Source organism: Gopherus flavomarginatus, chromosome 4 (genome assembly GCF_025201925.1).
Source record: "Gopherus flavomarginatus isolate rGopFla2 chromosome 4, rGopFla2.mat.asm, whole genome shotgun sequence".
Lineage (NCBI taxonomy): Eukaryota > Metazoa > Chordata > Testudines > Testudinidae > Gopherus > Gopherus flavomarginatus.
The window spans coordinates 147,158,188-147,302,366 of NC_066620.1; the positions used below are offsets into that span (position 1 = coordinate 147,158,188).

The following is a 144,179-nucleotide window of genomic DNA, read 5'->3' on the forward strand; positions in this document are numbered from 1 at the left end:
GAGTATTATTGCAACATAGCTGCTTGTGGGGCTCCACATGCAGTTGTGCTGAGTCATAACAGCACCTGGAGGGGGTTGCTGTTTGTCACTAGCAAAGCATTGTGAGAGACAGCCCAGGCTGGGTAGTTAAGGGGCACAGCAATCCCAGAGTCTCAGGCTGCACCCTGGGGATCCTGTCACACTGATCTTGAAGCTTTTCAAACCGTAGCCCTGTTTCGGCTTCAAACCCACACCCTATGAACACCTCCCTCAGTTAGCTCTACCTCTGATACAACCAGCACACTCAGTACTAATATTTGAGTCCAGTGACTTACTCCACCAAGTTTCTTTAATGTCAACATGTCCACTAGGTTTTATTCCTCCCGGTGGTATCACATCATAATCCTCTTACTTGTTTCTCATGAACATTTGTATATGGAGTAAAATGTTTGAATCCTTCTATGATGCACAATGTCCCTTCTTTTGCTGCTATTCAATCTTTACTTTTATATTTTGGACTAGCACAATCTTTACCCAATTTGTCTGCCTGAACTTTGATGGTCTGATTATTAAAAGCAATTGAAATTTTTTCTTCCTCACACATCTAGCCTAGTTTAAATAGCCATATCCCTCCATAAAATGAAAACAAAAGTCATAAAAGCAGCTCTTACCTAATCTTTGCCACTCACCATATTAGATAAAAGCAATAACTCCAATCTAAACAATAAAAAGCTTTCATTGTTTTTTAAAGACACATATATGAGGCTCCAGTCCCCGGGATGGAGGGAGGGTGGGGCAGGAATGGACGGGCTAGCACTATCAGGGTCTAGTCAAGCTCAGAACACAACATGCTTTCCACAAACAGAAGGAGAAAGACGGTAAAACACATTTCTGTCAGGTGTCTCTAAACAACTTGGGCCAGATAGTGTCATTTTTAACCAGGGCTGGTACTGGAGAGGATGAAGAGATTGTGGGCTGCAATGAGAAGTCACTAGGAGAATGTCTGACTACTGGCAACCCCAAGGAGCAAATGATACAACAGCAGCTCTGCCATCCCTTCAATGGATGTAGTGCACGCTCCCCTCTACACCATGACACTTTTCTCACTGTCCCTCCCTGCCCTCTTTCAGGTCACTGGCACCTGTGGGAGAACAAGCATGAAGTAAAGTCTGCACTCCACAGCATATTGTGACTTGAGCCTGTTCAGGGATGCAAAAGTATAAAAGACTCCATGCATCCTTCCCATCACCCTTTTAGAACTTTATTAGTAGTAATATTTTATTATTATTTGTATTATGACAGTGCCTAGCATGATCTCAAGTGCCAGCAATGTGCAGATGATACACAGCTTTACCTATTCTTCACCATATCAGCACCACCAAGATGTCTCAGTGCTTGTACAAGATTGGCTCATGGATAAAGAGCAGTTGGTCAAAGTTGAACCTGAGAAAAACTGAAGTGATGCTGGTGGGGAGAGGAAACCATTTTGAAGTGTGCAGTCTTGGCACAGCCTCTTTTGGCTAAAGATACACACCTGTAATTGGTCAATTGGGTCTATAGTTTAAGAATGTTCCCGGATCCCTCACTAGTGTCAAACTCTCAAAGAGCAACATTTATGAGTAATGCTTTCTACCATTTCTGGCTGGCTAGGAGATTCCATCCCATCCTGGTGAATGATGACCTGACCTCAGTTATATATCCCCTCTTCACCTCCCATCCGAACCACAGTAATGCAATATACCTGGGCATAAAACCTTCAGCAGTTAGAAAAAATCTGGCTAGTACGGTACACAGCAGCACATCTCAGCAACTTTGGATACTGGAGCATACCAGCTCTCTCCTCCCGAGGGACTGATACCTGCCAGAGCTTTGGTTGGAGTTGGAAGGAGGTGGGGATCTCAGATAAGCTTATTAGCATGCATGCAAGTTCTACTCTTGTTTTTAATATGTTTTCTCTGTAACATTTTCACCTTAAGAATAAATGTGCTTGCTTAGAAAGAGCTGTGTGGTAACTTATAACTGGGGGCAATTAAACTGGTCATAGACTTTGGAAAGAAGCAAAGCATAGACACAGTCTGGCTTTCTGGGGAATTCAGGCAGAGAATGGTACAGCCTGAGAATACTCCGGTCAGGAGGGAGAGAGATGTGTGTCTCAACCCATGAGAGGTGACAGCTGGGGAGCTGGAAGCCTGCCAGTGGGTACCCTTGGTGGACCACGGAGGTGGGGCTTGCCAGTTATATACACTTAGAACTTATTGTCCATGAAGCCTGCTTCACAGGGAGACACGCCATGAGAATAACAAATGTTGCTGAAATGAAACACATTGAAGTCATTAATGTCCTTGCTAGTTGAGCTGTATTGCTTCCAGCGGGTTTATTAATTATTATTACATTTATTTATTTATTAAAGAGTTCTTTACATTGCTAGACACATTGCCAGTCACCAAGGGCTTAGTATCTAAATTAATCAAGACAAACACCAGACAAAACAACATTTATAACAGAGATTGTATGAGAGGATTACTAATGAGGAGAAAAAATCGTTTGAAGAGGTGAGTTTTAAGTCAGTATTTGAAGGAGAACGCATAGATTTTGAGGTCAAAGGGACCATTATGACCCACACAGACCAAGCTGTAATAACGTGCACACCAGACACTCACAGAAATAGCTCAAAGACAGGATTTGAGGAAAGGATTTGTGAACCCACAGCCTTCAGATGGCACTCAGGTTCAGTGTCTATCTGTTACCCTGAGGTTCCGGCTGAGTGTTGGATGAAGACGATGCTCAGAAAATGAGGACAGAGAGAATTTCTCAGGCACAGAGGGCAGCATGACAGAAGACAAGAAGCCAAAATGAAAGAGTAAGGCAAGAGGAAGACCTTAGAGAGTGGGAGGGAAAGTAAGGGGAATTGAGAGTGTGTAGATGAGGGCAAGATTATGTCGGTTGCTTTATGAGGAGTTTGATGTTGAAGTAGTAAGAGATGGGTAGCAATGGTGTGATTCACAGAGGGGCCGTTGTGGGATCAGAACAGTAGAAAAGAAGAATAATTGTATCAACAAATTTTTTTGTAAAGATAGGAGGAACTAGAGGGGAGAGGCAGTGAGGCCCATGAGGTCTATAACATAATTCCTCCACCATGAAGGAAGCCTTTCATCTGAGCCATGTGTAGCAGAGTTTTTTATATTTCCTTTGTCTGGATGGGACAGGCTTGAACTTTTAACACTTTATTAAAGAGACAAAATGGGTGAGGTAATATCTTTTGTTGGACCAGCTGCTGTTGGCTAAAGAGACAAGCTTTCAAGCTACACAGAGCTCTTCTTTAGGGGTGGGAAAGGTTCTCAGAATGTCACAGTTAAATGCAAGGTGGAGCAGATTGTTAAGGATAAGGAGTTAACACAAGATGAAATGGGTAATTAACACCTCTTCAGTCATAGACTAAAGGAGAGTAGTAGGTTACAGATTGTTGTAATGAGACATAAAACCACTGTCTCTATTGAATCCATGATTTTTAGTGTCTAGCAAAGTTATAAATCTAAGCTCCCAGGCTTGTCTTTTACAGGTATCGTGCAGGTTTCCTTTGAGGACAAGGACTGAGAGGTCAGATATGGAGCAATCATTTTCTGACAAGTGAAAAACTCCTCTTGTGGCCTTCAAACCAACCCCCAGCCTCACCAAACTCAACATCAGAAACAAACTCTCTATAAACTATGACACACCAATGCAAAGCAGCAACAGATCCTGCTATGACAACACCCCCTACAACACACCTTTTAAGATCCAAGAGTTCTACAGATGCCTATCACAACATGTGGTGTAACTCATCCAGTGCATCAAATGCCCCAACAACAAAGACCAGACAATCATTACACTCTCAAATGAATTCACGCAGAAAAATGATAAAAGAAAAAAATGCCATATCACCTGTGGAAAACACTTTTCACAAATGATCACTCTATATCTGACCCCTCAGTCCTCAAAAGAAACCTGCACGGCACTGTCAAAAAATGAATCTGGGAGCTTGAATTCATAACTTTGCTAGACACCAAAAATCATGGACTCAGTGCAGACACTAGTTATGTCTCATTACAACAATCTGTAACCCAATTAACTCTCCTTCCTCTTATAGCTGTAGAGGTGTTAATTGCCCACTTCATCTTGATTGGTCTCTTGCAACATGTGCTAACTCCTTATGTTTAACATTCCCTTACACCTTGTATTTATCCGTCATACTCTGATTACCTTTCCCAGACCTGAAGAAGAGCTCTGTGTAGCTTGAAAGCTTGTCTCTTTAACCAACAGAAGTTGATCCAATAAAAGATATTACCTCACCCACCTTATCTTTCTTATATCCCAGGAATAACACAACTACAATAACACTGGAAACAATCATTTATTAGAAAGCCTAGTGTCTCTATTTTTCAGCTGGTCACTTGATCTTACTCTTTTAAAGGATGATCAACCAATCCTCTCAAGAGGAAAACATATGCACTCCCAATCTGTGTACATGTAACCCTTCTTCTTCCTTCAGCACAGTGTAAACATGTGCGGCATCAACACCTATCAAAAAGAATAAGTGAGAATAAGAGATCATTCCTAGGAGAATGTTCCTAATACTTTATCTCTCAAGCACATTCTAGAATTAAGAAATGTTACACATTTTTCCTAAAGTTGGTCTTGCAGTCCCTTTAGATCAGGGGTGGGCAAATGTTTTGGCCCGAGGGCCACATCAGGGTTGCAAAACTGTATGGAGGGCTGGGTAGGGAGGTCTGTGCCCCCCCAAACAGCCTGCCCTGCCCCCATCCGTCCCCTCCCACTTCCCGTCCCCTGACTGCCCCCCTCAGAACCCCTGACCCATCCACCCCCCCTGCTCTTTGTGCCCTGACCGCCCCCTCCAGGGACCCCCCGCCCCTAACTGCCCCCCCGAGACCCCACCCCCTAGCCCCTGTACCCTGACTGCCCCTGACCTCTATCCATATCCCCGCCCCCTGACACACTCCCCCAGGATTCCCACGCCTATCCAGTCCCCCCTGTTCCCCGTTCCCTGACCACCTCCCCCAGAACCTCCACCCCATCCAACTGCTCCCTGATCCCTATCCCCTGACTGCCCCCCCGGGACTCCCCGCTCCTGCCCCCTTACCATGCTGGAGCCAGCCATGCCACCACGCTACCTAGTAGGAGCGGAGGGCCAGAGCGCTCAGGGCACAGTGAGCTGAAGCTGCAGAGGAGGGGGGACAGCAGGGGTTAGCCTCCCCAGCCGGGAGCTTGGGGGCCAGGCAGGATGGTCCTGCAAGCTGGATGCGGCCTGCGGGCTGTAGTTTGCCCACCTCTGCTTTAGATGACCATCTCAGATAGAAGGCCTCTAACCTTCTTTTTATGGTATCAAAAGTGTGGAAATGTAATAGAAGAGATTCCACAAAACCCAAAATAGCTTACAGACCATTGAAGCCTCTAGTCCCGTAAAGTTGGAATCTGTGGGTGTTTCAAATAATGTTAGAGGTTCAGTCGGGTTTGTGAGGTGACAAAACTATCTTAGCTGCCTTATGCTTCATGAGAGGCAGTGCTTAGACATGTGAATTAAAGTTGAAATGCACAGGTCAGATGTTTCAAATGTCCATTAATTTCATTGATGCTTCACTGCATTCCAAAGTGTGATAATTTGATCCCCGAAACCTTTTGAAGGGTCTTCCACTCCCACTGTGAACTATGTTCTTGAGAAGACACAGGCACGGTCAGGGAAAAAACCGCAAACATTCTACCCCAAATCTGATGCCTTAAACTAGGATTCTTAATTTTGTTTTATTTTATAGTTTGCACCATATTTTAATAAAGACATTGTTTTGTGGAATACTTCCTCTGCCATCAGCGGTGCAAGTAGAATTCATTTCTTACTGGTACACTGCACCTGCTAACAGGAGGCGGAGGGGGCATGTGACCCCCCCCATGTAATCCCTCACATGACCCCTGTAACAATAGCCAGTTCACAGTCACACCTGCTTTGGGAATTGCCAGCAGAAGAGCTTCAAAACAGCTCCCTCTGACATCAGAGAATATTTTTTTCAGACACGCTGGCAACCAAGCCCCATGCCGGCAGCTCCTCTGCCACAGCTGTACCACCCCCAACCTTTCCACGCAGCTGCGTCTCCGGCGTCCTGTTGGGGGAGTCAGTACAGCAGCCCTGCTGGAGGACAGGGCTGAGGGCGCAAGGCTGGGGACTGTACAGCTTCCAGTGTGGGGTTCTACTCCTTTTGCTGCTGCAGTTCCTGGAAAGCCCTGAACCTCAGGGACAGCCCTGAACCGCAGGGCTTTCCTGGGAACCTCAGTGGCAAAAGGAGCAGAATGTGGGACTGCTGGGTGACCCCATGCCAGCAGCTCCTCCGGCATGGCTGTACTGCCCCCAGCCCCGCCCCTAGCCCTGTCCTCCAGTGGGGCTCTGTACAGACCCCATACAGGGGACCCGCAGCTGCCTGGAAAGGCTGGGGGCAGTACAGCTGCGCTGGAGGAGCTGCCAGTGTGGGGCCACCCACCGGCCTACGTTCTGCTCCTCTTGTGTCTTTCCAGTACGCTGTACTAGCTATAAATAGCTTACTGGTATGGCATACCAGATCAGACCGCTCTACTTGCACCACTGTCTCCCATTCACAACTGCGCAGACCAACTTCCTTCCCATTCTTGATAACATAGCGTCCCTGTGGCAACTACAGCAATTTCTTACATGAAAAAACAATGTTAGACAATTATTTGATGTGCTTTTAGCTGTTTTTAATAAGATACAAGTGCTCTTTGTGTCTGTTGGTAGGCCATAGATCACAATTTGAGAACAATTCCCTTTAATATATATCTTATCTAGCAATGCCACGATACTTCGTAAGATAGCTGCTTGCTGTTTTGTCAGAGACGTCTTCCAAACACAACTTAAGACTTATTGTACTAGGACACCTATCCAGGGCACTAGTCATATTTTTCTTTGAAAAAGAAAACAATCTTAACTGCCCATGGAAAGAAATATTGAAAACCTGAGAGGGCTTGGAAGAGGTGATATTACTGGCACAGACAGTTAAAAGAAAACTTTCTAAAATGTAAACAAATATACTGAGAGCGTTAATGGAATTCAGCGTAAAGGTGGGAGGGAAATAAGGGAAGAAGAAAAATCTTTATTAACAACAATCTGATGATACTGATCATCCAAGAATAGAACCAAGGCTAGTGTGTGCATGTTTCTATTATGCCTCTCCAACAGGTGTGTATGCGCCATCTACTGGTGAGAGAGTTTCTTTTGCCACATCCATTAATATCTGAGAACCCGATACTGCAATTGGCTCTGGGAGCAAAGGGTACCCCTTTGCCTGCCTGGCTCTAGTTGCAGTGTCATGACCTAACAATGAGCATTAGTTTCAAAGGTGGTATACTATTTTATAGAAATGTCAAAAATATAATAGCCATATACAACCCTCAGATATGTTCCTTGAAAATGTGTATATCTAAATCATATTTAGAGAAAAGGCTTGAGAATAGTGCAGAGGCCACTATTTCCTAAAAATGTTTTTAAAAAATAGGAACTAAATTTAAATCTGAATTTGTGCAAGTGAAGTCACTTTGACCCTTTGTCCCTGCTTTCTAATAAGAGTTACACCTGGTCCATATCATGTCTTGTAAAATCAGCATCTGCACAATAGCTGCTCCAACAAGATAAGCTATAATACATGCCTGGATACGAGGTGTCAGGATTAAGTTCTTAACACTAGGGTGAGTAAAAGTAGTAGAAAAATACACTAATTTATGGAAAATAAAGCTCAACCCTACAAGAAGCAATCTGGGTCAGATCCAGAAAAGCACTTAAGCACGTTCTTAACTTTAAGCATGTGTATAGTTCCATTGGCTTCAATGGGACTATGCATGTGCTTAAGTGCTTTGCTTTGAATCAGGGCCAGAGTGCTCCATAGCTTGCAGAATCAAACCCCAAGGGTCTGATCCAAAGACAATATAAGTCAATAGAAGGGCTCCCATTGATTTCCATAGGGTTTGGATCAGGCCAATCGTGTTTTTGATATTATAATTGACAGGGGATCTGTTGTGGAGAGAGAAGTTTGTTTTCTGCTGGCTGTTTGATTTTTTTGTTGTTGTTGTTTGTTTTTGGAATTAATGGCAGGTGCCCCTTTTTACTTTTGTACAAATCTAAAGCCAATGAGTTAGAGATCAGTTTCTAACTAAACTTACAGTAAATATTGTTCATGTGCACAGTTTGGAGGGGAAAACACTTTTAAATGGTCTGACTGGACAAATAAAATGCCCATAAAAGGTTAAGAAATTAAAACCAATATTGGGAAACTGTTCCAACAATTCTATCTTGTAATAATATTATTTATTTTTCTAAAGTGAAAAAAGACTCAATAGAGACTCAGCAGAACTTTTGAACAAGAAAGTTTGTCTTGCAACTGCCTTCTTTGCTTTTAAGTGATTGAGTCTTCCATCCTAGAGCAAAACCTATCCTAAAAACACTTGCAGAAGCTTTACAGAAAAAAATTAAACAGTGCAACAATGAGATTTATATAACAGAAGTACCACAGTACCACCTTGTGGGGAAATAAAAATGTATTTATCTTTAAAGCTGATTTTGTTCTCTGAACAGTTAGTTACAGAAAAGGGAGAAATAAATAAAAAATCCCAACTTAGGAAAAAATATTTAGGCATCACGAACATGTTTAAAGTGTTATTTCTGCCAATATCAAATTACTTTTAAAAAAAACATGTTTTCATCAAAATCTTTGGTAGGTCTTCAGTAAAAGCTTTCAAAAAATAAAATATCTCTTTTTATATATGCTTGGATTCTTTTCTTAACTTCCATTCGTTGTACATTTATTTCATTTGGAATATGGAATAAAAAGAAATATTGATTAGGTAGTACAAATACATCACCACCACCATCAGAAGATAACTACATCGAATTCTGCCCGTCCCTAATATACACTTATTCAGTGAAAGAGATTTGTATGGTTAACTGATTTCTGATTGCCACTACCCACAATTTAAGGGCTCTGTAGAGCATATTTTTTCTTAATTTGTTTTTTCTTAAATTATTGAGTGGGTTCAATGCTCCTAATCATGATAGATAAAATAGCACTGACTTATGTAAGTATAATTCATGCTGGGCATATTCTTTGCAGGATTCCCCACAAAGTTTTGTCAATGTACGTGATTACTGAGATAAGATACATTTGCTTTTTCATTTCTGGGCATTTCTTCAGTGGGTACTGACCAGTGTATTAAAATGTGAAAAACTGTTGTGGATTTTTTAATATGTGCAGAAAAGACTTGATTCTGTTCCCATTCAAGCCAATGGAAAAACTCCCATTGATTTGTATGGTCAAGATCAAGCCCATTGGAAGGAGAAAGAGACTAAAATCATTCTCACTTTTTACTGAACTACAGTTTGAACTCAGATATCTAGACCTTAAAAACTGCATTAATAAGAGGTTTTTCCAACTTCCATTAAATTCTGTGGAAAGATTGCCAGTGACTTTAGGATGACACCTTAAATGTATTGCCTGTTAGGCTTTATCCCTATCTTTGAAAACTGAGGAAGCAATTTATTATGTAGAAATGGTCTGAAGTAAGTAGGATGACAATCAATAAGGACAAATGCAAAGTACTCTACTTAGGAAGTAACAATCAGTTGCACACACACAAAATTGGGAAATGACTGCCTAGGAAGGAGTACTGCAGAAAGGAATCTGGATGTCATAGTGGATCACAAGTTAAATATGAGTGAACAGTATAACACTTGCAAAAAAAAAAGGGCAAACATCATTCTGGGTTGTATTAGCAAGAGTGTTGTAAGTGTTGTATCCTCATGGAGGATGGGTCCATCAGTGACTATTAACCAGGATGGGCGGAGATGGTGTCCCTAGCCTCTGTTTTCCAGAAGCTGGGAATGGGTCAGAGTCAGGCCAGGGTCAGAGATCAGAGATTGTTACCAGCCTGAAATCAGGAGGCAAGGGTCCAGGTCACAGTCAAGCTGAGGTCAGAGACTGAAGTTAAGAAAGCAAAGTGAGGGCGGGAATCAGAGCAAGCCAGGTGTCTGTATGGTTGCCCAGACAACTTTCTGGATGACTACAGGGTAACATAATGAGCGTGAGCCAATCAGAAGGCCACATGGTGCTGTCACTCTGGACCCTTTGGGTGGTAATTCCTGCAACACCTAATCTCCGCAATAGTCTCTCATTGTAGCTCTGCGTGACTTCCTCGTACTGATATGAACATCAGCTGTCCCAGAACCCTACAGAACTGGGTTCTAGTCCTTACCCTCACTCCCTTCAAGTAGCCTTTTAAAGGTTATTGCCTCAGCACCTATCTTGCTAGGTTTATGTGAGGTCATTGGCTTAACACTTCTATCTGGGGCTATTTGAACACCAGAATTCTGGAAGATCTCTAATTTCAGCACCATGAGCTTGTTGGCCTGGTAGCCCCAAAGCTAGATGATTTTATGTCATGGGACCAGCTAATATGATGCCAAGGGGCAGTCCCCTGACATCACGGGCTCTGCACCTGTAGCTTCGTGGTCTGATGTCAAGAGGAAGTACTTTGCGATGTCATTGGCTTAACATCTCTGGCTTGCTAGTCCGATATCAATCCTCATGCTCAGTATGAGTTTACTGGATCAAAAGCCCCAATTTGCTGAGGTGATACCAAGGGTCAGGCTCTGTCATCTGTATCATATTGAGTTATATTGGCCAAAGTAATATCAGAAGAACAAGTGTTCCTGTGAAGAGTTCTGCACTGATTGGTCAGGAAGCATTTGACTGGAAGGTTTCAAGAACAATGGTTAAATTTCAGAGGGTGATTTTTCAGTTCCTGTAGTGTTGTGCTCTGTGGTCCTACCTGCTACCACTGCCTTGGCAGCCAAAAATTCTAGAGCTCTGGTAGTGTCATGAATCATGCTTGGGAGCATGAATGAGAACGAGTATCCACAATATCAGATCTTCAAACAAATAGAACTGCAATGTAAGCAACTTCTCTTTTTATTCCATGATCATATTAGCTTGATTTTTAGTTAATGAGAATAAGAAATATAGTTTTTTTGAGGTTCATTTCCTTTCACATATTGCTCAGAAAGATATACCTTATGAATAATGAATTCTCTGTTAGCAAAATAAAAATTACAGTCATTATCACAGTATGCTACAATATGTTTATTTTCACCACTTTGGTAAAATACGTAGATCAAATATTAACTAGAAATGGCTCAAAGAAGCACTATTCAGTTAGGGGTACAATTTAAGTTTATGTTAATGTTCAGCGTCCAGGTTCAAAATAGAATCAGGGTTAGGATTTGGATTCAAGTTGTGGTTTGACATCTACAAAATCTCACAAGCTATTCTTGTGAAATTTTAGCACAAAATTGAAGTTACACAAGGACAGTTGATTATGTAAGATTTCCACTATGTTGAATGGCAGAAATCTTGCAAGATTATCTGTCCTCATGATCTGTTGGATGCATCTAAATTGGAATCAGAAACACTCTTCTTTCAATTCCGGATCCCAACTGGAGCTAAAATCCTAGGAGGGGATTTGAATGCAGGGATTTGAATCACAACTGACTCCCCATAGCCTGAAAGGACCTGGTTTCAAAGTTCTAGTTTTGGCTCATCTCTAATATTCACAATCAACAAGAGAAAACAAAAATTAGTCTTGTGGTCTTCCAGGACTATTCACGTTCTTAAAGTTAGAACCTTATTATCATAGCATCATAGAAATGTAGGGCTGGAAGGGACCTCATGAGATCATCTAGTCCAGCCCCTGGTGCTGAGGCAGGACAAAGTAAAGTTAGACCATCCCTGAAAGGTGTTTGTCTAACCCAGGGGTTGGCAACCTTTCAGAAGTGGTGTGCCGAGTCTTCATTTATTCACTCTAATTTAAGGTTTTGCGTGCCAGTAATACATTTTAACGTTTTTAGAAGGTCTCTTTCTGTAAGTCTATAATATATAACTAAACTATTGTTGTACGTAATGTATATAAGATTTTTAAAAATGTTCAAGAAGCTTCATTTAAAATTAAATTAAAATGCAGAGCTCCCTGGAGCAGTGGCCAGGAGCTGGGCAGTGTGAGTGCCACTGAAAATCAACTTGCGTGCTGCCTTTGGCACGCATGCCATAGGTTGCCTACCCCTGGTCTATCCTGTTCTTAAAAATCTCCAGTAACACAGATTCCAGAACCTCCCTTCATTGCTTAACTATCCTTATAGTTAGAAAGTTTTTCTTAATACATAACCTAAATCCCCGCTCCTGCAGATTAAGTCCATTACCTCTTTTTCTACCTCCAGCGGAGGGGAGAGGGGTGGTGAAGAAGGACGCCACTAGGACCCAGAATGTAGAAAATTGAGTCTGCTGCTGGTGCATGTGTATTCTCTCTGCTCTAGATGCACAGAGATGGTGGAGTGCTGTGCTGGAGGAACGCGGGCACAAGAGACATAACGGAGGCAGGAGAAAAGGTGAGAGGGAATACAGTGGAGTCCCATCATAGGCGCATTTAACTTTTGCAATTTTAACTATACACGCTCAGCAAAACAAAACAAAAAAGAGTAAAACAACAATTTAAATACTGTACCTGTAGTGTGGGTGATTCCGCCCGTCATTCCACTCAATGAGCATTTGACTATATGTGATTTTCACCTTATGCGCTGACTTCAGAACCTAATTCCCGCGTAAGCTGCGACTCCCCTGTAACAGAAAGCAGCAGGAGCAGCAGGGAGAGAGCAGAGGAGAAGCCTCTTTTATACCTCTCTAGCACCCCCAGGAGCCTGGACTGATTAACACCAGCTTCTCAGAGAGCTTCCTGTTTCCTGCTGCTTCCCTGAAACCACTTGAGGAGAACAGGCAGTCAATAAAGTAGGAGGAGCCAGTTAGGGCCCTTAAGATGCTATCTATCCTCACTCAGGCCGTGCTACCAGCCTGCTTATTTGTCCCCTTCAATTGAGTGTTGAGAGCCGCTATAGCTGGCACAGAACAGCAGTCATGAGTGAAAGAAGAAAACACCCCTCTGGGGCAGCATTCAGAAAAAGAAAGAAGCAAAGGAAGCTTTTCTATCTAAGCAGGAAGGAGCTCTCCTGAGATACATAGACACAAATGTTCAAGGTGAGCCTTCCGGCGCCAGTGAGGATGTGAGTGGTGAGGAGATGCCTGATCTTCCAGTTAGTCAGAGTGCAGGTGACCTGGCAGCTACTGCAGCATCCATATCTCCATCTCAACTGGCTGTAAACATGCACATTCCTAAAGAACAGTGTAGATCAGAGAAGACTCTGGTGGAGGTGCAAGAAACAGCTGCTGCTAAGTTTCGTTCCTTAAGTGTAGATGATCCAGGACTCTGGACCCACTTGAGCAGTAGCCTGAGGGACTTCCTTGTACTGCATGGGCCACAGCAAGTAAAAAACTTCATGTTCCCCAAAGACAATGAAAATAGAAGTTTCCATCCAACACATTACTGGCGTGAAATCCCCAATGGTGACAAAGTGGAGAGGCCATGGCTTATGCACTCAAAAACCCAGAATTCTGCATACTGTTTTTGTTGCAAACTCTTCCAGTCTAATGTTCCAGACACATTGGGTTCTACAGGAACAAAGGACTGAAAAAATCTGGCTAGAAATCTGGCATGCCATGAGAAGGGAGCAAATCACCAGAGAGCATTCAATAGGTGGAAAGAGCTTGAGATGAGACTAAGATTAAAGGCCACCGTAGACGATCAGCATCAAGAGAAGATTGCATCAGAGTCTCTTTACTGGCAAAATGTTCTGAAAAGTCTCATTGCTATTGTAGGAATGCTTGCTACCCAAAATCTAGGACTGTGTGGCACTTCAGATCAGCTGTATGTGCCAAACAATGAAAACTTCCTTAAAATTGTGGAGCTGGTGGCTGAGTTTGATGCTATACTCCAGAGAGTCTAAGAGAGTCACCACCCAAGAGAGTCACCACCCAAGAAATGTACACACACCACTACCTGGGAAAAATAATTCAAAATGAGATCATACAGTTAGTGGCAACAAAAGTCAAACAGAAGATTGTAGCAGATCTGAAGTCAGCAAGATATTACTCTGTTATTATGGACTGCATACCTGACATCAGCCATACGGAACAGATGACTTTAATGGTGCATTTTGTAACAACAGAACCTAGTGAAAATGTCCCTGCAATGGTGACTGTCAGAGAGCATTTTCTAGAATTTATTGACATTGGTGATACTACAGGAGCTGGCATGACAAATGTGCTTCTTAAAAAGCTGGAAGATATGGGAATTGCGACAGCTGACATGAGAGGTCAGGGCTACGATAATGGTGCCAATGTGAGAGGAAAGAACAGAGGAGTGCAGACATGGATCTGAGAGTTAAACCCTCGAGCTTTTTTTTGTCCCATGCAGTTCTCATTCATTGAACTTGGTGGTCAGTGATGCAGCATCAGCTTCTAGTGAGGCTGTTGAATTTTTTAATGTAATTCAAAGCATCTATGTATTTTTCTCTGCATCAACTCATCAATGGCAAATTTTGACACAACATCTGGGAATATCCTCTCTGACACTGAAACCACTGAGTGCCACATGATAGGAAAGTCGAGTGGAGGTGATAAAGCCTATCAAACACCAAATTGGAAAGATAGATGATGCCATAGTTGCCATTATGGAGGATAATGCTGTGACAGGAACTGTTCGTGGGAGAACAGTGGCAGAGGGAAATGGAATCACCAGAAACATACATAACTTCAAATTTCTGTGTGGCTTAGTGTTGTGGCATGATATACTGTTTGAAATAAATGTTGTAAGCAAGAGACTCCAAGGTATTGACCTTGATATATCTTGAGCAATGGAACAACTGAATAAAGCAAAGTCATATCTACAGTCTTACCGGTCAGATGAGGCATGTCAAAACGTTCTGAAGAATGCACAGAAGTTGGCAGAGGAACTTCACACTGAAGCTATTTTCCCACTCATTCAAGAATACAAGAATCATGAAGACGACAACATTTTGATTACAAGGCACAGGATAATCCCATAAGAGACCCCAAACGACAATTCAAAATTGAATTATTTAACCGGGTGCTAGATTGTGCACCACAGTCAGTTGAAGAACATTTCATGCAGCTCAAGGAACACAGCAATATATTTAGGATGTTGTATGATATTCCAAAACTCCTCACTATACCTGAAGAAGACCTATACCAGCAATGCAGGGCAGTAGAGACAGTGTTGACACATGATGACGTGTGATATTGATGCGAGTGATTTAAGGTGCTGAACTGAAAGCCCTTTCAAGATACATTTCAGCAGGATCAACTCCAAAGGCTGTTCTGGAATATATGTGCACAAATAAGATGACCACCCTCTTTGCAAATGCTTTTGTTGCTCTGCGCATACTTCTAACACTTCCTGTAACAGTTGCCAGTGGAAAATGCAGCTTCTCCAAGCTGAAGTTAATAAAAACACAGCTATGCTCCACAATGACAGTCTTGCAACCATCTCAATAGAGCATGAGCTGGCCCAGACTGTGGACCTTCAGGAAGCAGTTCAAATCTTTACAACCAAGAAGGCATGGAAAGCATACTTAGATTATTCAAACAGATAAAACTGCCAGTGTTTACTATGCAGACAAGAAAAGTTACATTTGCTGTTCAGGCGTTTGAAAGTTAAGTGTTACTTAAAATTTTTGAACACGGAATTTTAAATTGTTAGTTCTCCTTTATTGGGGTAGGTAGCAGAGCAATACCATGAGAGGAGTAGAACAGGAAGAAGGCAGAATTAAGACCTTTCAAAGTTTTGGCCCAAGCGAGGGGGTGTCATTTGAGTTCCTCACCTCAGGTGCCAAAATGTTGTGGGCCGGCCCTACTCCCTCCCATGCAGGGACAGACTGAGGTCTTTCTCCCCACTGGCACCCAGGCTTGGCCCGAGCTACCTTGCCGCCTGCCCGTGTGCCGCGCAGGTCCTCTGAACCCCCTCCCGCCACCCGCTGCCCGTCTGCGATCCTCCTGTGGTCCCCTTCCCCCCCGGCACAGGGCTGGTCTGAGCCCCCCTCCACCACACAAACACCAGCAGGGCTGGTGGTCCAAGCCGCACCCCCCACTGCATGTCTGCATGTGGGGCTGCTTGAGCCCCCCTCCCTAGCCCTCCCTCCAGCACAGGGCTGGCATTGCCACTCCCCCACCATGACATTCCTCCATGCCCCACTAGGGATCCCATGTGCAGTGGGGTTGGCAGTGAGGTGAAACGCTGCTTTCAGCCTACTCCCCCTGCCAGAGGGCCAGTGGACCCCCTCCACCTGAGGGAGCAGGGGACTTCATCCCCGCGGGCTGCCCCAAGCACTAGGCAGGGTGCATGAACAGGTGCACTGTGGAAGCAGGGGCACGCCCTGCCCCGGCTACTCACCCATGCAAGGTAGAAGCTGAATTATTTCCCACCTGGTGAGACTTCTTGAGAACACTACAGACAGCCTGTGAGTGATGAGTGCTATGACTCTACAAGGACATTTGACCAGGCCACATGATGCTGGACTCCATCTTAGGATGTCAGTATTTTTCCAGTCTGGTCTGAGAACCAAGCTTTGGAACAAAGGCTTCCCACCATAAATAAAAGCTAGATAAGGGAGGGAGTGACATCATCTGTGGGACTTCACTCCTTACATAAGACTCCTGGAAACACCTGAGGAACAAAGACTGAACTGGGAGAAGTGCTGGACCCAGGCTGAAGGGATTTCTAGCCTGTGTATGAAATACCTGGGGAATCTAAGCTGTAAAGCAAGTGCAGCTTGCCCCTTAAGAATTTGCAGCCTGCTTGTATCATCTTTTAGGGTGAGAATCTGCTAATTCACATCCAATCTATCTAGTATATTAAGCTTATTTTGCATTTTTTGTTTATTTTCTGGGTAATATGCTTTGATCTGTTTGCTATCCCTTATAATCACTTAAAATCTATCATTTGTAGTTAATAAACTTGTTTTTGTTTTAATCTAAACCAGTGAGCTTTGACTGGAGTGCTTGGGAAAATCTCTGCTTGGTTACTCCAAGCGTGCATTGTTCTCTTCACATTGAGGGAAAGGCAGACCAGGTATTAAACCCATATACTGGCCAGATTTGACCAGGGCAGGACGGTACTGCTTTGGGGTCCCAGGCTGGGAAGCTGGTGGTTAGGGAGCCTGTGTACAACTGAAGTTGGGTGTGTCCCTACCTGTATGAATGCTGGTCAAAGTGCAGGCTGGATGGCTTTGCAACTTATCACAGCAGTACAGTGTGAGAGGGAGCCCAGGCTAGTGGGTCAGGGGGCTCAGTGGTACCCCCGTTCCAGGTGGCACCCCAGGGGAAACCCGTCACAGTATGAACCTCTGAAAATCTCAATTTGCACATGCATGGTAGAAATGTTTTAGAATGGCTGAATTTGCCAAAGATTCCATCATCATGGAGTCCCTGTCCAGGGCTTCAGGGACTAACCAGTACTTACCTTGAAATAATCAAGGTCCACTGTGCTGCCAAGCACTTGAACTGACAGCAGGGAATCTGTCTCTCTAGCACTCTCAGTGCTCCCATTGCTGGTACCCAGGCAGTGGGTAGCAGCAGGAAACAGCCTAACTGAAATGGAGAGGGATGAGGAGCTGGGCCTGAGGGTGGGACAAAGGACTGGGAGATGCTGGGATGAAGAACCAAGGTGGGGAAACTGGGCCAAGGAGCCAAGTGGGAGGAGGCCTGGGCCCAGGAGATGATGGAGGAGAGAGAATGGGACCAGGAGCCAAGAAGGGGCAGGAGGAGAACAGAATTCCAAGAAGGAGCCAAGGAGGTCTGGTGGGAAACTGGAATAAAGGCAAGCTGGAGAGGCCTGCAACCAAAGGGGCCAGACTTGGGGAAAACTGGAGCAGAAGGGTCTGTAACCACTACTGTATACTCCACTCAGAACTTGGAATAGAACCCAGGATTCCTGAATGTCTATATTTCTTACTGTAACCAAATATCTGTGTAATCCACTAACAAAATATGTGCCTCATCTCCCTTTAGGAGACGATGACAATCTACTACTGCTTTCAGTTACTCTAAGGATTCCAGCCCTGCTGGTGAACCATGTGGGTGTCAATGGTTCCACATGATGGAATTTCTGTTTTTCTGGTTTCTTTTTTTAAAACCTTAGAAATGTCATACAAAGTCAAGCACTCAAAAGCTAGGAAAAGCCAGAATTAAAGTTGTGTATGCTACCTTAATTAGAGTTCCTTGTGCAATATGCCTTATGAGACCATCCTTAATTACATGATCATGTACTACATTTTTGCAGGATCTACTGGCTACTTGAGGATTTCCAAAGTGTGAGAACAACAAAATCATAGAACTGGCCCCAGGATGAAGGAGCTGCAAACAGCTCCTTTGTGGCTCTCTCTATCGTAGGTACTTATTTGGTGTGATGCTTCCTGGGGATGCCCAAGGTTGTGAGGCACCTTGCTACCAGCTGCCCTCAAAGTGTTTCCCTGGAGTGTCCAGACCCTGTTCCAATGGACATTCACAGTATTTACAAATACAATATTCCCAAGGAACAATACACCTCAGCTTACCAGTTTCACTTTAGGTTCACCACTCCACTTAACTCATGGCACTTAGAGTTATTTATAGTGAAAACTAGTATTAGTGTATTTAATAAAGAACAGAGATCAAGTAATAGCAAGGAGGTAGAAGTATTCGAAACAATTGGTTACATCTAAAAGAAAATCATGATACGTCTTCTAGAGCCTAGACTTAAATAACAAGACCTTCTCCTGTCTCTCATAAAAGTTATCTCATCCAAAGTCTTTCTCCCAGCTAGGACATATGGCAATCACACTGGCAGCTTGATCACCAGATGAAGGATACTGTGTCTCCCCTCGCATTCTCCTGATACACCAGACTAATTCTTTAATCTTCATCATAAACAGGGCACCTGCCTTTCCTGTAGTTTCTGTAATCTCTATTAGTATGCAAATAGAGATACACTGCAAGATATACAATACACAATGAACGGCCAGGGAGATAAGTGTCTGCTACCGCTGCCTGATCAGAACTTATCAACTTTTGGTGACCTGTATTAATTTACATGCCACAAGAACACAGTTTTCAGTATAGATACATAATTTTTTAAATAATATCCTTGCATACATTTTGCACAGTGGTGTTGCAACAATTTTTATAGGCTTGGGGTGTTTTGTGATAACTCTGCAAGTAGTAACCAAGGCTGCTGGAAGCCAGTGTGTGACTGCAGTGATACTGACAGGCTAGTGAGGTCAGAGCTGCTGGACCAGGATTGCAGCCAGACACAGACACTCAGGGTGTGACTTGCACGCTAGTAGGTTCACTAGGCTGGTTTTGAGCAGCCCAGGCTCAGTGCTAGGGAAGCAAAGCATTGTGAGGCACTCAAGGTCACAGGACAAGCAGTGATGCAACCTCTCAGTGGCTGACCTGCACCCTGGAATGTGACACCCTCGCTCTGTGGGGTGGATGATTGAGGTAGTGTGTGGGTGGTGGAAGGGGGGGTATTGGTGTAGATTGTGTGTGTTACAATCGCCTGTCTGCTGGGGGCGTGGGGTGGGACGGTTCCTGTGTGTGTTGCAGTCCCTCCCAAGGGAGGCTGGGATGCCACTTGTAAATCGATCCCCTAGTGTGTGTGCTGCGGGTGTACGTGGGCGGCGGGGGTGTTACGATGACTCCCCCCTGCCGTTGCTGTGCTCATTACGCCACTCCCCTCCCCCGGGGGAGGAAGGCGCGCTCCGCGGTGCGTGTCCCAGCCGCCTGTGCGGCTCGGGGGGCGGCTCCCCCTGGCGGGCGGCCTCCGGCGGGGCGGGAAGGGAGGCGGGGCCCGAGCAGGGACGCCGCCGGCCGCGCGCGGGGGGAGGAGCAGCCGCTGCCGCCAGGCCATGTCCCCGCTCCGGCGGCTTTAGCAGCAGCAGCAGCCGGAGATTCCCCCCTCGCCCGGGCAGCAGGAAGCGGCGCCTCTGTCAGTAGCGGCGGCTGGAGCTCGGCTCTGAGCGGCTCCTTCCCGTCTTGGCCCCTCTCCGCCGGGGCTGGCGAAGGCGGCGGGCCCCCGCCCCCGGGGCCGTCCCGTCGCCTCTGCTGGGGACGCGCAGCCCAGGCGAGGCCGCGGCCTAGGGCGGGCGGGCGCGTGAGGCGCAGGATGCGGAGCGAGGCCCCCCCTGCCGGGGCCTCCGCGCGGCCCCAGTAGCCCGAGATCGCCGCGGATGCGGCCTCGCCCCGCGCGGCGGCCCAGGAGGCGCCTCCGCCAGGCCCTCGCTCCCCAGAGCCTGTGCAGCTGGGGGCCGCCGCTCCTCTGCCCTCTCCTGCCGCGGTTGCCAGTGAAGGGATGTCTGCTGCCAGCTCCGCTGAAATGATCGAAACTCCCCCAGTCCTCAACTTCGAAGAAATTGTTTACAAGGAGATTGAGGTGGAAGAGGTGAGCGAGCCCCGTGCGGAGCCGGGGATGTTCGGAGACTCCCCACCACCTTCCTGCACCTGGCCCACGGGGCGCTCCCTAGGTGTACCGCTCCCTAGAGCTTAGGGCAGCTTTTACCCTTCGGGACCCCAAAGCACTTTACAAACTACAAAAGTATTGCAGCCCTGGGACTGGTAGGCCGGGGGCTGGGGGGAGGAGAGTGGCAGTCAGCTGGTACAAAGGTGTCTGGGTGGGAGGAAAGATTCTGCTCCTAGAGACTGAGGCAAAACCCTAATCTTATGAGAGAGTCTGTGGGACCACTAACAGGCAGGTAGAGCTGGCCCTCTCTGATCTATGTAGTAAATGCTGTGCTATTCTCCCTCTCAGAAATGCCTAAATAGTGCAATAATGGGCACAGTAACCATGTATAGATAGACGAAGGGCTGTGAACCTGAGCTGCCAGGGAGTTTAGGTATTCCAAACCTGAGGAACCAATCAGCTTTTATAACATGAGTTTTAGGTTAGTCTAAATTTAATCCAAACTTTGGTGGCAGTTGATGATAAATTCGAATTAATTTATAACAGTCAAATGAAGAATTTTTTAACTATATTGTAATGCTTCCACTTAATGTGTCTATTTTTGCAGGTCTCTGTTTTCTCCTCTATCCATTCTATTTAATGCACTTATAATGCATCCATTACTATGGTATCTAGCTGCTGCTCATTATTATCCATATTCTTACGCATACATTATTGTGTTTAGGCATAAAAGACCCTTTTTTAAATTTATTAAACTAACTTAAATGATGCTACAATCCAGTGGCTGTTACATTAACATTTGTGACTCATATTACATCTTTGGTATTGATTACCCATGAAATAAATTCAATTGTCCATTTATGTTTTACTTAGTTTGAAGAAAAGTGTTCCCACTTGAGTGTTATACTGAAAGGTTGGCTATAGAGGAATTGTCTTAAATTCTTTGCAGTTGGTATGTAATTGATTAAGAAGGTGTTTCTAAGAATATTTGTGGATCAGTTTGTGGAGGCAGAGTGGATTTTCTGAGGAGCAATCTATGTTTTCCAAAAAGGTTCAGTGGAGGTGTATTAACTTGCTCATCAAGGCCCTTATCTTGCAAGTAGTTGTACCATACAGCTGTATCCCTCTGCCCTTGTGGAGTCCCTGTTTAAGTTAGTGTTGTGTGCATGAGCAGACCCCCATTTAACTCAGTAGAATTTACACACGCAGAATGACTTGCGGAATCTAGCCTTAACAAACATTGGCATCATTACAATCTTTGTGCTTTTAACTCCTTAGCAAATTAATTACTACCGAAAGAACAAGATATTTTCTTCTGAACACAGTAACCGTACAGAAGTGAACATAGTCATGTATAGCACTTTTCATATATAAGATAACCAGTAGCTCAGAGCTTTACAGAGTCATTTGCTAAATACTGATAGTTAGCCTGTATCCTACTGAATTTTGGTCCACACACAGTCTTGGAGACTGTAAACTGTTCTATTGGGAAGGAATGGTTTCCAAGAACACTGTGTTTGAAAGGCATCATGGTATCTTTTTGATCTCCACCTTGAGTCTCACCAGAAATCTGTAGAAGGTACTTTAGCTTTAATCTCTCTTCCAAAGGATTTCCTTTTCTATAAACAAGATAAGGGGTTCTCAAACTGGAGTGGGGAGGCTCCTCTGGGGGGATGACCGTGGAATGTATTCTGCGGGGGGCATGAGATGCTTTAGGGTAGGGATTGGCAACCTTTGGCACGTGGCCTGCCAAGATAAGCACCCTTGCGGGCCAGGCTGGTTTGTTTACCTGCCACATCCACAGGTTTGGCCAGTCGCGGCTCCTGCTGTCCGCCGTTCGCTGCTCCAGGCCAGTGGAGGCTGCGAGAAGCAGCGTTGGCTGAGGGATGTGCTGGCTACCGCTTCCCGCAGCCTAGAAGTCTAGCTAGCAAGTCCTCAACAAAGCAGGGGGAAGGCAGAAGAAAACAACAGCATGGAAAGCACCTTAATTTTGTTTCTGTCCTGTCTTGGTCAAGTAAAGAATAGAGGAAACTGTACGTTGTTGTTGAGTTTGCAAATAAAATCCTACATAAATAAATTACAATGACTTGGACTTGTATATGGGCATATTAATTTTTTTCCTAAAGATAAGTATTTTAGGAAAAATTGTCGGAGTGGCCACTAGCAAGAGTTCGTGGCCACACTCTAAGGCCACCAAAAAAAATTGTTGTGAGAACCCCTGGACTAGATAGTCCTGTCTCAGTGCAGGGGACTGGACTAGATGACTTATTGAGGTCTCTTCCAGTTCTATGTTTCTGTAACTCTCTATGAAATGTCTTAAGTCAGAATTACACATTCCTCTTTAACTTTTAGTTCTATCATTTCCAAACAGTTTTTCTGTATTAAGGAATTGGAAGTACTTTTGTATTTGAAGAAGACTCTGAAATTTGCTTAATGTTGTTTGCCTGTGTTCAGTAATCAAACAATTAAGTGTCTTTTGAGATATGGCTTGTAGCTAGCCCTTATCCCCATGGTAAAAGTTACGGTTGTGGTAATTTTAGAGCTCCATAAACAGCTGCCCAGTGATGACCCATAAAAGTGAGTATCACGTAGCAAATATCACCTCTACCTTGATATTTTGATCCAGTGGAGTGCGCATCCCCGCCCCCCCACCCTCCGAGCACTGCTTTACCGTGTTATATCCGAATTCGTTATATCGGTTCATGTTATATCGAGGTAGAGTTGTAATATGTTGTACTTCGCACTTTGAACAAGTAAAATCCTATACAAATATTTAATCCTCACAACACCTGAGGACTGTAAGGATTACAACCTCATTTTACAGGGAGTGGAATTCAGGGCCACACAGTGTCTGACTGGGCCACACAGTGTCTGACTGGGAGGTAGAACTCTGAGGCGTGGTATACAAATCTTGGCGTCCTCTTATGGATGTACCTTTGTATGCATTCTGATACCTGCACAGGCAGGATTTGGTGCACCAAAAACGTGTGCTCAGATGGTGCCTAGATTGAGGCCTCAGCAAGAATGAAACTATAGGAGTCTTGAGTCCTAATTAGTTTACTATATCAGCTGTCATCCTGAGACTTGCCTCTCAGTCTGAGGGAAAAAATGAAGATGATCCATTCATTTTAAGACCAAGAGAAGGGGACTTTTGTCAAAGGATAGGGAGAAATTTTCGTAACAGTTGTTTTAGCATTTTTAGTTAAGTGTATGTGACCTACCAGCAGTTCTTGTTAGGCCGCTGGCTACTACAATGCTGAGTGTAGTAAAAATGCCTAGCCCATGGGTCGGCAATCTTTCAGACATGGTATGCCGAGTCTTCATTTATTCACTCTAATTTAAGGTTTCACGTGTCAGTAATACATTTTAATGTTTTTAGAAGGTCTCTTTCTATAAGTCTATAATATATAGCTAAACTATTGTTGTATGTAAAGTAAATAAAGTTTTTTTAAAATGTTTAAGAAGCTTCATTTAAAATTAAATTAAAATGCAGAGCCCCCTGGACAGGTGGCCAGGAGCTGGGCAGCGTGAGTGCCACTGAAAATCAGCTCGCATGCCGCCTTCAGCATGCGTGCCATAGGTTGCCTACCCCTGGCCTAGAGGATAAACTCTTATTACAGTGGAAGCAACAAAAACTGCTTTGTGATGGAACAGGTGAATTAGAAACAGAACTTGTCCACTATGAGGAAATTCCAAGAGGTATGAACCCCTTCCTTGTCACTCCTTTCTTCTTGTGCCTTCATTGATTTCACAGTTGCTAGTGGCTATATCTTGTAACTAACAACATAGCATTGTGCACTAGAAGAAAACTGTTAATACTTTACATCTAGAGAGCAAGAATTCTAAAATAGTCACCCTTTAAAAGGAGTTAAAATGGTTAAGTTTTATTATAGTATGTGGACATCAGTTAGATGTTTCAAGATGAACATCAACAAATCTAAACTGGAAAAATGCAAAAGAATTCTTGTATAATCCCAGCTTTGCTCTTGTATTATCAAGGTTGTCTGGTCAGCAGATAGCACTGCCACTGGTTTATTAATAGATTTAAGTTCTGGAATAGTTACAGGCCCCAAGTCCTAGCTAATAAACATAAGATCTGTACTTGTGCTTTCAGTATAGTTTGGCCGAGTTTTACTGGATAACACACAAATATACCATATTTTGTTCATCTGCATGGCTATAATTTGGGGGGTGAGAGACATACACAAGACAAACATATATCCAACTTCCCGGTGGCATTTTGTTGTTTAAAGTCTTCGAGTTGGAGTAAGGTGGGTACGTAATTATCATGGGTGAATAAAAGTCAACCCAAAATTAATGTGCCATAAAAGAATATTCAAAGCAAGAATGAAAAACAACCTCAATCTCAAGTTCAGCAGCAGCCTTCCTTTCCTTTACCCCTGGGAAACTTCTGATTGCTTCTGCGATTCTTATTTTTAACTTAAGTACAAAATAGTCTGAAAAAGCATTAATAATTAGGGAACAACACTACAGACCTTACCCTGGATGTCAAACAGCATAGAAAAGAGCTAATTTTTCTAAATGTTGTGTTCTGCACATTTGTTTTATGATGCTAGCTAAATTAGATATCTCATTTTAATATTTTAGGAGTTGCTTGGAAAATGTAGCTTTAAATTTGCTTGAAAAATTGTGGATAAATAAGCCTTTAAAGGAATATGTGATGCCTTTATGCTACATTTTAGAAAATCCAGAAGGATTTATAAAACAGTATATAATTCTGAAAGTTTGGAAATGAACTGAAAAGTTCTGTCTTGAAAGTGGTGATGATAACAGTGCAGATTCATTCAGTTGTTGAATGAAGGCCCATCTGATTAAATAATTAGTGATACATGGTATCTCTCTATTTGGGAAGTTCAGTTAACAGCTGCTTTGCAATACAGCGTGTGGGTTTTTAGTTTTATTTTTTTTTAAACCTGATCTTAAGGGTACATGTATAGTAAAAGGTAAACTTGACTTTTAATTATTTTATTTGTTAAAGTATACTTCCCTTCCTTTTTTGATACTTTGTTTCTAAGTATTGTCCTCATGGCTCTGTTCCATTCTTTTCCATAGTTTATTTGCTTCTGCCACCACACATCCACTGTAACTAAATAGAACCTGTCTGATTTGTGCACGTTTTGGTTGTAGTCTATTGTTGATTTGAATAGTGCAGAATGTACACAGCTACCTTTTATGTTACATGAGCCTTGGCACCCAAATCCTACAGTGCTGACCACTCACTATGGAAAAATCGAAACCCAGTACTGGAAGTGGGGGATGTTTGTTTGTATATATGTATGCAATATTATATATTTTTCTTACTTAAAGTGATGTCCAAACAACCTTAAACCATATACTGTTTGAAAGTTTCTATTATCCTCAAGTACAGTAATCTGTGAGCTGCAGGGTGCTGGTGGCATCTCCACCAAGTATTGCATGCAATTTGTTGTAGAAGTGCCAGTTCTCCAACACAGTACCAGATCTATTGTTGCTCTCCCTAGCCTTGTAGAATCCCTGGCAAAGTTCCTTTAGTTTCCCATAGTACTGCTGATGATTCCTGTCAGACCCCTTTGCCTGCACCTCCCCCATGCAATCTACTTGTAGTTGTCTGTGTTTCTGTGTCTGGTACGTAGCTGTGCTTCCATAGTCTCATCTCCCCACTGGCTCAAGAGAGCCAATACTTCCTGTCTGCTCCAGGCAGGAACGTGTCTAGTACCTCTCTGTGTGCATGGAGCTGGCATGGTCTATTGGGCAGCTGTACACAACAAAGCTGATCTGCTAGATCTGCTTGCCAAGTTGGACAATTCGAAAAATTTCAAAGGTACGGAAGGTTTTAGAGAGGGAGCTTCCAGTCTCTCTGATCCCTGGTCAGTGGACTTTAAAACTGTGATCAGAGTGATCACTCTTGCATGGAATGGGGCATTGTGGGACAGTGACTAGAGGACTGTTAAAGTCAACACCCCTCATGCAGTGTCTTCACTCATATTGCATCAACTTAAGTAGGTCAACTATGGCATTTTGGAAGGGCAGGGGTACTGTGTTAATGAGATGAGGCACTTATGCTGGCTAGAGATAAATTTGGTGTAGACAATACCTAACTTTGTAGTGTATCCCAAGCCTTAGTTTCAACAGTCCACCTGAACAATGGTAGTTAATAACTAGAGTATTTTGAGGGAATCTTCTTACAAAGAGAAACTCTGATAAGCTTTCTAAATATATATTTAAGAATAGCTATTTGTTTTCACACCACTAAGAGGACATATTTGTAATGTGTACACCTATACATAATACATTTTTGCAAACAGATGAATATGATTTCATCTGTCCACTGGTGGTCTGAATTTAGGGTTCTTTGTCTTCTACAGCTGGGCAGGAAATGGTTTTCTAGTCCCATGAAATTTTAGAATATTTTTCCTGTCCTGATTCAGGACAAGAAGTCAATCTCAAATTTTTGTGAACCAATAATCCAAAAACATTTCAAATCAGGTTAATTGAAATACTTCATTTTGATTTCATTTTTTTTGTTTTTAAATTCTTTTTAGTATGAATTAACTAAAATTTCCAATGGAAGTTATTTAGAAACAAAACTTTTCACTTAGAAAATGTCAAAACATCCCATTTTAACAATTCTTTGAATTTTTTTCCTGTAAGTTTCAGAATCAGGATATTCATCAAAGCTGATCCTTTTTCCTGCTAACAATTTTGTTTTTGACAAATTGTCATTTTCTGATTATATTTAAAAAAAAAAAAAAAAAAAAAAAGACTGAAAATTCCTGTGACCAACTCTGTTTTCCTTGCAACTGTTGAGGTCTGGAGTCTTAACTGTGGTCCAAAGTCTTTATCCTGTAATCACAGAACTGCAAGAGACCTCAAGTGGTCATGTAGTCCAGTCCCCTGCACTCCTGGCAGGACTAAGTATTATCTAGACCATCTCGGACAGGTGTTTGTCTAACCTGCTCTTAAAAATCTCCAATGATGGAGATTCCACAACCTCCCTAGACCATTTATTCCAGTGCTTAATTACACTGACGGGAAATTTCTCCTACCAAACGTTTACACCACAGTGGCAGCTCCTGTCCCGCAGGGCTAGGTTTGGCTCCCTGCTCTGGGTATTGTGACCTAACGCACGGAGTCACGGTGCCACTGAAGTTTGGCACATCTGCCCTGCCATAGATGGACACAGAGGAGTGGAGGGCTATAAAGCAACACCACTTAGTTTGAGGGCATTTTACTCTGAGGATATTTCACAGACTTTATTCAAATTCATAGTTTCCGTGCTTACTGCGGCAAAATCATATCCCTATTCATGTTAGATAACAAGAGAACGTGAGCTCCCAGTGCAGTGGCTAAAAGAACTAATGTAGTTCCTTGTGTAACCAGGAATACTGAGCAGGAGCATGGAGGTATTGTTAAATTAGTATATAGCATTGCTGAGACAACTGCTGAGATATTGTAGCCACACTTTTTAAAAAGATATTGAAAATTTGAAAAATCCTTCAGAAAAGATACAAAAATTAAACCCCTACTCAGTCCTCAAGATCATAATTAAGTTGATGTCTTGTGGGCTTCCTTTTGTAGACACTGCAGTTAATAAGGAATGAAAGGTTTGGGGTGCAGGAGGGTGCTCTGGGGCTATGGTGAGGAGAGAGGACTCCCTCCAGCGCACTCTCCCCTCTGTGGGAGCGCTGGGGCTGCAGGATAGGCGCCCTTCCCCAGCCCCAGCAGGTCTGGGCCAGAGGAGGGCTGCTGTGACTGCCACGCCTGGGACCAGGCCACTCCAGTATCGGGCTGGTCTGGCTGTGCCGCAGGCTGAGTTGGGGGCCAGGGGAGTGGCACCTCTCCCATGGTCTGTTGGGGGCTAGGGAAGGGGTGCCCCTTCCCCGGCCATGGCAGGTCCCTGCGCGGATTCCCTGAGCACCTGCACGGTGCTAAATAGGCTGCTTCACAGCCACGCAGCTTACAGGGAACTTAGCTTACAGTAATCATAATGGTCACTTGTAACTATACTGTGTACAGCGTTTTTCAGTGATTTTTTTTCGAGTTGGTATCCATCAAATGTGTACATTAGCATTAAAGCAACAAAAAAGAGAAGTGGAAGAGGATAAAGAAAGGAGAAATCTTTTAAAAGGCCTTTTTCCAAGACATGCTCACCAAGTAAAACACTAGAAATGGTTAAGTCTTTGAACATGTCTTATTACTGCTGATGTATACTTATACCCAATGTCTACAGCATAAAAAGGCTGAGAAATCAGGAATTTCCTAAAGTTCTTTCCACTGAATCATTAAACTTTTTACATAGTAATTTGTGTATTTTACGTAACAGTAATAGTAATAAGCCTTGCATTTAATAAGGATATGAGAAATAGAAATTACTGCCTTTATGCAATGTAGTAGAAGTAACTTTTCTGTAGAAAACTTATTTTGAATTTCAAAAAATTTTTGTAGTGTTTGATTTCTTTGCAACTTACAAACAAAAATGAATGTTAATTTCTTTTTTAAGGCAAATGGTGAGATCAGATTATATTGTATGTAATTGTAATAACCCCAATCATGCATAGCATTTGAAGCCTTGGCCTTCATCACTGCAGCACATATTTCTGTGACTTGAACTACAGATTTAACTGTGTTAGCTGGCATCAGGAGAAAGCTGTGATCCAGGAGGCTGGGATGGACTGCTGGGGCCAGGTGTTAGGTTTGAGTGGTGTTTGATGGTAGCCTAGCACCCCACATGAATTGGAGTTGCTGCCCCATGTGGGAGAGATGGCCCTTCGTGTGCCATTCCCCCACACACAGCTACCTTGGCACCTCCCATGCCCTTCTTTGGTGACAGCAAAGGCTTAGCCCTAAATCAGAGTATTCATGTTCAGTTATTATTTTGGCGTGCTTCCAGGATTTTCCTGAGGAATGTGAGCAAGAAAAGGGAAATTGAACTTTTTTCAACAGTGTATATCTCTGCCAAACCTATATAGAATTGGATGGATCCAAGAAAAGGCATTTCTGTTTCTAGTGAACCCCCCTGCTGAATTTCAATGGCCTGCTCCAAAAAAGGGATATGTTCGAGCTTCTCCCAAAACAAGATTCAAGAATCTCTTATAATGGGAAGTATCGTGAAATCTAAACCTAGGGATCTCTGTTGTCGGAGAAAAACTCAGTTCTCACTTTCTGTTTGGGTGCAGCAGAGTCAGATACTTTATTTCTCAAGCAATTGCAATTGAGGGAGGGAGTGCCCTAGGACACAGGGCAAGCATTTATACTTTTGTTACAGACAATAATAAGCAATAACTGCATTTTGTTTATACATAGGTCATCCTGATATCTTGTTTTTCTCACTTAAGAGTCTCCAGTCTACATTTCGTATTATCTACACAGAGTTGAAACAACTTCTCACACAGTTCTTTTCCACTCGCCTCTCACAATCCTCGCTTCTACAAATCTCGCTTTATTAGGGTTACAGTTAGCCTAATTCTTGCTCACAGAGGCTGTCATGCATTAAGATCCCCTACAAATCCCTATCAGTTCTTTCTCTACTTCCACACTCCCCCTTTTGCACTTCTAGTACAACAAATATTTTCAAACCTCTATTTGCATTAAGCCATGGATTTCAGATTCTACATCAGATATTTCAACCTTAGGAGTTTTGATTGGATGTAATGACAATGCACGATTAGCATGGACGTGAAAGGTTTTACTATTATCATGTCCTTTACCACAACAACATAATCCTAAACTAATAGCAATACAAGCAATAACATTTCCATAGCAATAATATGATGGGGTTGTTATACAGTTTTAGTTATAAAGCACAATACATCATACTAAGTACATAAAATAGACACTCTATAAGCTGTGTGAAAGACATACTTTTCAACCTGATATATTTTTTTGAAGCAGATGAATTTGCCTTCGTATTTCAGAAATTCTTTGATTCTCTGGTAACAGTGAAAGCAAATCTTGAAATCGATCAGGCACTAAGCTGGTCCAGTTAAAGGGTATCTGGAACCTAGGGCTGCTTGCGAAATTCTGTCTGTAGGCCAGTAAACAATATAATCGCCTGCAGCATTAATGAGATTAAAATGTATATCTTGCAATCTGGTGGTTTTAACATACACACAACTATCATTAGCTTAAAAAAGTAGGTGTCCTGTTAGGATAGTCCCTTGTCCTCTACCCTCCCAACAAATGTTGTCATAAACAGTGACAACTTCCCCTGGCTTCAGTTTAGGGATACGCTGAAGTTGTAGAGGTTCTAACAGCCAAAATGTCCATTGACTCCCTATTCCTATCCAAAATGTCAGCAGGTGTTCTAGGAGCACTGACTAAAAATCAGTTAGGTATACCAGGTGGTCTAATTTCCCAGATGTCTTGGTGAATAACCCAATCCCAAATGCATCCTCCCCATGGACCTGGCAGGATTCGGTATATGGGAGCCCACACCCCCCTAACCAGTCCAAATGCTTGGAAGGAGCACTGTGAATGTCCACACTTCCACCCAGAAAGTGTCCAAGTATGTCTCTATGGCCACACATCAGATGGTACTCCTGATGTGTCTGTAAGGGCAGTGGGCCAAGCCTGGTGCTCAAGATCATGCTGAATGGCCATCAGCTGGTCATTCAGGAAATCTTGAATTTCTGAACATGCTAGATCCCACTGCAGTGCCTTCCCAGCCTCAGTTATATTCAATACCATCTCTGTCAGTAACTTCTGGGTCATAGAACTAAAGGCAGAAATGACATGTAACTCACCAACTTCAGCCTGTACTTGGGTTAGCTGTGCTCCAGAAATAAGGCTAGTGGACTTTTCTAGTTGGCCCAATTTCTCATCATGTTCTTGGCTTTTAAAATATTCCAAATGTCTGCTGCCCTATGGGCCCCAGCCCATAGGGATCTGGTCAAGTCCCTCTTCTTCTAGAGGAAATAACCTAGGCCCTCTGTTGTGCTAATCTAATGACAGCCCCCTGTGTAATATTAATCACAGTCCATTGATATCCTAATACATCTCTCTTTGGTGTAGTACTATATCACATCTATTTTTTAACTAATCTCAGGTACTTTGAAGAGGCATTAACATTAATAGCATAGGAGGAGGTGTATTGCAATAAGGTACAGGTTACATTATTAATTACTGGAATAACTTCAGTACAGGTAAAATTTCCAGTGGCAGAACAAACTCTTTGAGTATTCATTTAATTAATCACTAATTGGGTGACTAAATAACAATAAGGGCCTCTTTCATGTAACACATTGCAAACTCCAGGAACAGCCATCATATCTACTTCACTATGGAACCCATCAATTTCAGGTACAGATTCTTGGGGTTCATTTGTAGTGATATCATAGATTTCTATTTCCACTGATCGATTTATTTTCCACTCAATTGTTTGCTTATATGGGATATCCTGAACTTTAAAAATCTTTTTCCAAACAATCTTTAAATAGATCACTAAAGTGATTTTGGCCATTGGGTTTGTATTTGGATGTATTACAGGGGTAATAGTATAATGGAGGAGATGGCAGGGGCAGTGGTAACAAGGTGCCTTTGGTACTTGTCATTTAAAATCCAATTAGAGAGAGCAATACGTGCTGAAGGATTTATCCAAAACACAGGGCACAGCCTGTAGAATAAATAAAATCCAATCAATATCACATTCCCAAGCATGGGTCCCACAAATTCCTTCCTGCCAGCGTATAATTCTTTGTTTCTTCACCAGGATCAGTTCTTAATGTCCTTTCTAGTCAGGAATTCCTGGACTTTGGCAATTTCAGTGGAGCGAGTGTTCCTTTTTTCTTGAAACAGTCATGGTTCAGCATCCTACAGGGGAGAGATTACCAGCACATCACCTTGTAATGGTTTTGCTGCTTCTAGAAAAATTCAAAGGCACAGTAGGTCTGTTAGTGGACAAGGGAGAGGTTACTTGCACTTCACCTTGTCCTTTTTCCCAGCTGTTCAGAAGGCACAGCAGAGCTAGAAGGAGAAATAGGCTAATCATCAGTAGGAGAATCCTCCCAAGGTGGAGGGGTCTTTTTGCAGTGAGAATCATGGGTCCAAGCAATCAGTCTTTGGCACTTCATGACAGTGTTGGTGATTAACAGGACTTGGAAAGGGCCTTTCCAGTGTGGAGCCAGAGCAATCTTTTGCTGATGGGCCTTTACATAGATTCAGTCTCCTGGTTCCAAGGAGTGGCAGGGCTGCTAGGGTCTTTGGGTAGCGCTTCTTTGCATATGAGAAAAGAAATCTAATACATTTCATTAGTGCCCGGCAGTGTTTTGCAAACCTCATAGCTGCTTGGACACATTCAAGCTTCCCTCCTACCCCCACCCCCTTTTCTTGGTTGTCTGCCAAGTCTTAGCTGTGAGCAGTGTCCTTGAATGGGGCCAGTGTCTGTCCTTTAGACTGAGCATGTTAGCTATTTTTTTTTTCCAGGTAATTCATTCTGTCCTTTTTCCTTCTCCCCTTCCTGGCTTCTTTTAACCTACAAAGGAAACTTTCACTCTTTACTCATACCCCTTTTCCCAACAATGGACACACAAACATTGCCATTATACAGTACATTAATCTTATTATTCAATGTATGCCACATATACCCTTCCACTAAAATAACATCATTACAGAGCTTTGGAGCAACAAGCCAGGACAAGCACACCCACTTTGAGGAGTCCACTCAGTACAACCTCTGGTGTCCAGTAGCTTTCCACCCTCCCCAGCTCTCTGGCTAGGAATGTGAGGTAGCCAGAAGAATCCCATGTGCAATATGGGGAGTGGGTTAACTTTTCATGTCCTTGCTTCCAAAGACTGTTGGTATGCAAATTTTAACAATAATTTTTTCAATTAACAATCTGGCCAATGAAGTTTTTTTCTTACTTATACTGAAGTCTAATACATTTGTTTATCACATTTTCCTGATTTATCCAAACACTTTGTATTCCAAGTTGAATAAAACAAGTATCTGCATTTTAATTTAACCCTTCTGTTTGATTTTAAACTAGACTATCCTATGAAAATATTAAACACAACAATTCTGGCCATGCAGGGCTGGTGCAAGGATATTTTGCGCCCTAGGCGAAACTTCCATCTTGCGTCCCCCCCTTGCCCCCCAAATCACATACATTATACACAATACACGGTCACAGAGTAACATGTTATAATTTAGAATTTATGTTTCCGCGCTTTAAGTTTAGCAAATTTAGAAACAAGTTCCTCCAAGTCAATGCTGTGAGCAATGTCATGTTCTATTGACAAGGTAGATAGCCCAACAAGTCTTTGTTGCAACACTGATGTTCGCATATATGTTTTTATCAACTTGAGCTTCGAGAAGCTTTGCTCACCACTGGCCACAGAAACTGGGAGAGTCAAGAGGATGCAAAGAGCAATAACTGTGTTAAGGACGCTATCGGTCAGCTTATTTTCCCATATGAAGTTCAATACATCTTGCGGTGATGAACTCCTTTGGACTTGTCTTGCAATAGCTTGCAATTCACTGCACAAGTCAAAGGCATCAATATCTTTGGATTCACCATGTTGCAAAGCTTGCTCCAAAATCAAGCAATGTTCCATAATTTGCTTTGGAGTTTTATTTTGCAAACTGTAAACATCATATATGAAGCCAAATACTGAACTAATTTGCTGCATCAATGTGAATCTTTCTTCAACCGAATGTATTGCTGTGTCAATGACTGCAAAGTAAAAGTTCACTTTGAATTTTTCTTTCGGATCATAAATAGGTTCGTCATCTGCTTCATATGTGAACTGCTTCCTCTTCTTTCTAATACGGATTGGATCTGGTTCAAAAAGTACCAGTACATCCAACTCCTCCGCAAGTTCACCTGCATCTACCAATGTTTTCTCAAAGGCTGCGTCACTTCTGCGGCCCACAAGAAACTTCTTGGTTTCTCCAAGTTGATTAATCATCACATATATCAAATTCTTTTGCCTGAAGCTGTTTGCTAGTTATGTTGATCTCAAACAATGTCATACCACAAAACAAGAGAAACAGGAAACTTGAAACTAGAAATGGCTTTTGTAAGAGCCTTTGCATCAACTCATGATGTATTGCCAGATGATCCTGTCAGAGATTGTCTTCATAGATGTCTACCAGAGCATTACAGATGTCACCAATGAAAGCAGGATGGAAAAGCTCCCCCCCTCCCTCCCCCCCCCCCCCCCAAGAAGACCTAAGACATGATGGCTGGATACATAAACAGACACCTGTCCCTCACAGGCACTACCTCATAACATGCCAATTTTGCCCAGGACAGAACATCATAGAAGAATACTATGCATTCAGTGGTCTCTACACTGGCCAAGCAACAGCATGACAACTAACCTAACCAGTCCATCCAACTTTTTTGACTGCTTCTTGGGCACTGGTGAGGGGTAGCGGCGCCAGACTGAGCCCGGTGATGGGTGCACTACAAATCTACAAGCTGAGGCAAGGTGCTGGGCCTAGAGTCCTGCTGAGACTGCTGTCCTGCACCAAGTGGAGCACAGCCTCCATGAGGAGAGAACTCAAACAAATATCACGCTCCTTCTGCATGATTCCCCCAAGCACTTCTTCAGGCAGCTGCTATGGGGGTCACTCACAGGCTTAGGCCTGCCTGTTGCAGGCAAAACACAGCAGCAGGGCTTAAAACTCAGACAGGGCCGCCCAGAGGACTCAGGGGGCCTTGGGCAAAGCAAAATCGGGGGCCCTTTCCATAAAACATTTGCAATACTATAGTAACATGTATTAGGAAATAACTAGTGAAATACATTCAAAAATTAATTTGTAATAATTTGAAAATAAACTAAATACGTTATTTAAAAACATTAAAAGCTGTAATGGTATGTATACATTTGCAATTACATAATGGGCAGTTGCTGGGTGATTGTGATAGTTGGTACCAATGGGCTGTCGTTGCCTGGGGTTAGTGCTGTTGTTGCCCACGGCTGGGTGGGGAGCTGGGCTCTGGGTTCAGGGGTGCTCAGCTCACAGAGGCTGGGCTCAGGGATGTGGGGAGATAGGGTCAAGGGGGTGTCCAGCTCAGAGTGGCTGGGCTCACAGCTGGGGGTCAGGGCTGTTGGGGGGATGGGGTCGGGATTTCCAGCTCAGAGGGACTGGGCTCAGAGCTGGGGGTCAGGGCTGTGGAGGGATGAGGTCAAGGGGGTTTCCAGCTCAGAGGGACTGGGCTCGGAGCTGGGGGTCAGGGCTGTGGGGGGGATGGGGTCAGGGGGGTGCCTGGGGGCACTGAGGCAGCTCAGCTCTGCAGGCTGCTGTCCTCTCCAGCCGTCCAGGCACAAGAGGAGCAGGAGCAGGGACCAGCCAAGGACCAAGGGGGCAGGAGCACATGCACCTGAGGCTGACCTGTGGGGAGGCACTTGCTTACCTTGCCCAATGCACGAGCGTTGGGATCCTCTTTCTTCCTCCACTCCACCAGACCACTGCTGAGGCTCTTTTCTTCTCCGTGCCCCTCGCTGGGGCTGACGTGGAGGGTGAGCCAGGGGGCAACCGCTGCTTTCCTCCAGAAGCGAAGCCCTGGTGTTGCGCCGCTGTCGCAGGGCCCCTGCCACGTGCCCTAAGCAGAGCTGCGCAGCTCTGCCCAGCCGCCGGCGCCCGCACCTGCAACGAGAAAAATTGCAGAGGCTGGAGCCCCTGCTCTGGGAGGGAGAGGGATTCTGAGCCTCTGCCTGCAGCTCAGGGATTCCCCTGGGTCAGCGCAGCTGCCGTCAGCCCGAACCTCTGGGCTGCCGAGGCGGCTCCCTCACCCGGGGGGGCGCCCCGGGCTTTTCGCGGCGCCCCCCCTGACCCGGGGGGCGCCCCCCCTGACCCGGGGGGCGCCCCCCCTGACCCGGGGGGCGCCCCCCCTGACCCGGGGGGCGCCCCCCCTGACCCGGGGGGCGCCCTGGGCTGCCAGCTGTAGGCAGCTGCTGCCGCGGGCAGCTCAGACTACCTCTCCAGCAGCAGCGGCTGCAACCATTTAAAAAAAATTTGGGGGGCACCGCTTTTTGGCACCCTCAAATCTTGGCGCCCTAGGCAACCGCCTAGTTCGCCTAAATGGTTGCACCGGCCCTGTGGCCACGAGACAAACACCACAAGACAGGACATAGTACACAGAACGTAATTCCTATTGTGCCAGTAAATGCATGGTACGTTGAATGCTGTTCAGCTGGCATCAGTTTTCTCTGAATATCTGAAAGACAAAAAACAGAGGTCTACTCTTCTGGGCAGTCAATCATCGCTTAAAATATACAAATACCCTTGTTGATTTCAGGCAAAATTACCCCATTTTTCTTGTATTTGTTTCATAGGCAGCCCAGGTTTCAGTGGCTCCTTACCTTATCAGTTAGATAATTTGCATTAATACAGATGCTTTCTGGCTTGTTTCTGGATCCAAAGCTATCCACAACTTAAAGATTCTTTCTTAAAAAGGGACACAATTAACTTTACCAGAATTTTGACTGCCTTTTATTTTTAACTCCTGCTTTCAAACACTGAAAGAAGACATTACTACTGTTAGTAGCCACTTAGAGCCTAATAGGGCTTTAATTACGTAGCACTGTATACATTTCTTTAGCTAATTCAACTAAATTGTTCATAGCCAAATAATTGCAGTCAAATTTCTTGCCTGGATTTATTTACAAACATTTCAAAGATGCCAAGAACTTTCCTCTTTAGCATTTTTACAAAGTTCTACTGCTGTTCCCTCCAGCAACTACAGAGTTAACTTCTCACTCTTTCCTTAAATCACTTGCTTGTCTCCCAATAGCCATTTTTATCAACTCAAATCACCATTTCAGGTATTGTCCTGGGTATTTGAAATCTCCATGCTTATACTTACTTACTCCTTCCTTCCACTATGCCTTCAAAATTTTCCAACCTGTTTTCCAATCTCTCTGTCATCTGCCTGCCTGGGCCTGATCCTGCTTTCCTCGGTGAACCGTCCCTTCCATGGGCACCGGCTTTGTTCCGCTACCAGTTTAGCTAGGAGAGTGGGCTTCTCAACTAGCCCCCACCCTTCCTGGTCTCTTCCCTTAAACATTCTTACTCACACGACTACCCGAGTCCTCCCTCATGAGGCTTGCTACCTGGGCAAAAACACCAGGCCCATTGGCATTTAGCTATTCAGTTTCCTCTTGTGGCAAACACACTGCTGTTACAGCATATGCTGAGCACAAATGGTTAAAGTTTTGACAAGCCCCTGAAGGACCGATACTTGCTTAGCCAGTGCTTCCTTTTCTACCTGGAAGTCCTGTCTCAAGGCCTGCAACTTGCCCTGGGTGTAGGTTTGAGTTGCTGCCTGGTTCATGATCTACGCTCTTAATTGCTCAATTCTAGTTATCAAGTACACATCTCTTCCCTTTTCTCCAACTTCTCTGTTGCCCAGTCCTGCTACGACTGGGGGTAGATCCACCTGCCACTCTTCTCGGTCAACCGGGGTGGAGAGAAGAATGCTAAACCCCTCTCCAGTTCTCAGACTTACTGCGGCTGAGAGTGGGCACACCTTTAATCATGCAATCCTCAACATATAACACCAACAGTACGAAGCAAAGCAAACATAAAATAACAAGGGCAAAACAAATAGGTGGTGTAAATTTTGCACGGCTCCCCCTTTCTCAATTGCTCACCAAACTGTGACAAATTTCTGTTACCAATCTATCCCTCGTGTCAGGTGATCAGGCTGACACTACAGGATCATTGGAGGAAGATAAAGAAAACACACCATATAACTGAATTTTAAAGCTTCATTAATAAAACAACAACAGAGTGTGTTGGGAACACTCCCACATCACTCAGGAAAAACATTAATGCCCCAGGCCCTAAGCCACTTTCATACTCTCACACGTAGGTCCACACTGACCATGTCTGTGTATAACGTTCAGAGAAGCGGGAGAGGTGGACGGGAGATTATCCTGTATACAGCTTGTCCAGAATTTCCAACATGCTTTCACTCTTGGGAGGGCTGTTCTTTTTACACCCTGGAATCTCCTGCAGCATCTCTTTCAGAGATTCCAATCCAGGTCGGCTGCGTGTGGCTTCTTCAGTGTCACCAAGCCATACCAGCTCCAGAGTCGCAAAGGCACACTGTTGGATCTCACTGGACAGATAAGCTTTGCAAATATAATCTCAGTTCTGTAATTTGTATTGCCTTTGGTTTGCCTCTGTCTATATTTTTTCACAGCCAGCTGGGGCCGAAGGCAGTTTTTCTTTGTACTTAGTATGTTCTGCGTTGATTCTTGACCTTGAACGCAGAGCAACTTTCTCTTTATCTCTGGGCCAAGCTAAATTTCAAATTAACCCATTCCTTTCCTCAATAGACAAATTGCTCATGCTGTGTCGGAGGCTTTTGGTGAAGTAAGAGTTCCTCTGAGGTATGTAAGTTTATCTAAATCACAGGTACCTTCTAGTGGGCATTGTGTAGATGAATTTTCACGCGTGTACAGATTCCAATTGTCTAAATATCTGCAGGTTTTTGGACCATAATGTACGTACATGTAATATGCTGGGGTACCCTTAGGGGGTGAGGTGGAATGTTTAGACTGTCCCTCACCCATTTTCCACTCTCACACAGGGAGGGTGCCGTGTCCGCGCTAGCGGCTCATAAACTAAGGATCTCTCCCTACAGGGTACTCACACAGGAGAGACTAACAAGGATGGCCACGACCCTCCTACATCTCCCTTCAGCAAAGAGCGTTGGCTAGTCTCAGGGAGATGGCGCCGCTTACTCTGATTGCGTCCAGTGAGATGATCAGACTGTCAGTAGCCCACACGGAAAGGAGAGGGGGAGGGAAGATGGTTCACATGCTCCTGGATCCAGGTAGCTTCCTCACCGGACGATGCCAAGCCGAGTCAGCCCACTGTGGGTTGGATCTGCTAAAGATCCTCTAGTTACCGGGCTTGCGTTAGAGTAATCTGGGTCATGAGCTTTCGCTTCGCAAAGTACTCTGGGCGTCTTCCGGTAACAGTCATTCACACGGGCGTGTGCGCACGCGTGCACACACACACGTACTGCTTCAAACTAACCTTGTTGGGGAGGCAAAACCGTTCCCTGATATCACTCTGCATCTGATTGTGCTGCACAGTCAATAAGTTCAGATGGTTTGAGCCCAACAGGGACAGACGTCCCCACGGACAGTCCTCCTCCGACACCCCAATAGAGATTTCAAAACGTCTCTTACCTCTGTTGTGGTGCCATGGGGTTCGAAGGGGAACGATCGGTAGCAGCCGTCTGTGAGTCCATGGGCGTTGCCATCCTGGACGAGCCCCCAAATTGTCGGAAAAAAACTCAGTTCTCACTTCTTGTCTGGGTGCAGCAGAGTCAGATACTTTATTATTTCTCAAGCAATTGCAATTGAGGGAGGGAGTGCCCTAGGACGCAGGGTCTCCCGAGTCCCAGACAGGTCTCTCAACAGGTAAACAATTACAGCAAGCATTTATACCTTTTGTTACAGACAATAATACGCAACAGCTGCATTTTGTTTATACAAAGGTCATCCTGATATCTTGTTTTTCTCACTTAAGAGACTCCAGTCTACGTTTCATATTATCTACACAAAGTTGAAACAACTTCTCACACAGTTCTTTTCCACTCGCCTCACACAATCCTCGCTTCTACAAATCTCGCTTTATTAGGGTTACAGTTAGCCTAACTCTTGCTAACAGAGACGTCATGCATTAAGATCCCCTACAAATCCGTCAGTTCTTTCTCTACTTCCACACTGTTTAACCCCCTTTAGTGAAGTCAAAGTGCAGGATTATGATATCTACCCACTGTTATGGAAATAATAGTAAAAGTTAAAATTCAGTATTATGGTTTCATTAGAGGGTTAAATGGAGGCAAACGACTGAAATGGAGAGAACTTGTTTTAGTGTACATTTTGCTCATGAGGGGGAGTGTTAAAGGAAATGACTGTGTAAATTCTCATTAGTCTGAAAATCTCAGTATTAAAAGTATGTGGGGGAGAGATACCTTGGTCGTATTTGATATGTCCCCCTTACTCTGTCATCTTCTGCACTTCAGCATAGTGCTAGAATACATGCATTTATGTACTTTTATTCCAGGCGTCAAACTTTGTATAACTAATAAGCAGGAATATATGCAATTAGATACTATTTCCAAGACCAAGTTTTATAAAGGTGAATTTTGCATAGGAAGGATGAAGAAAAGAATAAGGAGGAAGCAACTATTTTTCCTTATTTCTAGGTTCTTTGAGTAGATCTTGTGCGAAATAAGTAACTTTACAAATTTGTATGCAATATAAATATTTCAGAAAAAATATGAAGAATTTAATGCATGTAGTTTACTGTTTTTCCCTGTAGGTGATCTATGGGAGAAGCCTTATGCACATGCCATTTAAGACAATAGTCCTAGAATTTGTAGCTGTTCTTTGTGACTGCATAAAATTAAAGTTCTGTTATAAACTGGGACTTCGCTTCATATGTCTGATTTCTTTACACTAAATTTTTAATTTTTGATACTGAGTAACGTGTTTAAATATTTGTGAACTGCTGCAGGCAAGCTGAAATTGTTTCCTTAACTGCAATATTCCTTGCTATCTTGATATAGGTTGTTGGAAGAGGAGCCTTTGGTGTGGTCTGCAAGGCAAAATGGCGAGGAAAAGATGTAGCCATTAAACAAATAGAAAGTGAATCTGAAAGAAAGGCCTTCATTGTGGAGGTACAGTAAGCTTGCTTGAAAAGAAGTTATGGGATTTAGTATGTTCTCCCCCCCTCCACAGCCCTCCCCACTAGTAATGTGGTATAGTTTTTCCAGTGACATACCCCACCTCCAGCCATGCCTCCTCCACCAGCACTTGTAAGAGGGTCCTCAGAGAATGGCCTGTGGGTGTCTTCTCCAGTTTCTTCTCTGAAGGAATTCCTCCCAGCCACATTTGGGGTATTTAGAGCTTCTTTATTCCACTCCAGCCCTTCTAATTGGTGTAGAGTGACCAAAGAGGGAATGAGAATCTCATCCAGTGTCGGTTAACATTGGGGGAGGGGTCATGCTATGAAAAACTTTGGTTTATGTTTCCATTAATGTAGTAATTTATTTTTAATTAACAATGTAAAAATCTAGAAGAAAATACATGTAGCCTATTTATTTGAGAACAAATCCCTCACACATAATTCATACTTTCTCTAAAGGAGAGACAACACTCTAGGATTGAATGTTGATACTGCTTAACTTCAATGAACTTCATTATGCCATAGTTCTGTTTGTTTGCAAAACACAGTAGATGAAAATCTAGCATGCCCAGGATATATGGAGTAAAATAAGAATAAATCCCTAAAATGTTGGTTATTTTAACCATACTACAATTTTGTGACTAAAAATGTATTTATAATACATCTTTCTGTTAGTAGAATATTTATACTGTGCTCATTGCCATGGTATGTGAGTGCAGAATAATGTTCACATAAATCTAAACATGGTTGAATGGTAAGTCGTCTTGGTTGGGCTTTATGTGAGAGAGAATCTGAGAGATAATCCTCAGAAATTATTTTGAATTGGTTTCAAGATATTACATTTTGCGTTCTTGCACTGTGTAGATTCAGTTCTGTTCTAATATCACTTCAGACTATATATAAAGAATTTCTGGGAACATAGGGTCATGTGCCCTATCGATTGGATAGTGAAATTCAGAGGGTACTATTAAAAACGTCCCTCAAAAATCTGTGAAAGCCAAAACTTCCCACTTGGTTTGATTTTCTGCCAACTTGCAAAATAAAAAATGGTTTTTAATTTCTTCAGTGGGTGTATCCACACGTGCCTACTATCAATTATTACAAGCAATTTTTTCTCTTGACTGGATGGCATAAATGTTAACTTGTAGAATTTATTTTATAGTTCATTTTTGTGGACATTAGTTCTCTTTAACACAGAAGGGAATATTTTTCCCATAAGATTTTCTGTAGTGATTCAGACCATTTTGTCTCTGAAGTCAGGTATCCTTGCCTCCAAATGTGGGCAATAAACAATGCTACAGAAGTATTGCAAAATCCTCAGAATGCCATATTTAGTTGTGCAGTGCTGTACTTGTTCATCGGCTTGCACTCTGGCCCTGAAGCATGTGACTTAATTATGTTCTTAACATGCATAATTAAAAATTTGATTTGACTCATAACATTTTCTGACCCATTTTAATAGGTCTGCCCTGGCTAATATAATCTGTTACGGGACAGGGGAGTGCTATTATCTCCATTTTACAGATGGGGACCTGAGGCACAGGAAAACTGATTTGTCTTTCCAAGGTCATGCACGAGGTCTGTGGCAGAGCCAGGGTTCTAGGTTAGTGCCCTAAGCGTTGAATTTTTAGAGGCTGGTCCAGTTTTAGAGTCCAGGCACAGTATGAGACATAACTTTGTTAGTTACAACCTAATTTAATTATCTAAGATATCAACTTTTTCACCCTAACTAATCATGGTATGTAAATATTTGTGTTCATTTGATTGTTAACTCTGTATATGAAACCAAATGGTAACTTGAAGTATTTTGTGGTTGGGAAAAAAAGTGGTGAACTTTTGTGTTGCAGCTTCGACAGTTGTCACGTGTGAACCATCCTAATATTGTCAAGTTATATGGAGCCTGTCAGAATCCAGTAAGTTGTAATCCTCCAGTTTTTGTCACCATGATAAAGCTCACTATAATCAAGCAGTAGTGCAAGAAATACATTCAGCCAGTGTACCCATCTTAGTATTGTGTCTCTAAAATGGTTGCTGGTTTTCTTCTTAATGGGTTGATTTTTCTAAACACTTATTTTTTACTTGAACCAAAGTGTAGCCTCTAAAAACCTATTCACACTTCATCTTGTCCATTTGTTCTCCCTGTGCTGATTTTTTTGATTGCAAAGAAATTAGTGTGGTGTGTGTGTGTATATATGTATATGTGTATATATAATATATATGTATATGTATGTATATATATATGTAACTTCACTTGTGTGCAGTCCCCATATTGATTCCAAATCAGCACTGCAAAAAATGATTTATTTACAAATGACACACACAATTGAAAATCAATTTCTTTACACTTACCTGCCAAGGTCAGGATTCTGTTTTTGCCCTGCAACAGCTGATAACCCTACAAATGCCTCAAGTGATGCAGCAAGTACTGTAGCAGGACAAATGTGAAATCTTGAACTCGCAACATGGTAGGCTAACTTAGACATATTTTATTAGTGGCCTGGGATTACAATGGTTAAAATTTATTGGCAATTTTAGTTAATCTTTTCTAATCCATTCTTACAGTAAATCCATTCTAACTGTAATCTGAAGGCAACCTTAGCCTTAAGGGAGTATACAGTGATGCATCCTCCTCTTTGCTACCCTTCAATAGGATCTAAGCATCAATTTAATTCTGCATCTAATAGATCAATATATCAATTATGGACACTTCACAGTTCCGCTCAAAGAACTTTGATTTCAAATTACAAAACCTATTATCTGTCCCTACACTGCATTTTAAAACATCCCTATTTTTTGTCCCTCTCCCAAAGGTGTGTCTTGTTATGGAGTATGCTGAAGGAGGTTCTTTGTACAATGGTGAGTATCATTTAAACATTGTGTCTCCCTGCAGCTGAACTGTTAGTGTTAGGAGAACCTTTCCTTAAAATATAAAATGGGCTTAATATTTATTGTAAAGAGCATTTTACAACCGGAATAGTTTAAAAACGCTTTTTAATCATCTGATGTTTTTGGTATAAAATAAATGGTTTAAATTTTGTGACTCCTTTCATTTTTCCCTGTAAAAATATCTGATTTTATTAAGTGACCACCTTCAACTTCTTGTCAATTTCTTGAGTGATCATTTAATACAGACCATACCAGATACAGCTGAAAATGAGTGACTTTATTTTATAACTAGCAATGAAGTGGCAGAATTTATGTGTATAAATGTTTGCTAATGAACTAAGTACCATTTTAAAAACTTTGGAAATCACTGTTCAGGTAACTTCCATTAATAGTGAGATATAAAGTTAAACAATGCAAAAAGAGATTTCAACAGCAACGCTAAAGAATGAGAGTAAATAACTAGTTGAATGTCATATCTTGTTACTGGTATGTTGTTAACTCCATTGTTTCTATGGTAATATGCAATAAAGTTCTTTTTAGTTTATGCCTTTGTTTTGCAGTGCTGCATGGTGCTGAGCCTCTGCCTTATTATACTGCTGCACATGCAATGAGTTGGTGTTTACAATGTTCCCAAGGAGTGGCATATCTTCACAGCATGAAACCAAAGGCTCTAATTCACAGGGACCTGAAACCGCCAAAGTAGGTTTTTAGTCAATGTTAAATCTTTTTTCTGAAAATTGCAATTTGGGGTTTCTCTTTATCCTGTTACTTCCAGTGGATCTGGAGGAAAAAAATTAAAAACTTTTATTTATTAGATATAAAGTAAAATGAATCTAAATACTATGGGTTTTAAATTTCAGTTATAAAATCAAGACACACTGATTGTTTTGAGTACCGCTAATTGTGTTTTCAGTACTGCATGTTATGCAGACATAGAGCCTGTTCTTGCCCCATATCATGGAAGTGGGTTTTTAGTAGGGACTTGGTTACCTGAATGGGGAAATTAATAAGGCCTTGAGGTCTACTTCTAGTGACCTGCATTGTTTTGCAGGAGAACCTGCATTTGATGCTCCAATTCCTTCTTCCTTCCCCAATGCTCATCCATAGGCACTGAGACCACATGGTCAATAGCAATCCTTCCATTTGAAGAAAAAGCAGCATTGGCTGGCTGGTGGAAGTCCTGATCATTCCACTTCTGGAAAGATAGCAGCCATGATGGCTTGCCTCCTGTCTGCAGAGCCTAAAGAAAATGTTTGTGAATCAGCATATAAATGGCTAATTTTGTCTCCATTGGGTGCTTAGTGGATTGAAATAATTATTCCTAAAGAAACTGTTTTCTATTTAAACATTTCAAATAGAGCTATAAAGATTCAAAATTAAAATTCTGCAGTTTATCATAATTAGCAAGTCACAACCTACTGATGTACTATAGTAATTTTTAAGAATATATTTATACTTATCGGAACAATTTCTGCCATGTTACTTCACTACTGTGAAGTAAGGCCTCAAGTGAAAGTTGCTGGAATAAAATAGTAATGTTTTATTATTGTACCAAGACTACTGAATTCTATGAACAATGTTTTGGGATTTTCTTGGCAGCTTGCTGTTGGTAGCTGGTGGGACAGTTCTAAAAATCTGTGACTTTGGTACAGCCTGTGATATTCAAACACACATGACCAACAATAAGGGAAGTGCTGCTTGGATGGCACCTGAAGTTTTTGAAGGTAACAAAATAACGTACAGTTTGACATATATTCCTCTACTTAAGGACATTATTTTGAATGATTTGATATAAGAAATCAGTTGTGAGAGCATCATTCACGTGCATTGTTTCCATTAAGTTACATTATAAAATATAGAAATACATTTTAAAGATTAAAAATAACTTGGGGGGGGGGGGAAGTCTTTAATTTACGTTTAAAAATTAGGGACAAAGACTGCTGTACAAGTATCTTTAGGAAAGGAATTCACACAAATGGGGAAAAGTTTGATACTTGGAGTTCACAAATGGCAAAAAAACTGAATAGACTGTAACCTTAAATTATGCATATTGTTTGGAGTTACCATCCTGGGATATTGTTGTTTCTGAGATTACAAAATAATCCCAAATTTTTATTGCACTGAAATATGTTGTCATTCCTTCCACCTCATATTCTGATTTGCTATGGTCTTCAGAATTTGCCACATATGTTGTCGAACAAGCATAGCCACCTCCATTTTTTATCCTTTCTTACTTCCATTTTTCTCTATATCTCCCTTCTCTTCCTTATCCCTTGAAGTTTAGTTCACCTTTTCTCTTCTCACCCTATAAATAATTCATTTGTAAAAATTAACTTGTATTTAATATTAAAATGGGGAGAGGAATCAAAAGCGATTTGTTGGCATATGATGGGGAAGCTCAGTGATGGTATACAATAAAATCACAAGGATTTGTGTGATTACTGTGTGGTTAAATGGAGAATAGCTCGGTCATTATGCACTGGTCACATTCAGACCAGTGATTAACTGGTGCTGATTTTGTCCTCTGTGAGTGAGTAAAAGTTTTTCATTAAAAGTTTAATTGTGGATGGTTAGAGCCGGTTTTTTGTGTATGTTTTGTTTTTCCCTAGTGGTCTTAATGATGAATTAAGTTCTCCAGAAAGATATCAAATTCATAATACTGTAAAAAGAAAGTCTGGGTTGCCACCTGAAAAAAAGCACAGATAACCACCTGCCTTTAAAGCAGGGGTTGGCAACCTTTCAGAAGTGGTGTACCGAGTCTTCGTTTATTCACTTAAGGTTTCACATGATGGTAATACATTTTAACATTTTTTAGAAGGTCTCTCTCTATAAGTCTATAAATTATATAACTAAACTACTGTTGTATGTAAAGTAAACAAGGTTTTCAAAATGTTTAAGAAGCTTCATTTAAAATTAAATTAAAATGCTGATATTACTGGGCTGCTCAGCCCACTGCCGTCCTGGGGTTCTGTTCACCGGGGCTTGCGGCCGGGACCCCAGGCTGGCAGTGGGCTGAGCGGGGCCGGGACCCCTGACCGGTGCTGGACTGAGTGGGGCCGGCAGCCAGAACGGGGCTGGGTATGTGCGGGGAGTGCAAGAGTCAGGGTAGGGGCTGGTGGGGGCTGGGTATGTTTGGAGAGTGCACAAGTCGGGGCAGAGGGCATGAGGTGTGGGGGGGCTGGGTATGTGTGGGGAGTGTCAGAGTCAGGGCTGGGGTTGTGGTGGGGTGCAGGGGTCTGAGGTGTGAGGGAGGTGCAGGGGTCAGGGCAGAGGGCTGGGGGGTGGGCTGGGATCGGGGGGTGCTCCCAGCCCCCTGCCCTGAGTGGTTCACGGCAGGGGACTGGAGGGATATGCCCTGATTCCACCCCCCTTCCCCAAGGCCCCGCTCCTGCCTCTTCTCTGTCTCCTTCCTGGTCTAAGCAGCGAGGGCGCTGGGGTTCCTCTTCTTCTCCCCTCCCTTGCAAGGGCCATTGGTAGCAAGGAGGGAGAGGAGGCGGGGCACAAGGCAGCACGCTGGGGGAAGAGGCGGGGGAAGGGGAAGCTTGGTTGCTGGCGGAGCCTGCCCTACAGCAGCCGGCAGGACCAAGCTTGCTTCTGCCCCTGTCCCCGCCACAGAGAGCTTTAGGTGGAGGGGCGGAGAAGAGCGGGCTGGGCCGGGCAGGATTTTTAATAGCACACTGCTGCCTGCTGGGGTCCGGGCCTTCGGCCCCACTCAGCCTGCTGTTAAAACTCTGCTTGCGTGCTGTCTTCTCCACAACAATATCAGTAGGCTCTGGTCAGATGTCCTAGACTTCTGAGCATGAACAATTCTGAGCATGAACATTTTAGAGTATGTCTCTGCTACTGAGACTAATGTGGCATAGTGACATCACCATAGTTATGCCAGCGTAACCTACTCTGATGGAAAGGGGTGTGTCCACTGGTGCTGAAGCACCATTTGCAGGTACTTAGGTCAATGGAAGCAGTCCTCCATCAACATCTGTATCTACACTTGGGGTTAGGTCAACAAAGCTACATTGGTCTGGAATCAGTTTAACACCCCTGATCAATGTAGCTATGTCAACCTAAATTTTAAGTATAGATTAGGCGTCTAGTTAAATCACCATAGTCATTTGGTCCTTGATCTCTCTCCTAAGACTGGCAATTTTATGTCTGTTTCTGTGCTACAAGTATCAGTTTACCAGAAACTGCCCTGGGCATACCTCCTTGTTCACTTCAGATACTGACCAAAACTTATTCTTAACTTTCATTTACCACTAGAAGTTAGATTCTTTTCCTTTTTTTTTTTTTTTTTTGGGGTGGGGGGAAGGAAATTCTGATTTTAAACTGGATTAAGGGCTACATTTAAAAGCCTTGCTGTTACTAGGAATTCCAGTGCAAATGCTAAGTCATCCACTTCTTATTGACTCTTCAGTCCATAAATTCAACTAAGTAGGAACATGTAAAATTTCAGTTCTAAATTTCCTGCTTTTAGTACTGCAGCAAGTCTTTTATACAGCAATTTTATATATTTTTGTTTCCCAAAATTTGTATTGGCACCATTGAAACACAGAATGATTGAATACTTTGTCTGAAAATGGTGGAATGTAAAATTTCAAATTAATCTCGAAATATCATTGTCATTCAACTTTATTAAACCAATGTTAACACTTCTTTTTTAATTTTTAACAATTTACTGTAACTCCTCACTTAGTCATCCCGGTTAACGTTGTTTCGTTATTATGTTGCTGATCAATTAGGGAACATGCTCATTTGAAGTTGTGTAAAGCTCCCTTCTAATATTGTTTGGCAGCCACCTGCTTTGTCCACTGCTTGCAGGAAGAGCAGCCCGTTGCAGCTAGCTGGTGGGGGCTTAGGGGGGCTTCCTGGTTCTATCAGCTCCCCACTCCCCTAAGTTCCCTGTGCAGCAGCCCAGCAGGCTAGCAATTGCAGCTGTTCTCTCTTCTCCCTCCCCCCCCCCCCCCCCCAGCCATGTGCTGCTCTCCAAGACTCCTGCTGGCTGTGTGGCTGGGGAGTGGAGGGAAGGAAGAGAGAGTAATATCAGGGTGCCCTCCTTCCCCCTGCTCCTGCACACTGCTCACCCCATCTTGCATAGAGCAGGGAAGACACACCAGGGCTCAGGATTGGAGGGAGCTTGCAGCAGCTGCAGTCTCAGCAAGCTGATCTAATTAACAAGGCAGTGTATTTAAAGGGGAAATGGGTATATCTCCCTCCATTCCTGCTGCCTTGTAGAGTGAGAGGGTTAACCCTTGAGGGCTCTGCCAGTTGCTAGTTCATCATTTAGCAGTAAGGGAAATATCCCACACTCTGACTCCTCCACCTCAACCAAACTTCAAAATCGTCATCACTGTGTACCAGTATTACATTGTTTGTTTAAAACTTATACTGTGTGTGTGTGTGTGTGTGTGTGTGTGTGTGTGTGTATTAATTAGTCTTTTGTCTGATGAAAAACATTTCCCTGGAAGCTAACCCTCTCATTTATATTAATTCTTGTGGGGAAATTGGATTCGCTTAACATTGTTTCGCTTAAAGTCGCATTTTTCAGGAACATAACTACAGCGTTAAGTGAGGAGTTACTGTATATGCATTAATTATTACCTCAAATGTCAACAATAACATCAGAACAAAACCTAAGCCAATCTACATCTAACTCAATAATTTTTAAATTTTCTTATCTGTTTGATAAGTCTTTGGAAAAAACTGAAGGTATTCTTATCAGAATAATAAGAGTAGAAAGAAGCCTTTATTTTGTAAATGGCAGTCTGTCAGAATTCCTTTTGAAATAATTACTTCAATGCTGCTGGGGTTTTGCTGCAATATTAAATGTGTGTCCGGGCTCCTAGAGCTTTATATACGTGCCTTTTTATTATTTAAATTTAAATAAATGTCATTTCTAAAGTAAGGAGGGAGGAAGTACTATAAACTCAAAACTGACTCGAAGTAAAATAGTTGAGCAAGCTGTAGTGCAGCGTGTATATGCTACTATCCTAGGTCACATGGTGTCTTCCTATATAAAGAAATTCTGCATAAAAGTCTCTTTAAATTATTAGATTGTTTTTCCATATGTTTCCTGAGAAAACAGAACAGACTTTTTATTAGGTAGTTGTCATTCTTGTTTCAGATATTGACCAGAAAGGATAAATTCAAAGTGCTGACTGTTCTTTACATACTTTATATCTTGAATTTGTTTATCATTCATGTCTATTTAAGATGTTTGTGGCTTTCTCTAATTAACAACGTATTTATCCTTTTGTAGTCTCTTGTCTCCCTCTCTTTGAGCTTTATTATTATTCATTATTTTATATCACCCAATGTCTGCTGTATGCTTCATGAGAGACCTAGAAAGGCTCAATCCAAGCCTCAAAGAACTACATTTTAGGCATGACAAAATGAGTGAGGATAAATGAGTGGGGGAGGGATAGCTCAGTGGTTTGAGCATTGGCCTGCTAAACCCAACGTTGTGAGTTCAGCCCTTAAGGGGGCCATTTAGGGATTGGTCCTGCTTTGAGCAGGATGTTGGACTAGATGATCTCCTGAGGTCCCTTCCAACCCTAATAATTTGTGAATCTGTGATCTGTGAATCTCTGATAATAAACAGGGAGGCATGGGGGTGATGAAGATGGAGATACAATGAAATCACATGGTTACTTAGTATAGGCATGGGCACATCTTGCTGGTTCTTTTAAGGACGTCTTCTTTTAAATATAAAAATGATAGATGATAGTGAATGATGACTGATTTACTGTGGCCATCATGGAAGAAGTGAATTTAGGAGAAAGATTTAAAGGAGGCACAGGTAGTCAAAATGACAATGAAATAATGCTAAATTTGAGAGTGGTGATGATCGTAAAATCACATTTGGTATGTCAGAACAAGACTGTCCTAAGCATTGTTTTTAGGAGTTTTATGAAGGAACTAGTTTGCAGAGAGGAGAGCTCTTAGTTAAACATATTGGAAATAATAGCAAAAGGTTTTTTATAAACCTGGAAGCAAATGTTTTCTATAATTTTTTTTAAAATTTACTCTGAGTAAATTAGAAGTTTTAAAAAAAAAAATTGGTGTCATATGGACTTATGACTGCTGTTTTCTCTGTGTGAAAACCAAGAAGAAATTCTACTCTGAAGGAAAACTGATGCATACGTAGCTAGTTCTCTAAACTTGTAAGCACATACCATACAGGAAAGACAAATTATATTGTTTTTTTTTCCCCCAGGTAGCAATTACAGTGAAAAATGTGACGTATTCAGTTGGGGTATTATTCTTTGGGAAGTAATCACCCGTAGGAAACCTTTTGATGAGATTGGTGGCCCTGCTTTCCGCATCATGTGGGCAGTTCACAATGGTGAGTTGAAATTTTTTTTTTCATTTTGGTGCATTTAAAGTTAAATTGGATATTTGACATGTAACACTATTAATTATTTCATATTTGCAAAATTATTCATTATTCAATAGGTGGCAGTTTGATACCTCACTGTAGATTGTGTTGCTATTAATACTTAAGCACCCTTGGTCTGGAACCAGTTCATTTTTGGCTCTCTTTCTTGTCTGTTAGACTGTGCTTACTGACAGTGCTACATGTAATTATGATGTATGAATTAATAGGGAGAACAACTATCAATTTATTTTTGTTGAGATAGTGAAGTATTCCAGTCATCCTGAGTGAGCAGTAAGTGAGATACAGATCACCTGTCTCAAAAAATGGCCAAAATTGAAGCTGAATGTAACGCTAGCTAAGATTATCAAACCAGGACACCCAAAGTTTGTGTCCTAAGTGCTAAACAACTAGCATGGTTTTTCAAAAATACTTATTTGATTTACGTTACTAGGAGATCTTGTTGCTCATCACTTCTGAAAAACAGCCTTTTATCTAGGAGACATCCCCTGTAGAGATCCACTAAGCGAACTTGTTTTCCTCCATCAAATCCCTCCTTAAAACTCGACTTTTCTGTGAGATCTATAAAGAACCTGACAACAGCTAAACTACTGTTGCACTGAAACCACTGGCTATCATGACACCAGATTTGTCTCATTATTTCTCTGTATCTTCCCAACTCTCTGTATCGATCTGTTGTCTCTTGTTTTAGTCCCTGACCCAAAGAACTTCGTCTATCTGTCTATTCTGTGTTTGGACATCACCTAGCACAATGGGATTTTGGTCCATGACTTGAGACTCCTAGGTGCAGCGATAATATAAATATTAGTTTGAAGATGTAAAGCACTGTTAAATTTTCCACTCTGTCTGCAGGGGAAGCTAGGTGAGGAAAACACTATCTAAAGTGCTGCTGTTTCTATTTTTTCTGTTTTCCTCTTGTTCAGATATGTTCATAAACCGACCAGACATATAGTGCATTCAGAGCATTATTGAAAGACAACTCTCTTTTTATTTAACAAATAAGAATCAACAATCATTTTATTCTATTTTTTCTTTTTTTTTTTTTTTAATAATTAAATGGAGCTTGGTTTTCTCCAGACAATAGATCGTTACCATGTATCTTTAATGAGTTTGTTTAAACAGCAAAATAAGTTGTTTAAAAAATTCAGGCAATGACAGAATTTTCAAGAATAGTTTGATGTATACATTTAAGATTTGTCTAACTTTAATTATAGGTACTCGACCACCACTGATCAAAAATTTACCTAAACCTATTGAGAGTTTAATGACTCGTTGTTGGTCTAAGGATCCTTCACAACGACCTTCCATGGAAGAAATTGTCAAAATAATGACACATTTGATGCGGGTATAACTTTTTTTTCTTTTAATCTGTAAATAATTTAACAAGGGTTATGTTGTAGTATTGGCTTTTGAAGATATGCCTTCCATGAGCCCAGTGTTATATCTGTTGTTCTAAGTTGTATCTCCAGTCCCTAAAGATTTTTCCTAGACGCTTATACCACACGACTTGCTGAAAAGACTCTTAAAAACTGCTACAGGCTGTAGGATCGGGTGAGGTTTTTTTTCAAGTGTTCTGGTTTTACCTTACAAAGTTATAATTACTCAAGTATTTTAGTTTCTCTGCCATTTTCATGAGCATTGAGATGTTGATAGCTGCTCTGTGGTTTCAGGACCTTCATTGGGTTCTTTAAGGAAAAAATAGGCACTTGCATGGTAGCTTTGCAAACTTTAGGAACAGAATCTATCTGAGGGTACATTACCTATCTTCATCAGCATCACTGCTAATTCAACTTCATTTCCTTTAGAACTCTGATCCTGAAGAATAACAGTGTTCATTTGTTTTGCTAAATTTCAGAAATACACATCAAAATCAAAATATATTAGCTAAATCAAACAAAATACTCTTCATAGAGGTAGCACATGTATTACTCAGATATTTGCCAATCTGAATATCTTGGCACTGAATGCAAGTGAACAAGAATAATTAGAAATTTTAAAAATAGTTTTTATCTGCATTATCCCCAACAGATTTGTTTGTATTAGTCATATTGGTGATCAGGTTCACAGAAATTTAGCCATTTTTAGATTGTGAGCACTATTTAAACTAACTGCCAGGTATCTAAACCAGCTATATAAAGAGTTTTTGAATGGCTTATGCCATTAAGTCATAGAGGGTTTATTCATAGACACTTTCAAGATGTGGTTCCATTCTCGGTTCTCTCCCTTCATAGCTGCTAACTTACTTTCCCTGACAAAACTCCCTAATATCCACTAGAATAGAATGTGTATCATTCCATCCTTATGCTGAATTAAACTATACCTTGCTTGATTTATGCTATTGTAAGTGTCTTCCATTATGCTGCATTTTTCTTAAAATACAGAACAAATCTGTCTGAAGGCACTTAATAAAAATAGGTTTGTGTGCTTTGTTTTTTGGAGGTCTGAGGAACGAGTGTTACTGAAAAGCAAGACTTGAGTTGTTGCAGATGGTTCTGCAGTTAAACAAAATAGCATTCTCAAGTTACCTTTTTTCCTGTGCATTTATTCAGAGAACTAAGATCTGTTGAGGTGTATGCTACCTCTGTAGCTGCTATATGCACTCTGAAAACATTAATTGTGTTAATACTTAACAATTTACTCTCTACACAGTACTTTCCAGGAGCTGATGAACCTCTGCAGTATCCTTGTCAGTATTCAGATGAAGGCCAAAGCAACTCTGCCACTAGTACAGGTATGATTGTATAAATATAAGAAAAAAACCCACACTTTTTAAACAGGATAAGCAGATCCAGGAATGTATTATAAAGCACAGCCTGAAACTTTATTAACTTTAAATTTTGATGATCGAGGGCAAAGTAACCCCTTCCTAAATGCCTGGTTCAGTGCTATGGTAAAGGGCCTCATGACAAATATTCAAGTCTTGCTTCCTTCAGCCTGATCTCTAGGGTTCAGCCAATCTCTGACTCCCCTTGCCCTTCTCCCACAATGGAGAGTGAGGGTAACATGAAGGATAACTCAGTCTGCAAAGACTTAGGGTCCCCCTTTCTTTCTGCAGATTATTAGGGTCCAATAGCCTTCTTTCAGATCTTACTCCTGTTTGCCCTGTCAGCTGGTCCCTTTCAGCCTCTCTTCTGCACTGGACACCCTCATCAAATTTCCTTTGTCAAATGTTTTTAAAAATTTACTTTAAAATTTATAAGGTTGGTATTAGAGAACGAAGAATGGGTAGCTAAAGAATTCCAGTTTGATTTAACGTTTTCAAAGAAGTGATTTAAATACAAAAAATATTTATTTTGGGGGGTGGGGCTTTTAAATAGGCTCGTTCATGGACATGACTTCTACAAACACCAGTAACAAGAGTGATGCTAACATGGAACCAAGTGACTTTCAAGGAACTGCTACCAATGATACCATTAAACGCTTAGAATCAAAACTGGCACAGCAAATGAAAAATTCAGCGAAGCAGTCGGTAAGCAAGTGAATAAAATCTTGTGCCTTAATGATGCAATTACTATTATGCAATTAGATGGATAAAATCACTGCATTAAAAACACACTACTCTAAAATACAGGAGTTTTTTTTTCATAACAATAAGCTTTTCTACTCGATGAAGGGCAGTAAGTAAGTAACCCTAAGCATAATGTAGTACATCAGCATCTCTAAATCTGTGGTCCACTCTGCACTTACTGAGGGTCCATGGAGAACATATGATGTTGACTCCCCATTTACAGCTGCTTTTACAAAAAAATGTTTAGTGTGAAGCTTATCTATAAAAGCAGATAGGAATAAGGAGTATGTTTAGTTGTCTCCATAGGACCTAGTGGAGGTAGAAAGGAATGTAAACAGTTGCCCTGTTCAGGGTTGTTGGCAACCACTGAGAAGAGCCAAGAGATTCCTAAGAAGGTATACGAGTGCGGGCGGTGGGAGAGTAGAGTAGAGTGGCAGCCAGCCAGCTAGCTAGCATGATCAGGGTAGCGGAGAAGGAGTAGAAGGAGCAGGAGCAAAGCGGCATGTGCAGGGGAGCAGAAAAAGAGAGAAGATGAGAAAGTCAAGGTGAAATTAAGAGCAAAAGGAGACTGTTCCTTCTGGGGCAGGGGACGAAATACATCATATACATAGTGAAGCATGGAGGCACACTAGTGTCTGTCCTTTTTTCTCTTTCAGAACCAGTGAGAGATTGGGATTTCTTAGTTTAGGGAGGAGAGGAATAAGAGAACATGAGAGGTATACCAAATCAGAAATGATACTGAGAAGATAAATCAGGGAGCTCCTAATTATCTTTTCTCATAGTACACATTCAATTAAAGCTTCAGTCAGCAAATTTAAAATTGATAAAAGGAAATGCTTTATTAACAGTATGTAAGTGACATGTGGAACTCATTATTGCAAGAAGACATTGAGACTAAGAGATTGGTATGAGTCAAAAAAAAAATAGACGTATTTGAATAATGAAAATATATCCACAGTTTATATTAGGATGGAAAAATAGAGCTACAGTACAACCTCAGAGTTACAAACACCTCAGGAATGGAGGTTGTTTGTAACTCTGAAAGGTTCATAACTGAACAAAATGCTATAGTTGGTCTTTCAAAACTTTACAACTGAACATTGAGTTAATACAGCTTTGGAGTTTTATTATGCAGAACAAAAATGCTGCTTTTCCTTTTTTAGTAGTTTACATTTAACACAGAACTGTATTTGCGTTTTTGTATCTGCTCCTGCCTGATTCTGTATTTCCTGTTCCAAATGAAGTGTCTGGTCAACTGGTCAGTTCATAACTCTGCTATTTTGTAACTTTGAAGTTCTTCTGTAAATCTTCAATCAGAAGACTTTAGTGAGAGCAGTGTTAGACCAATGCTGAGTGCTTTTCAGAATCACAACATATATGGTGCTGTCTGTGTATACTATAATTATTGGTTATATAATTTAATTAAAAATACCACAGTATAAGTATTAACTACAGAAATATACTGGGGATATTTCTCTTATCACTGTTCTTAACTGCTGATTTCTGAATAGAGGTGTAAGCTCAGAAGTCACTTTTTAAGTCTTCTGGAGAAACATTTATTTTAAAATCAGGGCTGTTGATCACAGTTAACTCAATTAACTCAATCTTGATTTTTTTAAAAAAAAGTCATGATTAATTACAGTTTTAATCACACTGTTAAACAATAGAATACCTATTGAAATTTATTAAATATTTTGGATGGTTTTCTATATTTTCAAATAGTGTTTTCAGTTACAATATAGAATAGAGTGTGCAGTGCTCACTTTATATTTTTATTACAAATATTTGCACTGTAAAAATGATGAAAGAAATTGTATTTCAGTTCATCTCATACAAGTTCTGTAGTGCAGTCTCTTTACTGTGAAAGTGCAACTTACAAATGTAGACTTTTTTTTGTTACATAACTGCACTCAAAAACAAAACTATGTAAAACTTTAAAACCTACAAATCCACTCAGTCCTACTTCTTTTTGTTGAGCCAATCACTAGGACAAACAGGTTTGTTTACATTTACGGGAGATAATGCTGCCTGTTCTTATAAACAATGTCACCTGAAAGTGAGAACAGGCATTCGCGTGGCACTTTTGTAACCTGGATTGCAAAGTATTTGTGTGCCAGGTATGCTAAACATTCATACGGATGCCCCTTTGTGCTTCAACCACCATTCCAGAGGACATGCTTCCATGCTGATGAAAAAATGTTGTTGTTTAAATTTGTGACTGAATTCCTTGGGAGAGAGTTATGTCTCCTGCTCTGTTTTACCTACATTCTGCCATATATTTCATGTTATAGCCGTTAGTTGTTCGTTTTAAGAACACTTTCACTGCAAAGGGCAAAGAGGGTACCAATGTGAGATTTCTAAAGATAGCTACAGCACTCAACCCAAGGTTTAAGAATCTGAAGGGCCTTCCAAAATCTGAGAGGGATGAGATATGGAGCACGCTTTCAGAAGTCTTAAGAGTAATACTCCGATGCGAAAACTACAGAGCCTGAACCACCAAAAAAAAAAAAAATTCTGCTGATAGCATCTGACTCAGATGATGAAAATGAACATGCATCGATCTGCACAGCTTTGGATCTTTATCAAGCAGAACCTGTCATCAGCATGGACGCATGTCCTGTTTTATGGTGGTTGATACATAAAGGGACATATGAATGTTTAGCACATCTAACACATAAATATCTTGCGATGCCGACTGCAATGATGCCATACGAACGCCTGTTCTCACTTTCAGTAAACAAAAAGTGGGTACCATTATCTCCTGTGAATCATAGAATAGAATCATAGAACTGGAAGGGACCTCGAGGTCATCTAGTCCAGTCCCCTGCACTCGTGGCATGACTAAGTATTATCTAGACCATTCTTGACAGAAGTTTGTCTAATCTGCTCTTAAAAATCTCCAATGATGGAGACTCCACAACCTCCCTAGGCAATTTATTCCAGTTCTTAACCACCCTAACAGGAAGTTTTTCCCTAATATCCAACCTAAACCTCCCTTGCTGCAATTTAAACCCATTGCTGCTTGTCCTATCCTTGGAGGTTAAGAGAAACAATTTTTCTTCCTCCTTTTTGTAACAACCCTTTACATACTTGAAAACTGTTATGTCCCCTCTATCTTCTCTTTTCCAGACTAAACAAACCCAATTTTTTCAGTCTTCCCTCACAGGTCTTGTTTTCTAGATCTTTAATAATTTTTGTCGCTTTTCTCTGGACTCTCCAATTTGTCCACATCTTTCCTGAAATGTGGCACCCAGAACTGGACACAGTACTGTAGTTGAGGCCTAATCAGTGTGGAATAGAGCAGAAGAATTACTTCTCATGTCTTTCTTATGACATTCCTGCTAAGACATCCCAGAATGTTGGTTGGTGGTGGTTGTTAGTTTTTGTTTTTTTTTGTTTTTGTTGTTTTTTGCAACAGTGTTACACTGTTGACTCATATTTAGCTTGTGAACCACTATGACCCCCAGATCTTTCCACAGTACTCCTTCCTAGGCAGTTATTTCCCATTTTGTATGTGTGCAACTGATGGTTCCTGTCTAAATGGAGTTCTTTGCATTTATCCTTATTAAATTTCATCCTGTTTACTTCAGACCATTTCTCCAGTTTCTCCAGATCATTTTGAAATTTAATCCTAACCTCCAAAGCATTTGCAACTCCTCCCAGCTTGGTATCGTCTGCAAACTTTGTCTACTCTATGCCATTATCTAAATATTGAACAGAACCGGACCCAGAACTGATCCCTGCAGGACCCCCCTCGTTATACCCTTCCAACATGACTGTGAACCACTGATAAATACTCTGTAGGAATGGTTTTGCACCCACTTTATAGTAGATCCATCTATGTTACATTTCCCTAGTTTGTTTATGAGAAAGTCATGCGAGATAGTATCAAAAGCTTTACTAAAGTCAAGATATATCATGTCTACCGCTTCCCCCCATCCACAAGCCTGTCAAAGAAAACTATCAGCTATCAGGTTGGTTTGATGTGATTTTGTTTTTGACAAATCCATACTGACTGTTACTTTTCACCTTATTATCTTCTAGATGTTTGCAAATTGCTTAATTATTTGCTCCATTATCTTTCTGGGTACAGAAGTTAAGCTGCCTGGTTTGTAATTCCCTGGGTTGTCCTTATTTCCCTTTTTATAGATTGGCACTGTATTTGCCCTTTTCCAGTCTTCTGGAATCTCTCCCGTCTTCCATGACTTTCCAGAGAGAAATGCTAATGGCTCAGGTATCTCCCCAGTCAACTCCTTGAGTATTCTAGGAGGCATTTCATCAGGCCTTGGTGATTTGAAGACATCTAACTTGTTTAAGTAATTTTTAATTTGTTCTTTTCCTATTTTAGCCTCTGATCTTGCCTCTGTTTCACTGACATTTACTAGGTTAGACATCCAATCACCACCAACCTTCTTGGTGAAAAATGAAACAAAGTCGTCATTAAGCACCTCTGCCATTTCCACATTTTCTGTTATTTCCCCCCCTCATTGAGTAGCGGGCCTACTTTGTCCTTGGTCTTCCTCTTGCTTCTAATGTACTTGTAGAATGTTTCCTTGTTACCCTGTATATGTCTAGCTAGTTTGATCTCGTTTTGTGCTTAATCTTTCTAATTTTGTCATTTTATGTAAATAAGCTTGTTTGTCTGAGGGATTGGCTGAACAAATAGTAGGACTGAGTGGACTTGTAGATTCTAAAGTTTTACATGGTTTTATTTTTTAATGCAGTAATTTTTTGTGCATAATTCTACATTTGTAATTTCAACTTTCATGACAGAGATTGCACTATAGTACTAGGTGAATTGAAAAATATAATTTCTTATTTTTACAGTGCAAATATTTGTAATAAAAATATAAAGTGAGAATTGTACACTTTTTATTCTGTACTGTAACTGAAATCAACATATTTGAAAATATAAAAAACATCTAAAAATATTTAAGTTAAATGTATTCTATTGTTTAACAGCACAATTAACACAATTAATTTTTTTAATTACTTGACAGCCCTGTTGAAAATGTAACACTGTTTTAACAGGGTGACCCTGGCCGTTTGAGTTTACCTCCGTCTCGCGGGAGCAGCGTGGAAAGCTTATCAGATGTTCGTGGACGACCACAGTCAACTCTTGTTTCAGGAGAAGGCAAGAGGATGAGTGCTGACATGTCTGAAATAGAAGCAAGAATTACTGGTACATCGGGTAAAAATAAATAATAAAGTTAGGGGGGAGAAAGGTGAAAGGGGCTACTTTTAATAAGATGAGCCCTGTGAGGTAACTCTTAACTGGGCATGGATTCATTATTATTAATTTATCCGTTATTTTTTAAGAATTTATATGACTAGGCTTGGTGGAATATTTATTAATTTTTTTTGTAATTTTGACAATTGTACGTTTTTTTAAATTATTTTTTATTCTATTTTTAACTATATTTAGTTATACAATTGCAGGAAATTAAGGATGGGTTGGACTTAGGGCAGTGCTGAAAGCAGAATTGCAGGGGACTCCCTGCATGGCCAAGGGGCCCAAGACACTGTAGTACATGGTGCAGATGAGGCTGTGGTCCTGGCCATGGGTCTCTGCTCCACCAGGACAGGGCTCTGAGGAAGAAGACAGACCCCTCCAGTAGTCAGGGAGGCCACACCAGTGCTGATAAGCTCTTGCCCAGCAATGGCCCCTGTGCTCCTGGCTGGTGGGTGAGTGAGCCAGGTCAAGAGGGCCGAGCTGCAGAGGACTCCCAGCACGGCTGTGGAGCCAGTGACACCCAGTCTCTGCAGGCATAAGGTGCAGGGAAGACTACAGTCTTGGTGAGGCTGAGCAGAGACCCCTTGCACTCCCAGCTGGTGAAAGAGCATCGTTGTGACAGTAGAGCTGCAGAGGGCTCCCTGTGTTGCTGAAGGGCCGGTGACACCCAATCTCTGCAGGTGCAGGGTGCAAGGAAAGTTGTGATCCTAGCCAGGCAAAACAGAGAGCCCCTCACCAGAACTGTCGGGAGGAGGCTTCCCTGAAGGAGCCTACCCTGCTGCCAAGTGGCTCCTACCTAAGGACAGACATTCAGCAGTGGGATAGCTTCCTCCCTGGCTAGGGGCTTGTCCTCTTCCTCCTTGCAGTCCTGGCCATGGGGGTCTTCACTCTGCACGACAGCCTGCAGGGATCCAGTGTCACTGGCCCCACATCATGCAAGGGAGCCCTCTGCATCTCTACCCCACTCGCTTCCTCCCATGACAGCACGGCTGCAGCGAGCGAGCTCTGCTGCTGTAGAGCCACTGAGGTCAATTCCTGCAGGCACAAAGTGTGGAGGAGAAGCTGCGCTTAGGCCAGCAATTACACCAAAACTGAGGGAAAAAATATCCATCAGTAACAGCTGTAATCGACATTTACTGACCTCTGTCGATTTAAATCAAATCCTGCCAAGTATGGATACAAAGAGACCAGGTCCTTTCACCTTTGTGCACTCAAATCTGAGAGGAATTTTTTTTTAAATGTGTGTAGTTTGAGATTACAGAAAAGATTACTTTTGATTGCCTTTAAAATGGCTAAATTAGATTTTATTTGTATTACGTAAATTTGGGATTCTTTGGTATGAGCCTTGTTTCATTAATACAAGTTTCTCTTTGCTTCTGAGTGTTCTCCATCCATTGTCATTTTTATTATTTGAATTACATTTCATTCAAAACTAAGTTCAAACTATTTTAAAATGCAGGAGGTGGATTTAAAAGCAGTATTATTTCCACCAGTAAATTGAAAAACAAATTTTGACAGAAAATAGATGCAAACTGGTAATTTAGGTATGTCGTTGGAAAGATCAGATATAAATATAACCCTCTGATTTCTCTCTAGAGAAGCAGAACTTGGATGTTTTTGTAAAGAATTTTAGCTACACGTATTTTGCCAGGTTGCAAAAGCTGCTCCTTTATTTACATGGTGGATCATTGATGTAAGATGAAGTTTAGGATAATAGCCACATTAAATGCATAATTTTATGATGAAAGCAAAGTGAGTGAGTATGTGTTTTCCCAATAAGCAAATTAACAAAACATTATACATGGTAGGCAAAAACTGCTTTCTAGTTCCCATTTTCACTGTTTATTAACTTTTTCATAATTTTAAATGGGCCTTTTTATTGACCTATGTCCTTAGATTTATAGAATCCAGACACAATAACTACCACAGTTAGTCATATCTTATCTAGTTGGGCCAATATTTTTCCATCACTCTGAAAATTTGTAGTAATCACTTTTTCACATATTGGAATATACTGGGTGTTCTGACTCTCTTGTGCACCATGACTATTAAACTGTCTTATTCAACTCAGGAGGAGGAGAAAAATTTTTTTTTTACTTTGGTAATGTCTAAAGGCCTGTTGTGGGGATGACATAATCCCTGTCCTAAAAAGTTTATAATCTCATTTGAACATTATAGTATCAATCCAGGATGGATTACTGTTTTGGTTTTTTTTTTAATTACTCTTATAACTAGTTGACTGCAATTACTTCTTGATAGCCTTCGCCCCTAGATGTTCAGATATGTATTCATCAAGGGTCTAGTCACCACAAGGAATTGTGTCCTTGCCCAACAATAGACTGCAGTGTTCTGATTTATTTTAATATTCTGGTCCTCATTCAAGTCTCTCACTGGTACAGAACAAATGCAACTCATTTGACCACCCAGTGATAGTTTAGAATCAGCCCAGTCTACCTTCCTTAACTAGATTCTTTCAAGTATTGCCAGTAATTATATCCAAATACGTTGTTCTGAGATTTTGCTATAGCTGTCTTTTTTTAATTCCTTCTTCTAACTAAAGATAGTTGATTTGAAAGGGACAAGTATAAGGGAACAGAGTTCATTTCAGGCAGTGGCAAACTGGTAGAAATCAGGCCATGTTAATCTAAGCAGGTTTTTGTGACTTAAGTTGGGAAACAGCAAAAACAATGGTTTCTTATCCTCATTAACTATGTTACAGAGAGCAACATACTATGATCTAAAGAAATTTTGTTGCTATGTGAGGATAAGGCTTTTGTGAAGAATAAAGAAATCAAAGTATTTTAAAAATTACCTAATCTTGTTCCATCTATTATTAGACTGGCCATAGAAACAAATCAGGCAGTGCATATTTGTCAGTCACTGAGAGTTCTTTCAGGTAAACATGGCAGAGCAGTTCTCCTTTGGGAACTGCCTTCACAAATCTGTTTCAAATGGAACGTAGTTATTTAATCTTTAAACTACAGACCTTTTTTTTACTACTGCTTCCTCTTACCACATATGGCAAAATGAACTTTTGTAAGTCTATTTTATGGTGTTTGATGTGATTTAGAATAGATTACAAATTCCACTTTAACAAATATGAGGAGTTTGTTTTCAGTAGTTCCAGGAATGGGATGCTTAATTCTAAAGTATTTAGGTTGGTATGCAGTGGCCATTTTTACAAAACAGCAAGCATTTAGTCAGAGGGCACTTTTCCAACGTTTGAAGCAGTTCTTCAAATTTTGTAATATTAAAGTGAGCTTCCTTTGAACATTGCTTGGATTTCACTTTACAGGAGATGTCAAAGAAAATGAAAGAACCCAACATGAAAATGTAAACTTATTTATAAATAATGTTAGCCTGAGACTAGAATAAAACGATGGAGGAAGTATTATAAAACTTAAAACAATTAAGGAGATACATTTATTAGTAATATGCAGGTGAACTGAAATAAGTCAATATTTGTCTTCCATTCTGATGGTTGCACTTTTCCCTTCCTCATTGCCATGCTGCTTTGTCTGTTGAGTTTTGTGTTGCTAATGACAGCTAATTACGTTGTATTGACAGCTAGTTCTTGTTTTGCTTTTAACAATTTCTTTACTATTTTTAAGCATGAATAGAAAGCTGTGCAGTTTATTCTGTGTGACACCTTTTGCATGTACTTTAGTTTAACAGTATATGAGAACTGAATTATGTATTTAATCATTTGTTGTTACCATTGTAGCTGTTTGCATGCGTATTGTATGTGTGTATTTTTTCAGCCTATTCCAAGCCTAAACGGGGCCATCGTAAAACTGCTTCATTTGGCAACATTCTGGATGTCCCTGCAATCATCATACCAGGTATCACAGACCATGTAAGCGGGACTATTGATAAGATGCTGGAATAACGATCACATTATTTAAAAAAAAAAAAAAAAAAACTTTTTGCTCCAGTTCACATACAGTGCAGATGGAGACTGTCCAGTAAGATTTTTCATGATGTCCTTGTTTATTTAAAAAAAAAAAAAAAAAAAAAAAAAAACTTGCCAACATGCGATCCTCTTTGCCTTGTGTCTCATAGATTGGTCCAGCCAAGGGCTCAATCCTATCTCTTGGTACTAAAGACTATCTCACGTATGGAGCAAAATTGCAGCGAAATCCTATATGTGCAGTATTTTATATATACATGTACACATATATGTATAGTCATTGGAGCAGGGATTTGAACTTGTCTCCCACATCCTAGGTGAGTGCTTTAAGGCTGAGGGGGATGAAAACTGCTACAAAAGGCTCAGCGTAGTCACTGACTCATCCCCTGGGTATGCAAGGTTTACAAGGGGCAGTTCTGTGCCCCAAGCCTCCCTTTTACGTGGAGCAGGCTGAGGCAGGACCCACCCTCCCTCCACTTCAGGTGGTAAAATTCCAGGTTTGGTCAGGACCTGCTGTGGGTATTACGCTAACTGCCCTTTTTTTAGGGGGATTGGGGAGGAATTTCTCTTCCTCCCTCCCCTTTTTTTATTTTTTCCCACCTTCCCCACAGCAGGTTCAGGAAGGGCTCTGTATATGCGTGGCCTTAAAGGCGATAGGCTGTCTCTCGCAATTCATTAAGTGTAGGGTGGATGTCCAGTGCAGGTACTCCATAGGAAAGGTATACAGTGACCAGATAAATGGCTTGGAAAAGGACTTAAAAGAGGTGTTTTTGTTAAAGGAACAAACGGGGGACAGTTGGGGACTTCCATTCTTATAGCCCGCCTTAATCCTCCTGTGAGGGGAGGTGGATGGTATGGTACCGGCAGTGGATTTGCTGGAGGGACCCGGATGGAAAAAGAGGGGGAGCTGGTAAAAGCCCCCTGGGTAATTACAGAATAAACATGAGGTCACCTGCACTGTACACTTTTATCCACTGGGTAGTCCCAGACATCTTATGATAAAGTTGCGGCTGGATTAAACCCACATCAAGTATCTCCTGTCCTTCTTTCGGTATAGCCAGACAATGACTGAATTGCCACTATGAATGACAATGAATAGTCATTGGGCCAGAGAGCAAGAATAACTCTATAGCCCAGTGGTTATGGCATTTACCTAGGATGTGGGAGATGCAAGTTCAAGTCCCTGCTCTAACGACCATCTTTTTCTGTATATATCACGGACCAGCTTCAGCAAAATAGGTTGAAACCCACAACAGTATATCCCGTTTCCTGATGTTCAGGGCACCTCTCTTGCAGCGTGGGAGATCCATGTTCAGATCCCTTCTCCACATCAGGTAGAGGGGTAATTGAACCTGCTGAGATCACCACCTGTGGCACTTTCGTGACACCAGCCCACAAATGTTATGGTAATGTTGAAACAAACCATCTAATTTCAGTATTACCGAATAGAACATTGCAAATTTTTGTTTCAGTCTAAACTATTTTTGACAAACTTAACACAAATTAGTTTCAAGTCACCCAAAACTGCATTTATCAGCAAATAAACTATTCACTGCAATTTTTTCCCAGCTCTAGTTCAGACTCAGTGTTGTCATCTATAAGCAGTATATTGGGTTGCAAACTGTTAGTGTGGCCAGGTTTTCCTCTAAAGCCCTCAAGATGGCAGCCCCAACATGCTTTTGTTGTTTTTTACCCCTCCCTTTCCCTTTCCAGAAAGCCTTCCCTCTCATTTAACTTGACCTTTTAAAAAAATATCAATTTTGTTTCAGATTTCCCCCAGTGTTGAGATTTACTGAGATCATTGATAATAGATTGACATTTTGTATATACTACATATAATCATAACATTTTATCCAAAGAGCTTTGCAAACTGGATATACAGATCTCTTCCACTGAAATACAGCCTTGTTCAGGGTAGATAACGGCAAAACTTTACTATGCTTTGGGACAAAGTGAAGACTACCCTGTTTAAATAAAGCTTTCAGAGGAATTTGATGTAGGCCAAATGTATTTTGCCCAAACTAGAATAGGGCTAACAAATCATAGAATCATAGACTATTAGGGTTGGAAGGGACCTCAGGAGGTCATCTAGTCCAACCCCCTGCTCCAAGCAGGACCAATCCCCAGATTTTTACCCCAGTTCCCTTAATGGCCCCCTCAGGGATTGAACTCACAACCCTGGGTTTAGTAGGCCAATGCTCAAACCCCTGAGCTATCCCTCCCCCCACTTGACCACAAGTGGTTAAGAACTTCATTTTGCATCTTATCCAAAAGATCACAGATGTGCTCCCTAGGGAACTGGGAGAGTACTGACTCAGTGCAAGAACTATCTCCAGAATCACTATTTCTTATGTATGTGTTTTCCTTGGAGGCCTCTCATTCATGGACTGATCATGCTGCTTAGTTTATTTAATGTAAATATGCAACAACTCAAAATGGTACGTTTGCAAGGTAAAGAGCTTTGATATATATTTTCTAAACTCCCATCCTTTCTAAGCACTTCTTGAAATATCCCGCATGAGTATAATTCTTATTCATTTGAGACCCTGACATTTAAAACAGATAAAACCGGAGTTTGCCATTAGTGTGCCAAGCTTTAAACACAAAACAAAACCAGTAAAATGGATTCATGAGACTCAGTTCCAGTTTACAGTTTGGTAGCTAATCTTCCAGGTTTGTTATAGGTATGTATCTGTATGAACATACAAAAGTACACCTTTCTTATTTTTAGTTCCAGCAGATATAGCATAGACACTGCAAACCAGTATTTTAAAAAAGAAAAAAAGCCTCACCCACGAAAGTATTAATAGCCAATTGTTTTAAAGTATGTATTGAACAATAATGCAAAATATAACCAAGATAAGAAAGCAACCAGTTTTAAAAAGCTAGTCAGTCAGGAAGTATCTGATAAATCCTGTTTACATTACAGTATTCTTGCAGTGGCAACTCCATTTATGAGACAGTTTATGCATATACCTTATGTGCTTTGGGCTGTATGTTACGTCATCAACTAAAAATGCTGGACTACCAAAGTGAGGCTTATTGTATTTATAGTACTGTGGTCCTTAGTTTAAAAACTTGATTATCACCACTCTATTAATAGCACTATTTTCATACTATATTCCATATTGCAAATATAGGAGTGATACAAATAACTCCAATAAGGCTGATTTTACCTAGACTCTATAGTTTTACATTTTTAATAGTGAATGCTCTACATAGTGCCATGTAAAGCATAATGTCTCAAACAAAGCCCCTGCCCCAAAGAAGCTAGTCAAGTCACAAGTCAATTCAATACATAACTGCAGCACAGAATAAATACAGAGCTTTGCTGATCTGTATACCCTTGATGTTGTATATATCACAGATGAGTCTTGGAGATGGAGATTAAGGGAGTTAGTTGATATTTTGCAGAATATAGAAAAACTGTAGAAAGACATAGATGCTTTAGAGGCTACTATTCCAATTTCCATCACTTTTGTCAATTAGCTGATAGCATTGTTATGTAGTGATCAGTAGTACCTCCATATTTTTTCATCTTAAATATCTTTAAACTTTTTGTACACCCAGAAATAAATGTTCACAACTCCCTGCTAAATGTGATTTGGAGATAAATTACACAATCAACAATTAATATAAACACAGAATATGCCTTTATAAACTTGCATTCCTTTTATTAGAATGTCCAGCTTTTTCCCCCCTTCAATACCTCTCATTTAGAAATGACTTAGTTTTAACAGTTTTTCAGGTGAGGTATAATCTTAAAATATTTTGCATAGATTAGTTTTAAAAGAAATAGTTAAACCAAAATATTAGATACCTCATTAATATTATATCAAGGCTTTTATAATATCAAGGGTAGTATTTTCTTTTCGGTGGCATTAAAAAATGTTCATGTCTAGTCCCTTTTTAAATATTGAAATGTAAACGTTCAAGCCTCCATGAATTGTATTGATGTGGAAAACTTCGTGTTGGAAGCATAATTTTCTGCAGTGGGATGCACCTTAGGAGGTACACAGGACAGGGGAGAAAAAACCCATTTCTATGGATATGATAAGGTCCTTGAGACAGAACATGCCTTCTAAACGCATGCAGTAAAGGACTACTACTACAACAGATCTGTGGTTTGTAGGAGAGGTACTCCTCTTCTTTGTACTTAGAAGGCATGCCAGCAAAGGTTCCCTGAGGAACACCTGAATTAAAATAATTTTATATTCCCAGCATCAGGGGGGTGTGTCAGGGAATATTTTCAGGAGAAAGTGCCTGGCCAATGGAGCTTCAGACTCCACAAATATCAGGATTTTACTCCAACTGAAGTGAGAACTTCCTCTTTATGTAAAAGTTAACCAAGTTTTGTGGCCTGGTTTCCTCTGTAGTGTAGATTGATTGATTAATATTGGCCTTATGCAAAATACATAACAGCATTACCATTTAAACAAACCCCAAACCTTATGCGTTAAAAAGGCTGTCAGTGATCTGCTAACATAACCTATTGCAAAAACATTAAGGTTACAAAAAGAAGCTTTCAGAAGTTAGGAAATGCTAGATTTAAGGTTGCCTGTGTAACCTTATTTCTGCCCTCTTGTGTATATGAACTATGATAATGGGAAGTCTGTAGCAGATCCAGGAATAGAATCCAGTCTTTCCTGGATCCCAGATTCGTGCCTTTAAAATTCAGAAGAACCCACCATTTTTTCTCTTGTAACTCTCTGCTTCATTCGCTGACCATGCTGTGCTGAATGAGGCGCGGGTCTTTGTAGAAAAACGTGTTTGTGTAATTAAAAACAAAGCTAAAGGAGAACGAAAAGGGGAAAGAGCTTGGAGAAAGGAGAGAATCTTGGCAGCGGACAAAACATGAGGGAGATTTTGTGGAGGACAGAAGATGGGTGAGGGAGCCTTGGGAAGGTTAGAGAGGGAGAGCGTGTGGGCGGAAGAAGGATTTACCTATGCAAGACAGTGGAGGAGAGGAAGCAGCAGTATGTGTGAGTGAGTTGTTGCTGGAGCAGAGAGAGAACCAGGGGAAGCTGCAGATATTAATTAGGGGCGATTGAGTTGCGTGTGTGTGGACTTTTGGGGTATGTCTGCACTGCAACTTGGAGATGCAATTCCCAGTGAAGGTAGACAGATTTGAGCTAGAATGCTAAAAACTGCAGCATGTACGTCGCAGCACTGGCAATGGCTTGGGCTAGCCACCCAAGCTCAGATCCAAGGTTTCAGGCAGGTTTGGATTTGCACGGCTAGCCCAAGCCGCTGCCGATACCACAACATCCACGCTGCTATTTTTGAGCTAGTTGAAGTCTACACTGGGAATCTCACCTCCCAGCTATAGTGTGGACATATCCTTAGAGGCTAAGAGGGAGCCTGTATAATTATTTTTTTTTAAAGAGGGCAGGAAGTGTTTTGGCAATTTTGATGTGCAGGGAGAGTGTGTGAGAATTTTTTGGGCAGAGAGGCAGGAGAAAGGTAGAAATTTCTTCATTCCATCAACTTCTTTGTGTTTTCACTTTTACCCTTACAATTTACTTTCAGTTTAATGGCAATATTGACATACATAGGAAAACATAGGAAAATGCAACATACTTATTCTGGTAACCTTAACTCTGACCCACAAGATATATGTAGACTCTCTTGAAACGTGCATAACTGCACAAAAATTTAGAAATGGCCCTTGCTCCAAATATCTTATTAAACTTTTTATGTTACCTCAACTACCATACCATAAATGGTATATACTGCTCCATTGGTTTAGTTACATGTTCATATTGGGATCCCATCCTTTCTTTAAAAACAAAAGAAAAAAAAAAACAAACTTCTTTTCTAGTTCATGAGCAAACACGCTCCAAAGAACATTTTATTTCCTCACTTGATGATCCAGGCATGTGAAGTTTATTATTCATTACAGCTGCCTTTTTCAAACCATATGAGTAATTGGTTGATAATTGAATTTTAATCTTAAAATCCAATAAATTGTTGAAATCCTGCCACTGTGCATCACTTTCTGCTTTTAGATATTGTACATAACTGATGTGTATTGACTTTTGTCAATTTTCTTTAAATTGTTCTAGGTTCCTGTAAAGAGAGAATTTTAAACCAGATATTTTAAAAACTAGAGTAAGAGCAAGTTCCAAACAACTTCATAAAAATATACAGAGACTAGAACTAATTAAAGTCAAAGAAATGTATTCCATCTTCATATCCCTAAATTGACATTAATCTTGATTCTGGAGCAACAAGTATTTGTTGATTTGCTGTCTTTGTTTCTGCTTTGTCTGAACGTTTTGCCAGATGTCTGTAGTAGTTATGCTAATTAAAACGACATTGCATAATAGAGCTTGCTTTTGCCTCCTGCTACTAACTTGGAGATCTCTCTCATTTAAAGGCATTCTATTCTCATTCACTGTAACACAATCAGTCGGTCTCTTCCTGCCCTCAAAAAGTGTTCATTTTTACCCCACCCTGACTATTTTAACTTTTTGGCAACCACGATCTAATGTTTCAGAAACACATGTGCCGGGTTCTTTAAATTCACAAATGTAGCTAATCTGAAATGAGAATTCCAGATATTTTTTGCAAGCTTATTTCAGACGGGCTAATTTTAGAATGGTGCTGTTGAATGAAATGTGCACATAATTGTTGTATCAGTCATGAGTGGATCATCTATATCTTGAGTTCCAAGATGAGTTGCAGCTACTATCAACAGCATAATTCTTCCGTTTATGAATAATGCTGTTTTTAATAGTCAAGTAGTTATATTAAATGGAAAAGTTTAATAATTCTCACCTGGTGTCTTACGGGATCTCTGGTCGCTTTACAAACATGCATTAAGCCTCACAACATCACTTTTACATTGGTAAGTATTTATTTATTTCCCCAAATTACTGATGTAGAAAATTAAGTTACTGAGAGGTTATAACTCATTTATGGTCAGACAGCAAGTCAGTGTCAGAGCTGAGAATATAACCCCAATTTGAGACAGCCTTGTCCCATTTTCTAACCTATAAACTGTTCTCTCCCCTAAGTACTTTTAGAATTTCTTGAATTTAAATGTCAGGTGACAAACTGGAGATGAAGGTACTAAGAACTTCTCACTTTCTGGTAGTGTGTTTTTAGAACAGACAGACCTGTTGCACAGAAATCGTGGTTAAAGAACTTCATAATTTGTGATATCTTAAACTGTGTAGATGAGATTAAGTAGCCATTCTCACTCTTTTTTTTGTTTTAATTGATGTGGAAATTAAAACTTCTATCTAGGAAGGCTGCTTAGTCATATTAAAATGACCCAGCATAAATATCTGAGGTAAAAAATAAGCCGCATGTTACAAAACATTGATTGAGTTCCGACTGCTGAATTCTATGGGTGTATGAGGCTGTAACTGTTATAGTACATGTTTTAAATGCTACTTACTGGTAGAAAAGTTACATAATGCAGGTTGAAGACCAAAAATTTTAAGCATTGTCAGCTGTTACTCATGATGTTTTGGTGTTTCCTTTTGGACAGCTGACCTGTCGTCATCTCAGGGGACACAATAAACAATATTAGTAAAAATCAAAACCAAGGGAATTTGTAAAATACAATGGATTATGTAACATAAGACTTAGTTTCATAAACATTTCCTTGATGGACTAGCAGCATTAAAATGTAAACTATTTTCTATAGCTCTCAGGGGTGGATAATTGCTGATGAGTGGAAAAGAAGAGGACAGATTACAGCATTGTGTTCAGTAGATTGATATAGCAAGATGTGACATAGCTAGAAAACAATTTCCTGTCCTGATTTTCAGAATAGGAAGTATTTTTGCTCATAAAAGATGACTAAGAGCTTTATTTTGACTTAAAGTGGAATATGTTTTCTTATAGCTTCTTAATATATGTGAGAGGAACATAACACAGACAGAAAACTCTGTGTGCTGCTTCAAAGAACAACAGGTTAGAGCTGGCAGCATCTTATTGTAGCGGCCTTGCTCTAGAAATGCCCATAACGTAACTCACTTGAAATAGATGTCGTCATCAGCCCCAATCCCCAAGTGCTAAGCCTGTTCAAACACATGTGACAGAAGATGGTGAAGTAGAGTGCAGAAGCTATTCATGTGATAGGAGTGGTTATCGTATTAGGATATACTTTCTCTTGACAGGCCAGCATTTTTTGAGTTAAAATTCTGCAGCTGTCTCTCTCTCTCTCTCTCTCTCCCTCCCCCCCTCACTTTCTCTCTGGATTTGTACAAATTCCAAGCTCCTGCTGCAACAGTCGCACCCTTCTTATTTTGTTTCTGAGCAGATTTTAGTGTTTTGTTTTGTCTTTTTTTCCAAGCAGGAAACGGGCAACAGAGGCGGAGATCCATTCAAGACCTTAGCGTTGCTGTAACAGAATCCAATCAGGTAAAATCTTTCAGCCTGTAGCTTCTTTCTTTGTCTTTCGTGAACATTTAGGTGAAATCAACTGTAAACTTACACTGTGTAGAGCTGGTCTTTAAAACTTCATCTATGTGATATGGGGTAATTTAATTTACAAAACATAGTATCTGTTTTGCCATCTAAAATAAAATCTGTGAAAGGGCAGCTTATGAAAGATGTCTAGGTGACAAGTTTCTTGATTACAACTTGCCTAAGCAGCACATGTAATATTTATTCAAAAATATATTTTGTTTGTGCATGCTGCATAATTTTTACTGGTAATGAACCTCAACATAGTATTATCGCTCAAATCTAAATGGTTAGTTATGATGGTCTCTCTCTACTTTTTGGAATAAAATGTAATAGTAAAGTACTATAGCAAGGTCTTGTTACTAAGACTTTATTACTTTGACAAGATATTTACTAGTAACTATTGCTTTTTGCATCATGATATCTAGATACCATGGTAACAAGCACAGTGATACATTCTGAAGTATGAAATATTAAAAGTAAACAGATGTCTCAAATGACCAAAGTGCAGTTAGTGGTGCTTTAGCCTTGTTTGTTTTGGTGGTGTTCATTTAATTGCTAATTTGTTGATGTCAGTAATTCATAGTGGGTTTTTAATCATTAGTGTAAATTAGCAAGGTTCTACTGTAATTTTAAGATCCCTGCTGTAGTTTGAACATGGAAAAATAGGAGCTCAGTGTGTTAATCGGATTAATCAGGTTCCATATTAAACAGCCTACTATTGTAATCCAAAATAGGTGGTAATTTTAGGGGTGCATACTCATCAAAGAGATTAACATTTGATCTCTCTTCAGTTTCATGCAGTGTTGTAGCAACAGAAACCTTGTCCATCCCCCAAATCTAATTTGTCTGATTTATTTGGTAATATGTGCATATAGCAGAAGAAAGCATCAAAATCAACTTTAATTTTTCAAAATGTTTTTATTACTTACCAAACATAGGGCTTTTTAAATGAAAGCATTCTACAAATACAAGCACAGTAATAAATCATTTTACATTTACTTAATCAAGCAGCGTAATTAGAGAAAAGACTTGAAAGAAAATTGAAACAATTTTGATTATTATTCTGTAACATGTTTAATTATTTTATGATTAAGGCTTCAGTGCACTTCTGTCACATCTATATGCCACTATTTTATGCAATATTAAAGTATTTTATGTAAGTTCTTTTATATGTAACTTTCAATTCCTTCTGTTAGCTTTAAAAATTACTAATGTTTGCAGATACCAGATTATAATACTAGTAGGTTAGACATATAACATTCGTATTTGATCTTTTTAACTTTCATGTATCCTGCCTTTGAAAGCTGCTGTGTGCTATTTTCTTAGAGATTCTAGCTGTGTTCCTGCCAAATAATTGCTCCTTTGACCAGGAATAACAGCAAAAGGCTTTTTCACCTCATAGTTTTCTGCTGGTACCTTTGTTTACACCAGAGAGCAGAACATGATGATGCTGGTGTAGCTTTCACCATTTTCCTTTTCTTCCCTCCTACCTGTGCCACCTAAGGGTTTGAAATCTATCTTTTGTTTTACTTTTCTGCTCGGTCTGTCAGTCTGAAATTCTATTCATATTCAATTTATATTTTGCATTTTGAAGTGCCCTATTATAAGTATGAATCATAGTGTAGCATACAAGATAAGCAGAATAAAGTAATACCTCAAAAGTAATAAGAACACTGTGGATAATGTTTTGCACTATTGGTATAAATAAGTCACAGGTTTTTGTGTTCTTGTTTTTGAGGTCTGTGAATGGGAAGCAATGGAAGAATCTAAAACTAAGACTCTTGAACTTGTAATACCAAGTCAGAACTTTTCAATCACACAACACATTAGTGTAGAAAGCAAGCAAGGTTGTCTCCTAGGTATGCCCACTGCAGTCTTCACATGAGCGGGTCTTTGTCCAACTAGCTGGAAGAAAGTGGTGGTGTGCCTTCATCTGCTCTCTTACAGCAGGTGGGGAAATGGGGAAAAGTTTACAGAGAAGGGCAAGAAGCATTTGGTGCCATATCAGGAGAAGGTCACTGCATTGTCCTTCCTGCTGACCGGAAGAGTTTGCGGGAGGGCAGTGGTATTTATTGCCTATGAAGCACTGGAGGGCTTGAGGCACCCATATTTCATAGAGTGGGGAGCCAATGTCTTCCTTTTCCTAGAGCCCTTTAAGTTTGCTGAGGAAGAGGGTTTGGGCTTCTACATCTGAAAAATTGGGGAGCCAAGCCCCTCCTCCTCCTCCTCCTCCTCCTCCTTGCACTGTACAGTTCACTGCCAGGTACTCCAATATTTTAACTGAATGAAATTGTGGCCTAATAAACCACATTCATGGTCTCCTTGTCTGTCTTCAGGTGTGAATGGACAGAAGGACCTGAGATTGCTCCTAAAGTTCAAGGCCTGTATTTATGGATTTCCATAACTCTGAGCCGAGCTCCTGCTATCTCTGAAGTTTTAAATTAAAAAATTCAAAGTAATGATTTGCAGCAATATAAATGATCTACTAGATAAAAGAGGAAAAAATCAATTTATGAAGAGATTAGAAATCCACACAACTCTGATCAGTTCACTTATATTCTCCACATAGAAAATCAGAGTTGGAAGGGACCTCAGAAAGTCTTCTAGTCCACCCCCCTGCTCAAGGCAGGATCAATCCCCAGACAGATTTTTGCCCTGATCCCTAAATGGCCCCCTCAAGGATTGAACTCACAGCCCTGAGTTTAGAAGCTCAAACCACTGAGCTATCCCTTCCCCCATTAAGATTAAATAGGGTGCAACAGTAGATGTTGAATCTTCCTAGCCGACTCCACTATTTGAGGGGATTACTCATCAAATTGAATATTTTTTTAAACAATATAAAATCAAACATAGCCGGGCAATGACTCACCTCTGCGGCGGTGCCTCCTACTGGTCATCCAGGGAATTAGCTCACCAGCCTCCGGAGTGCCCTCTGAAGGCCCAAGTCTCACCTGTTGCTGGCCCCCATGTCCCTCCCGGATCCCAGTGCCCCTCTGTGTCAGGGTTTCTGCCCCTGTGGTACCCCACAGTTTCTTGGGGTCTCCTCTTCCTGGGAAACCCCCAACCCCCATCCCCACCTCGTGTACCATTTCAAATTATATATAAATATATTATCCTTCCCCCACCACTTTCATTGCAAACATCCTTCTTCTGTTCATCTCTGTAGTCTTTCCTTAAACCCACTTCTTCATCTAGTCTTCGTCAATGATCAGTTATAGCACTGTTTGCTTCCATTCTCACGCCCTTTAAACTCTTGTACGCCACACACTGCATTGGTTGCCAGTGAAGTGACAGGTGATTTTCAGAATGTTGGTTACAATCTATAAAGCCTTAAATGGTCTCGTCCTGCTAAATTGGAGATTACTTCTCCCTCTCTGCTCTGTCATGCTCTCCATTTCACTATCAATTCCAAGGAAAAAATTGGCAGGAGTTTGCAGTAAATTATTCTTCATACCTAATTGCCTGCTCTAGCATTTGTTCTTATTAGAAACTCACTGGAGCCCAAACATGGAAAACTTTAACAGGAGATGCAACTTTTTCTTCAGGCTGAGTGAATGTAAATGCTGGAACCAGTACCTCTTCTGTTGTTCCCAAAATAGGGCATGCAAGTCTTGTCCTGGAGGACAAATATCAGTCTTTTCTTAATGATGAGAAGACATTTACATTGTTCTGGTTTGAATGTAGTTTAAATACTGTAGTGATTGCTCCCTTTTATAAATGTATTTGTATTGTCTAATTTAGATTTCTAAGCTTCAAAAGGCAAAGAGCTCTCTAAACCATATATTGAGAGTGGTGCACAACTGTGGTGCTATAATAAATAATCCAATTGGGACAAGCAGGATGAAAATGAAAGTACATATAATCCAGGCTAAGTGTAGTTTGAATACCATTTTTTGAAAAACTATTTTTAATTTTAGTTTACCTTGTCTTCATATACATTTGTACAGTGCCTAGCACAATGGAGCCTCAATCCTGATGGGTGCCTCTGAGCATGACTGCAATATAAATATTAAATCATGCATATAGTCTTCATCTTCTTTGTCCTATAGTTCCTTCACAATTCCTCATTTCAGCATTGTGATAACTGAAAACCATGCATTATCTGGCCCATTTGGAAAAAACTAAAGTACAAGAGGGAGATCTGTTGGGTTTTTTCTCTCAGACCGATCACAGCCATCAGAGATTTAGTGTTTGTATTTTGCTGATTTTGTCAAGGGAGGTCACGTCTCCTGCCCCTCTCAACAACAAAATACAAATTCTGATGTTACAGACTTGATTTCCACCATTTGCAGCTGGAAGACTATCACTATTATATTGTATTGCTGCTGTGATTAGAAATGTTGTCCAACACTAATTCCTGGTATTGAATGGCATTATCAGCGTGGTCAGTCTAATGCTGTGCAAATAATGATTTGCTGTTTGGCTGAATGTTGCATCCAGGACATGAATAACTGAATACACTAAGCCAGGGGCTTTCAACCTTTTCCAGTTTGTGACACGCCATAGGGATAGCTCAGTGGTTTGAGCATTAGCCTGCTAAACCCAGCATTGTGAGTTCAGTGTTCAAGGGGGCCATTTAGGCATCAGGGCAAAAATCTGTCTGGGGATTGGTTCTGCTTTGAGCAGGAAGTTGGACTAGATGACCTCCTGAGGTCTCTTCCAACTCTGATATTCTATTCTATGATTACAATTTTAAAAAAATTGCGACATCCATTCCCATAAAGAAAGGGTAGGTGGATTCTCTGAACTTCTTGACAACCCATGCACTGAGTCACAAATTTTCCAGTTTTCTCCAGCACAGAATTCTTCGAGTGCTTGCTTGTGTCGATTCCATTCTAGGTGTGTGAGCACCCACGTGGACAGTTGTCAGAGATTTTTGCCTTAGCAGTATCCATAGGGCTGGCTGTTGTGCCCCCTTGAGTGCCATGCTCATGCATTGGTATATCAGGCACCGCCAGCCCTACATCCTCTCAGTTCCTTCTTACTGCTTGTGGTGGTTAGTCGGAGTGCCTCTTTCTCTTGCTTTACAAGTGGTCAGCATTTTTTCCTACTCGAACCTCTGGTTCCAGCTGTAAATAGTTGTTTATAGTAGATTGGTTATTAAGTAGCGGTTAAGTACTGTCAGGGTCCCGGCAGGGGTTTTGCCCCAGGCTAGGGCATGCCCGGTCTCTGGGTTTTAAGCCTTGCTCTGACTGCAACAGGCCTTCTATACCTGTTAGTGAACCGCATGGAGGAGTCCAACGTTAAAGAGAGTGTCACATCTGTAAAACTTTTGTCCCAGATACAGAAATAATGCGACATTCGCTTGAAGACCCTCCTCCTCCTCCTTGGAGCTGGCCTGCACGCAACACCCAGCACTTTGACCTCGGTATGTAGCATGCCCCCGGCACGGGGTTCTTCCCAGCACCAATCCACTTCACCAGTGCCCAGGAAGAAGACTAAGAGGAGGGACCTGGCACCGAGCAAGTCGTATCAGAGGGAATTGGGCAAAGGACCCTGCGTGGGCTGTCCTCCCATGCTGGAGCCACAAGGGGTCACGCCCCCTAGAGGACCTTCTGCTGCCTAAGAGATCCACCACCAACTCTGGGGAGCGATAAGAGACCCAGGCTGATGGCATAGCCCACGCCCTCCCAGTGCCCAGAGAGTAACTGACTTTCCCACCGCAGCTGGCACCGCGTGTGGTGATGGACCCAGTGTGAAGGATCCCTATGAGGGCAAGCCAGCCGTGAAGGCCTCCCAGAAGATGAGTGAGCTGGGCTGGCATCTGGAGCCAAGGCAGAGCCCTTTTTCACCACGTCCTTGGTCTCCGTGTCAGCCCAGGTCACCGGTTCGCCGTTACAGGTCACCAGCACCATGCTCCCAGACTCCGCCCTCATTCCAGGCCTCACCCAGAGGAAGGTGCCGGTTTCCTTAGTCAGCACCAGTCATCTTCAAACTGGCAGTCACCGGCACCAAGAACTCAGGGATGCTCCCCAACACGGTGTCACTCCCCATACTCCCGGTACCAGTCTAACAATTCAAGGCGCCAGTCACCCATGGCGACACTTAGCCGCCAGACTCACGTGTCGATGGTCCCTCTCTGGTCACCGGAGGAGGATTTCTCTGGCATGGAGAGGGAGTTCAGCCCCTTGCTGACACAGCACTGTTGCGACTGGGCTCTGGGGGTTGCATCTGCCGCAGTGATGCCAGCTTGGCAGCAGGGCCAGTAGCCAGCACAGTGGTCTTATTGGAATACCTTGAGCATGCCAGTTATGCTGATGCCCTGTCTCCAGTCGTTGGTCGTTGTGGTGGAGGAACAGATGCCCACCCAGAGACCTCCTTCCCCTGCAGGAGATGATCACCCAGACCGTCCCCCAGTGGTTCATTCATCGTCCTCTCCAGATGAGGCAGTGGCATTGCCCTCCTGTGCTAGCCCGCTGGATGACTTTAAGGAGCACCAAGCCCTGCTCCAATGGGTGGCCACTAACTTAGGCCTCGAGGTGGAAGAGATGGCAGAGCAATTGGACACGGTGTTCAGTGTACTCTCCGTGTCCACCCCTGCACATGTCACACTCCCAGTGCATGAAGGGATCCTGAACATTGCCAGAGCAAATTGGCAAAAGCTGTCCTCCATCCCGCTCACTTCCAAGAGGGCTGAGGAAAAGTATTTTGTTCCTGCCAAAGGGTTTGAATAATTATATACCCACCTGTCCCCAGGGCCGTTGGTCGTGTCAGCAGCCAACGAAAAGGACAAGCAGGGGCCTGTTAGTTCCACCCCAAGAAATAAGGAAGCCAAGAGACTGAATCATCTTGGAAGAAAAATTTATTTCACGGCCAGTCTCCAGTTCCAGGTAGTGGACCACTAGGCTGTTTTGGGGCATTATAATTTTAACCTGTGGGACTCCCTCCACAAGTTTAAGGACTCCATGCCCCAGGACGCAGCCCAAGAATTCGGAGCTCTTGTGGAGGAAAGTCCCGCAGCAGCTCGGTGCTCCCTCCAGATGTTCCGGGATGCGGCCAACTCGGCAGCCAGGGTGGTCACCTCGGCGGTGGTCATGAGGCACAGCTCCTGGCTTGAGACATAAGTCTGCTGTTCGATGGAGTCAGGCTGTTTTTCTATCAGACGAACGTGAGGCTGCACAGTCTGAAGGACTTTCTGGCCCCCCTCTGCTCCCTGGGGATGCATACGCCTGAGTCCGCGATGAAGCCATTCCAGTCGCTGCCACCCTTCCTCCTCCCGTTCATCTGTGCAGCCTGGCCCAGCAAAATACCACAAAGGCCTGAAGCAGGCATTTTGAGGGTGCACTCGAGAATGACACTCCAATCTCCTTCCCAGATCTGCCCCATCTTTTCCTCAACCATCTCCATCCCTACCGTTCAGCCTGGTTGAGACTCACCTCAGATCGTTGGGTACTAGAAATTGTCACTGGGCTACACTCTTCAGTTTTTGCCTCCCTCCCACCCCTTCTTCCCCATCCCTCTTCAGGAACCCTTCTCACGAACAACTCGTTCAGAAAATAACCTCCTGCAACTGAGGGAAGTGGAAGTGGTCCTCAAGAAATGAGAGGGAAAAGTTTCTACTCGCACTATTTCCTGATCCCAAAGGCAAAGTTTTGCATGGTATCCCTGGCCTCCATCATTCCTTCCCTGGATCCAGGAGACTGGTACGCTGCTCTCAACTTGAAAGATGCTTATTTCCATATCTCTATCTTTCAAGGGCACAGACTGTTTCCCCATTTTATGGTGGGCCAGTGCCATTTCCAGTTCACGGAGCTCCCTTTTGGCCTCTCCTCAGCCCTGTAGGTCTTTACAAAATGCATGGCCCCAGTAGCCGCTTACCTGAGGCATCGGGGAGTCCAGGTCTATCCTTATCTCTACGATTGGCTCATCAAGGGCAGATCACAGTATCAAGTGCAGAGCAGTCTCGATCTACTGCAGTCAACATGCCGCAACGTGGGCTTGTTAGTGAACGAAAAGAAGTTGATCTTTGTACCAGTGCGACTGATAGAGTTTATCAGGGCGATTCTTGATTCCACATGGGCCAGGGCCTTCTTTCCGGAGACCCGTTTTTGAGCCATGTTAGATGTAATCTTCCATGTGAAGGACCACCCACTCATCACTGTGTGCATTTGCCGAAGGCTTCTAAGCCACATGGATGCTTGTAATTACGTGGTCTATCATGCCCAACTCCACCTCCAGCTGCTGCAGGTGTAGTCGGCATCAGTCTACATTCCCAACATGCACAACCTGGACGTGGTAGTCAAGGTACATCCAGGCATCACTGGCATGGTGGATGGACCCCACATCAGTGTTGCAGCAAGTCCCCTTGGCATCCCCGTCGCTAAGTCTGGTTTCGGACACCAGACTGGGGAGTCCACCTGGGCAAGCTCAGTACACAGAGCCATGGTCGGGGAGTCGACTGCACCCTCCACATAAATGTCAGGAAGCTCAAGGCGGTTCACTTGGCCTGCCAGGCTTTTCAGTTCCAGTTACAAGGCAAAATGGTTCAAGTCATGACTGACAACACTGCCACAATGTTTTATATCAACAAACAGAATGGAACCAGGTCATCAGCCCTCAGACTATGGGACTTCTGTGTGCAGCATGCCATTCATCTTGTGGCAGCACACCTCCCCGGAACCAGGAACGTCTTGGCAGATCACCTCAGCAGAACCCTCTCGTCTCGCCACAAGTGGCCTCTCCACCCCGATGTGGTCAACCAGATCTTCCGAAAGTCCTCAGGTGGACTTGTTCGCGACTCACAAGAACAGGAAGTGCTGCTGATTCTGTTCATTTCAGGGAGTCGACGGGCCAAAGGCAGCACGCAAGCCGATTTTACTGTGGCACGCTGCTGTTGGCCTGAGGTCCCTGCCGCAGGCCCTGCTCAGCCTCCTGCCTGGGCTTGATAGATGGAACCCCGGGCGGGCAGCGGGCTCAGCGGGGCCAGCGGCCAGGACCCAGCTGGAGTACGGAACCCCAGACAGAACTCGGCCCGCTGCTGGCCTGGGATCCCAGCTGCCGGTCCACTCAGCCCTCTACCAGTCTGGGGTTCCATCCACTGGCCCCTGTAAATATAAAATGTATTACTGACATGCAAAACCTTTAAATTACTGCACATAAATGAAGACTTGGCACACCACTTCTGAAAGGTTGCTGACCTCTGTTCTACTGAATGCAGCTTCTGACTCTGCTGTGATAATTATGTAGAATCATAACGGGATGCTCAAAATGCAACCTCTTGAATACATTGTATAAGGCAGAGCCCAGCAGCCCAGGCAGGTGGGGCTCAGGTTACAGGCCCCTGGATGAAGCCTTGGGCTTTGTTGTCCCTGTTTCTTTCCCCTTTCCTCCTCTCCCTCCCTCCCCCCCTCCTCCCGAGGGGGTGGTAGGGCTCAGGTAGGCTCAGACTTCAGTCTCCCCTCGTCAGGTTGTGTAGTAATTTTTGTTGTCCGACGGGGGTCGCGATGCAATCAAGTTTGAGAACTGCTGTTATACTTCAAAGATAAATTTTAGATGAGGGTGAAATGATTCCTATATAATTTCTATATATTCTAAAGTTTTTCAAGCATTTTGAGAACTTTCAGAATAAAAAGAAGTACAGAAATGAACGCTCTTGTTTCTTTATATCAGTTAGCCAGCTCCAAAAGGGCTAGTAAAACAAACTCTTGAACCAGTCTTCCCTTCTTTTGGTTTTGTCACTGTCACATGAGACTATAAGAGTCTTATTTAAAAATCTTGTTTTTATATGTGCAGGAGAGCAGAAACAGCAGCAGGTCATCTAGTCCTAGTGTGAGAATGATCACTACCCCAGGACCAACCTCTGAAAAGCCAGCTCGTAGTCTTCCATGGACACCTGATGAATCTGCAGGTGATGTTTGATTTTTTTGTTGTTGTTGTTGATCTTTTGTTTATTCTTGTCTTTTGATAATATATTTTAAGATCAATGTGTGTGTGTAAACTTTACAAAGAAATTGAATAATAGAGCAATTGATTGGTTTTAGTTATCATTTAAACCATTACTGAATTTGATTGTACAAATTCTTTAAGTAGACGCAATGAAGTTACATAAACTCTTAACTATAGTTTATTAAAAGCAAAATATATAGTTTTCCTATGATGCTACTATAAATAGAATATGCTACTTAACAGTTTTGAACATGAATTTTGATGCTTCATTTTTTAAAACACAAGGCAACATTTTATTTGTATGTGTACATTATAATTACATATGTCTAGATTTCATTGAGCCACCTTTTTGAATAAAGTATTACTCAGGATAAGTAAAAGTGGCAGATTCAGGGCCCATATCTCTGGAGAGGCATGAGGGGAAGATGACGTGTACACATGTGTTATTGCAAGGTGTTTTACAAAAAGTTAGCGGAAAGTTTTATTTCAGAAGTGTGTAAAATGTTTGTTTACCAGAGTCACTCTTTTTTGTTCCATTACACTCACTCAGCCATGTTTTATAATAGTGGAATCTAGTTAAAGAATCCTTGTACTCTTAGTTTGCTTACAAACCATAATAAAAGGATCAGAACTTCTTCAACACACTAACACTATTGGTTCTCTGTGACATCTTAAGATCAGAAGTGGGCAGACTTTGACATATTTGTCTCAGAAATTATATGTAGCACTGGGATCCCAGAGTCTCGATTCCTTTCCAAGGACAGTCTTTAGTTCATGGTTTGCATAAATCTGACTAGGAAAAAAAAAAGATATCAGAAAAACTGTTTCAAAAAGTTCTCATTTTAAGGCAAGGTTGGTTACAGCATGACCTTGAATAGCCCTCTCTTTTGGTACTTGGTGTCTGCATGTGAGTCATTATCTTCAGTTCTCATTTTGCCCTTTGTTAAGGAGGAGAAAGGGGAGAAACTGCCTTTCTCACCCTCCCATTTCCTTTGCCTTCTTGAAGTTGTTTTTGGAGCTATGGTAGGTAATCTTTGGGAGGCAACACCTTTTCATTTTCACTGCCACCACCCCACTACTTTATGGCAATGCTTTTGGGGTATGGCTGAGCAGCCCATTTCTTTCCCACCTACCCTCTACCATTTGCTCTCCTGATAGCAGTCGCACAGTGCTGGAGCCCAGTAGTTTCTCCACTTAACTCTACTGCTATATCTTAAGATTTAGCAATAGGCTTGTGTTCCTCAGATCTTGGGCTTCTAAAGATACAAAGCATGTCAGATTCCAGAAACGTGCAGTGTCGTTCGGAGAGAAAATTCTGGGAAGGGCCATGGTGTTACTGTTTTGGAAGAGAGCAACAGCAATGATGTTATTGGTTTCCCACATTACTCCTCTGCTATCTCTAAGAGTATTGGGGAGAAAGGTATCCTAGGGCATATTGGGTGGCAGAGGTGGTATTTGCCTAGGTTTGGTTTCGTGTCTGAGTAAAGTCAGTCATGTCATGACTGAACAAAGTTTGTGTTCATTTTGTTTTTCAGAGCTGGTTTTGCCCAGCCTTAATTTAAATTCAGTTAAAGGGTAGTAGGGTGACCAGATACCAAGTGTGAAAAATTGGAACAGAGGGTAGGGGTAATAGGCACCTATGTAAGAAAAAGCCCCAAATATCTGTACTGTCCCTATAAAATCAGGACATCTGATCACGCTAATGGGTAGGCTGACTGGCTGATCCCTCATAAACAAGAATGGCATAGCAAATAACTTTTATAAACAGACAGCCAGAATGCAAACTGTGCAAAAAACCTATGTTCAACTAAAATGGCCTCTAGAAATTTATAAAGGTGTAATATTTAATCTTTTTTCTTTTCAGTACAATAGATCATACTCTAATAATATTGTCATTCTCAACTAACTTTACAAAACACAAACCAAAAAAAATGGATATTTCCATATATCGTTCTGCATATTGATGTTTAGTTTTGTTTAAATAATAATCCTTTTTTGCTAAGGAAGTATAGTATCTTATGGATGTCCTACATGGAAATGTACAATTAACTCAATTGAAAATATATTATAGCTGTGGTATTGTTGTTACAGATACCAATGGGTCAGATAACTCCATCCCAATGGCATATCTTACACTAGATCACCAGTTGCAGGTAATAACTGTATATCTTATGAGCAATTGAATTTTAAATTCAGTCTAAACTAGTCTAAAACATTTTCATCTGTTTTTTTTTTTCCTGAGTGACTGACATAAATATGTGCTGAAAAAAATATTGTTTTTCATATTCGTTGATGTTTGTGTCCTGCCTAACTTTTGAACAAGGCTAAAAAAAATTATTCTGTAACCTGAGATTGGTTGACTCAGATTTAATCAAGCTATTAAAAACAAGCCCTGGGAAATATGATCCTTAAAACAAATTGAAATCTTAGTTTAAAAGTATGAATAAGAAATTTGCTCGAGGTCATAGAATAAAATTGCTGCAGTCTCATCCAAACTTTATTTGTTCTATGGATGATCAAATAGTGCTTTGATCATCATCCTTCATAACAAAGAATGTGGTAGAGCAATAAATGTAGATGTTAGGTCTGATTCAGCTTTGGCAACAGTGCACTAAGATTTTTCCAGGGCATGGTTTAACACTTATTTTTAAAAGCTTACTAGTTTCTGAAAGCTGGTATAAATATATTGCAGACACATTCTAACACACTATTATTGAGATATCAGTTGATTAGATTTTAACATGTCTGATTTATTTTCAGCCTCTAGCACCATGCCCAAACTCCAAAGAATCTATGGCTGTATTTGAACAGCACTGTAAAATGGCACAAGAATATATGAAAGTTCAGACAGAAATTGCATTGCTGTTACAGAGAAGGTAAGTAAAATGCTTGTGAAGAGAAAACATAGATTGAGAAATATTGAGAATGGGAAAGTGAAGTGTATCTTTGTGTACTGGAGTATTCTATCTCTGTCTCAGTGACTTGCATTTTTATGGCTTTATTAGAAAGAAGGGTTTGAATGACAGAGAATAGCAGTTAAGAATACTTTTTCAACAAATATTTATTAGTGTCTAAAGTAGGAGTGTTTCTTTTAACAGATTTTACTTTTTAAGGTCCCAATCCTGCATTGAAGTCTGTAAGATTACTCCATGTGCTTAACCTTAAGCACATATACTTACGTGCAGGATCAGGGACTAAGGGCTGGTCTCCATTACAGGGAGATCAAGGCTGCTGCAATTGATGCAGCAAGGATTGATTTGGCAGGTCTAGTGAAGACCTGCTAAATCGATGGCAGAGCGCTCTCCAGTCGACCCTGGTACTCCAGCTCTCTGAGGGCTTGTCTACATCACAAAGTTGCAGCGCTGGTGAGGGGGTTACAGCGCTGCAACTTAGGAGGTGTACACATCTGCAGGGCATCACCAGCGCTGCAACTCCCTGTTTGCAGCGCTGGCAGTACTCCCGTTTTGTCTCAGGTGTAGAGGATCCAGCGCTGGTGATCCAGCGCTGGTAATCAAGTGTAGACACTTACCAGCGCTTTTCTTGACCTCCGTGGAATAAGCAGGTATCCCAGCATACCTGAGGAAGCCTCTCTGGTAATCAAGCAGGTCTCCTTCCCCGCGGTTTGCTCCGGTGTTCTCCGAATCCCCCCCCCCCCCCCCCCAAGCGGGTCTCCTTCCCCGCGGTTTGCAGGGGGGTTTGGGAAATGCGAGAGCAAACCGCGGGGAAGGAGACCTGCTTGCTCGGGGGTTCGGGGAACACTGGAGCAAACCGGGGAAGGAGACCTGATTCCCCGCGGTTTGCTCTCGCGTTCCCCGAACCCCGCTTGAAGCCGCCCAACAGTGCTGCAGTGTGGCTACATCTAACACCACTTGCAGCGCTGGTTGCTGTAAGTGTGGCCACTCTGCAGCGCTGGCCCTATACAGCTGTACTAATACAGCTGTAACAACCAGCGCTGCAAAATTGTAGATGTAGACATACCCTGAGAAGAGTAAGGGAAGTCAACCATAGAGAGTCTCCAGTTGACTCAGCACCATGAAAACATGGGTAAGTCTGCCTAAGCTTTGTCGACTCCAGCTGCATTATTCATGTAGCTGGAGTAGGTTGACTTAACCCCATAGTGAAGACAAGCCATTTGTCTGAATAAATTGTGGCAAGACATTAGGCCCCAGTTATGCAATGAGCTCTAAGCAATCAGACTCCTTCACCCATGTGGAGTCCTAGTGATTTAGAGTGACAGTATGTACGAAGTGGGTCGTATTGCATGAACTTTATTGTAGGTTTGGAGCCTTTACTTAGTGAGATTTTAAAATAATTTTACAAATTAGAATAATATAGAGAAAAAGTCTGTTTGCATTCAGTATTGAGTTCATGTACTGAGAAGTATAGAGAATAATTTAAAAACCAGTTTGGTTGTTGTGAACTCTTAGGCCTTTCTGTTGTACTAAATATTACACCTGAGACATGATCTTCATAAACGCAGTGATAAATTAAAATTGTTATTTGGTTAAAAATAAAAATATATGGTAGTGACTACTCACAAAAACAAGCAGGTGTCGGGCTCAGCGGGTAGTGATCAACAGCTCGATGTTTAGTTGGCAGCCAGTATCAAATGGAGTGCCCCAGGGGTCAGTCCTGGGGCTGGTTTTGTTCAACGTCTTCATTAATGATCTGGATGGGTTGGATTGCACCCTCAGCAAGTTCACAGATGACACTAAGCTGGGGGGAGAGGTAGATATGCTGGAGGGTAGAGATAGGGTCCAGAGTGACCTAGACAAATTGGAGGATTGGGCCAAAAGAAATCTGATGAGGTTCAATAAGGACAAGGGTAGAGTCCTGCACTTAGGAAGGAAGGATCCCATGTATCACTACAGGCTGGGGACCAACTGACTAAGGAGCAGTTCTGCAGAAAAGAGCCTGGGAATTACAGTAGTCGAGAAGCTGGATGTGAGTCACTAGTGTGACTTTTCTGCCAAGAAGGCCAACGGCATATTGGGCTGCATTAGTAGGAGCATTGCCAGCAGATTGAAGGAAGTGATTATTCCCCTCTATTCAGCACTGGTGAGGCCACATCTGGATTATTGCATCCAGTTTTGGTCCTCCCCCCACTACAGAAGGAATGAGGACAAATTGGAGGTAGTCCAGCAGAGGGCAACAAAAATGGTTAGGGGTCTTGGGCACACAGCTTACTAGGAGAGGCTGAGGGAACTGGGCTTATTTAGTCTGCAGAAAAGAAGAGTGATGGGGGATTTGATAACAGCCTTCAACTACCTGAAGGAGGGTTCCAAAGAGGATGGAGCTAGGCTGTTCTCTGGTGGCTGATGACAGAACAAGAAGCAGTGGTCTCAAGTTGCAGTGGGAGAGGTGTAGGTTAGATATTAGGAAACACTATTGCACTAGGAGGGTGGTGAAGCACTGGAATGGGTTACCTAGGGAGGTGGTGGAATCTCCATCCTTAGAGGTTTTTAAGGCCTGGCTTGACAAAGCCCTGGCTGGGATGATTTAGTTGGGGTTGGTCCTGCTTTGAGCAGGGGATTGGACTAGATGACCTCCTGAGGTCTCTGCCAACCCTAATATTCTATAATTCTATGATTTTTGTTCTCCATAACATTTTAACATTAACCTTTTTTTATCTTTAGACAGGAGCTAATAGCAGAACTGGACCAGGATGAAAAAGACCAGCAAAACACTTCCCGTCTGGTACAAGAACATAAAAAGCTTTTAGACGAAAACAAAAGTCTTTCAACTTACTACCAGCAATGCAAAAAACAGTTAGAGGTCATCAGAAATCAGCAACAGAAACGACAAGGCACATCATGATTCACTGGGACCTTTCAAATCAAAAATATGCACAGAAAAGACTTTTGTATTATCCCTTATTATGACAGCTCATGAGTGTTAGCCTCTTGATGTGTTCAGAATGCCTGTATTTGTCTACTGCACTTAGAACGTCATTTATTTTCCTTTTCTTATGGTGAACATTCAGTTCAACAGGTTTATTGAATGAGGTGGGAGAACAGTGACTTGAATTAATCACCAGCACTCAGCTTACACAAATACAGTGAACTGTGGCTGTACACGTGCTCAGTGTGTGAAAGCTAGCCTAACAAAAGAATTAAAATGGCTGCTAAATTGTAAGATCTTGTTTTAATTTCTGATGTTACCTCAATAAGAGCAAAACAAAAACTTCTGTTTTAGAATGGTTTTGTTCTTGTGTCTCATCTCAAACAAATTTACGACAGTCATTCTCTCATGCACCATGCTGCAGAGCTGATGTTGATTGACCAGAGTAATTCATGATGCGTTAGTGATACGTTTAACCTGTAGATTTAGTGCGTTTTTCCACATGCAAAATGGTAGTCAGACTGATGCCAGGATCACTGGTTCAGTGCTTGATAGCACTGCATTTTGACTAATATAATTCTTGTAATCTTGCATTCATAAAATATTTGAAGCAAAAGGCTGTATTTTCTTTACTTTTTTGGGGTGAGGAGTGGGATGGCATGCAGTTTCACCTAATCATACTGGGCAAAAAATTATGATGGTGATTCATTGAGCAAAGTGGGTCTCTTGTATAAAAGGAGGAAAAAAATCAAAATGTGTGGAAGCATGTGTTAACCTTTAAAGCTTTTATGCCTGTAGCATCTTTGGAAGCCAATTCAGAGGGCAAATGAATATAAAGTTCTATATAATCATTCCCTTCATATTAGTTATTGGGATCTTTTTGATCCCTTATTGAAATGCTGAAAGGACAACGTCCGTATTCACCATACATGTAAATAAGTTTGTTTTGGATAAAGAGCTGAGGACTTGAGTAATTTTTATTTATTTTTAAATACAAAAACATGATATGAAGTAGGGAAAGCAGATGGACGAAGCTGGTAAGAAAATGAGAGAAATGGCTTAGTCTGCTTTGTGAATCCTAGTTATTTCAGTCCTTTGAGAATGTTCAAAGCAAGCCTGCCACAGAATGCCTGCTGCCTTTGTGACTGAAGAGTTGCATTTAACAGACTCAAACAAAATATGGAATGGTCAGTATCTGTATTTGCCATGACTATGTGATCAGAAATCACCGAAAATGGATTGTTTGTTTGGATTATAAACTAACTTTCAACTGAGTCACTTTTTAATAGAATCCTAAACTATTTTTACGTTTCTCAGTCTCAGGTTTTAATAACATTAATCTTTTGCAAAGATAAAATGAAAACTTAATCTATTCTATCATCAAAATACCAGCAAGATGATCAAAAGTTTGTGATGATTGGGCTTCATTTCAGATGAATTAATTAATGCAGGAGTTTGTTAGTAGCGCTTGGTAAAATACTTAGTTGTAAAAACCTCACTACTTTTCTCTTCTGCTCTTCTTCCTATCTGATAAATGTTGATATTATTGTGAATGTATAAGAATATCAAAGATGAAGGATACCTTACTGAACAGTGTCATTCTAACTTTAAAATAAACCTATTATTGGCAAGCCTTTCGGGAGTTAAAACCCTTCCCTCACTTTATTTAAATAAAGGAAGGGTTATCATTCCCGAAACCTTAGCAGATAATTTGATTAGTTAGCTGAAACTGATATTGGGATCAACTTAAGGGCACACATATTTATAGCAAAATATAATTGGCAGAGAAAATAACTGTAGTATTAGGAATAGCACAAGTGATCCAAAGCATTGCTGTTTGCATACATCTGTCCATCTACCAAAATGGACATAGTGCTCAGCAGCTTTTTAGCATGTGTTTAAGCATGAAGTAGAGGAGAATGAATACTAATGCTTGACTTCATGTGCATGGTTAATAATTGCAAAATCATTTCCCAGGACAGTTATTGAGGTTCTTCTGTGTCATAGTGAAACTTGTTTAAATAAATTAATATTAACACTTCATATGCAAAGTCACTTTATGGCAAAATTTGAATAATGGAAGTGAAAGCAATGCTAACTTCATTTAATGGTACATAATACAAAAGTCTAAGTTAGAACTTTGCTTATAACCTTTTAAGTTTACATTGAAAAGGGTCTCAGACTGTAAAATAAGTAATGTACACTGTGTGGAATTCAGCTCCATTTACTGCTTAGATTGTGTTGCCATTCTAATGATATTTTCCAGAGAGAATATAGAGTTCATGTCCTTTTGCCTTTCAACCTTCCCTTCCCTAATTCCACCAAAAATTTGAACGATTTGCCCCCACTTTCTCAGTGAAGTCTTCTGTGTGGGCAAAATCCTTGTACATCTCCCCCCGGCAAATCTGGAGGATAGCAATGGCTATTTGAGCCAAGGAGAACTAACAATTTATCTTCTTGTGACTTCAGCATTTTCAAAAGGCTTTTGTTTTTAAGTTGTTTACAAATGTGCTTTTATTTTTTTCTGTTAAGCTATTTTGGAGTGTTCAGGACATATTTTTCATGTCATCTTTTACTCAGTTAAAGCTAGCCCTCTAGTTGTGGATGTGTAACATCTAGTTTTGTCTGGGCGCTGCCTCCTCATTCTCAAAACGGTAACAGGTTCTGCTTTTTGTCAAAATATGTGTTGTGTAAGACATTGTGTAATGAAAGTATGCTTCTGTATACTGTGCAATTTTACCAAAAATGCTTTTTTAGGCTTTATTTTTGTTTTTTGATGAAAAGTTGAAGATTGTAATTCAAAACTTGTACATAAAATGGTGAATGATTTCATATGATGTGGGAATGAGCAGTGTGGCTTTCTGCTACAGGGGTGTATTACATTACCAGGAATCAAATTAATAAAAGCTGAGAGACTTTAACAGAGTTGTCATGCCCCACCACTTGCCATGGCATCTTTGATCTGTGAGGGAATCCCGCCGCTTGTGGGACGCAGCCATGGGTACCACAAAGAGAACACTCTTCTTCTGTTCTTTGCTGTTTTCCTTGATGCATGCAGAGGGACAGCTATGGACAAACAGATCCCACCACAGCTGCATGTCAACACTGAATCCACCTCTGACAACCCTATCTGGAGATATTTGCCTGATTCTGTTCCTAACACACTTATGCTTTGTGTGAGAGGCTTCACTGGAATACATAGGCAGTCGCAATTAATCCATTGAGCATCCTGTCTCCCTGGATAACAGTAACTTTATCCCAACTCTGTCCCATTGCCCCCGGACTGCCTGTCCTACCAAGGGGTTCCCAGATGCCACGCTCAAACATACTAGTTTTTTTTTTTTTAATCTTTTTAGTAACAGTAGGAGCAGTGTGGGAAGAGCATTCCCAACCCCTGGGAATAGGAGTTCCACATGCTAATGATTGGGGACAAAAATCCTGCTAAGCCAGGTCTCTCATACATGTGTGATGCTGTTTAAAACAGATTAACTTTTTTAAGGACTTAAATATATTCCAGAATTGATTGTTGTGAAGTAAGTTGTCTGTAGTCACCTTTAATACTTTCACTGGTTCAGGTGCATGGGATTTTTTTAAATACGTTCCAGTCTTGTTGCTTAGGCTCTTTATTTAATTACTAAATCCTGACAGAATAGTGTTATATCAGGAAAAGGTGGCGCATTGTTTGCATTATTCCTGTCAGTAAGAGTGTGTCAGTTTTATTATTTCTGAGCATTTTTAACACCTGGAATCTGTCAGATTGAGGAATTAGGTCAGTTTAGTGTGCAACAATTCCTCCCATCTGCTCCACACAGTTGAAGTGACATCTTTCCCTTCCTCCTGTACTGTACATGGCTGGCTTTTTTAATAAGTGTGACACAGCAGAATTGAATTTAGACTAAATGAATACAAACGTGTTACAAGGTGTAAAACTGAACAAGAATTTGACGTGATTTCAGTGTGGTGGTGGTGGTGTTAAAGTCATCATTTATGCTTTGTAATTACATTCCTGGATCTCAAAAGTATTTGCAGAATTAGTTAACAGAGCCTCGGAAGGGGTTTGGTCCAATTTATATATGGGTAAATAGAAGCATGAAAATGTTAAATGACCAACCTTGTACATGGTCAGTGGCAGAGCTAGGAATGAAGGCAGGAAGATCTGAGTCTACCTCCTGGTTGTAAGAATGGACTGGTCTCCTCTGTCTAGTTTCAGTACAATCGGAGGAAATCAAGTTGAGTGGGCTTGTTCTTCTAGATGCACTCATGTGGAGCAGAAGGGTCAGCTACCTCCTGAGCGCCAGCTTCCACATCTGTGCCTACAGTGGGTTCTGCATGGGTCTAAAGATCTGCAGTAGGATAGGACTGATGGGCTGTTTGGTTATGCCATCACCATAGAGGTTGAACTTTGAGAATGTAATCTCTTCAGAAACACACACACCCGAGGGTGGCTGCCAGGACAGGAGGCAATTGTGACAGTCATCATCTGCCTCCTGCTTCCACTAGTTCACAGATGGGGGACAAATCCTGAGCCTCATAGTGCATAAATCCATTAGCACAGGGTTGCCCAGCTGGTGTGAAGTCAAAGTTTTTCGTATTCATCGAGTGCTTGCTCATGTCGATTCCATTCTAGGTGTGTGCGTGCCCACGTGCGGTCATCTGAGATTTTTGCCTTTTGTAGTACCTGTAGGGTCGGCAGTGGCGCTTACTTGAGTGCTGCACTCATGCCAGTTTATCAGGCATCACTGACCCTATGCCCTCCCAGTTCCTTCTTACCGCCCATGGAGGTTAGTCAGAGTGCCTTTTCTTGCATGGGCAGGGCTAGCAGTTTTTCATCTACTGACTTCAAGCCTTAGGGCATTGTAAATCCTTTGTTCATAGTAGTTTACTCCGGGGGGAATTCTGCACCAAAAAAATCCAAAATTCTGCGTATTTTATTTGTCAAAATGCTGGTTATGGTGATGCCCCCTTCACACCGCTTATCACTGCCACCTCAGAGCAACAGCCGGCAGCACAGACTGCACCATGCTCAGTGCATGAGGCATGCTCGGAGATTGAGGCAGAGAGAACTGTACCCATCCCAAGCCTTCCTCCCCTGTGGAGTAAGATGCCCTGGAGCCTCCCCCAATAGTGCTTTCATCATCCCTAGATGAGGCGGTTGCAGGACCCTCGAGGGCCAGCTCACTGGATGATTTCTAAGAACACAGGCCTCGGTGTGTTGGGAGACTGAGAACTTGATCCTGAAGGTGGAGGAAATGGCTGAGCAGTTGGACACCTTGTTTAATGTCCTGTTAGTCTCTACCCCAACCCCTGTCGCACTACCAGTGCATGATGGTGTCCTTAAGATTGCCAAGGCCCTCTGGCAAACTCCTTCCTCTATTCTTCCCTCCTCAAAAAGGGCTGAAAAGAAATACTTTATCCAGGCCAAAGGGTTTGAATACATCTACACCCACCCTTCCCTCGGCTCGCTGGTGGGCTCTGTGGCCAATGAAAGAGATGAGCATACTAGCTCAACCCCTCCAAATAGAGAGGCCAAACGGTTGGACCTGTTTGGAAGGAAAATTTATTTGACGCCCAGTTTGCAATTCCATTGGCAAACCATCAGATCCTCTTGGGCTGTTACAATTTTAACTTATGGGACTCCCTCCATAAGTTCAAAGAGTCCCTCCCACAGGGTTTGCCCCAAGAATGTAGAACCTTGGTGGAAAAGGGCTGCCAGATGCTCCCTCCAGATGGCATGGTATGTGGCAGACTCAGCAGCCAGGATGGTTTCATTTGCAGTGGTAATGAGGCACAGCTCCTGGCTTCAGACCGCCGGACTCTCCTAAGAAATGCAGACCTCCATCTAGGACCTCCCACTCAATGGGAATACTCTCTTTTCGGACCAGACGGATGCTAGGCTGCATGGGCTAAAGGACACGAGGACCACCCTTCAATTGCTGGGCATGCATACACCGCAGCCTGGGAGAAAGCGCTTGCGGCCACCCCAGCCTCCTAGGCCTTGGAAGTCTCATCCAGGGTCTGCAAGGAAAAGAGTCAGAAATATTAGTTTCAGCCACCATCATCCTTCCTCCTCACTCACCCATGCAGCCCAGCCTGGCAAAACACACCAGGGGACAGAAGCACTCATTTAGAGGGTGCAGTTGAGAGCAACGGCCCAGTCACCTTCCAGGATCCACCCCACTCTTTCCTCAACCATCTTTGTCCCTTCCATTCGGCCTGGTCCCAAGTCACCTTGGACTGTTGGGTGCTGGACATAGCATCTCGGAGTTACATCTAGAATGGAATGGACAGGAGCAACACATCTCTAAGACCAACAGTTATGAAAGGTAGGTAACAGTTTTTCCCCCATTGCTCCCACCCACACATAGTGGTGGGGAGGGGAGAGAAGGGAATATAACAGCTGCATGCAGGCTGCTCTTCCCTGGATATTGAGTGCAGAGAGTTAGTCCTTTACATCTGCTTGCCCACCATATTGACCACAATTGAGCTGCTAACAGAAATAGTGACAAATTCCATAGTACTACATGAGACTGAGATAAATGTGACAAGGGGATGAATGTGCCCATTGTGGCTCTTTGCTGGTTCCATCCTCCCTCATTTCTGATAGGACACTAAAGCATATTTCTTGCATACAAGAGTTTCTTTGGGTGAAGTGGAGCATGCTGTAGAGTCACTACTTTCACGTGGTTCTCCCAGTTCTTTCTCATGCACTGCTGCCATGTCTACAAAAGTTTTGCCAATGCAAGTTACATTGGCATACAGCCACCACAGTATATCACTTGTGCATGTGCATACTTGGCTCCTTGTCAGTACTGCACATACTCACCAGAAGTGCTTGTGTTGATGAACAGTACAGTGCACCATTGGTAGGTATCCTAGCATACAACCTGCCACCATTCATTGTGCTGTCTCTTGGGTAGTTTTGGCAATGCATGGTGGGACAGAAACGACTAGGACAAGGGTTGTTACCTGGGGGTTTATTGTACACATGGTCAGTGTTCCCTCTAATTTTTTATGTCCATGTGTGGAATTAATTTTATGTGCACCAATATGGAAGTGATGTGTGGTGATGGTGGAGCTGTGGGTTCGGAGCGTGGGAGGGGGCTCAAGGCTGGGGCAGAGGGTCAGGAGTGGGGCCAGGGATGAGGAGACTGGGATGTGGGAGGGGGCTTAGAGCTAGGGCAGAGGGTTGGGGAGTGGGGGGATGAGGGCTTGGGTGGGGCTGGGGATAATGGGTTTGGGATGAAGAAGGGGACTGAGGCAGAGGGTTGAGTGAACAGGGTGAGGGGTCCAGCTAGGGAGTGGGGTGGGGCCGGCAATGAGGAGTCTGAGATGCAGGCTGCCCTGGGGCTGTGGTGGGGAGAGAGTACAAACAGTAGTAAAAACCTACTTTCATCAGTAAGAGGTAGGGAGCACAAATGTGGAAGGAAGATGCCATTTTTCCGTAGTCACTTTTCTGTGTACAGTGGAGTGCAACAGCTGAAAGTTGTTAAACAGACCTATTGGTAAAGTCACATCAACCACAACCCCAGCTCTAAACTGGAGAAGGGCTTGGGGAAGTTTGGAGCTGTATCTAATTTTGTGGTTTGGGTCCATTGCTTTTGTGTCCTCAAACTAATCAGTCATATCTTGCAGCATAGAGCTTTTTGAAAACTAAGGGTGATGTCATGAAACATGGAAGACCTCAATCCTATTTACTATATATCTTTCCTGAAGCTCAGGAAGTGTAACCCATAACACTGGCTATAAACTTAAAGCAGGGTTTGGGTTCTGAAAAGCAAATTGGTAAAAGTGGCACTGGTGGGGATTCTATGTTTGTGTCTCAGTGGTGCTACGTTGAATGTACTTGCTTTACAGATGTGGGGAGATATCTTTAACTGAGAGCCCTGCAAACTTCACATGGGATCAGAGAGTCTGGGATCAGAGCAATGAAGGTGCTTCAGACCAAGCTGAGCCCTCAATCTCAGCGGTATAAGTCCCATTGTATTGAGATTGCATTTTCAGTGACACCTGTGCAACTCCTTTACCCTCTGTGGCTTTGTCAGATGTAACTGATTGGAATGTGATAAGCCATTCTGTTGATGCACACGGAGTAGTAGAAGATGGCTTACAGAGAGAGCTATGTTGGCTCTGCAATGTTAACTAGCAATAGCAGTAAAAAAAAAACTGTTTTCCTCAAACTCGGCAGCTTTGACTCTGAACACATACAAAGAACAGATCTGTTGGGCAAGGTGCCCTTTTTACATAGTCATTTTCTAGAGTAGTACTGTACTTATAAGTGACCTTAGTCTAGTTTGATTTTTTTCCTAGAGAGGTGAGAGACCACTTGTACCTAAGAAGGTTGAAGTTGTGAATCTGACAAAAGAAATAATGTCTGAGAGCTCTTTCCTCTGCCTAAAACCCAATCACATTGCAAGAAAAAGACAGGTTACTGTAAGAATAGCCTTTTTAGCCAAACATAAATAGCTGAGGGTCTATATCCTTTTAAACTCTATTTACAAACAGTATCGTGGGAGGGGGGATTTGTTGAAAAAATATTCTCTCATAGACTGACTAAAAATAATAATAAAAGGGAATGGCAAAGGAAATCCTAGAGACTCAGAAGTTTAACCTTCATTAATTGATTTATTTGAGACAGCTTTTGTAGTAATAGTTTTGATCTTGTGTGACCAAATTTAATGTGAAACTTCGAGACCTTTACAACGTCCTCAGTAGGGATAGTATCAGAGTCTGTATACAAGATATGTTAGATTTTAAAAGTGACTTTGTATGCTACAAGTTATAAGGCAGTAGTGCATTTCCTGTCTTCCCCTGACCAAATTATTATTTGTTACACTCTGATGATCTCCGCTAATTAGAGCTGGTTGAGAAAATGAAGTATCAATTTCACAGGGAATGTAAAAATCCTTGTCATTCAGGAATCGTGGATGAGACCTCAGTATATCTAGTCCAGTCTCCTGCACTCAACACAGAACCACGTAATAACTAGACCAGAGATAGGCAAACTACGTCCTGCAGGCCGAACCGTCCTGCCCTGCCCCCCTGGCTGGGGAGGCTAGCCCCCGGCCCCTCCCTTGCTGTCCCCCCTCTTTCGCAGCCTCAGTTCACTGCACTGCCAGCGCTCTGGCCTGCTGCTCCTGCTGGGCAGCACGGCGGCATGGCTGGCTTCGGCATGGTAAGGGGGCAGTCAGGACAGGGAGCAGGGGGTGATTGGATGGAGTAGAGTTTGGGGGGGCTTGGGGAACGGGGGAGCTGGATAGTCCCAGGGGAGGTGTCAGGGAGTGAGGGTGTGGATAGGGGTCAGGGAGCGGGGGGGTTGGATGGATCAGGGGTTCTGGGAGGGACAGTCAGGGGACGGGAAGCAGGAGGCAATTGAATAGGTCAGGGGTTTTGGGGAGGCAGTCGGGGACAGGGCGTAGGTTGGATAGGTGTGGGAGTCCCAGGGAGGCCTGTCAGTGGCAGGGGTATGGATAGGGGTCAGGCAGTCAAGTTACAGGGAGAAGGGGGGGTTGGATTGGGGGTGGAGTCCTGGGAGGGTCCTGGGAGGGAACAAGGATCAGAGGGGTTGGATGAGTTGGGGATTCTGAGGGGGGAAGTCAGGGGTCAGGAAGTGGGAGGGGGTGGGGCAGGCTGTTTGGGGTGGCACAGCCTTCCCCACCTGGCCCTCCATATAGCTTGCAACCCCGATGTGGCCCTTGGGCCAAAAAGTTTGCCCACCCCTGAACTAGACCATTCCTAACAGGTGTTTGTCTAACCCAGAGATGGCCATCTTCTGGCTCCGGAGCCATATATGGCTCTTCAGAAGTTAATATGCGACTCCTTGTATAGGCACTGACTCTGGGGCTGGAGCTATAGGCGCCAACTTTCCAGTGTCAGGGAATCTTCACTGCTCAACCTCTGGCTCTGCCACAGGTTCTGCCCCCACTCCACCCCTTCCCACCCCCTCCCCAGAGCCTGCTGTGCCCCACCCACCCACCGAGCCTCCTGCATGTCACAAAACAGGTGTTCGGGAGGTGTGGGGAGGGAGTGGGAGATGCTGATCGTCAGGGCTGCCAGTGGGCAGAAGGCGCTGGGAGCTGATGGGGGGGGGCGGGGGCTGCTGACATATTACAGTGGCTCTTTGGCAATGTAGATTGGTAAATCTGGCTCCTTCGCAGGCTCAGATTGGTCACCCCTGGTCTAACCTGTTCTTTAAAATCTCCAGTGACAGAGATTCCACAACCTTCCTAGGCAATTTGTTTGGAATGGAACAAAATGTTGAGATTTAAAAATCTCCTGTCAAACAAAAAATTCTGTTTCAGAAGGTGAAATGTGGACGTTTTCAATTGAAAAATGAATAGCAATTCTAGTCAATTTAGCATTTTGACCCAGATGACCAAGAATGACTGTTTCGAGTTTCAGTGAACAGGGAAGGGAGGTAGACCCCAAACCAAAGCAAAAATACACCATAGTATGTAGTGGAGGTGGTGAGGAGAGGATGTGAAGAAGGTGCTGGTGGATCTCCTAAGCCTGGGGCAGCTGTGGCATGCCACTGTCTGGGAGAATTTCTCTGTGACTGCAAGGAAGTCAGATTTGGCTTCCTTGCAATCACTGCAAGGGAGTGAAGGGGTGTTTCGTCTAAGGGTTTTTAGGGACTGTTGTTGAGGGGAGATTCCATCCTTGGATCTGCGGAGTGAAGAACTAGTTAGCCTACATTAACCCATTGCACCAGCAGACCTTATTATGCCCAAATTCTCTCAAGAGAAGTATTTGCCAGAGTCACTTTAAAAGACAATGCACAGGAAAGGGGATGTGTTAAGCAGCTTGATTAGATAATTTTGTAAAACTTCATCAGCTTTCAATACTGATTTTCAGGGCAATGCAGTGTGAGAATTACCTACAAAACCCCAATTACATGGCTGAGTCCTGCTGGGTGCTGAGACTCTTCTGCTGGGTACTGACACTTTTCAGTGGGCACTCAGAGCTTACAGGATCAGCTCCATACTTACAAAAAGCTGAGAGATTTAGCCTTGGCTTAATGTCCTTCTAACTCTGGAATGAACAAACACTTGTAAATTAAAGCTAAAATATGGAAAATCTCTAGGAAGAGTTTACAGGCCTGGATTTAAGCCAACATATCTCTACATGGGGAAAATATTTGTGGGATCAGCACAACGGACAAAGCTATTCTCAAATAACGTTACCAACTACACTGTTTTGTCCTGTTGTCCAGTCTTATTGTGTTAAGCCTGGAGGGGAAGAGGGGAGAAGCAGCTGCCTCCAAACACAAGTCAAAAATTGATTGTAACACTAAACGTTGCTGTGGTTATTTTCATGAAAGCATAGAGATACAGAATGACCAAATGAGTCATTTATAGACTGTCTTCACTTATTAACTTGGCATAAATACAAATCCCTTAATAATATAATGATGAACACTGATCACTTTGAGCTCTCATGACCCTGTATAATCCTGTGCCTGGTATTTACTTAGGCTAATTTTCCCAATTGTATCTGAATAGACCTAATCATTGCTGTGTGAGTTATAATACTGCATGGCAAAATATTGAGTAGTCGTGTCCCTTTTCCTGTTGTTTTACTCAGTCCAGTCACAAAATGTTAAAGCTCTCAATGTGTGTCACAGTTTAAGAACAGGTTGAGGTTCTGTGATTCAGGCTTGGTTCCCTGTAGCTTGGAGATTCTTCATAGCAAGAACAGTGGTGGATGGAAGGAACTTCAGATGTTGCATCACCAGAAATGTGCAGTCTTAGCAGTGGGATGGATCAGAGCTATAAGAGAGAGAGACGGGGTTCCCTTTATTGGATATAGTAGGATTTGAGACCCTGGTGTTCTATTCCCATTTCTGCCACAGTGATCTTGGGCTAGTCACTAAAACTCCATGTGTCAGCTTACCCCACCGGCAAAATAAGAGTAATACTTGTTATACTTATCTGAGCAGGGTGGGCTGGGTTTGCAATGCATAGAAGTAATCTGACAGATCAGAGAAGCAGAAGCTAAGTGCCTGTGCAGTGTTTTATAGATTACCAGAGGGGATGAGAATGTGTTGCAGGAGAAGTATAATAAACAGAGGGACTTCCTGGCCAGGGAGCTCTCTAGTAACTGCTTAAGGTGTTGCTTTTTGTGTTTATGTTGACACACTACAGTGCTTAATGGGAGTTAGGCCTCTGGTGCTTTTGAAAATCCCATTAACTGCCTATGTGCATCTTTAGATGCCTAAATACTTTTTTAAGATTTGGCCTGCTATGTGCTACTACAATTCAGCCATCAAATGTTGCAGTCAGACTTTTTACTGGTTCAGCAGCTCCAAAGAAATAATCTGGAGAGGTTAGACAGAGTGAAGCAAAATTAATGCTCATGGTGTTTGTTTAAAAAAAAAAAATGCTGATTTGTGTTTCATCTTCTAATAAGGTTACCTACCCTCTTCCACCAGAATGCAATTTCTTACCACCCAGCAACCAGTTCTGTCACTGTAACAAGTCTCAAAAAAGGAAGATCATTTTGCAGTTCTTAACCAGTTTTAAACATCATAAAATAAAAAAGATTTGAATTCAGTGATTAAAGCTTTCCTCCTGTGCATACTAGATTGCAGAGATATATCTTTAGGTACATTGTTTCATAATGATTGCACAGCATGTTCCTGTAATAACATGCAGCCATACAGGGGGAGACCTCAAATGTATAATGCATTAATAGCTCTCTAGGAGCCCCTTATTTCAATCAGAACCTTATTTTTAATTTTTAAAATGCTTTTACAGAATTTTTAACAAGCAGCCATGTTGCTTTCTTTTGGTTTTTTGTGTTTTGTTTTTTTTTTTTTTTTTTGCTATCCAATCTATGAAGCTTTTTAGGCCTTCTCAAAATATTAAGTCTTGAGTTTATTTTTATTTCATTGCGATTATTTCAGAGACACTTCGTGGAACAAGTCTCCTGACTGGAATATTGGCATAGAGGGGCATAACTTGTTCAGGAGGGACAGGTGGGATGAAAAGGGAGGAGGTGTTGAATTATGTGTCAAGAATATATACACTTGTTTCAAGGTCCAGAAGCAGGTCAGAAGCAGACCAGTGGAAAGTCTCTGAGTAAAGATATAAGGGGTAAAAATAGGGGTGATATCATGGTAGGGGTCTACTGAAGAGAAGGTGGATGAGGCATTTCTAGAACAAATAATAGAAATATCCAAAACACAAGACCTGGTAGTAATGTGAGACTTTAACTATCAAGACATCTGCTGGATAAGTAATACAGCAAAACTCAAAAATTTTAATAATGTATTGTAGATGACTTCTTGTTTCAGAAAATGGAGGAAGTAACAAAGAGGAAAGGCATTTGGATTTGATTCTAACCAACAGAGTAGCAAATTTGAAGGTGGAGGTCAACTAGGGTGAAAGTGAGCATGAAACTATAGATTTCATGATTCTAAGAAAAGGAAGGCCAATGGACTTAAAAAAAAAATAGCAACAAAACAGACTCCTAGATTTAAGGCCAGAAGGGACCATCTGATCATCTAGTCTCATCTCCTGCACATGGCAGGCTACAGAACCTCACCCACCCACTCCTGAAATAGACCCCTAGCCACTGACTGAGTTACTGAAGTCCTCAAATCATGATTTACAGACTTCAAGTTACAGAGGATCCATCATTTACACTAGTTTAAACCTGCAAGTGACCCATGCCAGATGCTGCAGAAGAAGGCAAAAAACAAACAAAGCCCAGGGTCTCTGCTAATCCAACCCAGGGGAAAACGTCTTCTCTGACCCCAAATATGACAATCAGTTAGACCTTGAGCATGTGGGCAAGTTCTACCAGCCAGACACCTGGGAAAAAATTATCTCTAGTAAATCTCAGCCCTCCTCATCTCAAATTCAGAGAACTGGTAGGTAAGGGCCCAGGAGAAGAAAATCTAACGGAAAAAAGAGTGTAGGAGACCTTGCAGTTTCTCAGGAAGACAATATTAAAGGTATAACTGCAAAGAATCCAAATGTGAAGAATAGTAAAAGGCCAATTAAGCTACACCAGGACCTCTTTAGTGGTCTGAAAATCAGATCCTACAAATAATGGAAACATGGATGAATTGCTAAGAAGTACCTAACCTTTAAAAGGGAAAACAATGAGGACACGGAGAATTATACACTGGTCAGACTAACTTCAATACCTTGAAAGATACTGGAACAATTATTAAACAATCAATTTGTAGACACCTAGAGGATAATAGGCCTGTATTAGTCAGCATGGATTTGTACACAACAAATCATGCCAAACCAACCTAATTTCCTTCTTTGACAGGGTTACTGTCCTAGTGGCTGGTGGGGAAGCAGTAGATGTAATGTATCCTGATTTTTAGTAGGGTTTTTGACACAGTCACATGTGACATTCTCCTTAACAAACTAGGAAAATGTGATCTAGATGAAATTACTACAAGGTGGGTGCACAAATGATTGAAAGACCATACCCAGTGGTTTGCTTTCAAACAGGGAAAGTGTATCAAGTAAGGTCCTACAGGGGTCAGTGAGGGATGCTGTACTATTCAATACTTTTATTAATGATGTGGATAATGGAGTGGAGTATGTTTATAAAATGATGACACCAAGCTGGGAAGGATTGCAAGCACTTAGGGGGGATAGGATAAGAATCCAAAATTACCTTGACAAATTGGAGAATTGGTCTGAATTCAACAAGGTGAAATTCAATAAAAATAAGTTCCAAGTGCTTCACTTAGGAAGGAAAAATCAAATGCACAAACAGAAAATGGGAACTAACTGGCTAGGTGGTAGTACTTCTGAAAAGGATTTAAGGGTTATAGAGGATCACAAATCGAATATATGAGTCAACAATGTGAGGCAGTTGCAAATGAGGTTAATACCATTCTGGGTGTATTAACAAGAGTTTTGGATGTGACATATGAGTCCCACTCTATTTGGGACTGCTGAAGCCTCGTCTGGAGTATTGCTTCCATTTCTGGATGCCACGCTTTAGGAAAGATGTGGAGAAATTGGAGAGAGTCCAAAGATAGCTCAGGCCTGGCCTGACATGAGCAATTAACATATGGAAGGAGGCCTCATTTTTTGAAAGACAGAATTAGGGAAAGAAATGAATCATCAGTTTGAAAACAGAACATTTGTACTAAATAAGATAAGTAAATAGGTCAGTAGGCTAAGAAAACAGAATGCCTAAGCCGACTAAGATAAGCGAGAGAACATGCAGGGAAATAGTTACTATGAACTAGATAACACAGGAAGTTAGAAATGTAGAGATGTGGTGCATGCTGCACAGGAATTGGTTCCTGCAAAGTAGCCAATCCAATCCAAAAATGTGTGATGCAAATGAGATGTGTAATGTGTATAAAGGGAAAAGGTTTCTGTGTAACTTTGTAACTGTGATGTACCCTGCATCCATTCCCCACACTGAGCGTAGCACTGCTCTATGCCAAATAAAGATACCTGAATGATGAAGGCTGGAGTCAAACTGAGGTCGTGGGAAGCTGAGTGGAAAGAGATTTCAGAGGGAGTTCCAACATCAAAGGAGAGTGACCAAAATAATTAAAGTTTAGAAAATCTGACTTCTGGGGAAAGATTAAAAGAACTGGGCATGTCTTCTCTCGAGAAAAGAAGACTGAAGGGTGGCCTGATAACAGTCTTCAAATATGTTAAAGGTGTTATAAACAGGATGATGGTCAATTGTTCTACATGTCCAATGAAGGTAGGACCAGGAGTAATGGATCTGATCTGCAGCAAGGGAGATTTAGCTTATGTATTAGGGAAAGCTTTCTAAACATAAGGGTAGCTAAACTCTGAAATAGGCTTCAAAGGGTGATGGTGGAATCCCCATCATTGGTGGTTTTTAAGAACAGATTGGACAAATACCAGTCAGGGATGGTCGACGTTTACTTGGACCTGCCACAACTCAGGGGACTGGACTTGATGACTTCTCAAGGTCCCTTCCAGCCACATATTTCTGTGATTCTATTATTGTTTTTAGATTTCCGAGCAAGACCAAGCTGACTTACCAATTCCCTCATTCTGTAGCAAACCTGAGACCCATGTCTTACGCTAAGATTGTTGGTTAGCATGCACATTGTATACAGTTCTGGTATTAAAATGTCCTACCACTCAGTTCTGTATGTGCCTAAAATTCATCTCCTCACTTATTATTATCCCGCAGATGCAGGGTATAATACTATACTACATATTTTATAATTGGTTGATTTAAACTAGTTTAGGTTTTTATTTGTCTATTTTACATACTCTAGTTGAACAAGATGGTAAAAACCTTTGACTATAATGAAGGCAATGTGGTCCCCTGGATAGGAATCAGACTAATTCTGCTCCCATTATCCCTTTTGTTTGTACCAGTGTAGCCTCACTGACTTCACCAATGATTTACATTAGTGTAAGTGAGAGGAAGGTGCACTGCATGGCTGGAACCTTCTCTGTTGAACACAGCTGTAGAGGTAATCTCCTTGACCAGCTACTGAATTTGTTGACTTGTATAATTAATTTTTTGTCTTCTCAGTGCAGTTTGAAAAGAAGTAAATGTAAATATTTTGTTTGAATACAGTAGGTAATTTATTTTAGAAAACGGTAAAATACTGTGTGTGACAGATATGACAATATCCTGCACAAACCTTGTTTAATTAAGTTAGTGTTTTGGAGTTGATTGTATAAAAATGCAGAAGTTTATATATATATATAGAAGGATTGTTTGTATTTCCAGGGGGAGGAAACTAAGGAACTAAGAACAGTAGGAGGTGATTAGGCAAATTCATTCAGGTTGTAACATCTCCAGGAAGGACCACTGGAGAGAGGCTCACATATACCAGTTCAAACTGGATTCTCCAGGGATCAACAGACAAAGAAGGGATTTTTGGTTCAATAGCTTGAGCTTAAACTGACTCAGGGCTTCTTTCTAATCCAGCAAATGGGCAGGACCTCTGGTTAGACTGACCAGACAGCAAGTATGAAAAATCAGGACACAGGGTGGGGGGCAATAGGCACCTATATAAGATAAAGCCCCAAATATCAAGACTGTCCCTATAAAATCGGGACAGCTGGTCATCCTACCTCTGGTCAAAGTGGGGTCCCAATGTTTAGGTAAGAGTTAGAAGGTCTTTGGCCTGCTGAGGCCCCATAAGACTTGAGGTTTAGTTCTCAACAAAAACAGTTTTGAACTGGTGACCACAGGAAAAGCCCTGAGTGGGGTTTGAAGGACTAATCTCCAACTAAAGCCCTCATTGGAGTTGGCAGGTGATCTCTGGTGACCTTATTAGCATGTGTGTAGGTTCTTTTATCATTTTTATATGTTTTCTCTGTAATGCTTTCACCTTCAGAATAAAAGAGTTGCTTAGCTGTGTAGTAACTTACAACTCTTGCCAATTACACTGTCCACCATCTCTGAGGAGAGATGTGAAGCAGGTCTACTTAGGCAATCTGACTTTTGCTGGGGGAGGTCTCAGTACAGTCAGTTAATGAAATGGTCAGCCTGGAAATACCCCAGTTAGAAGGGAGAGACATGCATAGGTCCACCTAAGAGAGGTGATGGCTCAGGAGCCAGAAGCCAAGAGTGGGTGCCCTTGCTGGACCACAGAGGGGGAATATAGGTGCAGTTGCCCTGAATTTTGAGACTGTGCATTAAAAATTACCAGGCCAATAGAGCAGTGTTTCTCAAACTGGGGTCGTTGCCTGTGTAGGGAAAGCCCCTGGCAGGTCAGGCTGGTTCGTTTACCTGCCGCATCCGCAGATTCGGCTGATCGCTCCTCCCACTAGCTGCGGTTCACCGCTCCAGGCCAATGGGGGCTGCGGGAAGCAGGCTGAGGGATGTGCTGGCCACCCTTCCTGCAGCCCCTGTTGGCCTGGAGCAGCAGACCACAGCCAGTGAGAGCCGTGATCAGCCAGACCTGCGGATGGGGCAGGTAAACAAACTGGCCTGGCCCGCCAAGGGCTTTCCCTACACAAGCGGCAACCCCAGTTTGAGAAACACTGCACTAGAGCTTCTTTACAGCTATATTGCAGGGGTGGCTAAACTTACTGGCTCTCCAAGCCACATACAACAACCTTCAGAAGTTTGAGAGCCAGGGTACACCTGCTGGGGTCCAGGCCTCGGGGCTTCAGCCCCACTCCTGCTGAAGCCTTGAGTCCCAGGAGGTGGTGCCCTGCAGGGCTGAAGCCCGAGACCCTTCCCTCCCTGCTGGGCAGAAGCCTCTACCCCACTACCCCGCTGCAAGGCAAAGGTCTTGAGCTCCTTTATCCCAGTCTGTTAGGTAGGGAATGGGGGTGAAGCTCTGTCAGCTGCACTTTAATGGTAAAAGAGCCACATGTGGATCATGAGCCACAGTTTGGCCATTCCTGCTATATGGGGTCCTGATACATGACTATGGCTCTAGGTGTTATGATAATACAAATAAGCAATAATTATAAATTACATCAGGTGAGGATCTGGCCCATCATCTACTTTAAAATTGGATTAACTTTCCATATCTCTATATACTATCAGAACACATGAACTGCAACTTTGAAAAAGAGAAGATGCATTTCATAACTTTTTCATGCAAATGTAAATTTGAAGTGCAGCTGCAGGGCAACAACATAGTTAATTTTACTCCTGCATAAATGCTTTTGGCATTAATGGTTTTCAGTCTTATTTTGGACATCCTCATCCACCAATGTTTCATCCTTTTAGTCTTCCAAGATCAGCATATTTTGTATTGTGTTCTATGAAAAAATATTGTAACTAGCTATTATCTTTAAACTCAGCATTCTAAACATGGCTTTCTTGCAGCTCCAACAGACTATAAATTGTTTAGTAAGCATGAAGCTTGCAACTTAGCCAACTATTATCATCTATCATATATAAAGCTTGTTGTGGTTTCCTGAAAGGACTGAAACTTGACCTTTTTCTATGTGAATGACTAGTGATTGCAGTGTCAAGACTGTGGTGTGTCTCATGACTAATCACAAACCAGATTAGTTTGGAATCTTGCTCAACAGAAAATGCTAAATTATAGAGTTTTATAGCGGAAAGAAAATGCAACCACTGCTGTGCTCCTCTCGATGGTATCCTTTAATACAGTGGAAAACAGAAGCTTGAACCCTGCTATAGTGAAACTAGATTCATAGCAAAGTAGAAACAATATCCAAATGCCGTCGTCATGAAGTGGTTCTGTGAATGTGAATGCTTCACTACAAAAGTCTCCCTGCATTTTGAATGAGAAAACATATTGTGGAACTTTTCTATTGACTTTAGCGTTATAAGTTAGTAAAATAAATGTTCTAATTAATTGCAAGTGTTATTACTGTTCAAAATATGTCTAAAAAGAGACACTGTACTGTAGTTTGTAAGCAGGGGTGCCATGAATCCTGTATAGATGTTCAACGTTTCTTCGAGGCACAAGGGATGTCTATTCTATAAACCTTTTCTTTTCTTGGTAGCTCTTTTGTGGATTTAGTGTAGATCTGGACTCCATCAGGTAAATGAGGAGGATTTGCACATACCAGTTATCTGGACCAATTATACTGGAAGAGCTGATATGGTCTTGTTATCCTGAGAAAAAGGTTAAGCTCTTAAAGTCACATTTCTCCTCTCTGTTACTATGTATGGCCCTGCTTCTCCAATCTGTTCCACTCAGGCAGACCCTTATGCCCATGCAGGGTATGGAACTCTACCCAAGTGCAAGGAGTCAACTAGGTGGATCAGATTGCAGGATTAGGATTTACAAAAAGAAGAAGATTAAAGTGTTAGTTATTCCCTCAGTCATCCAGAGGAGGCTTCCTGGATGATCCAAGAGCCTGTGACAATCTGGTAATACTTTGAATAGAAAGAAGAAATGTATAACAAGATCCAGTGGCTAGAAGTTGAAACTAAAAAAATTTAGACTAGAAATAAGGCACAAATTTCTAACAGGGAGAGTAATTAACCATTGCAACAATTTACCGGGGTTGTGGTGGATTCTTTATCATTGAAAGCTTTTAAATCAAAATAGACTCTAGTTCTAACAAGAATTAGTTCAGTGAAATCCTATGGCCTGTTTATGAGGGAGGTCCGACTAAATATTGAAATGGTCCCTTCTGGCTTTCTAATCTATTAATCTAAATCTAGAAAGGGATCAATAAGTGTTTTTAGGATGAGTAATTTTTTTTCTGTATTTGTGTATTTATTTTTATAAAGTGTACAGTGTTTATAGTTCTACTCTTGTATTAGCTGGGCATTCTGTACTTCGAAGCAGCACCCAGGAGCCACTATATTCACCACTGTCAGATAATTAGGATATATTTCACATAAAGCATGCTATGTAAGATATCATAGGAAAGGTCATGATCTGCTGAAACCCATTGTTCTGTCAAAATATGTATATCGTTAGTGTGTATGAAGTTATGAGATTTTGCTGTATGGTTGTTATTGAAACATGTTGTAAGTTTGCTAGTGACAACGAAGGAGGTGATCCATGCCCAGGAGAGTGTTTAAACAACCATAAATCAACAGAGGGGTTGTAAACAAGGGATTTACAAGACTGTAAGACGGCTGCACAAGCATCACACAGTGGAGGCTTGCTCAACTCTGTGACCAGTCTGGGCTAGTGTTTTCCAGGCACATGGACAGAGGATATAAAATAGGCGACAGTGGCATCATGTTTTGGCCTTTCTCCTCCCCCACCTATGCTGGAAGAAACAAGAACGTTGAGAAGATAAAGACTTCAGCTGAGGAGACTGGTCCCAGGCTTAAACGGGGAATCCTGTGTATTAAGAACTGTAACACCCAGTGGGGTGACAAAAACTGCTTGATCTAAATACTACCTCATATACTAAGGTTTAAGATTAACCCGTGCACTTACCTTTTTTTCCTTTGGTAACTATCTCTGACCTTTTGTGCCTACCACTTATAATAATTAAAAATCTATCTTTCTGTAGTTAATAAATCTGTTTTATGTTTTACCTAAAACAATGTGTTATGGTTAAAGTGCTTGAGAAATCTCAGCTCAGTTTACAAAGGTTTGTTTGTGTCCTCTCCACATTGAGGAAGGGGCAGACTGGGTAATGAACTTACACCGGTCAGGTTTCCGAGGTGCAGGGCTGGAAGCTGGGGGGAATTCGTTGGTGCCTTTCTCTGCGTGATTCGTGAGTGGCTCAGGGAGCATTCATGCAATCTAACTAGGTGTGGGGCTTCACATGCAGCTGTGCTGAGTGATAACAGCGCTTGGAGAGGTTTGCTGCTTGTCACTAGCAAAGCATTGTGAGAGACAGCCCAGGCTGGAGAGTTAAGGGGCACAGCACTACCCAGTCCCAGGTTGCTCCCAGGGTATTCCATGGCATCCCCTGCTGGTGGTCTTCCTACTCTAGCTTGTAATTTAATTAAACTTTTTTGGGCTCGAGCTGTGGGACTTTGCGAGGGTGCAAGTATGATTGTAGCTTGGGTAGGCATACCCACACTATCTTTAATTAACAATAACAGACAGCAACCAGAGTTCAAGCCCTCCAAGTGCTCTAGGTATGTACTCTAGTTGCTAGCCATGCTGAAGCCTGTGCCACATCGACACTGCTATTGTTACCAGTGCTAGCTAAATTAAGCATGGATATGCTTACCCATGCAACAATTACATCTTCATTTCCAATGTAGATGTACCCTTAGGTACTCTTGAAAATTTTACCCTACATTAAAATCTCTCAAAACTGATCAGGATTGCATAAGAGTTATGAAGCTTAGTGAACATTTTGATAAACATGGTCAATGTTTTGAGTCTGTAATAAACCCCCTGTAGGATTTTACCTGGCTTTGGAGTTCCCTGTATTTCTCTCATCATTCTTTTACCAGAAGATACAAAGAATAAAGGATCAGCTTCTTTATTGAGAAGCTCACTTTCTGGAACACTTCTGAATTTTGCAGGAGTTCAGAATGAGATCTTGGATATAGTGAGGGAGAGCGGTTGCTACTTCCATCTACTCATAAAAGGAAACCTAAGTGAGAGTTTGAAAAAGAGCTGTCTGCTTTATTTAAATGAATCTGTATTAAAGCAGGTGGGAAACTTTAAACCTATAATCCATTTTTATAAAGATTGTTTAAACAACAAGAATGCCTGGAAGCATCTTAACTCTAGACAACTGGAAATCATTTTCTAAAGCCTCTTGTTCAAGGAGAGTCATTTAACTCTTTGAAATGTAGGCCATTTTCAAGCCATTTAGTACAACAAATGGGACCAGCTCAATCTGTTCTTCACATTTTAGTAATTTAAAAGGACATAACTGAATTTTATTTTAATGGTAATTGCAAGTTCATGCAGATAATGTAAATGCACATTTCACAATTAGTTTGCAGCATAAACCATGGCTTCTATTAATGTATTCCAATTTGTAATTCTTTGCACAGTATGAGATTTGAAAGCTGTGATTAAAATTAATTAGGTTAAGTAAAGTTTATCCCCCCTGAGCACTGCTATTTGAAGAAAGAATGGTAAAACACTGGCTACATCTGGCACTGAAGGAAGTTAAAGCTTCACAAGGAGCAGCAGCACTGCTTTTTCATAGAAATTGCCCGCTGCTTATTTGGCACACCTGAAGAGTTCTTCCAGGAGCAAACTGAACTATTAAGCTACTCTTTGCCACATGTCAAAGCTTCGGAGGTAATAGCTACACCATCCATCTGTAGCTATCAGACAAATTAATCAATGTTTGTAACACAGTAGGTCACAAAACTTGATGTACTTGATCATTTCTATCTGTCTTAGGGTTTTAGGCTGCTGCCCATCACCGTGGTATCTGAGCTTTTTCCAAGTAAAATCAATAGCAATAGCAAAGTCCCTAGTAGACTTGGAGTGTCTGGTATTTCTCCCCTCTTGGGGTAAAAATTCTGGGTTATTTTTGCTTATTAGTTTGTTTGGTTGTTGGGTTTGTCTGGTTGATTTGTTTGTATTGCAGGAGAAGTAAAGTTTATTTCTTCATGTGGTGGGAGCATTTGGGCAGATGGAGTGATGTGAATGTTATCCTTGCTATGGTGGAGAACCTTTTTTCAGAGGTTTTGCAGTGGTTCCTAAAGACAGAGTCTGGATTTACCTCATTTGCTCTGGAAATTCATTCCGTCAGTTGGGAATGCTTTATGCCTAGCTCTTATATGCTACATCCTAGCCTTTGTGATCTGCATTGTCTCAAAGGTTCATAGATTGAAATCTGGTCATTGATGTAGCTGAGCCTTGAACCATTAACTGCTTTGAAGATTAGGACCAAGGTCTTACTGGCATCTGAAACTGACTGGAAGCCAGTGGAAGGACTTGAACACAGACCTGACTTGCACTAGACCGTGGAGGCCTAAGCCATAGAAAAGGCAGGCAGCCACATTCTGTACCCGTTGGAGCCTGTTCATCATCTTCACATTCAGTTTCAGACACATTGAATTACAGTAAGCCATCCCAGAGGGGATGAATGCATGGAACACTGTAGTCAGGTCATCATCTGAGGGTAAAGTTTCCTACAGAGCGGGAGGAGAAAAAAAGACACTTTTAGATACCAAAGTTCCTGGCTGTCCAAGCTTAGAGAGGAGTCAAACAGGACTCTGAGGTTTCATACCCCCTTGGTGAATGGGAGCTGTCTGCCATCAGTGGAAGGTGCGAACAGTATCTCAGCTAGATCTTGAAAGTGTTTTCCCTTTCCACCCAGCATCACCTCCATTTTGCCTAGATTCAGCCTGAGCCAGCTGCTCTTCATCCAAAAGGCTAGAGCTGACTTCCTGTAGCCATTCTAATATCTTTCTAATGGTGGTGGTGGCATCAGTGACAAATGAGCTATAGGGTTGGGTGTCATTTGCATATTGTTGGCAGCTGAGCCCATGGCATCTCACTACTTCTCCCAGTGGTTTCATTGATGAAAGGGGTAAGGATAGTATGGATCCCTGTGGGACCCCATTGACAACCTTCAGAGAGGAGGAACAGTTTCCCATCACCACTCTGCGTTCTATTGGAGAGGAATGATTGGAGCCACTGTAGTGCTGAGCCATCTACTTCTGCTATGTCATGTAGATGGGTTAGCAGCAGTACCTTGTGGGCACTGTGCCAAAGGCTGCAGAGAAATGCAGCAATTTGAGCATGGAGATCTGCCTGTGTCCATAGCAAGGAAGAGGTTGTCATTTAGGGGATGTCTCAGTGCTGTACCTTGCTGGATCTTGGTGGTTATTACTTTCTCTGTTGTTTTATCCAGGAATAGGGGACAGGTGATGGGATAGCAGGAGAGGTCTTCAGGGCACAATGTTGGCTTTTTGAGGAATGGGTGGACTATTGCTTTTTCAAGGCTTTTGGTGGGTATGCATCTCTGAAAGAAGCATTAACAATTTCCACAAGGTAGCTTTTTCTTTGCTAACTTTTACTAGCCAGGAAGGGTACAGAGCTGTTTCACATTTTGTTATGCTGACATTTTTCAGGGTGCTTGAGCTTTGGCCAATGTGATGGGACCAAACTCAGCCAGGGAGTCCAGCCCACAGGAGAAAAGGGGAGCATGCAGTTCCTGAACTACAATTTCCTTGAGACATAGCAGCAGCTCAGGCAGACATGGATTAACATCAAATTGGCCCAAAATTAAAAATTTTGTTTTAGTACCACAAACCAAAATATTTCAATTTGAGTCAACCTGATCCAAATCAAAATATTTCATTTAGATTCTCCCAATGGAAAAATAAAAAAACTTCTGAAATACTGAAATTTTCCTACATAAAATTTACATTTTGCTCTTGTCAGCAAAGTACACTGACAGCTTTTCTGAGCAGCGGCTGCTCAGACCCAATGAATGGGCTTTGCAGTTTGGGTTGATTAGCCAGTTAGTTATGTAGAATAGTTCTTTTGGTTGTGATTCTGCTCCCTTGATTGCTGTGTAGTAGTAAAGTGTATTAAATGATTTTGTGATCTCACTTGCTGGTACACAAATTATGAATAATAAAAAAAACCACCATAATTAACATTAATTGGACCCTTGCTGACACTCTAAGGGTGTGTACTGATATGGCATCTAAAATACACTCATTCTCTGGAAAGGCTGTATGGTCTAGGTGGTAGAGCACTGAATTAGGCCTTAGAAGACTTGGGTTCTATTCCTGGCTTTGCCATTGGCCTGTGGCTGACAATTAGACAAGTTACTTTACTGCTCTCTGCCTCAGTTTCCCCACCTCTAAAATGGAAATGAAATACTGACCTCCTTCCTCAAGCACTTCTAGATCTACTGATGAAAAATGCTATATAGGAGTTAGGTATTATTACTGTTTTACTGATGTTCCATCCATGCAGGTAGTAAGGCACATTGTAGGGAAGCTTACACATTGCTCCATCTCTGGTATTGCCTGGGTATCTGGTTAAGAGACAAAGAGGATTCTTAACTATCTTGCTTGCTCAGAATGGTTGTGATATTCTCCTGGTGTTATCTGGACTGGTGATCTTCTAGGTCACTCCAGTCCTCGACTTTGGGAGCCAGCCTTAACCTGCTCTGCTGTGAGAACCCCCACTCCCAGGATGTTCTCGCACAGTCTCTGGCATGTAAGCTGCTCCCAACTACATGACAGAACTTTTGGCCAGACATACTTGGATTGTGCAACCGAATGACACTAGGCAATATCTCTGGTCCCAGACACAAGCCTAGGAACCTCCATATGGTTCACTGCAAGCTTATATGTGTTCGTCAGTTTAACAAAGAAATTGATGTGTTATCCCAAAGGAAGTTTCTGACACACTTCAAACCAAACGCACTGCTTCAGGTAGAATAAACAAACAAATTTATTAACTACAAAAATAGATTTTAAGTGATTATAAATGAAAGCACTACAAGTCAGATTTGGTCAAATGAAATAAAAGCAAAATGCATTCTAAGCTGCTCTTAACACTTCCAGTGCTTTTACAAACTTAGGGGCTTCTCACCACAGGCTGGCACGTTGCCCTTTAGCCAGGCTCTCCCCCTTGATCAGCGCTTCAGTCACCTGGTGGTGGTGTGCACAGATGTGGTTGCCCCATCTCAAAAAAGATATATTGGAATTGGAGAAGGTTCAGAAAAGGGCAACAAAAATTATTAGGGATCTAGAATGGCTTCCATATGAGGAAAGATTAATAAGACTGGGACTCTTCAGTTTGGAAAAGAGGCAACTAGGGGGAGATATGATAGCGGTCGAGAAAATCATGGGTGGTATAGAGAAAATAAATAAGGAAGCATTATTTACTCCTTCTTATAATACAAGAACAAGAGGCCACCAAATAAAATTAATAGGTAGCGGGTTTGAAAAAATACAGAAGAAAGTATTTTTTCATGCAACGCACTGTCAACCTCTGGAACGCCTTGCCAGGGGGCGTTGTGAAGGTCAATACTATAACAGGGTTCAAAAGGGGGTTAGATAGATTCATGGAAGATTGGTCTACCATTGGCTATTAGCCAGGATGGGCAGGAATGGTGTCCCTAGCCTGTGTTTGCCAGAAGCTGGGATTGGGTGACAGGGCATGGATCACTTGATGATAACCTGTCTGTTCATTCCCTTTGAGGCATCTGCCATTGGCCACTGTCAGAAGACAGGATACTGGGCTTGATGGACCTTTGGTCTGACCCAGTAGGGCCATTCTTATGTTCTCTGTGGAACCAGGGCTGGAGCAGTGTTGAGAATCTCACTCAAACAGTGGGAGGAAAGGAATGCAACATACAAGCGGAATAATCACAGTGATGAAAGGCACATATCTTATTAGTTACAATGCTGTTCTCTGTTTTTTAAAATAACACAATAAATTCAATTCCTTTCAACTCCAACCTATCAACAACACTAACCTGTTTCTGGAAGGCAATCATTGTCCTGGGAGAAGAGTGCCTAATTGTGCATTGGGAACAAGCAGGACTGATTCATGCAATTGCTTGGGAAGCAGGCTTTTGCCAGGGCTGGTAAAAAGTCATAACAAACTTGCAAAAGGTGCTTCAGATATCATGATAAACAATTCCTCTCCCTCATTAGTGTCTACACCCTTCAGATGCTTAAACCACAAGAAACCACAAACCACAAGAAATATGCAAACTGAATAAACATCTGCCGCTCCCCACTCAAAATCGAATTTACAGAAGGTTCTGCTAATGGACACATATTTGCTCTGCAAAAGTAGAGTTCACTTCGCCTGTATCTATGCCATCCTTAGGCTAAAATGAACAGTTTTATTTAAATGAATGCATCATTAGTTAAGAAACTAATAGCTTTAAAGAACAAACTTTTTTTGAACATCGGAAGTTAAAATGCAAGAGGATGTGGATGTTTTTACATCTCAGATAGATGGGATTTACTAGATTAAAATATACCACATAATAATGGGCTCCCTTGTTTTTTAGAGCAAGATATCTCTAAGTCCTTTCCAACATTATTGGTTGAATGCTTATAATACAACAATTCAGTAGGTAAATGTAGCAGCTGTTATACTTGAAAACACTTGATGTAATGTCTTGGACGTTGGAACTTGGTTTTTTGGGGTATGGGCAGGCCACGGAGGTTGAGACCCTACTTTTTCTGAAAGTTAAAGACTGGAGGAAGGCATTACCAAAAGCTGGAGAAGAGGATCAAGAATCAGGACAGATAGTCTAATCCCCTCTGTGACTTGTTGTGCATAAGTTTTGGTCACGTTGAGTTTGAGATGATGACAAGACACTCACAAAGAGATGTGAGACAGAGAGGCCATAGTCATCAGGATAAAGATGTTAGTCAAAGCAGTGCTTGTAAATAATGGGGGAAGAGGACAAAGGGAAGAAGCTAGATTACACCAAATTTTAGCAATTTTTTTTCAGAGAAGAAATCTGCAAGTTTCTGAACAGAGATGGAGGAGGGGGGAAGGATTTGGTACAGGGGAAATCTGGCAAAAAGGCAACTGGAGTTTCAGGTGAAGGATTCAATCAGGAAGGAGAAATAGAGCTGTTTGACTAATAAAATGATAGAATTAAAGGAAAAGAAAGTGAGTTTGTAGTGGAGAAACTCAACATACTCTTGAGATTTACACCAGAGATTCTCAGCAGAATGAGAACAGGAGCAGAGAATATGGGTGTTAAGGGCAAGCTACAGCTCAAGATTGGACCTTGTGATGAGAGAAAGTGGCAAAGGAGTCAAGAGTGGCAGAGAGAGTGGACTGGAGGAAAACAATAACTAAATCAAGAGAGGAGCCATCTGGGTAACAAAGTGTTTCTTTTGCCTGAATAACCTCTTCTTAGGTCACCCTACCAGCAACAGATGTTCTGGGACAATTCTAAGACCCTTCCATCAGAGATTAACATACCCCGGTGGGCCAGCTTATACTATGCCCTGGTCCCACCGGGGATGTCAGTTGGTGGCTCCTTCACAGGGTCATGAGCACGGGCGTGTACTTGGCGTGGTTTACCCTTGTCCCCAACACCTGCCCCTTTTGCGGCATGAAGGAGATCCTGGCGCACATTTATTTAGAGTGCGCCAGGTTGCAGCCCCTGTTCTGGCTCCTCTTGGATCTCTTCTTGCATTTTTGGTTGCACTTTTCCCCTCATCTGTTTATCTACGCACTCCCCATCTGTGGCCCCACAAAGTCAAGAGATCTCCTTACCAACCTCCTCTTGGCCCTGGCCAAACTAGCCATCTACAAAACCAAGGAGAGGAGGTTGGCCGATGGGATTTCCTGAGACTGTGGGGCCTATTTCCGCTCCTCCGTCCATTCACGCATCCGGGCAGAGTTCCTCTGGGCAGCATCCACTGGTTCCCTTGACGGCTTCGAGGAGCAGTGGGCATTGTCTGGGGTTCTCTGCTCGGTGTCCCCATCAGGTTCCCTTTGTTTAGCCCTATCACCTCACTCCCGATCCTGTTTTTTTCATTAGTTGTCCCACACAATTATTTGGTGTCACAGACCTGTGGCTCCTCCCCTTAGGCTGGGGGGAGGTCCTTTAGCAGTGGGCAAGCTTCGCCCACCAACTTCCTGGATACCAATAGGATCAGAGATTGACGTAACCAGACACAGTTGTGTGACACCACCTCCCTAGCCCAGAATGCTAAAAATTGAGACTAAATAGTACCTGGATCTGAACTACCCCAGCTTTGTTTTTGCAAATCTAAAGCCACACCCAGGCTTTGCCATCTCTAACTCCAGTTATTTTCTTAACTAAAACAAGGAGTTGATTCCAGAAATCCCAGACCTGAGGAACCCCATCCTTTGGAAATGTACCTTGATCCCATCTTCCCCATACCTCTCCATCCCTTCCTCTTCTAGACACAAATTTTGAATTCAGTTAAATTCTCTGATTCAGTCCTGTTTAAAATGAGTAACTCCTTGGTACAAGAAAAAAGTCCAGTGAAAAAAATATTCTGGAAATTAAATTCTGGACAAAAAGATATACAGTGAGTGTGGTAAACCCAGGACAAACAGCTACAAAGGGTGGTGGGGAGTAGTAATTACTCCCAGGGGGTCAAAAGGTCTCTCCCAATCCACCGAGGAGAGAGATCCACAGGGAAATAAGGTTCAGCTGGAAAAGGGGTTAGTAGGGAACTAATTAGGTTCAGCTGGCTCCAACTGCTTAGGACCTTTTTAAACCCTCCCCTGCATGGAAGTGTGTGGGGGTGAGAGAAGTAGGGAAGCTGTTAGTAGGCTGGGTGCAGCAAGACCCTGAACCCTTCCAGGAAGGAAGGCTGCACTCCCTCCCCAGAAGGGAAGGTAAAACAAGCACAAGAGACTGACTGGGGACAGGAATAGCCAGACCCTGTGCTACTGGTAAGGATTTGCCTTGCCTGAGCCTGTCTCCAAGGCTAAAAAGAACTAAGGCTACTAAGGAGAAGAAGGTACTTTGTCACTTGAGTGATATACAGACCTCCTTGCCCTAAGGAAATCACTACAGTGTGTTTATAATCAAGACCGTGAGTCTGTCATGGAAGTCACAGATTCCATGACTTTCTGGAACCTCCATGACTTCTGCAGCTGCAGCAGCCAGTGTGGCTGGCCCCAGCAGTCCCAAAGCAGCAACAGCAGCCCACCCCCCTCCAAATCAGCAGCAGTGCCCCAGGGCCCAGGAGCAGCTAAGATCTAGTCATGGAGTTTTATAGTAAAAGTCATGGACAGGTCACAAGCTGTGAATTTTTGTTTATTGCCCATGAACTGTCCATGACTTTTACTAAAAATACCCATGACTAAATCTGAGCCTTACTTATAATCTTATACAAGGGCTCACTCCATCCTAAACATCCTGACCACAGGATGGCAGTATTATCATGGCCTTATATTTATCACCAAGATAACAAAATCAAAATATTGATCCACAAGATACTTGCTGTGTCAAGTACAATCATTTGGAAACAGTGTGAGTTATTCAGAGCTTTCCTTGTACACTCCACTTCTTTGTCTAGCTAATATTGGTGACTTGTCTGCATGTTTTGAAGCATAATAAACATGTATGCAGTGTTGTTGTAGCCGTGTTGGTCCCAGGATATTAGAGAGACAAGGTGAGTGGGGTTGTAATAACCTGGTCACAGAGGTGAACTGAAGCCAGGAAATGTGATTCCTCCCGTTACGAATACTGTTTTTGGCTTTTCTGGGCCACTTTCCTCAGCATAATCACAAGTAAGCTACTCCCATTAATACCAATAAATTCTGTGTAGACAATAGACCCCAAATTCTCATCCTTTTCCCTTTGTTCTTTGGTTCTACAAGTCAGATGTGAAAGGAGTTACAGAAGCATGGCAGCTAAGCTCTGCTAAAGTAAGCCTTTTAATACTAGGCTACATTGTTCATATCCACTTTTCTCACTCCTGCTGAGAAGAAACATATACTAAAGTGTGGTTTAAAGTAGAAAAGACTTTTTGCAAAACTAGCTTGCCCTCCCATACTCGCTGTCCTTTGGTTATTACACCCCCTAGCAAGTGGGTTGAGTTTTCAACTCAGTGGAGAATGACTATGACTACATCTGTCTTCACTCTAGAACTGGGTAGCAGCTCGGCCTGCTGCTAACTGGGCACCCAATCCTGCCACTGTTACATTGAGAAGTACTTCCCTCCACGAGTAGTGCCATTGAAAGCAATTCAGTGTGAGGGCTGGAAATGGAATTGAGCCCTTGGTATGCAGCATGTATGCAATGAACCCAGAACAACTCCCTGCTCACTGCAGCTGCATCACAGCTGTTCCTTGGTGCTCCCCACTCCCTACTTGCTTCAGCTGCATGGACGAGACACTCCCCACCACACCCTTCAGCTGTCTCTCTCACCACTAGGAGGGACCTATTCCACCCCTCAGATGTCTCATGCTACTAGGAAGAGATCATCACCCACTCAATTTCTCCAGCCTTCCACCACTTCTCACCACGAAAGGGGGACATCTGTACCTGACTCATCTTGTGCCACTGGCAGTGCAACCTAGGGTGACTAGAAATCCTGATATTAGGGATTTTTATTAAATAGGCAACTATACCACCCTCCCCCCACCTATTTTTCACGCTTATTATCTGATCACCCCTAGGGCATTCTCACTGTTTCACTGACCTGTCTCCCTCCTGTCAAGGAAAATAACATGTAAATGAACAGGAAAAAACTCCACCCCCTGCAAGCTTTCAACCCACATCCTTCATACCTGCCTTGACAGCCTGTCAGCGGTGGCTCCAGGCACCAGCGCTCCAAGTGTGTGCCTGGAGTGGCAAGCCACAGGGGGCGCTCTGGCAGTCCCTGCGAGGGTGGCAGTCAGGCAGCCTTTGGCGTCACTCCTGCAGGAGGTCCCCGGTCCCGCGGATTCAGCAGCAATTTGGTGGCAGGTATGCCAAAGCCATGGGACCGGCGGACCTCCGCAGGCATGCCGCCAAAGGCAGCCAGTCTGCAGTTCTTGGGGCGGCAAAAAAGCTAGAGCCGCCCCTGCAGCCAGTGTGCTCACCTTCAGTACCAAACAGCCAACTCAGTCTCTGTATGGGGTAGATATCATGATTCCAGCAGCTGCAGAGTTGCCAAAAGCATATACTGTAAGGCTAGTTATCTTTTGCTCCCTCTGAGTCCTACCACAGCAAACTCAACATGGTATCTGAAAAAAATCAAGTGATGTTGTTTCTATCTCTTGTGTTTTCACCAATCATAAAACTTCTGACATATCACAACTTAATAGCCAGTGGAATTGTTCATGGGAGGAAAAAATAATCCAGTTCACTCTTCTAAGCTGTAATTGTACCGGGTGTATTGTGCTAACAGTAATCAACATTGTTATGCCAGAAAACAAACCAGAAAGCTGTTCAAAATGCTCTAAATTTGAAATTTCACCAACTAAAATGGGAACTTTTGATTAATTGTTCACAATCCCCCCCCCCTCCAGTTGTTGTGCAACCCTAAAATTTATAAATTGATACCAAGAAAAAAAAGTAAAATTGTATCAGGTGAGCTAGAACCGATCAAAAAAGATAGAAAAGTTTTGTAGCTTTCACGTGGGTGAGCAGATCAAGGTAAACACAATGGGAAGCCTAGTCCTTACCTCAACCTGCTAACGTGTTGTGTAAATACTGCACCTGTCCTGTCTTCTCTAGGATTTACCTCATGTTTGTTCTCATGTCTTAACTAACATGAGATAAGAATGTACCTTTTGTCCTCAGTAACCTTTGGAAATGAGATTTAGGCTCCTAAGACACTTAAATTTGACTCTAGGTCATTAGTTGTGTAATTGAAAATTCTAAATCAGAAATCCTTTCTGAATGTATCGAATGCTAGAGCACTGATAAAAACCTTGACACACAGATGTTGAGAATAACAAAGATAAACACTTCTTGTGCTGCCATCTAGTGGAATTACACTTAATTTAACATTTTTATGGGTTTTATTCTTTATATTTCCCTCAGTGATGGCGTAGGCAGAGAGGATCTTCTCATCACTTTACCCTGTGCATAGTCAGTTGATGTCGACTAGAAGGGGATCCATTTTAAATTTTGATTTTTAATAAAGGAATGAAAAGGCTCTTTTCCTTGCAGTTCTGGGTTCTTCCTTCTGTTTTAGGGACTTGAACACATGCCTAACTTTGAAATCAAAGGAGCAACTCATAGATTTAAAGCTAGGCCCATGCTTAAGTGGCTTCCTCAACTGGGGCCTAAGAGTTGATTTCTAAGGAAGGGCTAGATCAGGGTTTCTCAAACAGGGGTCGCCGCTTGTGTAAGGAAAGCCCCTGGTGGGCCAGGTCAGTGTGTTTACCTGCCCCTTCCGTAGGTCCAGCCGATCACGGCTCCTACTTCCAGCAGCCCCCTTTGGCCCAGAGCAGCGATCTGTGGCAACACTGGTGAGTCAGGTGCAGTGGAGGGAAAAGCGAGGGGCACGTTAAATAAACATTTGTTTGTTGGACTATATTTTAGTGACTTTGCTCCAAAATGCTAGATTTGTGACTGCGAATGGAAACTTACATAAATATGTTTCCTAGTAGGCCAAGATTTTTAAAATGTATTATTTTCCAAGGTTGTTATCTCACATCGTTGCTATTTTGAGAGGTCATTATGTTGGGGAGTTTCTGTACTAAACATTTTTATTATTATAATTAATTTTTACATAAGAATGGTCATACTGGGTCAGACCAATGGTCCATATAGCCCAGTATCCTGTCTTCCGACAGTGACCAAGGCCAGGTGCTTCAGAGGGAATGAACAGAACAGGTAATCATCAAGTGATCCATCCTCTGTTGACCATTCCCAGCTTCTGGCAAACAGGTTAGGGACACTCAAAGCATGGTGTTGCATCCTTCCCCATCCTGAATAGTCACTGATGGACCTATTCTCCAGGAATTTATCTAGTTATTTTTTGAATCCTGTTGTAGTTTTGGCCTTCACAGCATCCCTTGGCAAAAAGTTCCCCGGGTTGACTTTAAGTGGGTGAAAAAGTACTTCCTTTTGTTTTTTTAAAACCTGCTGCCTATTGATTTCATTGGGTGACTGCTAGTTCTTGTGTTATGTGAAGGATTAAATAATATTTCCTTTTTCACTTTTTTCATACCAGCCAAGATTTTATAGACCTCTATCATATCCCCCCTTAGTTGTCTCTTTACTAAGCTGAAAATTCCCAGTTATTTTAATTTCTCCTCCTGTTTCATGCCCCTAATCATTTTAGTTGCCCATCTCTGTACCTTTTCCGTTTCCAATATATCTTTTGGGGGATGGAGTGACCAGATCTACACACAGTATTCAAGGTGTGCACTTACCATGGATTTGTACAGAGGCAATATGATATTTTCTGTCTTATTATCTATCCCTTTCTTAATGATTCCCAACATTCTGTTTGCTTTTTTGACTGCCTCTGCACATTGAGTGGATGTTTTCAGAGAAATATCCACAATGACTCCACGATTTCTTTCTTGAGTGTTAACAGCTAATTCAGACTCCTTCATTTTGTATGTATAATTGAGATTGTTTTCCAATGTGCATTACTTTGCATTTATCCCATTTTGTTGCCCAGTCACCAGTTTTGTGAGATCCCTTTGTAACTCTTTGCAGTCTGCCTGGGACTCAACTATCTTGAATAGTTTTGTATCATCTGCAAATTTTGCCACCTCAGTGTTTACCCATTTTTCCGGATCATTTATGAGTATGTTGAACAGTAATGGTCCCAGTACCGACCCCTCAGGGGTACCACTATTTATCTCTCTTCATTCTGAAAACTGATAATTTATTCCTACCCTTTGTTTCCCATCTTTTAACCAGTCACTGATCCATAAGAGGACTTCCCTCTTATCCCATGATGGCTTACTTTTCAAAAGTCAATTTAAATTAAATATATTTTTTAAAAAAAAATTATATTTTTTTAGAAATCTAGACCGGTTATGTGTTTTGGTGTAACTTACATTATCCTTATGTTATATTTGCATTATCCTAACAAAACATTTACTTTATTCATATTTCTTTTATATATCTCATCGGCCCTGACACCCCCCTTGTAAATTGAAACACCTCCCCTATTTTCAATTCCTGGGGAAACCACTGATTATGGGTGCTGGAGGTGCGGTAGCATCCTCTGGCTGAAGTGGTTTCCATCATATACAGGGTTTACAGTTCTGTCCAGTAGCTTTCAGCACCCCCATTGTAAAATCATTCCAATGTCACTGAGGAATAGGCCCGGTTCCCACCATCACCCTACTCCTTTTGGGAGAGCTAGCACTGATGGTACGCATTTATCTCCTTGTGCACTTTCCCAGCCCCCTGAGCTAACCACAGTCTGACCCCACATAATTGCACTTCATCAAAAGATGCCAGATATTCACCTTTCAGATTCTTTTTCAGCTTTTTCTCCCTTTCTGCAGCCCTCCCCTGAAGTTTTATGATAGGAACATAAGAAGAGATCAACAGGAGCTCAGGACTGGGGGCCAGATATTTTTACCTAAATTTTATCTGCAGCTAGGGCTCCCTGGTTTTGGCTAGGTCAGCTAACCGTGCCTCACTTTCCCACCCAATGAAAACAATTACAGGGTTGTTTTGAGAATAAATTAACGAAAGTTTATAAAACATTCTGCAGATGAAAAACACTGTATAAATGCTAATTACTACTAGGACTCAGCGCTTATGCCAAACTCCAGAGTAGTCCCCCTCTCAATATCAAAGCTGGTGTCAAAGTGGGACAGCCTTTATAATCAACTATCATCAGGGCTGGCCCTAGCTCAAATGGCGCCCCTGGTGAGGAGAATCTATTTGTTAAACTTTCGAAAACCATTTTTTGTAATTGCATTTGTGGCCCATTTCACGACTTTGATGCATGATTTGCATACATAATTTAACCCTATCATGTAAGAAGATAAATTTGCATGCTGGGATCTGTAAATCTGTTTTTATGCATCCATATACCCATGAGGACATGGCTGACGACATTCTAGGCGGTTCAAGGAAAATGTAGTTCTCAGAAAGTCTGGAAGGTTCCATGAGATTCTACAAAGGTGCAGAACATTCTGGGAGGTTAGTGAAACACGAATCCACATATGGAATACCTAAAACATGTTCCTTCAAGCATTCTATTTTCCCTTTTGTTGTTAACAACAAAAACAGCACCCCAAGTCTGGCGCACCCCAAGTCCAGCACTCCAGGCAGTTGCCTGGGCCACCTGCCACCTAAACCTGGCTCTGACTGCCATAATATGTAGATCTCTACATAATCAGTATGCTTCTGGAAATTGTTATCATTAGATCTAAGTTCTTTACCACACTAATCACCAACCCTAGAAATTCACCTGGGGCTGACCAAAACTTTTCTTGATGCATCCCACTTTGGGTATTGCAACCTGGCCCCTGGCGCATGGGGTCACATCACGGTGCTGCTCAAGTTTGGCCCTGCCCCCTGATAGTGGGGTGGCCAGACCAGATTTGAGTGAGTGGAGTTGTGACCCCCATGTGCCAGAGGCCAGATTGAAATACCTGCAGTAGAAAGCCAACCCCAGGCAACCCCCAGGGACAGGAGCTGCAGGAGTCTTATGGTCACAACCCACAGTTTTGGAAATACTGTCCTAGAGCAGATCTTTTAGAAAAACATCCAATCTTGATGGAAAAATTGGCAGCAATGGAGAATCCACCACAGCCCTTGGTAAATGGTTCCGATGGTTCATTACTCTTACTGCTAGAAATTTACACCTTAATTCCAGTCTGAATTTGTGAAGTTTCAACTTCCAGCCATTGGCTTGTATTATACTTTTTCTCTGCTAGGTTGAAGAACCCATCATTAAATGTCTGTTCCCCATGTAGGTATCATGGGACTGGGATCAAATCACCCCTTAACCTTCTCTTTGTTAAACTAAATAGTCTTGAGTCTATCACTATAAGGCACGTTTTCTAATCGTTCTCACGGCTCTTCTCTGAATCCTTTCCCATTTATCATCATCCTTCTTGAATCGTGGATATGAGAACTGGACACAATATTCCAGCAGCAGCTACACCAGTGCCAAATACTGAGGTAAAATAACCTCTCTACTCCTACTTGAGATTCCCCTATTTATGCATCTGAGGATCGTATTGGACACAGTGTCACTCTGGAAGCTCATGTTCAGCTGATTATCCCTCCACCCCCACCCCACAAAATTGCTTGCAGAGTCACTGCTTCCCAGGATAGAATTCCCCCATTGTGTAAATAGAGCCTACATTTTTTCTTCCTAGATATATACATTTACCCAGTTTACCAGATCGCCCTGTATTAGTAACCTGTCCTCTTTGTTATTTACCATTCCCCCAATATAGATGTAGTGCAATAGCTCCTAGTTTCTTCACTGCTCGCCAGATGCTCTGATATCTTTTGTGATGCGCATAGTGTGATAGATCAAGTTCAAAGTGCAGGATAGTGTCACTTCCCATAAGACTATTCTCCTTGATGAGTCACTTGGGGACACATTTCTTCAGGTATAGTTGTTATTATGCAGATAGACCATTGCACATTAACCTCTGACATGAACAACTACCAGACTTTGTGGGCAATTAATCTTAATAGATAGGCTTAGAATGGGTTTCCCACAGTTTGACTGATGCCTATCAACCTACCAAGGCCCAAATGCAGAACACAATGTGTGACAAAGGCACATAATCTATTTAAAGTAAAAAGAGCACTGTGATTTGATAATGTCTATATATAAAGATAATATATTAAATACATTGCTGTCAACCAAGCATGCACTGTAAAAAGTCCTACAATAACAATCCAGAGTAGAAGGAGGAAAATAAATGATGAGGAAACAAAATGTCATTTTCAAGTTTCCATAAGTCTGTTATCAATAAAAGTGAGTAAAAGAATGGCTTGAGTTGAGATGAAATATACCTTGTTGGTGATCTTTAAGTGCCAGGTATACAAAGCTTGCAAAAATACACAGCATGTGATCAAAGTGTTTTAGGCATGCAGCAGGAGTCAGGAATCTGAGTGAGGCATGGCTCCATTGTTCACGTCTAGTTTGTCCCTGTCCTTTGTCCTGAAAAACTGAGGATACCGCTGTATGCTTACCCAGTGAGGGTCTGGTGCTCTAATTCCTATTATGGTAGCCCAAGTCCTTAAAATTATAAACAAGAAGAAGCTGAAATACAACTACATCACAGACCTCACTTTAGCTTTTCAGAGGAAGGACGGGCTTATGATTAAGGTACTTGGGTGGGGTTTAAGAGATCAGTAGTAATTTCCCAGCATAACCACAGATTTCTGGTATGGCTTTGGGCAAGTCACTTAATTTCTCAACACCTAATAAATCCATCTTTTCCTCCACCCTTTGTCTTTTTCAGTTAGACACTCTTTGAGGCAGGGACTAGCTCTTTCAATATGTATGTACAGCACTTACCACAATGGGGCCTTGATCTCGGTTGGGGCCCCAAGATACAACACAGAAATCATCTGAGTTGTCAAGTCTTAGGGTCTGTTCATTCAATGTGATCCACCCAAGCAGGCTCTGAGCCATAAGGAGGCAGAGCTCATTTCAGTATAGGACCTTAGTTAGTTTCTCCTTTGTGGAAAAGATCCTTGCACCTATCAAAGGAAAAGCAGAAAAACCTTGTATTTGCATTTATTTCTTTATTGTTAAATGAGAATATACTCCATAGTGCTCTACCAGAAATGAGATTGTTGTTTTAATTAGTCAACTGAAAAAAACCTTAAGTTGAGAGTGTTCTATAAAAGCTGGAACTAATTTTCAATGTATAAACCCAATTTTCAGGCCCCTACCTAACTTTTCCAAAAGAAATCAATCCTTTTAATATTTCACATGCTCCATCTCATCCAAGAGTGATTTTTTTTCCCTTGGAAGTTTGGGAAAAAAGCAGGAATGTTAAGGTCATGGCATTTATTGACAGATTTTTTTTTGTAAGGCTAGAAGAGGACTGTTATGATTATCCAGCCTGACCTCCTAAATAACACAGACCACAGAGGTCCTTGCCTCAAGCTCATATCTTCTGATTGAGTTAAAGCAGGGGTTCTCAGACTGGGGGTTGTAACCCTCAGGGAGTCAAAAGGTGTTTGCATGGGGGTCACTAGCTGTCAGCTGTGTGGGGTTGACAGCCCCGATCCCCCTTAAATTAACACACACACCCCATTTTTAATTTATAAGGATGGTCACACTCAGAGACTTGCTGTGTGAAAGGGGTCACAAATACAAAAAGTTTGAACACCAATGAGGCAGAGCTTCTTTTTAGAAAGACATCCAATCTGGGTTATTTAGCTGTTTCTGTGCCGGAGGCCCAGCAAGACGTTGTGGGGTACCTGTCATCCACTGTATCAAGCCGTGTATCCCGTCTGCATAAAATATATAATTTCCAGTGTGAACATGCATGCAAATTCCCTTTCCACAGGCATCAGCGTGCGTAAACCTCCATTCCTTGACTGTTCACAAAAAGTGAATCCAAAAAGAGGTGTGTGAGTGCAGTCAGATCAAACTTATTTTAAACGGAAACTAATATTCCTGAAAGATTTCTGTGCAGTATTTGCTGAACCCTGATTCGGCTTTCTCTCCAGTTCCCATGTGAAATCTTACATCCCAGTCTACAAGCTATAATTCAACTCCAAATGTTGCATCTGTTCAAAATTGTTTGCAGTTCATTTGCTCGTAGGAATGAGATATCAGTGTAGTGTAAAAATCCAGTATGCTCTTACCAACCCCTGTTTATATATAGTGTGCAAAACTGTGAAATCATTGATTTATTACAGTTGCCTGGTTAGAGTTATTTATCAGACAACGAGATCACCTTGCTATGTGGAAACTGTTTGGAGCAGTCTGCTGTTTTAAGCACGCTTGAGGTGTGCCCACAAGAATGTTTATTCTCATGTATCTCATGTGGTCAGGGTGGTAGTGCTGGAGTTTTGTATTGTTGAGCTATTTCTTTTACCTTATTAAATGAATGTAGTTTCAAATGGAGTGCTAGGTTTTCGTTTGCGGTGCTGCTTTTCCTGTTACTGTTGTTGTGGTTTACCGTCCACCTTGGGGTGTTCAAAGCTGCTTTTCAAAATTCACTGAGCTTGATTTGTTTACAGTTTTGTACACTAATAATCTTGGAGAGTTTGGTTTAGACAGGAATTTTTCCAAGGAGGATCATCACGTATGCAGGAAACACAGGAGTATTGTAATTTCAACCACCCACATTACAACTCCCGTCCTGCAATGAACTCTCCGTGGGTGCAGGGATACGCCCATACAGAGTTCATTATAATATTGGGGTCTAATATAATATCCAGATCATCTTAAAGGGTTGTATTTCCAGTTTGGTTATCTCCTTAATTATACAGTTTATGGGTAGTTCTCAAGATGTCTCTGTATCATTCTTTGGTTACTTTTTCATATCTGGCAGTGGTTGCAGCAACACGCTGGTAGACAGGAAAAGTTAGTTTTACTCTTGGCTCAGACGGTAAACTATGGTGTGACCTTGGGCAAGTTAATCTCTCAGTGCTCACTTTCCCCATTTGCAGAAGGGGGATAATGAGATTTACTATGCAGTATCTACACTACAAGTAATATTTGTAAAGTATTTTGAGTTAGTCTGATGAAAGCCTAGCTAGCTGAGAGAGAACTTCTGTCCTCGTCTCATGTGGCATCAGTTGCGATTACACTGGTACCTTACTGGTTTAAGCAAGGAAGGGTTGCAGACAGAACAGTCTGAGTGAAAGGCCCTTGATTCTGGATCTCCTGATCTAACAAAGCCTGAGGCTTGGTCCACACTACAAACTTAGGTCGACGGAAGCCACTTTAAGTTGACCTAATAATGTATGCACATCCACAGTACCAGGTCCCTTCCGCCAACCTAACTCTCCTGTAACGTCAACTTAACTACTCCACCTCCGTGAAAGGCATAGTGCTTAATTCAGTGTTGATGAGTTGACAGAGAGGCAGTGTAGATACAGTGTTGTGTAAGTTAACTGAAATGGACTCCTGGATAGAATGTTCTGCTGTGACTGCTCTGGAGATCGTTTTCAACTCCACTGCACAAAGCAGCCAGGTACACAGGAAACAGCCGCTAGCCCTGTTAAAGCCCTGGGAAGTTTTGAATTCTCATTTCCTGTCTGATCAGCATGGAGAGCTCGCCAGTCCAGCTGATCATGGAGACTCAACATGCCAAACACACTCCCGCCTGGAGTACACAGGAGGTGGTGGGTCTTATTAGTCCCTGGGGAGAACAGTCTGTGCAGGCACAGCTCCAACCCAGCTGTAGGAACTTAGACATCTATGCAAAGATCATGTGGGGAATGGGGGAGAAGGGGTACAGCAGGAACATGCAGCAGTGCCATGTGAAAATAAAAACTTCAGCAGACATACCAGAAGACAAGGGAGACGAACAGTCATTCTGGTTCTGCCCCACAGACATGCTGCTTTTACAATGAGTGGCATGTGATTCTTAGTGGTGACCCTACCATTACCCCCAAACGCAGCATGGATACCTCCCAGGAATCTGAGTCTCAGGCCACCTCAGACAACAACATGGAGGACATTTTGGAGGAGGAGGAGAATGGGAGACAGGCGAACAGTGGATTCATTCTCCCCTAGAGCCAGGAGCTGTTTTTAACCCCAGAGCCTAGCTGGTTGCAGGACAGCATGGTGACCAAGCGTGATGCCGGGGAAGGCACCTTTGGTGAGTATACATTTCCAATCAAACTGCAGGAGTTACATGCTCTTACATTTTATGTTTAATCTGAATAAAAAGAAAGGTGCAGTGGATATCTGCTCTCCAGTGCTTGCTCCAGCTACGCAGAGACTGTTTATGTGTGCAGGGATGGCCCAGGAATCCTCCATGGAGATCTCTAGGAAATGTTCATGGAGGTACTCTGCAATCCTTTGGAGAAGGTTCTGGGGAGGGCTGCCTTATTTCATTAGCCACAGTAGCACAATTTACCATGCCACTCCAGTATTAACTCTGCTGGCATCATTGTGGCACACTGCATAACAGCATAAGGACTAGGTCTATACCCAGATGCTTGCAGCATCTGTTCCCTTGCCACTTCTGTTATCCTCAGGAGATGATATCACATAGGGTCTCCTAGGGGAAATGGGGGGAAGTTTTCATTACAAGCGCTTTCACTGCAAACAATGGAGCATGTGATCCACCCTCCATGGTGAATACCAGGTCCCTCAACCACACTTTCCCTTATATGCCATTGCTTTGGTTGGCAGGGATTGGCGTCTACTACCAGCAGCATTAAGGGAAGGGGAAGGCTTCCTATGTTCTCTCTCTTCCCACTGAAGCCACCTGGGAAATAGACAGCAATTTGGGAGGCTTAACACTAGTCCCTGGTCTCAAAACAACAGCCATGTTGCTAGAGGGAGGGGGCATTGTCCAACTGCCCACCTGTGTTCCCGACGTGGGTTTGCCACAAGTTGCAGCACAAGGCCTGTCATCAATGCCTTGGGGCCATATTCACCGTGACTGGAACAGCAAACAGGTTTGTTGAATAGATAGGGATTCTGATTATGTTCTGGCTTGCACTTCCATGTAATAAGAGGAATGTTTTGTTTAAAATAGCAACCTTGCACTAGAACCAGGGTATGCGCTGACTATGGTTGGCTTGTGCTTTGCATGCCTTACAGTGGAAAGCTTGGCCTTCGGCTCATCATCCACACCAGGAGAGAGACTTTTGCTTATTAGAAGGTGGAAAAAGAGGACGAAGTATGACAAGTTCAGCGAGATAATGAATGCCTCTGGGACAGCTGAGATGGAGTTCAGAGCCTGGAGAATTTCCCTCTCGGAGAAACTCAGTATGGATATGGAGAGCAGGAGAGCATGCCAGGAGTGGAGCATGCCACACAGGAGGGGATGCAGCGGATTATGGAGGACCAATCAGACTTGTTGAGGCATCTTGTTGAGCTTCAAGAAAAGAAGCTTGAGACCAGACTCCCTCTGCAGCCCCTGAAGAACAGCCTGCGAACATCACCCTGTTCCCAATCCTCCTCCCCAAAGCATTCTAGGAGGTGGAGGTGGGGGAAGTTCAGTATTCCTTCCACTCAACACCGGGGAAGGGTACCAAGAAGAAAAGGCACCCATTCCAAGACCTTTAATGGGCAAGACTACGGTGCTTTCAAAAACAAAGTGACTTGTTTTCTCCTCTTCCAATTTTATCAGACAGTTTGACCAAAGTTAACTTATTATCCTATTCTTTCAGTTTTTTTGTGTTTGTACAATAAAAGTAAACACTTCGAGAAAGAAAGGCTCTTTATTTATTTCAGTCATGAGGGTTGCAGAGGAGGGAGTACAGGGAAACTGATGCAATGGAGGGTATGGTATGAGGTGGCACAACACAGATAACCAGGTCACATTACTGTGGCTCATTACTGAAACAGGTTTTCAAAGCCTCCCAGAGATGCATAGCTCTTTGCTGGGCTCTTCTCATTGCCTTTGTATCTGGCTGTTCAAAATTAGCTGTCAACCTCCATGCCCTATCCCTGCAGAAACTTCTCTCCCTTTGCTTCACAGATATTTTAGAGCACACCGCAGGCAGCAATAACTGTGGGGATATTGCTTTTGCTGGGGTCTAACCTAGTAAGCAAACTGCGCCTTCAACCTGTTAAACATCCAAAGGCACATTCTATCACCATTTTGCACTTGCTCAGCCTATTGCTGTCCAGGTGGTCAGTGTACAGTTTCATGAGCCACGGCAGCAGGGTGTAGGCTGGGTCTCCCAGGATCATGACTGGCATTTCAACATCACCAATGGTTCTTTTGCAGTCTAGAAAGAAAGTCCCTGCTTGCAGCTTTCTGAACAAACCTGTGTTCCTAAAGATGTGTGCATCATGCACCTTTCCTAACCATCCCATGTTGATATTGGTGAAATGCACGCTGTCATCCACCAGCTCTTGCAACACCATTGAAAATATCCCTTACAGTTTATGTACTCTTTGGCAAGGTGGACTGATGCCAAGATAGCGATATGCATGCTATCTATAGCCTCATCGCAGTTAGGGAAACCCATCCACTATGTCCTGCACATTGCCCAGAGTCACTACCCTTCTTCGCAGCAGTTGATTAATGGCCCTGCGCAGTTGGATCAGAACAGCTCCCACACTGGATTTAACAACTCTAAATTGATTCCCCACTGACCAGTAGCAGTCTGGCATTGCAAATTTCCTCAGAGCTATCCCCACTCACTTCTTCACTGTCAGAGCAGGTCTCATTTTAGTGTTGCTGTGCTTCATGGCTGGGGAAAGCTCAGCACAAAGTTCCTGGAAAGTGGCCTTCTGCATTTGAAAGTTCTGCAGCCACTGCTCATCATCCCATAGCTGCATAATGATGTGAACCCACCAGTCAGTGCTTGTTTCCCAGGAGCAGAAACAGCACTTCTCTGTGTTCAGCTGCTGCACAACTGCCAACAGCATCCAGGAATCATTTTGTTCTATGGCTTGCAACAGAGCTGCTTGCATGACATTGCAATGTTCCATGTGGTGGCTTCTGACTCAGTTCTGGAAATACTGCAGGGTAAGGCGCAAGGTGTTTGTAATGCTCACAACAAGAGTGCACAGCTGAGCGGGGTCCATGTTTCTCAGGCTATGGCGTTTGCATGGCTAAGCCAGGCTTTCAAAAAAAGGAGTGGAAAAAACATGGGTTGTTTACCATTGATAGTAGGGGACAGAGGGAGGGAGGGCTGGAGGAAAATGCATCATGGAAGGCCAAAGCCATGCTCCCATTCCCCCTGCGGCAATATTTTGGTCCCATGAGGTGCTTGCAAGACCTTCAAAAAAACCCTGTGGCTAATTGCACTGTGGGATAGCTACCCACAGTGCACTGCTCTGCACATTGATGTAAGAGCTGCTAATGAGGACGCACTCCACCAACATAATGAGCAGGGTGTGGACACACATGACCGACTTAATTACTGCAAAGGTTGGATGCTGACTTACATTAAGTCAACTTATCTTTGTATTGTAGACACCATGGGCATGAAGGCACATAGAGATAGAACTGAGGGTGTTAAATACTAATGGTCTTATGGATTGATTAACTGAAGAGCTGAAGCTAACTTTTCTCCTTTGGTCAATTTTTGTGTTGTAACATCTGTATATATTTCACTGTACATTTGCTTAGAGTTCTGATAGGTGCACTTTAAACATCTCACTAAATACAGAAGCACATAATATTACTTCTCTTTCTATCTTACCTACAACTACATACTATTGTCCTTCACTGTTCCTACAATGGAACTTTACTCTTCTCGAGTACTTTTCACATGACAAACTCAAAGAGACTGATCAACCTTAATCAGCTGATATTCACAATGCTCCTGCAAAGTAGATGATTATTACTGTATTATTTATTACCATTATTCTCATCTTACAGGAGGCTAAACTGAAGTGCAGGGGATCTGATTCTTCATTGCTTTGCATCTTGTGTGATCATCCATACCTGTGCAAAGTGAATGTTACAGCACTACCAGATCAGGATTCTCCACTCTTTCACATGGGTTGTAGCATTATACCCACTTGTACCAAGTATAATTTACTACACAAGGTGCCAGATAAGGGTGATTCAGAGCCAGAGATACTAAGATGATTATTGGGGCCACAATTTTTGGTTGCACAATTTAAGCCATTTTGGGCCCAATTTTCAGAAGTGCTGGCTATTTACAAATCCAGTGAATCAATGGGAGCAGCTCTAAACATCAGATAGCTCTTTGATGTAGAAGAAAAAGATATAACAAGATCCAGTGGTTAGACTCTGAAGCTAGACATTTTCTGACAAGAAAGAAGGCACAATTTTTTAAAACATTGAGGGTAATTAACCATGTAGATGGGGATTCTCCATGACTTGCCTAAGCAGGAAATGGTGGAGCTGGAAATAGAACTCAGCAGTCCTGATTCCCAGTTTCCTATTTCCTTTATGTGCTTGGATCTATCTCTACTCTCTCAAGCTTTATAAGCATCTCTAGTTGAGGGACATATTTATCCTTCCTCTAACTGTGAGTGGCTGAACATTTTTAATTCTGTGCTTGCTTAGTGCCCTTTCCTAATTCGTGCCCAAGATACAGATTCATAGATTTTTAAGGCCAGAAGGGACATTATGATAATCTAGTCTGACCAGCTGCATAAAACAGGCCAGAGAACCTCAGCCACTAGCTTCTGCACCTAGCCTGTATCTTCTCTTTCAGCTAGACAATATCTTTTGAAAACATACCCAATCTTGATTTAAAGACTGCAAGTCATGGAGAATCACCACCCTTAGATAAGTTGTTCCAGCCGTTAAAAATTTGCACTTCTATTTCTTGTCTGAAAACATCTAGCTTCAGTATCCAACCATTGGGTCTTGTTATATCTTTTTCTTCTACACCAAAGAGCTATCTACTATTAGAAATTTACTCATCGTGTAGGCACTTGTAGACCCTGTAGATCAAGTCACCTCTTAACTTCCATTTGGAAAAACTAAATAGATAGAGTTTCTTTAGTCTCTCACTATAAGGCAGGTTTTCCAGACCCCAAATCATTCTGGTAGCATTTTCTGAATCCTTTGCAAGTTTTCAATAGCCTTTTTAAAGACAGGATAACAGGAAAGGACACAATATTTCAGCAATGGTCTCTCTAATGCTGTACACAGAAATAATACTACCTACTTGTTCCTAATTGATATTCCCCTGCTTATATATTCAAGGATCACAGACAGGGGTGGTTCTAGGTATTTTGCCGCCCCAAGCACAGCAGGCAGGCTGCCTTCGGCGGCTTACCTGCAGGAGGTTCCCAGTCCTGCGAATTCGGTGGCAGCCTGCGGAAGGTCCGCCAAAGCCACAGGACCAGCGGACCCTCCGCTGGCATGCCGCTGAAGGCAGCCTGCCTGCCGCCCTCGAGGTGACTGGCAGAGCACCCCCTGTGGCTTGCCGCCCCAGGCACACGCTTGGCGTGCTGATGCCTGGAGCTGCCCTTGATCACAGACTCTGTTTAAGCTGCAGCATCACAATAGGATCTCATGTTCATTTGATTCTCCACCATAATCGCTAAGTCCTTATCAGAGTCACTGCTTGCCAGGATATGAGTCCATCTTACTAAGTGATCCAGATCAATATATGTAACTGATCTGTCCCCATCATTCCTCGTCACTTCAACAATTTTTGTGTCATCTGCAAATTTTACCAATAATGATTTTATATTTTCTTTAAGATCATTGCTGAAGATATTGAATAGCGTTGGGCCAAGAACAGATCCGAGGGACACGCTAGAAACACCCCTATTGGATGACAATTGCCCATGTACAATTGCCATTGGAGATCTATCACTTAACAAGTTTTTAATTCATTTAATATTACTACATTGATTTTGTACGGTGCTAATTTTTTTCAGAATGGGCTGCGGAACTAACTCCAAAGCCTTATTGATCTCTCTACATATAATGTCAGCACAGTGACCTTTATCAGTCAAACTTGTGATCTCATTAAAAAAATCAACTTTCTATGTTATAAGAAATCCACTAACTTGTGCATAATTTTACTAAGAAGATCAGCGAATTGAAGGTGCTGGTGTTGTTGGGGAAAATAACCAAGGAGCGGAAGAAATCTATTAAATATAGAGGGAACATATCTGTACTTGTAAAATAAACAGAGATGTATTAAAGGCCAGAACTGAACATTACTCTAATTTGATTGCTTCTGGTAAGCATTAACTAACCATGCATTTCTGGACTGTTTCCAGCTTTCTTAATCCTGCCCTCTCTGAGCATTCAACGCCTGGTATTTCTAGTGAACCTTGTAATCATGCTTTTCAATATTTTCGTGGTAAGATTTGGTGGTATTAGAGCTCAGCTTCCAGTCTCTGATGCATGTGATTATATTACCTTCTCCTTCAGTGACTGTGAAAAACCTCTGTAAACGTGCACGACTGATGTCTGAGGAAGTCATGTCTGTTATTGTTTCAATGTACAGCACGTAGCCACTTCATTGCTTTGATCCTTGGCCTTATGTGGCTTTTTAAAGCTTTGAGGGAGGAGGGTTACTAGGCTCGTAAATGTTTCTGTTACATCAGATTATTTTCTTTCCCATGTACAATCTGCTTGGATGACTCAGACTTTGACATATTATTAGATCAGCTATTTCTCAGAGAGACCTAGAACCAATCTGAGCAACTCTGGATAAGTTTGAATCTGTTTTATTATTGTCTTACAGTACCCAAGACTGCTCTTTCATTGCATTTTAGTGCATAAATGCAACTGCTGGTGGCTATTGAGAGCAAAGGGTCTCCTCTCCCAATTCTTTATTACTCTGTGAGTGTTCCCCTCAATGCAATTGTAGGACTAATGCATTCTCACTCTCCCTCTTCCCAGCCCTCTCTTCCCCCACTGTATTTCTGCGGTTGCACCACACTGATCCTTCCATGAGGACTGCACCTTGATGGGGCAGAAAGGCTTGTAGGTTCCAGTGACCCTGGGGGTTGTGCTGGCGGGAGTTTTAACTCCTGATAGGGTTACCCAAGCCAGACGCATAAGAAGGTAAAACCAAATGAATAGAACTCCGCTAGTCAGGCTGGGGGCTGAGTGACAGCCGAACAACCTACCCTCGTAAAAAGCTACAGAAACACAGCAAGGCAGCCTTTCTGGCAAACAGCATGTTAAACAGAGATGGCAGAGCCTTGTTCATGCCCCGTGCAATGTCTGATGCCATGGAAAGGATTCAGGTTCAGACCACAATGATCTAAGCTGGCTGCCATTAAAAAGCTGGATTGGTGTTTCACATAGTAGATCTTTCAGCAGGTTTTCATAGTGTGGCACATAGAAAGCCTTTGCACTACTTTTAACTGTGGGTCAGGCAGTCTGATACTGCCTCTTTTTTTTCTTTTGGTTTAGGGCAAGATCTGTCAGTGGGGGGGAGGGGAACATTCATTTTAATTATCCACTATTTTTCTGGGGTTTCTTCTAGAATAATTTCAGGGCAACAGTCCTTAACATTAACATAGTGAGGAGTAGGGGAGGGATTTTCACACTGCCAGAGTGGGCCTAATTCCTTTCATTGCAGGCATACCCTTATAACCTGGTTATCTCTTCTGTACTTTCTCTCCTGATGTTTACACACTGGTTTGAGTGCATCTCTTAGTAGCAGTAGCACCTTATTAGTACAGTGTGTCATTTAGAATGTGCTAACAAACAGGTGGAGTTCTCGCTTTGCTTAAATAACAACCACAAGGTCTTCAGATTAGGGACCGTGCAACAAGTGCCTCTGACATCGTGGGCACTACCAGAAATAACCAACAAAGACATATAAACCCCAGCCTAAGCTTCCCCCCAAATTTGGTTATTCCCAGAGTTTTCCTTGCAGGACCTTCTGCCTCATAGGGGCACTTTAACCAGGGATATAAGGACAGTTGAAGCTAATAGGACCCACTTGTCAGCCTGAGTCAACGGAAGTAACTATGCAAGGTTCTAACACCTAACGTTAAGATGACTCTGCAGAAGAACATTGAATTCTTATACAGGGGCCTGGAACACCTTCCCTCGCCCCTCCAATGATAGTGTTACGTATAAATGCAAAATCGAAGTAATATATCAAGGCCTAATCACAGAGGAATAAATGCAATGAAAAAAGAAATGATTTGGGAGGCCTTGAACTACCATTCCTAGTCCCCGAGTGTTATGGGTCACTGTTCATTATGTAATCACTAGCCTGCCCAACTACAAGGCTAAACATAAAATGTTACAAATATTAAGTGGATCAATCATCACAAGGTTAACTAGTCAAGCTGGACCTGTAAGTGTGGCACACTGGGAACTATTCCCACTCACATGATGTAGGGGCTGATCTAATGGACTCTAATATAAATCATATAAGAATACTGTTGAGCTCAAGATCTGATAGAATATGTATTTTTCCTTTGTTTCCTCTACTACCTTACCTTAGTGTGTTTCTCCCCTCACCCCCACTGCATTTGTATTTAATCTGGTATTTTTAGGGCTAGTTTTAAACTTGAGAGTTTCTTATAGTACAGCCCAGTCCATTGCCAACATGCCACAAGTAGACTCAGCTACTGAAGATTAGTTTCAGCTGTGTTATGTTACTATTTCTTTAAGCAATGTAGCCCTTTAACCAGGGCACAGTGAGCTGGCAGATTGTGGGAGAGGTCAGGAAGTTTTTATCAGTTAGAGAAATGAGTCAGTGCAGGATGTGAGCCTAAACCTGCTCTGTTCATTGAAAAGCACTTTCTTAGTTTTGTTTCTTGTCAAACGAACAGACTTCTCAGAGGCAAGTAGCTGTGGTAGTCGCAATGTGCATTTGTGTATCGAGCAGGCAGTTAGATACAACTGTCTGGAAATGCATTAGATATTTTAACTGGTATCTTTCCAGATACAACCGACAGAGGAGGAGCACAAGGTAGCAGTAATTAGCACAACAAGCAATAGGCACAGCATGCCGAAGTGAGAGCAGGACCAGTTCCTAAAGTCATATTATGAAATGGGCTCTCCATGATGGACATTATTGTTTCACCTCTGGTTTTTCCCTAACCTGGCATCTTCAGTCCCTGTAATTTGTGTGAGCTGGAATCCAAAGCCATACCAAGGATATTCTGATTCAAGATGTCAGCCACATGTAGGGCAGTCCGGAGAGCTGTCCTTCTCACGCTTTCATGATTTCAATGCAGTTGACAACTATGTTCCATTTGGAAAAGAAACTCTCTTGCATCCACTTTAAAGCCTTTCCTGCTAACTTGGGAAAAGACTTCTCCTTTCCATCCATCCAATATGTGCTATGGTAATGTGAGGAGACCATAACAGCACCTTCATTATGTCTTTATTTTCATAAGATACAGATGCAGGAGGCTTTCTGAAAGAAGACCTTGTCTCCTGAACAGCTTTCCTGACTCTGGGTGTCTGGAAATGGGTGAAGAGTGTAAAGCAATATTACATGACTTTTAAAAACTTTATTAAGTGCTTGTGATCAACTAGTCAAAATGCTAATAATATCAAATCTGAAACTCCAAATGAGACCTCTGTAACAAGAACTAAATGCAATGTGGATCAAAGAAATAATTTTCAGGGATATATGTTATTCAGATGTGCACATACTGGGCTCGCTCTCTATTAGTCTAGATCCTTTTTATAGTTCCCATCACCATGGTATAATTCTGCACACATGGCAATGATTCTTCTGCAATTTCTTTGTGAATCCCAAATTGCTGTATTTTCCAGAAACTTGCTTACAAGCACGGTGTCTTGCAAATTTGCTTCAGTTTCAAGTGTCAGTTAAGATAACTGTCAAAACCTGAGTTCTCACTCAAAGTTCCTGCTGATGTCAGTACGTAAGGACTGAGTAAAGAGTGTGCAATTTGATTCACTAAATGTATATACCTGCCTCCCTAAAAATAAACAAATTTAATAAAAATACAAAGCAGTCATTCAAAACTTATTGCTTCCAGTGCAATGCACAGAGGAGACATCCACTCCAGGGGCGGCTCCAGGCACCAACACAGCAAGTGCATGCCTGGGGCGGCCTGCCAGTTGCTGTGAGGGTGGCAGGCAGGCAACCTTCGGTGGTATGCCTGTGGGAGATCCTCCGGTTCCGCGGCTTCGGCAGCAATTCAGCGGCGGGCAGGCCAAAGGCACGGGACCAGCAGATCACTCACAGAAACGCTGCCAAATCCACGTGACTGCCATGCTTGGGGTGGCAAAAAACATAGATCCACCACGATCCACTCAGGCACTTTACAATTATTTATTTTATTGTAGTAGCAGTTGATGGCCTTTAACAGGATTGGGTCCTATTTTGCTAGGTGCTATACAAACATATGGTACAAGTGGTCTCTGCCCAATAGAGTTTAAAATCTAATTTAAAATAAAACCCAACAAGTGAGTGTAACAAACAACAGAATAAAAAGGAGGATGAGGATGATGAAACTAAAACTATGGTTACGTTGGGTAGTTATTACACAACGTGATTGGTTCCAAATCATCTAAAATGTGTGGTTTTTAAGAAAAATACTAATTAAATATGGCTTTCTCCTGCTGCTGCACAACATGGGCTTCATTGTTAAGCTAATTTCTTGAAGCCAATACAGGTCAGAAAGTCTGAGGATCTGTGGGAAAGGGAAGAGACATTATTGAGAGCCTATGAAGATAGAATTAGCATTCCATGCATAGGGTGTCGCATGGAAGAAAGTATAGGGAATGGAAGCATTTATGGGAGTAGCTACCAAATGAACATTCAAGGATGGCATCATTGACTGAACCACAGGCATGAAAAGAGGAAACAAGAACAGGTAAGAAGTTTGAATTTGATGCAGTGCAAAATGGGAGACCATGGAAGGTCTAATGGGGGATAATATGTTCAGTTGCATTAAGCCTTATCAGTAATATTTGCCAACGAAGTGCCACTATGTCAACCAATATGTTGTACAATGATACTGTGTGGAAGGAGATCGCCCTTACTCCGGTAGAGTATCTTGATATCTTCTTCAGTGGCTCTAGTTTATGGGCACAGATTATCAACCACTATTGTTTGACAAGTGTTGGTAGTTAGTATGCATGCCTCAGCAAATAATTTCTCCTGGTCCAGTTCATTAACAATAATCACAGAAAAGGTTGGATGAGGAGATTTTGTATCTTGGTTGTTCTTTTTCATGCTGATCAACCTCTGTGAGTGACAATAAAATGTTCATACCACGCCAGTGGCTTCTGTGCCACGTTTTACAAAAAAACTGGTTTGGAAATGTTTTTGAAATGTTATTGGTACCATTTCTCATATCCAGATACCTGTAAAGCCAAACTGTCTTAAATCACACTCATCTATTTTACTTGCACTCATTTCTAGCTCTGATCACAAAATATTGAATGTTAAAACTCCCCCAGATTCCGGACAGAATATTGGCTGAGTCTGAGACCAGTGTAATTTTGGGGTGAAATTTTCACAGGCGGGAGAGGATGAAACAGTCTGACATAATATTTTGTTATATCAGGAAAGATGTATAGCTGTAGTTCAACTGGAGATGGATAGGACAAGAGTGTAGGTGAGGCAGTGTATCAAATGGACATCTATGTATCTTATTTACTTATGGCATTCATTATCATAGTGTATAAGCACTCCATAATCATTAATGCATTCCACACTCCTGCAAAGTAGGGAGGTGCTAGTATACCCATTTTACAGATGGAAAACTGAGGCACAGAGAGACAATGGTGCAATCGGAGGTGTGGCTGAAGCTTGTGTAGGCTTCAATTAGTGAGCGCAGCTAAATATAACAATAAAGATGCAGCAATACAGACCCCAGCATAGACTAATAACACAAGTACATACCCAGGGTTCCAGGCGGGCTTGGACAGCCCAGGCCAGGGTCTGTGCCACCATGTCTTCACTGCTATTTTTAGCCACACTAGCTAGATTAAAGCTGCCATGAGTATACCTATACAAGCTGCAGTCCACCTTTGATTGCAATGTGCACATACACTAAATGACTTGAGCAAGGTCACTCAGAAAGTCAGTGGCAGAGCAGGGAGTTACAATTCAGGTGTCCTATGTCCCAGTCTATCACCTAGCCACTGGGCCATCCTTCCTCACTAGGTATATCACCATACACATAGTACAAACAAAAAGGTCACCATTTAAAAAAATAATCTCCTGTCACCATCTACACACTGCATTTGCTTCTTTCTCCAAGTATAGAGAAATACAGTGATACTATTACTATTTATTTGAGTGCTGATAATGTTCTTTGCACAGTATAGCTCACAGAACAAAGAGATGACCCATTTCCTCTCCTCAAGGACTCTACTAGACAAATGTTAACAATCAGGGCTTTTGCACTGAGTGGTCTAAGATGCAAGTATTGATTTGATCTCCCAAAAGCACAATTTTTTCATCTTAACACCTTTAATGCTTTAAAAAATAGAAATGTACTGCAGAGGGCAGATATATACAAGGAAAATTGAATGAAAAATCTTACTTATTCTTGCAGAAAAAGAGCAGAGGAGCTGGTCTGGGAAGAGTCACACCTAAGAGAATTCTATGTTGTTCTCTTCTAAGACTTCCTGGGATCCCTTCTAGTCCTGCACTGCTATGATTATTTACTTTGCAGTGACACGCGCCAGTCAAGAGCAGAACCTATTTTGCAGGACACTGTTCAAACACACATGAAAACACAGCTGCTGTTCTGAGGAAATCAGAATCTATTTACATATCTATTTAGCTGCTGAGTTTGTTTTGTATAGTATGACATAGCCATTATTGCCTTAAGGTAACAGACTTGCTGGATAGCTACAGCATGTGATGGAGAAACCAGAGACCTGGGCTTCAGTCCCATCAGTGATTGATCTCTACAATGGAATTTACTAGCTGCATTCATGTGCACTGGTGAGACTAGTAAAACAAGGTGTTGTAAAAGAGAAGTTTGAGCGGATCCACCAAATCATAACTGTGTCATCACCTTCATCTATGTTGGGAGTACTGTCAACAGAACTGACAATAGATTCTCAGAAATGGAAGAACATCTTTTATATATGACATATGCAGTGTATAATATAGATTAAAAGTAAGTCCCAACATGTGCTATACATATTTCTATCATGCAGGTAGCATAATTCATATCAATTAAAACTGTGCCATGTTGTGGTAAATTACTGAACTGCTTGGTACCTCCATTTTCCAAACTGTGACATGTAGATAACACTTACCTGTCAGAAGAGATAAGTGCAAATATATAACTTACAAATTTTTCCTATCCGCCTCTTAGTTCCTCCAACATGGTTACAGAGCTAAGACGCTGGAGGAAGGCACCTATCTGTACTCAGGATTCACAGCCATAAACCCTCTCCTGGAGTTAGCAGCTCAGTCCTATTTCCTGAAGAACAGAGGACATGGTGCCCCCCTATACATCAGCACTCACCCTGGATGGAAGAGACCCCAGTCCAAATCGCCAATCTGCTGATTCAGAGCAAGGACTTGAACTTAGGTCTCATATCTGGGGCTAGTGCGTTAATCCTAGACTACAGACTCAGTCTCCTTTCGCTGCCCTAGTAACTATTCAGGTATTCCAAAAATGAACAATTTCAACAGACAAAATTGAGAGAAGCCCACCCTAGAATACCCTGAGGGTTAGTGCACTTACCAGAAGGTGGAAGAACCATGTTCAACACCTTACTCTGATGCAGACAGAGTGGGAATTTGAACCTGACTCTCCTATATCCTGAGTGTGTTAACCACTGGACTCTTGGGTAGAAGAGGAGAGAAAAAGGGGAATGTATCTCCTCCTGGCTATGTTTTGTGAGGGTTGTGCTAAGTATGTCTATCAGAGCCCCATATGCAAGATATTTGGGAACACCTAGTTTTTGAATCGTGCCAGGAGTTAGGCGCCAAGTGGCTTGCAAGTGTCAGATCTTAAGTGACTGTGCACAAGCCCATCAGCAGAAAAATAGGGGACTTTACCAGTAGAAACTTGGGCACTTAAGAACTTTAGGTGCCTACAGGATTAGGTAGAAGCTGACTGGTGGTTTTGTGAATGCCAATGGTACTCAAGTCCCCCTTGTGAATCTATGAGGTTAAAAAAAAACCACCTCTGTCTGCCCAATGTGGAATTTATACTCTGTAAGACAAGGATACACTCTGACAACCTTTGTCTAAGTTCTCCCTCCTTCACACTGTTGTACAGGATAATGTGCAGTAGCGGTCTGACACTCTACACCCCAGAAGTAGCTGCATTTTCAGCTGTGCTGTATTTTATATTTATAATGTGTGCAGCGTTTGGGGATCCTTTGGGGATGAAAGGTGTTAGTATATAAATATAAACTGCTATTACAAAATGACCATAGTTTTATTTACTGAAGTGAAAATTAGGCATGTTGGAAATCTGTAAAGTGTAGCAACAATTAGATTCACAAAGATAACCAGATCCTATTGTTGGTTTGAGCTCTGCTGGCTCATCTAGCTATGTTGCAAGAGCACTACAGTTCCCAAATGAGAAATCACAGTGTTCTCATTAAGTGCTAAATGTTCATCACATCAGATTAATTTCTCAGTATTTAATGTTAATTACTAGCTTGGTTTTGTATTAGCTGAGAGCTAAATGATCTAGTACTTTAGAAAACTACTAAGATCTGTGTCACATAGGAAAACATAACCATCCATTCCAGAGTGTGAAATGGATAATGACTGGGTATAAAAGAGTTCTCAGAAATCCACAGCTGAATGTATTACAGAACAGTGCTTCCTCTTTAACAGGCTCTCTGCCAGAATGACACATCAC

The 144,179-nt window shown here is 42.0% G+C and overlaps 1 protein-coding gene across 8 annotated transcripts; it reads left to right on the forward strand.

Moving 5' to 3' along the window:
- Positions 1 to 20,158: 20,158 nt before the first annotated feature.
- MAP3K7 (mitogen-activated protein kinase kinase kinase 7) lies at positions 20,159 to 91,078 on the forward strand. Of its 8 annotated transcripts, none has more exons than XM_050949283.1 (17): positions 20,159 to 20,403; positions 40,959 to 41,069; positions 42,925 to 42,990; positions 43,888 to 43,933; positions 44,524 to 44,662; positions 45,563 to 45,687; positions 51,177 to 51,305; positions 52,571 to 52,701; positions 54,006 to 54,087; positions 54,674 to 54,825; positions 59,896 to 60,055; positions 63,859 to 63,939; positions 72,316 to 72,383; positions 82,164 to 82,278; positions 84,408 to 84,469; positions 85,077 to 85,192; positions 87,953 to 91,078. In XM_050949283.1, the coding sequence occupies exons 1-17, from the start codon at positions 20,314 to 20,316 to the stop codon at positions 88,131 to 88,133; spliced, it is 1,854 nt and encodes a 617-aa protein (XP_050805240.1). In that variant the 5' UTR covers positions 20,159 to 20,313; the 3' UTR covers positions 88,134 to 91,078. The 8 variants fall into 8 exon arrangements, with proteins under 8 accessions (XP_050805240.1, XP_050805241.1, XP_050805242.1 ...); XM_050949284.1 differs by having other exon boundaries at positions 72,319 to 72,383; XM_050949285.1 differs by having other exon boundaries at positions 20,160 to 20,403; positions 59,896 to 60,046.
- Positions 91,079 to 144,179: the final 53,101 nt, after the last annotated feature.

What these genes read in the sequence shown, in the direction of transcription:
- MAP3K7 (XM_050949283.1), top strand. Translation starts at nt 20,314, where the DNA reads ATGTCTGCTGCCAGCTCCGCTGAAATGATCGAAACTCCCCCAGTCCTC. An exon ending in AGGGACCTGAAACCGCCAAA is followed by an intron (nt 44,663 to 45,562) that starts GTAGGTTTTTAG and finishes TTTTCTTGGCAG; the next exon opens with CTTGCTGTTGGTAGCTGGTG. An exon ending in TAATGACACATTTGATGCGG is followed by an intron (nt 52,702 to 54,005) that starts GTATAACTTTTT and finishes CTCTCTACACAG; the next exon opens with TACTTTCCAGGAGCTGATGA.